At 48.3% G+C, this 124,180-nt stretch overlaps 5 protein-coding genes and 1 long non-coding RNA gene across 45 annotated transcripts; 2 read left to right on the top strand and 4 right to left on the bottom strand.

The window, feature by feature from the left end:
- Window positions 1-23,364: 23,364 nt before the first annotated feature.
- ZBTB9 (zinc finger and BTB domain containing 9) lies at window positions 23,365-26,392 on the bottom strand. 2 transcript variants are annotated; one of them, XM_081519975.1, is made up of 2 exons: window positions 26,142-26,392; window positions 23,365-25,960 (listed from the first exon to the last, which is right to left on the bottom strand). In XM_081519975.1, the coding sequence occupies exon 2, from the start codon at window positions 25,877-25,879 to the stop codon at window positions 24,491-24,493; it is 1,389 nt and encodes a 462-aa protein (XP_081376101.1). In that variant the 5' UTR covers window positions 25,880-25,960; window positions 26,142-26,392; the 3' UTR covers window positions 23,365-24,490. The 2 variants fall into 2 exon arrangements, with proteins under 2 accessions (XP_081376101.1, XP_081376100.1); XM_081519974.1 differs by having other exon boundaries at window positions 23,365-25,885.
- Window positions 26,393-26,551: 159 nt separating this feature from the next.
- On the top strand, window positions 26,552-32,730 carry LOC145517478 (uncharacterized). The gene is made up of 2 exons (XR_014062058.1): window positions 26,552-26,881; window positions 29,264-32,730. It is a non-coding gene; the product is annotated as an uncharacterized LOC145517478 (long non-coding RNA).
- Window positions 27,179-60,244, bottom strand: SYNGAP1 (synaptic Ras GTPase activating protein 1). Of its 10 annotated transcripts, none has more exons than XR_014062050.1 (21): window positions 59,191-60,244; window positions 54,763-55,100; window positions 54,083-54,204; window positions 51,921-52,026; window positions 45,663-45,754; window positions 45,147-45,268; window positions 43,239-43,392; window positions 42,918-43,016; window positions 40,952-41,578; window positions 40,691-40,835; window positions 40,326-40,470; window positions 38,582-38,818; window positions 38,257-38,458; window positions 37,861-38,039; window positions 37,189-37,230; window positions 35,803-36,877; window positions 35,285-35,458; window positions 33,938-34,149; window positions 32,732-32,822; window positions 31,785-31,864; window positions 27,179-29,085 (listed from the first exon to the last, which is right to left on the bottom strand). XR_014062050.1 is itself a non-coding variant. In XM_081519915.1 (19 exons), the coding sequence occupies exons 3-19, from the start codon at window positions 54,185-54,187 to the stop codon at window positions 28,939-28,941; spliced, it is 3,912 nt and encodes a 1,303-aa protein (XP_081376041.1). In that variant the 5' UTR covers window positions 54,188-54,204; window positions 54,763-55,100; window positions 59,191-60,244; the 3' UTR covers window positions 27,179-28,938. The 10 variants fall into 10 exon arrangements, 6 of the variants coding, with proteins under 6 accessions (XP_081376041.1, XP_081376042.1, XP_081376040.1 ...); XR_014062052.1 differs by having other exon boundaries at window positions 32,732-32,835; window positions 54,763-54,921; window positions 59,227-59,411; XR_014062051.1 differs by having other exon boundaries at window positions 33,938-34,143; window positions 54,763-54,921; window positions 59,227-59,411.
- On the bottom strand, window positions 58,864-66,995 carry PHF1 (PHD finger protein 1). Of its 14 annotated transcripts, none has more exons than XR_014062055.1 (15): window positions 66,487-66,995; window positions 65,565-65,739; window positions 65,399-65,480; window positions 65,198-65,293; window positions 64,317-64,417; window positions 64,076-64,224; window positions 63,840-63,935; window positions 63,609-63,677; window positions 63,330-63,453; window positions 63,156-63,223; window positions 62,888-62,992; window positions 62,590-62,768; window positions 62,412-62,506; window positions 62,057-62,137; window positions 58,864-60,244 (listed from the first exon to the last, which is right to left on the bottom strand). XR_014062055.1 is itself a non-coding variant. In XM_081519967.1 (15 exons), the coding sequence occupies exons 2-15, from the start codon at window positions 65,721-65,723 to the stop codon at window positions 60,241-60,243; spliced, it is 1,419 nt and encodes a 472-aa protein (XP_081376093.1). In that variant the 5' UTR covers window positions 65,724-65,739; window positions 66,487-66,995; the 3' UTR covers window positions 58,864-60,240. The 14 variants fall into 14 exon arrangements, 10 of the variants coding, with proteins under 10 accessions (XP_081376093.1, XP_081376094.1, XP_081376099.1 ...); XM_081519967.1 differs by having other exon boundaries at window positions 62,590-62,779; XM_081519968.1 differs by having other exon boundaries at window positions 62,057-62,134; window positions 62,590-62,779.
- Window positions 59,506-61,110, top strand: CUTA (cutA divalent cation tolerance homolog). 7 transcript variants are annotated; one of them, XM_081519989.1, is made up of 7 exons: window positions 59,550-59,631; window positions 59,720-59,766; window positions 60,024-60,232; window positions 60,376-60,435; window positions 60,546-60,591; window positions 60,719-60,768; window positions 60,885-61,110. In XM_081519989.1, the coding sequence occupies exons 2-7, from the start codon at window positions 59,725-59,727 to the stop codon at window positions 61,009-61,011; spliced, it is 534 nt and encodes a 177-aa protein (XP_081376115.1). In that variant the 5' UTR covers window positions 59,550-59,631; window positions 59,720-59,724; the 3' UTR covers window positions 61,012-61,110. The 7 variants fall into 7 exon arrangements, with proteins under 7 accessions (XP_081376119.1, XP_081376115.1, XP_081376120.1 ...); XM_081519994.1 differs by having other exon boundaries at window positions 59,720-59,835; XM_081519988.1 differs by having other exon boundaries at window positions 59,715-59,766.
- A 758-nt stretch (window positions 66,996-67,753) lies between the features above and the next one.
- On the bottom strand, window positions 67,754-82,962 carry KIFC1 (kinesin family member C1). Of its 11 annotated transcripts, none has more exons than XM_081519956.1 (11): window positions 82,306-82,962; window positions 75,766-75,906; window positions 75,582-75,675; window positions 75,006-75,050; window positions 74,840-74,890; window positions 74,242-74,639; window positions 72,683-73,462; window positions 71,347-71,637; window positions 71,172-71,245; window positions 70,982-71,057; window positions 67,754-67,951 (listed from the first exon to the last, which is right to left on the bottom strand). In XM_081519956.1, the coding sequence occupies exons 2-11, from the start codon at window positions 75,790-75,792 to the stop codon at window positions 67,907-67,909; spliced, it is 1,881 nt and encodes a 626-aa protein (XP_081376082.1). In that variant the 5' UTR covers window positions 75,793-75,906; window positions 82,306-82,962; the 3' UTR covers window positions 67,754-67,906. The 11 variants fall into 11 exon arrangements, with proteins under 11 accessions (XP_081376082.1, XP_081376081.1, XP_081376083.1 ...); XM_081519955.1 differs by having other exon boundaries at window positions 75,766-75,903; XM_081519957.1 differs by having other exon boundaries at window positions 82,479-82,962.
- Window positions 82,963-124,180: the final 41,218 nt, after the last annotated feature.

Below are 124,180 nucleotides of genomic sequence, written 5' to 3'. Positions count from 1 at the left end.
AATCCTCACCCAGATACATCAGAAAGAAACTAAAGAACTCAAAGATGGGGCGATGGGGGGATATTTTAAAAGAAACAAGAAAGAAAATGTGTGTTCCACAAGCAATGAATCCAGGACAAATAGCACATTTCTCAACAGCAACTATACAAACAAGAAGACAGGGCACTACTGTCTTCCTAGGTCTTGGAGGAAATACCTGGCAACTTACACCATTACCGCCAGGTAAACTGTCATCTGAGAATAAAGGTGACGTGAACAAACCCCCAGTATACAGTCGACTCCTGTTCAGGTTTACATAAATCCTTACTGATCTTTTTAGACAGCTGGAGAAATATGAATATAGATTTAGTATTAGATGGTATAAAGAATTATTATTAGTGATAAAAGGAAGTTGTGGTTAAGTAGGAAATGTCTATTTTTATAAGATAAATACTCAAGAATTTAGGGCCAAAATGTCATGATATGTACAACTTTAAAAAAAAATCACAATGAAATTTTATTTTACATAATGATATTGGAAAAAGTAAAAAAAAAATCTGCAAATATCGAGCACTGAGGAAAACAAATGTCTAGATGATGGTGGTAGAGGAGTAAATGGGCTAGCTGGAGAGTAACTTGGTATCAAAGTAATTTGCTAAAGCTGAAGATGCAGTTTCCTCCTACCTAGTTAGATTTGTACCATAGAAAAATTCTCCTACCTGTGCAGAAGCCTATTCCAAGTGGCCCCAACTCACGCTAGTTAGAAGTTAAATGTGTATGTCCACCTTCTTTAGCACACATTTTTCCAACCCTCTTCCCAGTCTCTTGTTTATTGTATCCTGACCGGAATCTATTACACAGAAGATCTGTCTAGAAAAAGCCTAAAACAAATTATTAACAAAGAACACAATCTCAGCATACAACTATGTACAAGAATACTTATCTAACAGATGGATAAGTAAGATATTATTGTCTTCTGATAGGAATATTGCATCACCTGTGATGTGATCTAGTCAATTAAGTTTGATTTAAATCTAAATGAGCCTTTGGATCTAACTTGCAGTTTAAAGGAAATTTAGAGGAGAGAGAAACATGCTAAATATCACTTTATGGGAGCAATCAGACCCAGAAAGTGGGCTATTCCATAGGACAACCAGACTTATCAATTCAGTTAATCAGTGTCATGAAAAAAGGGACAGTTTAAAATTAAAAGGGGCTTAAGGGATACAATTAAGAAACTAACGCAGTATGTGATTCTGGATTGGATTGGATTGGAAACCAGATATTATTGGGATAATTGAGAAAATCAGAATATGAAATGGATATTAGATGATACTAAGAAATCATTGTTTATTTTGTTAGATATGTTAAGATTAATTTGGCTATGTAAGCAAAAGTTGTTTTAAAAATGTAGATGCGGCCCCCAACTAAAATAAATAAATTTATAAAAAAATAAAAAAATAAAAAAAAAAAAAATAAAAATGTAGATGCAAACATTTTAGAATATCAAGACATCTAAATTACAGATTTTTAAAATATAAAGTTAATTTTTTATTGAAGTATAGTTGATTTACAATATTTCAGGTGAATAGCAAAGTGATTCAGTTATACATATATATATTTTAATATTTTTCTCCATTATAGCTTATTACAAGATTGAATATAGTTCCCTGTGCTATACAGTAGGACCTTGTTGTTTATTTTATATATAATTGTGTGTATCTGTTAATCCCAAATTCCTCATTTATCCCTCCCCTTGCCTTTTGCCTTTCGTAATCATAAGTTTGTTTTCTATATTGGTGATTCTGTTTTGTAAATAAGTTCATTTGTATCATAGATTTCAAGGTAAATTAATTTTTTAAGTGAGAGTGAAATAAAGTCACTCTGAGAAAAACTCAGTGTTTATCACTTACACAGTCTCAATGCAAGAGTCCTAAGGGATATATTTCAGGATGAAGAATACAGAACAGTGACATGCAAGAGAGAAGAGCTTACAAATAAGGACTTTACATTTAAACAGGTATTGACTGCATAAAGTAACAATAATAACGTCAATATGGAGGATCTAAAAATAAGCCATATCTGAATGCTGGACATATTAATGTACCATATGGAAGGGAGAGGGTCAGTGTAGTAGCAATCAGAGGCCCCTTTATTGTTATGGAAAAAGGTACATAAATTAACCTCCTTTAGACTGTCAAATATGCGCGTTAAAATAAAAAAGAACTTACTAAAAGAATAGAAGAAATAGGAAGTATAACTTCCAAACCATTAGAAAAGTAATAAAGGAAAAATAGAAAATACAATCATTTCAAATGCAAGCAGGAAAGCAGAAAGTAGCAATTTAGGAAAACCACAATATGAAATATTCATTATAAGATAGCAAATCCAGATACATAACTAATTACAATAAATATAATTTTCCATTTTCCAAGGATTATCGTATTTAATGATTTTTAAATATAGAGCTATAAGCTATATACTAAAGATATCCTTTTCATCATAGGGGACTGGAATGCAAAAGTAGGAAGTCAAGAGATACACGGAATAACAGGCAAGTTTGGCCTTGGAGTACCAAATGAAGCAGGGCAAAGGCTAACAGGGTTTTGTTCTTTTTAAATTTATTTATCTGGCTGCACTAGATCTTAGCTGCTGCATGTGGGATCTAGTTTCCTGACCAAGGATTAAACCCAGGCCCCTGAATTGGGAACCTGGGAATCTTAGCCACTGGACCACCAGGGAAGTCCCACCAGCAGGGTTTTGTCAAGAGAACACACTAGTCATAGCAAATACCTTTCCAATCACCCAAGAGATGACTCTACACATGGACATCATCGGGTCAATACTGGAATCAGGTTGATTATGATCTTTGCAGCCAAAGATGGAGAAGCTCTATACAGTCAGCAAAAACAAGACTGGGAGCAGACTGTGGCTCAGATCATGAGCTCCTTATTGCAAAATTCAGGCTTAAATTGAAGAAAGTAGGGAAAACCATTAGGCCATTCAGATATGACCTCAAATACCTTATGATTATACAGTGGAGGTGACGAATAGATCCAAGAGATTAGATCTGGTAGACAGAGGGCCTGAAGAACTATGGAGAGAGGTTCATAAGACTGTACAGGAGGCAGTGACCTAAACCATCTCAAATAAAAAGAAATGTAAGAAGGCAAAGTGGTTGTCTGAGGAGGCTTTACAAATAGATAAGAATGAAGAGAAACAAAAGGGAAAGGAGAAATGGAAAGATAAACCCAACTGAAGGCAGAGTTCCAGAGAATAGCAAAGAGATAAGAAGGCCTTCCTAAAGGAACAATGCAAAGAAACAAAAATAATAGAATGGGAAAAACTAGAGATCTCTTCAAGAAAATTAGAGATACAAAGGGAATATTTTATGCAAGGGTGGGCACAATAAAGGACAGAAATGGTAAGGACCTAAGAGAAGCAGAAGATACTGAGAAGAGGTGGCAAGAATACACGGAAGAACTGTACAAAAAAGGTCTTAATGACTGGGATAACCATGATGAAGTGGTCACTCAAATAGAGCTGGACATCCTAGAGTGTGAAGTCAAGTGGGCCTTAGGAAGTATGACTATGAACAAAGCTAGCAGAGGTGATGAAATTCCATCTGAGCTATTTAAAATCCTAATGTTGTTCAAGTGCTGCACTCTAATGTCAGCAAATTTGGAAAAGTCAGCAGTGGCCACAGGACTAGAAAACATCAGTCTTCATTCCAATCCCAAAGAAGGACAATGCCAAAGAATGTTCAGACTACTGTAGACTTGCACTCATTTCACACGCTAGCAAGGTTATACTCAAAATCCTTCAAGCTAAGCTTCAGAGGTACATGAACTGAGAACTTCCAGGTGTGCAAGCTGAGTTTCAAAGAGGCAGAGAAACCAGAGATCAGATTGCCAACATTCACTGGATCAAGGAGAAAGAAAGGGAGTTCCAGAAAAACATGTATTTCCCCTTCACTGACTATGCTAAAGCCTTTGACTATGTGTATCTAAAACTCTTAAAGAGATGGGAATACCAGACCACCTTACTTGTCTTCTGAGAAACTTGTATGTGGGTAAGAAGCAACAATTAGAACCAGACATGGAACATCTGACTGGTTCCAAATTGGGAAAGGAGTATGACAAGGCTGTATATTATCACCCTGCTTATTTAACTTATATGTAGAGTATATCACGTGAAATGCCAGGCTGGACGAATCACAGCTGGAATCAACATTGCAGAGAGAAATATCAACAACCACAGATATGCAGATGATACCACTCTAATGGCAGAAAGGGAAGAGGAACTTAAGAGTCTCTTGATGAGTGTGAAAGAGGAGAGTGAAAAAGGTGGCTTGAAATTCAACATTCAAAAAACTAAGATCATGGCATCTGGTCGGCCTCATCATGTCATTGCAAATAGAAGGGGAAAAAGTGGAAGCAGCAACAGATTTTATTTTCTTGGGCTCCAAAATCACTGCGGTGACTGCAGCCATGAAATTGAAAGACGCTTGCTCCTTGGAAGGAAAGTTATGACAAACCTCAGTTCAGTTCAGTTCAGTTGCTCAGTCATGTCCGACTCTTTGCGACCCCATGGACTACAGCATGCCAGGCTTCCCTGTCCATCACCAACTCCCAGAGCTTGCTCAAATTCATGTCTATCGAGTTAGTGATGCCATCCACCCATCTCATCCTCTGTCGTCCCCTTCTTCTCCTGCCTTCAGTCTTTCCCAGCATCAGGGTCTTTTCTAATGAGTCATTTCTTTGCATCAGGTGGCCAAAGTATTGGAGTTTCAGCTTCAGCATCAGTCCTTCCAATGAATAGGAACCATAGCAGTGAAAAAAATAAAAGGAAATATAACCATATAACCACCACATGGTTTAAGTATTTGAGGATGATATTAATCTCTGCCATTACATGTAGGATGCAGAACTCCTTCTAATTGATCTTGGCTTGGTAGGGGTAGATACTGTTTTGGGAGCTTTTACTTGTCTTTTCCTATCATTATGGCTCTTACTCCATAGATCAAGGAACGCCTAGGAGGGTTCTACCAGAGTCTAAATAGATCCTTTCTAACTATGCTTTTGGGAATTATTGATATCATCAGAGGATTTTTCCACAGACCCATGAGACCTACTGTGAGAAATACTTAGGCCAGGATTCCATTTATTACTCAGCTTCCCTATAGTACTTACTAGGGGGGTCATGACGTTGCTTTGGTATCCTAACCACTGTCAGTTCAGATTCTAAAACCCGTATCTCTTACAAGATCTTGTTGTTCCTCCTTTTTCCTATGTACAGTTCCTTTAATAAATTACAACAGGTCCCATTAGGATTAGTTCAGTTCAGTCGCTCAGTCATGTCTGACTCTTTGCGACTGCATGAACCACAGCACGCCAGGCCTCCCTGTCCATCACCAACTCCCAGAGTCCATCCAAACCCATGTCCATTGAGTCGGTGATGCCATCCAGCCATCTCATCCTCTGTCGTCCCCTTCTCCTCCTGCCCTCAATCTTTCCCAGCATCAGGGTCTTTTCAAATGAGTCAGCTCTTCACATCAAGTGGCCAAAGTATTGGAGTTTCAGCTTCAACATCAGTCCTACCAATGAAGAGGAACTTCTAGTATGTTGTCATAGAGTTCTTCCCCAAGATAATTCAGTCTTCTCTGGGTCTGAGAACTGGCTCTGATCTGTTGGTTGAGTGAGGGATCATGATTCTTCTCTTCAGTAGCAAACATCAGCCTTTGGCTCATTCATGCTTAATCTTTTTGTTTGGCTATGTAGGTTGCGTACAAAGCTAGTGGAGGTGATGGAATTCCAGTTGAGCTATTTCAAATCCTCAAAGATGATGCTGTGAAAGTGCTGCACTCAACATGCCAGCAAATTTGGAAAACTCAGCAGTGGCCACAGGACTGGAAAAGGTCAGTTTTTGTTCCAATCCCAAAGAAAGGCAATGCCAAAGAATGCTCAAACTACCGCACAACTGCACTCATCTCACATGCTAGTAAAGTAATGCTCAAAATTCTCCAAGCCAGGCTTCAGCAATACATGAACCGTGAACTTCCAGATGTTCAAGCTGGTTTTAGGAAAGGCAGAGGAACCAGAGATCAAATTGCCAGTATCCGCTGGATCATCGAAAAAGCAAGCGAGTTCCAGAAAAACATCTATTTCTGCTTTATTGACTAGGCCAAAGCCTTTGACTATGTGGATCACAATAAACTGTGGAAAATTCTGAAAGAGATGGGAATACCAGACCATCTGACCTGTCTCTTGAGAAACCTGAATGCAAGTCAGGAAACAATAGTTATAACTGGACATGGAACAACAGACTGGTTCCAAATAGGAAAAGGAGTACGTCAAGGCTGTATATTGTCACCCTGCTTATTTAACTTATATGCAGAGCACATCATGAGAAACGCTGGGCTGGAAGAAACACAAGCTGGAATCAAGATTGCCAGGAGAAATATCAATAACCTCAGATATGTGGATGACACCACCCTTATGGCAGAAAGCGAAGAAGAACTAAAGAGCCTCTTGATGAAAGTGAAAGAGAGGAGTGAAAAAGTTGGCTTAAAGCTCAACGTTCAGAAAACTAAGATCATGGCATCTGGTCCCATTACTTCATGGGAAATAGATGAGGAAACAGTGGAAACAGTGTCAGACTTTATTTTTTTGGGCTCCAAAATCACTGCTGATGGTGACTGCAGCCATGAAATAAAAAGACGCTTACTCCTTGGAAGGAAGGTTATGGCCAACCTAGATAGCATATTTAAAAGCAGAGACATTACTTTGCCAACAAAAGTCCGTCAAGGCTATGGTTTTTTCCAGTGGTCATGTATGGATGTGAGAGTTGGACGGTGAAGAAAGCTGAGCGCCGAAGAATTGATGCTTTTGAACTGTGGTGTTGGAGAAGACTCTTAAGAGTCCCTTGGACTGCAAGGAGATCCAATCAATCCATCCTAAAAGAGATCAATCCTGTGTGTTCATTGGAAGGTCTGATGTTGAAGCTGAAACTCCAATACTTTGGCCACCTCATGCGAAGGGTTGACTCATTGGAAAAGACCCTAATGCTGGGTAGGATTGGGGGCGGGAGGAGAAGGGGACGACAGAGGATGAGATGGTTGGATGGCATCACCGACTCGATGGACATGGGTTTGGGTAGACTCCGGGAGTTGGTGATGGACGGAGAGGCCTGGCGTGCTGCAGTTCATGGGGTCGCAAAGAGTCGGACATGACTGAGCGACTGAACTGAATGTAGGTTGCGTAATGTCTTACCTGGCTATCTACCTTGCAGCGGGAATACCCTCACCTATTAGCTGTTGACACAGACCTCTGTCTCTTCCCTTTAGTTTCCATTCATGCTTTGCTGCCTATTATGGTAATTACGTCTCCCTTGCCCGTGACAATTAAGTCAGGGCCTCTACTCTTTCAAAATTGCATCTCTCTATTGACACTGGGGACTCCAGTTCCACATCAGTCTCCTCTGTGATGAATCCTAGCTTTCAAAGAACAGCTACTACTGATAATCTCAACATCAGTGCTCATCGCTAGCAGATTTCTTATTGCTTTATTGAGGGGAGTGGCCTCTGGCTTCCCAGGGAACACAGTCAACTGAGGAGTTCTTTTTTAAAATTTCCATTTCTGATTGCTGATAAAGCAGCACTTTTTTGTTTTAGTTATTTTTGACCATGATCCATGGCATGCAGGATCAAAGTTCCCTGACCAGGGATCAAACCCTCCCCCTGCATTGGAAGCCCGAAATCTTAACCACTGGACTGCCAGGGAAGTCCTATGTTCTTTGATATTAAAGCAAATTTATTCTAGCATGTCTACATTTTAACTTTTCCAAGTAAGTTCTAGCATCTCCTCCTCTCTCACTATGGGGTGTTGCCTTCCCGAGCTTCAAGGAGCTTTCTCAGTGATGTACTAGGATCGGTTCCAGGTGTCTTTGCCAGGATATTAAATCCTAAGTCACAAGAGAGTGTCTTTTTATTAACATATGCTTCCTTACCCAGTCTTATATTCCAGTCTTCTTGTTTCAGCACCCTCAAGATCCCCTTCCCTTGGTACATTCTCCCAATTCCTACTGGTACATATTAGCCAGATTCTGCAACTCTTCTGGTGAATAATTTCTTTTCTTCCAAACTAGAGTCAGTGTTTCCCCAGCTGGGCCATAATAAAAGATCCAAATTTTTAGCCTAGAAGTCATGTAGGAAGTTGCAGGCAAATCTTAGAGAGGGCAGGTGTCACTTACAAGGCGTCTGCCTCAGATGCTGAAAGTGAAGGCTAAGAAAGAGTTGTAAATGGCCTGGTTAAGCACTCAAGTTTTCTTAACCCAGAGCCAACCTAAAAAGACCTAGAGAGTAATTTTCATTTTCTGTTTTTTTTTGTTGTTGTTGTTACCCGTAAGTATCAAGGTATCCAGTTTTCAGAACTTCCCTGGAATTCCAGTGGTTAAGACTCTACACTTCCAAGGCAGGGTGCATGGATTCGATCCCTGGCTAGGGAACTAATATCTCACCTGCTTTGCAGTATGGTCAAAAAATTTAAAGAAACAAAAATAAGATATTTAGTTTTCAACAAAAGTTATGAAGCATGCAAAGAAATAAGAAAGTAGGCTCATTCATGGGAGTAAAAAGGAAAATATCAATAAAGATATGTAAATGATAAAAGCAGTAACACAGAAATTCTGGAATTGAAAAGTACAATACTGAAATGAAAAATTCACTAGAGGGTTTCAATAGCTGATTTGAGCAGACAGAGGAAAGATCAGTGAACTTAAAAATAGGTCAACTGAAAGCATTAAGTCTGAAGAGCAGTAAGGAAAAAAATGTACGAAGAAAAATGAACAGAGCCTAAGAGATCTGTGAGATACCACCAGACATACCAATATACATACAATATGAATTCCAAGAAGGAGAGGAGAGAGAAAAAGGGGCAAAAAAACATTTGAAGAATTAACGGCTGACCCCACCCCCATCAAACCAATTTGATAAAAGACATGAATCTACACATCCAGGAAGCTCAATGAACTTCTAGTAGGATAAACTCAGAGATCCACATTGAGATATATAATCGGAGGGGATACATGTATATTGATGGCTGATTCATGGTGATATTTGGCAGAAAACAACAGAATTCTGTAAAGCAATTATCCTTCAATTTAAAAAATATCAGTAAAATCAGATTAAAAAATATATATAATGGAACTGTCAAATGCTAAAAAAAAAAAAAGAGTCTTGAAAGCAGCAAGAGAGAAGTGAATCATAATGTGTAAGAGATAATCAATAGGTATTAACAACCAACTTTTAACTAACTTTTAATCCGAAACTATGGAGGCCAAAAGGCAGTGGGATGAAGGGGGAGGGGGGGTTCCTGGCAGTCCTGTGGTTAGGACTTGGCACTTTCACTTCTGTTGTAGCCACGCGTTTTGGGAAACAAACTCACTCAGAAGGACAATGCAGGTAGTGGAGTGCAGTTTACTACACCGGCGGGCCCAAGGCAGAGTCTTCTCTTAGCCAAGGACCCTGACCAGTATTTATACCCCATGTGTACATGTCCGAACTCACCACCCCAAATTCCTTGAGACTTACATAAACAAAGGAAGGGTAAATAAAATCACAATAATCTCATCATTTATGTGTTATGTGTTCAAACATTTAAACAATTGGCCAATAATCAATAAGCCCGAGGTTACACTCCCATAGGTACAGAAAAATTTACGGCCTGTCCAGAGACAGGGGTGATTAGTGTATGTTTTCTCTTAGGCAATGAGTAACCTGGATACGATCTTCAAGGTTCCCCTGTCTGGCGGGGGTCTTATCCTTTTATTGTCATTTCCATAGGCACTAAGCACAGAGTTTAGAGTCCATGAGAGAGGTGGCCAAGCATGATCAGCATAAACAGGCCTAAGATGGAGTCCAGGTCCTATGAAATCCCTCTTCACTGTGGGCCTGGGTTCAATCCCTGGTCAGGGAGCAGGGCAGCCAAATAAAGTGCTGGGGTGGGGATGGGGGGAAACTTGTCAACTAAGAATTCTACATCCAACAAAACTATCCTTCAAGAATATAGAAGAAATTAAGACATTCCCAGATAAACAAAAGCTGGCAGAGTTGATTGCTAGGAGGCTTGCTCTGCAAGAAATGCTAAGGGAGCCCTTCAGGCTGAAATGAAAGGACATTAGACAATCTATATGCAAAACAATGACTGTGGAGCCTTAGCCAACAGAATACACAAAAATTAACTAAAAATGTATCAAAGACCTAAAAGTGAAATCTAAAACTATAAAACCCTCAGAAGTACATATGTAGGAAGCAATAAGTATATTAAGAGGTGAAAACATATACAGATATGTGAATGGCCATACATCTATCCATTTACTATGAATATCTTATTCTTGTGTGTGAGAAAATAAAGACAAATTATTAGAAACACATTCAACTGGAAGGAATAATGCTGGAAGTAATTAAGTTGGAGATCAGTCCAACTGATGTTGGACTGATGTAAGAAGGTGTTATGGACTGAATAACACTCCACTCCCATTCATATGTTGAAACTCCAATACTCAATGTGACTGTATTTGGAGATGAAGCCTTTAAAGAGTTAACTGAGGTTAGAGGTCATAAGGGTGGAGCCCCAATTCAGTATGAGGGATGTCTCTGCAAGAACAGACACCAGGAGTGCATGTGCACAGAGAAAAGCCACAGGAGCACTCAGTGAGAAGGCAGCAGTCTGCAAGCCAAGGAGAGAGGCCTCAGAAGAAACCAAACCTGCAGGCATTTTAATCTTGAACTTAGTCTCCAGAACTGTGAGAAACTAAATATCTCGTTTGTCGGGACCAGCCCAACAATGAACCAACCTGAGGGAGTGGTGCCGCAAAAGAATAAAGAAAAAGAAGACTCAGAAATAAAGTGGGGGTCAGGGGGCTGATTCCATTGGAAGGCAAAAGCCCAGATGCTAATCCTTGCACGCCTTTTATTGTTAACTTCTACTTCCTTATTTGTGCTCTAGAGATATCTGTTCTTTACAATCTCAGATCAGGGATAAAGATATACAATGCACAGTCCTCAATGTCAAATCTTCAGGTCTTTTATGACTTTGTTTAGCCCTTCAGCTATTGACGCCCTTTCTCAGCAACTCCCTCAAGGCTCTGGTTATGAGAACAGTCACTAATGGTTTTCCATCAGTCACAATTCAGTTCAGTTCAGTCTCTCGGTCGTGTCCGATTCTTTGAGACCCCATGAATTGCAGCATGCCAGGCCTCCCTGTCCATCTCCAACTCCCGGAGTCCACCCAAACCCATGTCCATTGAGTCGGTGACGCCATCCAGCCATCTCATCTTCTGTCGTCCCCTTCTCCTCTGCCCCCAATCCTTCCCAGCATCAAGGTCTTTTCCAATGAGTCAACTCTTCGCGTGAGGTGGCCAAAGTATTGGAGTTTCAGCTTCAACATCAGTCCTTCCAATGAACACCCAGGACTGATCTCCTTTAGGATGGACTGGTTGGATCTCCTTGCAGTCCAAGGGACTCTCGAGAGTCTTCTCCAACACCACAGTTCAAAAGCATCAATTCTTCGGCGCTCAGCTTTCTTCACCGTCCAACTCTCACATCCATACATGACCACTGGAAAAACCATAGCCTTGACTAGACGGACCTTTGTTGGCAAAGTTATGTCTCTGCTTTTAAATATTCTGTCTAGGTTGGTCATAACTTTCCTTCCAAGGAGTAAGCATCTTTTAATTTCATGGCTGCAATCACCATCTGCAGTGATTTTGGAGCCCAGAAAAATAAAGTCTGACATTGTTTCCACTGTTTCCCCATCTATTTCCCATGAAGTGATGGGACCAGATGCCATGACCTTAGTTTTCTGAAGGTTGAGCTTTAAGCCAACTTTTTCACTCTCCTCTTTCACTTTCATCAAGAGGCTCTTTAGTTCTTCTTCCCTTTCTGCCATAAGGGTGGTGTCATCTCCATATCTGAGGTTATTGATATTTCTCCTGGCATTCTTGATTCCAGCTTGTGTTTCTTCCAGCCCAGCATTTCTCATGATGTACTCTGCATATAAGTTAAATAAGCAGGGTGACAATATACAGCCTTGACGTACTCCTTTTCCTATTTGGAACCAGTCTGTTGTTCCATGTCCAGTTCTAACTGTTGCTTCCTCACTTGCATTCAGGTTTCTCAAGAGACAGGTCAGATGGTCTGGTATTCCCATCTCTTCCAGAATTTTCCACAGTTTATTGTGATCCACACAGTCAAAGGCTTTGGCATAGTCAATAAAGCAGAAATAGATGTTTTTCTGGAACTCTCTTGCTTTTTCAATGATCCAGCAGATGTTGGCAATGTGATCTCTGGTTCCTCTGCCTTTCCTAAAACCAGCTTGAACATCTGGAAGTTCACGGTTCATGTATCGCTGAAGCCTGGCTTGGAGAATTTTGAGCATTATTTTACTAGCATGTGAGATGAGTGCAATTGTGTGGTAGTTGGAGCATTCTTTGGCATTGCCTTTCTTTGGGATTGGAATGAAAACTGACCTTTTCCAGTCCTGTGGCCACTGCTGAGTTTTCCAAATTTGCTGGCATATTGAGTGCAGCACTTTCACAGCATCATCTTTGAGGATATGAAATAGCTCAACTGGAATTCCATCACCTCCACTAGCTTTGTTCATAGTGATGCTTTCTAAGGCCCACTTGACTTCACATTCCAGGATGTCTGGCTCTAGGCTCCATCAGTCACATCAGTACCTCAACATCTTGTTTTCAAGCTGTCTTTGCACTGTGTACTTTTTTACTGCTCCCAGCCCTTCGCCTGGGGGTGATGAGAACGTCATTCTTATTTTTCAAGGAAGCCCTGTTAATTATAGTACAGGCCTGTGCTATATCATCACATATTCCCCATACTGTTTAAGCTAACAGCCTGTGATATTTATTTATAAAAGGAATGTAACACCTGCCCATTTTGAGTTTCTGGTCATGCTTTGTCAATACTTTCAGAAGCTGATTCACAACCATCCACTTCTGAAGATTCCATTGTCAAGGAAAGCAGACTATCCACCAGCTTTTTCGAACCAGACATGGATAAACCTCAGGCCTTTACTGTTTCACTCATTCCTTCTGAAGCTTGTTCTTGGTCCTCTTCATCTACCCTTAGATAGCAACAGTGACTACAGCCTCCATATCTCCCTTCTCATCTCCTAACCTCACTCAGGAAGCACTGCAATCTTCAGTAACCATGTTTTAAAATTTGCCATGTTTATTGTATTATTGCTAAGTATTATTTGCCTTCTATATTGCCTTGTCATGTGTCTTTAACGTATTATTTCACTGTTCATTTACATCACTGTACACATTTGTTACAGTTAAAAGGAAAACATGATTTGTGATTTGTACCCTAAAGGTTACTGCACAAAGTCATTAATGAGTTAATTAAGTGTCGAACAATTAGAGAGCTGGTGTTTTAAAGGCTTTATCTTAAGCAGAAAACTTAGTTGACTGTTACTGAAAGAATTTGGTCGGGGCTTCTAGATGTGCTGGGAATATATATATTTTTCTATTTAAAACAATGATGTACAGACTACCCCTGTGTAAAAATTCACTATCTAACATGTCTTTAGGAATGGATTAAATCCTCTGAGGGATGTCTGAACTAGAATGCTGCTGCTGCTGCTAAGTCGCTTCAGTCGTGTCCGACTCTGTGCGACCCCACAGACGGCAGCCCACCAGGCTCCGCCATCCCTAGGATTCTCCAGGCAAGAATACTGGAGTGGGTTGCCATTTCCTTCTCCAGTGCATGAAAGGGAAAAGTGAAAGTGAAGTCGCTCAGTCGTGTCCGACTCTTAGCGACCCCATGGACTGTAGCCTACCAGGCTCCTCCGTCCATGGGATTTTCCAAGCAAGAGTACTGGAGTGGGGTGCCATTGCCTTCTCCACTAGTGATACTAAGATTGATCATTTGATATACAGGTAATGCTTTCCCTCTTGAGATTGGAAAGTTATCTCTGTGGTGTTACCTTGGCTCTATATGAATGTTTACAACAATCAATCATCTAGTTTTAATACCAGTTGATAATCCTTGCCTGAATCAACAATTTCATTGGAGTTTTGTTAAATTATGTTTTTCTAATTATTTCTTTCACACTGTTTACAAGAATTCTGTGAAGGTTTTCTTCATTAACTCAAACTATGTGGTTTTCCTAAAATAAACTTTTACTGGAAGAGCAAAATAATGCTTAATAGTCTCCCTTTGGACTTCCCACGTGTCTCAGAGGTAAAGAATCCACCTGCCAATCAAAAGATATAGGTTTGATCCCTGGGTTGGGAAGATCCCCAGAGAAGGAAATGGCAACCCACTCCAATATTCCTGCCTGGGAAATCCCATGGACAGAGGAGCCTGGCAGGCTACAGTCAATGGGGTTGCAAACAGTCAGACATGACTTAGCGACTAAACAATAACAACAGTTTTCCCTTTAATTACCAATTTTCAAAGCAAATGTTTTAAAAGTTACCCCAAATGGCAATGAGAGAGTGTTCCTGATTTACTCTCATTTTGAGTATCATGATAAAATAATGAATTTCATTCAACCAATGTGCTCAATTTGATCATTATTCTTTTAGTTACTGAGATTGTGATAACTTTGTTCAGTGGGGAATTTTCATGTAGGCTCTTGGGTTCTTTTAACATGACAAACTTTTATCTTCTAAAGTTTTCTTGCTTCCTAACACAAAAAGGTGTCTCAGGTGCGCTTTGAAAAATGCCTACTTTTAGATGTGGAATCAGCAATTTCTTCAAGAAGCCATGCTTTATTTTAGTAGGTACTAGGGTTGCTCATTGTTGCTAGTCCATTTCAATGGACAAGACCAGAAAATATATACTTGAAAACTCACAAGTTCACCCTGATTTTTCATTTTAAACATTATTATGTTTTTGGTGGGTTTCCTTGGTTATATAATTGTATATCTTTTCTCTTATACTAAAAGCATTGATTCCTCAGGGGCTTTCCTGGTGGTCCAGTAATTAAGAATGCACCTGCCAATGCAGGGGACAGGGGTTCAATCCCTGAAGATTTCACATGCTGCAGGGCAACAAAGCCCAATTTCCACAACTACTGTGTGCCTAGAGCCTGTGCTCTGCAATAAGAAGCTGCAGCAATTAGGAATCCTGGACACTGCAAGGAAGAATAGCCCCTGCTTGAAGCAACTAGAGAAAACCCTCGCACAGCAATGAAGACCCATCATAGACAAAAATAAACAAATAAAAACCCTGATTGCTCCCACTTTTAATATAACCATGTCTTTTGACCTATTTATTAGAAAATAATTTTTAAAATTCCTGTATTGATAATACTTCACACAACATAATTTCAGAGACAAGTTTAAAGCTTAAGAGAATTTCACATTTAAGGGCTTAAAAGTTTAAACTTTTAGTTAGGGATTTTTTTGTCCTTAAGAGTACATCCCATTAAGGATGGAAAGTCTTCAGAACTAACTCTCTTTGTGATTATATTGCCAAGTTGATATGATTCGGTTCATTTGTTCTCAAACTGAAAGAATTTTAAAATTTTTATTTTTTGATTAGGTAATGAAATTACATAATTCAAAAACACACAGGTACTTCCCTGGTGGTCCAGTGGTTAAGACTGTGGTCCAGTGGTTAAGACTCCATGTTCCCAAAGCAAGGGGCCCAGGTTTGCTCCCTAGTCAGGGAACTAGATACTGCATGCCAAAACTGAAAAAACAAAAGAAAGATCCTGAATGCCACAACTAAAACCCCATACAGCAAAACAAAAGCAAAAAAACCCCAAGGTACACCTACAGGAGTCTTAAAGCACATATGGTCATTTCTGTCCTTACCTGAACTTCTTTTCCCATTTTTATTGGTTTCTTGTTTATCCTAGGAGTGCTTATTTTTGCAAATATAAGCAAATATTATCTTTCTTATTTCCTCTCTACCTTTACTGTCTCTCATACAAAACACAGCATGTTATATATTAATATATTGTCCTGCACTTTGCTTTTTATACTCAGCAAGATATACTGGAGATCACTCTAAATCAACAAAGAGAGCAATGAATTAGTTTAAGAGTCAAGTGGAAAGTTTTATTAACTCTGACAGAACACCAACCAGAATGTGCTTATAAAACAAGATTCTTGCCTCAGTTCAGTTCAGTCCCTCAGTCATGTCCGACTCTTTGAGACCCCATGACTCGCAGCATGCCAGGCTTCCCTGCCCATCACCAACTCCCAGAACTTGTTCAAACTCAGGTCCATCAAGTCGGTGATTGATTAGATGCTCTTAATGTGCATTAACTATTTCCAAATTTATTTCTCAATCTTTTTAAAAAGTGACTATATATACAAAAATTATAATTAATATAATTCTCTAGAATGCATATGTGTATTTGGCATTTTTCTTCAGTCTACATCTATGGATACATGTATTTACCTGTAAATAACCAAAGAAAGGGCTCCCTCTTTTTTTAAACTTAACTCACAATACCATTATCACAACTAAATTTTTAACAATTCCTGATATCTTCAAATGTGTAGTGAGTTGTTGCATAAAGGTGATAATATATTTTAAAAAATATTAAAAATAAAAAACTATGATCCAAACAAGGCCCACACATTATGATTAGTTAGTCTTTTAAAATCTTTTAAACTGCAGGTTTCCTTCCATCCCTTTTTTCCCTTTGCAACTTTTAAAGAAAACTGGTTGCCTAATCCCCAGAGTTTCGTACAGTCTTAATTTTGCTGACTGCATCACTGTGGTATGGCTTAACATGTTTCCCTACCTTCTGCATCATCTGTGAATTGGTAGTTGTATCTTGAGGTTTGATCACATTCAGGTTCCATACTTTTGTTTAGACTAATAGGTGGTGGTGGTGTTTTCCAAAAGCAACATATTTTTATTGTCTGGTTGTTTCTTTTTTTATGGTATTAGCCACCACTGATGCTCAATGTCTAGATCCATTAGCTCACTAAGGGTTCATTTCCTTTTTATTGTGGCTAATATACCTAACAAAACTTACAATTAAAGCCATTTTTAAGTGTACAGTGGCATTAAATAATTCATGTTGTTGTGAAACCATCACCACTATCCATCTGCAGAACGTTTCTCATCAATCCAAACTGAAACTAGGTACCCATTTAACAATAACTCCCCTTTCCTGCTCTCCCCAGCGTCTAGCAACCACCATTATACTTTCTGTCTCTATGAACTTGACTGCTCTAAGTCTCTCATATAAGTGGAATCATAACAGTATTTTTCCTTTTGTTCCTGGTTTATTTCACTTAGCATAGTGTCTTCAAGGTTCACCTATCTTGGAGCATGTGTCAGAATTTCCTTCCTTTTTTAAGGTCGAATAACATTCCATTGTATAGAAATACCACTTTTTGTTCATCCATACATCAGTCAGTGGACAGGCTGTAGACATGGTACCATTTCTTACAAGGCAAAAAGAGCTTATATGGAAACATATCAATAAACCTCAGCAAAATCATTCAAGTTATCTGAATTGCAGGTAGAGTCAAGAACAAGAAGCAAGATCTCCATTCCCACACAAATTTGCAAGATATATATTCTGAGCTCAAACTATGGTTCTAGCAATGTTTTCAGGCCTCAGTGCAAGTACAAAGGAAATTCCTATATTTCATTTAACTGTGCAGTTGAAGAGCTTCCACCTACCCTTCAACTGGATGTGCTTAATTGACAATGTGGAAAACAGTGAAAAATTCTGAAAGAGATGGGAATACCAGACCACCTTACCTGCCTCCTGAGAAATCTGTATGCAGGTCAAAAAGCAACAGTTAGACCCAGACATGGAACAACAGACTGGTTCCGAATTGGGAAAGGAGTACGTCAAGGCTGTATATTGTCACCTTGCTTATTTAACTTACATGCAGAGTACATCATGCGAAATGCCAGACTGGATGAACCACAAGCTGGAATCAAGATTACAGGGAGAATTGTCAATACCTCAGATATGTAAATGATACCACCCTTATGGCAGAAAGCAAAGAGGAACTAAAGAGCCTCTTGATGAAAGTGAGAGGAGAGTGAAAAAGCTGGCTTAAAACTCAACATTCAAAAAACTAAGATCATGACATCCAGTCCCATCACTTCATGGCAAATAGACAGGGAAACAATGGAAACAGTGACAGACTTTATTTTCTTGAGCTCCAAAATCACTCCAGATGGAGTCACTCCAGCCATGAAATTAAAAGATACTTGCTCCTTGGAAGAAGAGCTATGACAAACCTAGAGAGCATATTAAAAACCAGACATTACTTTACCAACAAAAGTCCATATAGTCAAAGCAATGGTTTTTCCAGTAGTCACTATGGATGTGAGAGCTGGACCATGAGGAAGGCTGAGCGCCAAAGAATTGATGCTTTTGAACTGTGGTGTTGGAGAAGACTCTTGAGTCTGTTCGACTGCAAGGAGATCCAACCAGTCCATTCTGAAAGAAATCAGTCCTGAATATTCACTGGAAGGACTGATACTGAAACTCCAATACTTTGGCTACCTGTTGTGAAGAACTGACTTACTGGAAAAGACCCTGATGATGGGAAAGATTGAAGGCAGAAGAGACAACAGAGGAAGAGATGGTTGGATGGCATCACCGACTCGATGGACATGAGTTTGAGCAAGCTCCGGGAGTTAGTCATGGACAGTGAAGCCTGGCGTGCTGCAGTCCATGGGGTTGCAAACAGTTGGACACGACTGAGAGACTGAACTGAATTGACAATGTAATGACATGATAAAAGGCAAGTATCAAGAGAATATAAATGATAGAACTCTATAAATTCCTTTCAAGTGATGAATATGGTAATTAAAATCACATGCTCTTAGACTGATACCAGTTCTGGCAGTATTACCTGTGTGAAGACATTTTCAAAGATCAAATATAAAAAATCTCATTATAGATCAGCACAAACAGATGAACATTTGCAATTGATTATAATGATAGGAAACACTGCTTATAGGTTTTTTTTTAGCTGCACCATGCAGCACATGGGACCTTAGTTCCCCAACCAGGGGTTGAATCCATGCCCTCTGCACTGGAAGCACAGTCTTAACCACCAGATCACCCGGGGGAAGTTGTAGGAAACAGTAACTTTGATCCCCAGTTAAGCAGCTGACTTGTACAACAAAAATTTGTACTCAGTTATTATTTTGAATTTTGTTAATAAATACAAAGAAATTGTGGAAATTCGTTTTCCTTAATTTTTTATGTACCTATATATCCTTGATTTTGCTTCTTGGGATGCAAAGCCTAATATTTACTATGCAATCCCTTATAGAATAAGTTTGCCACCCCCTGGTCTAGAAGAACACTTGTCAATACATCCAGCTGCTTGTGATCACTCCCAAGTTCTATTCCTGTCTCTCCATAAATGGCGTCTAACTCAAGCCAAAACTCTAGAAATCATCCTTGGTATTTTACTTTCCCACAATCTCTATATTAAGCTGTTAAAATGTTGTGTGTCAGTCCTACCTCGAAAAATAATAACTTTAATCCAGCTCCTTCTCTCCATATCTGCTTCTACTCACTTGTCTGCACTAATGAAATAGTCTAATTGGTCTCCCTACTCCTGCTCTTGCCCTCTGTATAAAGTTTATTTTTGGCTGCATTGGGTCTACCTTGTTGCACTCCGGCTTTCTCTGAGGTGCACAGTCTTCTCATTGCCGTGGCTTCTCTTGCTGCCAAGCACAGGCTCTCAACTGCAGGCTCAGCAGTTGCAGCACACAGGCCTGTGGGATCTTCCCGGACCAGGGATGGAAGCCATGTCCACTGCATTGGTAGATGGGACTCTTTACCACTGGATCACCAAGGAAGTCCAGTGAAAGTGTTAAGTCACTCACTCATGTCCAACTCTTTGCAACCCCACGGACTGAAGCCCACAAGGCTTCTCTGTCCACGGAATTCTCCAGGCAAGAATACTGGAGTGGGTACTCATTCCCTTCTCCAGGGGATCTTCCTGACCCAGGGATCGAACCCAAGTCTCTTGCATTGCAGGAAAATTCTTTGCCATCTGAGCCACCAGGGAAGCCCAGGAATCTCTTTAAAATGTGAAAAGATCATTATTCCCCTAAATTCTTTATTGCCTTCTCAAAGCATTTAGGATCAAATCCAAATTCCTTATCACAACCAAGGCTCCATATAGTCCAGTCAACCTCTTCAATCACATCTGCAATGAACTGAATGTTTATGCCCCCAAAAATTCATGTTAAAATCCTAATCCCCAAAGTGGTGTTATTAGAAGGCTGAGCATTGGTGAGATTACGTCATGAAGGTGAAGACCTCATGAATGGGAATAGTGACCTTATAAAAGAGACTCCAGAGTGCTTGCTCCCTTTCTCTTTCCACTGTGTGAAGATACAGCAAGATATAGGACTATCAGTCAGGAAGCAGGTCCTCATGACACCGAGTCTTCTGGCACTTGATCTTAGACTCCAGCCTCCAGAAGTGTGAGAAATAATTCTTTTGTTTATAAGCCACCCCATCTGTGGTACTGTTATAGATGCCAGAATGGACTAAGACAACATCTCATTCCTCTCCAGATCCCCAATCTCATCAAATACACCTCCTATCTCTTCCTTGACCTTTACATTTGCTGAACACTCACCTGGAACCACTTAACCACTTTCCTTGCCCTGTTTTGCATGTCTGGTATAGTAGGAATTCCTAATAATGTACTTGCACAGCCTTGGGAAATTTCACAGAAATAGCACCTGGAAAAACAGCATATATTAAGAAACTATATTGATGATTATTTTTTATGTCTTTCCTTAGAATTATAGCCTTGTTACAAACCCCCAAGTAAGACCCAGAAGGATTATGATTGGGATCATAAAAGCATGGACCTTGGAACGCCTGGTTGACGTCAGGCATGAACGCTGCCTAGGCACTTGCTAATTGTTCCCAAGACCAGCCCAGAAGGGAATGGCCTGGGGTAAACACAAGGAGATCTGGACTATGTCAGTGTAGTCCATAATATTTAGGAGTATGTGATTGATATGACATGTGTCTTGAGAAAGATAAGATCTGAGAAAGATAAGATCTGAGAAAGTCTTGTAGTCTGCAGTTAGGAATAAAAGCTGGACTCAGAATGGACTCTGCACCTCAGTCCAATAGAGGATGCAGGTCCCCTGACCCCTTGCACCAGATTTCGTGTCCTGTCTTCCTTCTCGTCGCCCGCTCCTGGACCATCAGGGCAACAGTCTGAGTCTTTCTTTTCCTTTGGATACTAGATAAATATGTACAGTATGCCTTCCTTTCCTGTTACTCTCCATCTTACTGCCTGTTGTATTTCCTTTCCCTTTTATCTATGAAGTATGTGCACAATGGTTTAAACCTCTGTCTCTCAAAGCGAAAATCCAGGCCCAAGTCCTTGTGATACTTTCTGCTTTCTTCATCAGTGCCTGGTACACAGCAGACGCTTACTGTTGAAGGAAGGAAGGGAAGAGGGAAGAATCTAAGTGGTTTCGGGGTTAGGAAAACTGGATATATGAAACTAAGGGTCACCAGTATTTAACTCAGAAAAGTGGATAAAAATCACCCAGGGGTGTATCAAGTTAGAAGACAGGGGAAAAGAGCCCTGAAAAACTAGCATTTATGAGAAAGGCAGTGATTAAAATGATAACATCTAATCCTTAAGCATTTTACATGTATTAATTCTCACAATCCCATGAACGTATTAACTGTTAATGAGAAACGACAGAGACAGAAGAGTGAAGATATAGGATAGAGAGGATAATTAAAAGAGCAAAGGCTCTGGGAAGGGGCCTAGCCTTGGACAGCAGAAGGGACATTTCCTCCACTATAAAAAGGAGAGGACAGAGGCAGAGAGGTGCACGTTTAAGTTTGTTTGAACCAAAATCTTTCATCACGGAACTCGATTTCTCTATAATTCTAATAACTTGATAAAAAAAACCCAACAACTTCTAACATGGAGTTGTAATGGTATTCATAGGAAGTAATAAAGAGCTGTGGGGAATAAGGAGAGGGAGGAAGCAATTCTGCTGTATGTCTAGACATCTATTAAGTGCCAGGTATACCTGAGGCTTTACAGATCCAGAGATGGGCAACATGTGGAGACTGTATGGGTGGGCCTCTGTTCTTGGGCGGGTCCCCTTCCCCACTCTTCTGTCCCAGAACTTCAATTTACCCTTGAGGATTCCAGGATTTGTTGCCTCAGTGAAATATATGGTCAAGGTACTCTGGCCAGAGGATGGACCTGAGGCCCAGAGTTCACTCCTGGGAAATTTTATCTTAAGTTGAGTGACACAAGACATGAGACTCACTGGGTCTTCCCAAAACATACGACCTGAAGAAATCCCCAGTTGCTGCTCTCTGAATCCCTGGAGCTGACCCAGGTCTTATCCTTCCAAAGGCTGGTCTAAAAGACCAGCTAAGAGCCCTTCGTTCTGTTGAAGGAGCCACCCCACATCCTTCAGATTCCTGTTTTGATAAGGTTAGTCAGAGCCAGCTTCCATTACTTGCAACCCAAGGATCCTGGCCAATAGATACAATCACTTACAGAATGACAGGTGGGTGGGGTGGCAGTAGGTCCAAGGGTGGCAGCCTCCATCCCTGACCCTGTACCCAGTGTGGTCACAGTCCTTATAGTAGGGATGGTTCTTTAGAAAGACTGACAGATCCTAGCTAGAACTCACCTTCTCAGCCACAGTCATAGTTTTAGCCTCTTTAGGCTCCATATCCAATAACTTCTGAGGTACAAGCTTTGGCAAAGGCTGTCAGTCTTGGCTCTACAGTTCTCACGCTCACCATTTCCACATCAATTCAGCCACCTATCCCCACTTCCACACTCTAGCAATGGAGGAGGTCTTTGTGAAACCTCTGGTGACCTGTAATAGGTCTTTACTCAGCTTCCTTTGTGCCACTACAGTACCTTGTACTGTCCCCCATCATGGACTTATTATACCACACTGTCATTATGTCTAACTTTGGTAGTAGCAACAAACTCTTCAAGGGTAACAGTGTAAGTCAGGGTTGAGTACAATGCTTTGAAATAAATGTTGAACAAACCAAACAATACACATAATATATGAAGTCAGGAGGCAACATTATAAAATCATGTGAACCTCTAAAAAAAGAGAAAACAAAGAACCAGTTAGAAGATACATAACACCACCCCCCCAATTAAAACTCTGAAAAATAAGGTAACTTATCAGAAGTTATTCAGAGGCAGGTGAGGACTGAGAATCTGGTCCACCAATGTCCAGGACTGTGTTCTCTGCATCAGCGTGAAACTATCTGATTCTTCCCCCACTGACATAACCCAGCTGCATAAGAAATACATCCAAGTCTTTGCAACTCTTTTCACATGGTCTCTCCCATATAAATGACTCAATTCAGTTCAGTTAGCTTAGATTTCATGGTAAACTTTATTTGAAGAAATAAAGAAAACTACAACAATCTCCCCATTCCAACATCTACCCTTCTATGTGTGAACCAAGGGGCTGTGATGTGGGTGAGGATGGAAAGGGAGGAGGTATGGTCCCACTGTGCACTTATTTCTCTAGGTTTCAGCATGTGCCATCTCAGCCCTGAGTCCCTGTAACCTCGGCCACTCGTTCAGAGCAGTGGCACTACCCTGAGAATATTTTAGGTCAGTGGCCATCTCCTGAGTTCACTGATCACATTTCAGTCCCTGTGATCAACATGAATGATCGGTGATGGTCAAAGGTAGACAAGAGGTACAGACTGTGAAAGGAATACCTCTGCTAAAGAGGGTTCTAAGTGACTCATGGAATCCTCAGTTTGTTAAAGTGCTCAACTACAACATACAAAATAAAGGTGTTGAAAAAGTACCTACTGTTGAGAAAGTAATTTATAGTCTGAACGGTTTCCAGAAAATTGTAACAAAAGAAAAGTATGTAAGAAGACCTTTACTTACAAAATTTCAGCAATGATGAGGGAGAGTAAAGCTTAGAGCTTAGTCTCTGGATTACTAGAACTCTGAATCAAACACATCTCTAGATGGAGACCAGCTCCCTTAACTTCTCATAGAGACTGAATTAAACATTTATCATAGTTTTTCTTGCTCTAACTCCTCTCTCATCAAATAAAACTTCTAATCTGAAATTTAATCCAGTTTCCTGTATGAAAAGATCTATTACAGGAAACTGATCCATATATCTATGGACTGTAAACCAGTTTCCTGTAGGATAGTTAGCAAAAACCTGGAGATGAGAAATCAAGTTTTCAAATCTGTCAGGTTGAGGCCCACACCCAAGAAGAGGTCCGTAACATATCTATCCTCCTGGAATAATTAACGATACAGGGACGTTGCTGCTGGTCCAATGGTTAGGACTCTGCACTGTTCACTGCAGGGGTGCAGGTTCAATCCCTGGTGGCGTGATACGAGGTATGGCCAAAAAAACCACCACCAACAAGATACAGGATTAGGGTACTGTGGTAGTGAAGGGTAATAAGTATCCATCAGCAGCAGCGGCTCCCTTGTCCTGCAAGTTAGCATATGGCCTCAGCAATCACTTGTAAATCCAGTGAGCAGTGGCCCAGCCCTGACCCTTGCAGAGGTCCTGATGGCGAAGGAAACAGGCATGGACTCTGAACCGGCGACCACAGTGAGGACAGGCATGTAGGGCTCCAGCATGCGTCTTCATATGCTCTGTCAGATGGTGCTTCAGTTTGAAACGCTTGTTGCAGATGCCACAGCCAAAGGGTCGAAGGCTGAAGGTCAGCATGATGTGCCGGTCACGCTTTGGCTTCACTGCAAAGCGCTTCCCACACAAACAACCAAAGCGTTTTCCATCTGCAGGGGGTGCGCCACCTAGCTTCACAGGCCCATGCACAGCCTGCCCTGCTCCCCCAGGTCCCCCACCCCCTGACAGGATTTCATTCCCATGAAGATCCACTGGTTTCCAGGATGGACCACCTCCTCCAGATGTTGTCCCTGCTCCTGAGGGCAGTAGGAACCCTAGTTCTCCATTCTCTTCAGTGTTCCCTCCTGGAAACACTTTGGTCTCCTCCTTTGCTCCTCCATACTGACTTCCGCCTCCTGCTGTCTCCTCCTTGGGCTCAAAGGGTTCCTGCTTGACGTAGAAGATTTTAAGGGGCAATACAGTATGAGGGGCAGGAGGCTCAGGTGGGGCACTTTCACCCTCTGGAAGCCTGCAAGGAGTAGTGGATGTGGGCAGGGGATGGGATGCAGGCGGGTGAGGAAAACTTCCTGATCCTCTCTGAGGCTGAGGAGTCTGAGAAGGTGCTGCTGATCCTTGGTCCTCCTCATCTTCTTCCTCCTCTTCCTCTTCAACCTGAAGCTGTAACATATCTCCCAGTTCACTCCCCTCTCCTCCAACGGAGCTCTGGGTAGAACCAGAAGACTGTGCCAGGGTCTGGAAAGGGGAAGAGCGGATGCACCAGCCTCCTGTGGTGGAAAGAAGTGTGTGGAAAGGGGTAGCTCCTCGGGATGAAATCCCACCACCTAGGTTTTCCAGTTCTCTAAGGATCTCTGAGCACTGATCTACCACTTGCCACATCTGCAGGCCACTGGCCACAAGGAGGTGCGCAGGGAGAGCATCCAGGGGCAGACGGAGGTGCCCCGAATAAATGAGCTGGAGCAGCCCCTCGAAGGCATCGGCTTCGATAACGCTGGGCAGGGTGAGACGCGGTGCATCCCCCAAAAGTAGTTTGTCGTGGAAGTAAGGAGAAGCGGCGGCCAACACTGCTTTGTGGGCCCTCAGTTCGCGGCCCTGCACCAGAAGAGAGACGTCACAGAACTTTCCCTCCAGCCTGTGGCGGTTCAGGGCCTCCAGCAGCAACGAGCTGTGCTGAGGGAACTCGATCTGGATCATCCGTGGGGCTGTGTTGCAGGCCGGGGAGGGAGCTACGGGAGGCAAAGGCGTCGAGGTATCCATGGCCTCCTGGGGAAGAAAGAGATCCCAGAGGGTCGGGTACAAGAGGTGAGGGGGCGGAGGGGAGCCCCTGCGCGACGAGGGCTGTGGAGGAAAGAAGGGGTCACAGAAGCTCTGGGTAAGGACAATCGTATCTACCCAAGCAACGTCCGCCTCCGCTGCACCCCAACGTGTGGGAACTCTTCGGTTGCCGGTAGTTGGGGCAGAACAGTCCCACACACTCCCCCGCAGAGAAAACGAAAACAAACCACAACAAAACACCAACCGGGGCTTGAACTTCCAGGGCCTGCGGCGAAGAGGAGGTCCTTCAGCCGAGAGCCGGACTCCGCCGGCTCGGTCGGCTTCTTCCCGCCGTTCAGCTCCCCAACTCACGTGCCCGCAGAGTCCAACTCCCTGGCAGGCACGGCCACACGGGGACCGCGAGCGCCAGGCGCTTGGCCCTTCCTGCCGCCACGCCCCCACGGGTACACACGCGGCCCGGCGTCCACAGCTGCTCTGCAGCAACCGCACCGCCTCGGCCGGAAGCCGCCTCCTCCCCGCCGGAAGCGGAGCCCGGAGAGTTGGGCGGGGCCAGGGAGGCAGCCAATCGGAGGGCGCCGGCTTACAATCCTCACGTCGATTGGTCGCGCTGGCGAGAAGGCGGTGCTGGCGGGAGGCAGTAGACCCGGCCGGGCCGCGGAAGGAATGAGAAGGCGCAACCGGTACCGAAGGCGCGACTAGTAAGCCATGCCAGTGATTAAAGGTAACGCCTGCCCCCGATAGGTGCTGAGATTAAGAGGGCACCTAGCCTATGGGCTAGGTATTGTTCGCATCACCTTCTATCCCACGCCCCCTCCCCCGACCTGCCACCAGCGAGGAAGCAGTTTCAATCCGGTCTCCTCAGGGGAAGCCGAGGCTGGCGAGTGCTGGCCCGGGGGCCGACTCCACAAGGCTGAGGCACCAACTTCTTTCCTCCGTTCCGCACGGGAGCATTTTAACCAGCAATGAAATAATCTTCATTTCTAGGTAATTAAGGGACGTATAGACATACACTTGTAATTTTTTATCAGATAATGCTGCTGTTCCTTAATCTCTTTACTCCTCGCGTTAAGTGGCGCGACACATGGGGGAAACCTGGCCCGTCCAAAACCCCTACTCTAAAATAGTCTCACTGGTTGGGAGAGCGGTATTCTAGGGCCAAGACTATGGCATCACACAAGGATACAGAATTTCTCCCAAGCTGTCATCTTCCTCTCAAAAAGCAGTTCCTGTCACCATGCTGATCCTCGTGGAGGTCCCAGACTAGGAAAGCCAGCACCGCGATAAAAGAACAATCTCCGTTTATTAAACATGATTTTTCTGTTTCACCACACACTCCAGAAAAAAAGGAAATGGGGCTGGGAGTGGAAGAAAAGGGGCAGTGGTGAGGGAGAGAGGAGGCTGGGGGTGGGGTGGGGTGGGGTGGGAGGGAAACCGAGAAAACAAAATAAAACGGGTAGGAAGAACATCTCCCTACCTTTATGGGGGGGAGGGAACCGTGGGGGGGAGGGGGCCAGGAAGCGCTGTACAGAGGGGTTGCCCCCAGCCCACACACACACACCCCGGATATGTACAGTACAAATCCCAGATAATTACAACAGCCAAAGAAGAGAAGAGGAAAGGGGGTCCAGGGGTAGGGTCTGAGGTTGGGAAAGCAAGGAAGGGCACAGGGATAAAATTTCACATATTTACAACTTTTATATAAGTATAAATTTGGCCCCGGCTGGGTGTCTGTGTGTAGGGGGATGGGACTGAAGGGGAACTGTCCATACAAAAGAAAGAAGGGTGGAGTCCGAGAAGTCTCAATACCAAACGCAAGAAGGGATGAGGGGGCAAGGCTGGGTAGAGGACAGCAGTCAGGGAAGAGGGGGGTGCCAAGGAGGGCCTTCTCTCCTCCTATGACCGACCCACCCCAAACCCCATCCATCCTACCTCCCCTATCCCGCCAGAGAGCTATGTACAGAGAAACACCGAAAAATTGTGGAGCTGGCGGGAGGGAGAGACGTGGAGGGAGATTGGGGGTGGGGGGGAGGATGAGAGGGAAGCCCAGCCCTGTCCTACCTCCCCCAGGGGACAGAGTCATGGAAGGGGGCCCCCAACACCCCTCCTCCAACACAGGTCCCCCTGCCCTGGGGGAGAGAGACATGGCTTTTCCTAGAGTAAGTTCCCCCCTCCCCCTGGGAGTAGAGACCAAGAGAGGGGGGAGGGGCAGGGGGACTGTGTGTGTCAGGGTAGGACAGATCAGCTAGTCTGTCCTCCCCAACATACACCCCCCTCCTAAACCCTAACCCCTCCCCTGAACCTCAGTTCCGCCCCACCCAACACACTGGGGGAGGGGGGGGCCTGAGCCCCCTCACCCCGCTCTGGGACCAGCCAAGAGCAGATCAGGTATGGGAAGAAAGGGAGACAACTCCCATTCCCCCTTTGCCGCCCCCTCCCTGCCCCGGTGGCCCCTCCACCCCATCTGGGTTCTGGGTGGGGAGGGAGAGTATTTAAAGAGTGGTAGGAGAAGGAGTTTGTGCGTGCTGAGCCCCCCCAGACGCTCCTGAGAAATCAAGGGGTAATAGGACCCCCTCACCCGGGGTCCCCTCCCCATAACAAGGGGGACAGGGGAGGCCAAAATGGGGCGGTGGAGGGGAGTTAGATTGTCAGCTCTGGTTACTGCTAAAAAATCACCCTGAAGTTGAAAGTTTGGAGGTGCCGCACCCCCAGGGTGGGGGTGAGGGTCTGTCCCCCAGTGCTCAGGGGAACGATGAGGCAGAGGATGGGGATAGCACCCCGGAGTGAAGGGGTCTGTGTCCTGGGGCAAGGGTTCCTGGGGGTGACAGGGGACAGCACCCCAGCAGGAAGGAAAAGGGGGCAGCTGAGGGTCCCCGCTCTCCCTCCCAGAAATGGTGCAGTGGGGGTGGGGGACTGGTGCCCCGCAAGGAGGCATTCAGGGAGGCGATCCCGCTGTCCCTCGGCGACGTCCAGTCCTGGTGGTCGGTGCCGTTCCAGGGTGGGGTGCACAGGGAGGGAGGAGGAGGTCTGAGATGCTGGGTGGGCTAGTGGTCTGCGGTGTTTCGGAACTCGCCGTTCTCAGTGATCTGCAGCCGGGGTGGGGGAGGTGGGGCTGGGGGGGCCAGGCCGTTCCAAGGTGGGGCCAGCGTCACACGCGGGTTTGTTGGACCCAAGGGGGGAAGCTGCCTCTCCTGCAAGATACCAAAGAGGAGAGCGCGGACTTATTGAGACGCTTCGCGGGGGCCTGGCTGCCAGCCCCCAAGCAGTGGCCTCCCCCAGAGCCAGCCCACTCCACCAACTGGGTCCCACCCCTTCCCCCAGGACACCCCCACCCCACCCACATCCTCCTCCTTTGTTTCTCACCTGCAGGAGAAGGTACATCTTCTGGAATCAGGGAGAAGAGACTCTCACCCCTGACTCCTAACTGGGGCCTTCAACCCCAGGAGTCACACCAGGAACCCATTTCAGAAGAGGTCAGTTTCCTATCTCATCCCCAAGCTAACCCTGGCACCTTCCGCTGCCCAGGGCCCCCCTACCAGGCCACCGCCAACCTGAGGTAGGAACTTGGTGCAGAGGGAACAAGGAGAGGCAGTACAGCAAAACCTCATTAATCCAAACCCCCATGGATTGGAATTTTTTCATAATTTGAACAAAAACTGGGCTTGAGTTTTCCTTTATCTGTGAAGAAAGAGTGTGCTAAGCAAATTAATAGTAGAAACATGTCTGTGGGAGGGAATATTTAACCTATACCAGAAAACAGGCTTTTCAATCCTAGCCACTCATTAACACATGCGCCCTGAGGGCCTCGAGTGGAAAAGCCTCTTTCCTGGAGTTCTACTTACTGTATATATTCTGAAGACATGCATTTCATTAAACAGATACTGTCATTCAGTTTTGTCACTTATTCAGAGTGGCCATCCCCTCAAATACAACATTCTAAATTAGAGAGGTTTAACTGTACTGGGGAGAAAGGAACGGGATTCAGGGAAGTGATGTGGGAAGGAAAAAAAAATACTGTGGGAGGGCTGCCTCTCTCTCATGCTGATGTTAGAAGGAAGGACCAGGAGCTTCTGCAGAGATGCAGCATGCCCCAAGCTCTGCATCCCCAGGAAGTAGAAGGACTTCATTCCTCTCCACCCCCACGTTCCTTTCATTCCCTCGCCCTGGGCTCCCAGTTAGAGGGTAAGGGGGACTCCCACCCCTGGTCCTATTCTACCCCTTCCTACCCCTCCTGGACCAACTCCTGTCTCCTCCCCTCAGCTCTGGCTTCTGTTCCTCTGCTGGGAGCGGAGAACACCACGTATTCTATGCTTCAGGTCGCTCATTTGGCTTTTAAAAATACAGACATAAAATTAATTTTTACGTTAATGGTTGAGTTGCAGAGGGACCAATACCTGAAGGGGGTTTAGAGAAAGTGTCCAAATTATTTCCTGAGATATAGGGCATTGAAGCGTAGCAACCGAGCTGTGTCTGACCGAATTGCTAAAGACCTAACAACATTCCAGGCAGAGGCTCCCGGATCAGTTCTCCTCACCTCTCAGAAGGTCACCCAAACCCAAGATTTAAGCAAAGCTGCCCTCTTAGCTACTGAGTATCTCCCACACTTTCCAGGAGTCAGTGAGAGAGGAAGTCACGTGCGGTAGGGCATCCCGAGCGTGGCGGGCGAGCAGGGGACGGAAACCTCAGACTCCCTTCCCTCTGCTTGTCTGCTGGCAGCGGCACACAGGCATGCCCCCTACACCCCCAGGGACCCAAATTTAGAAAGGAGATAAATTAGGGTGCCATTATTCATTTTACAAAAGAATTCACCACAGGAGTCCTTTAAATGGTGAGGTCCCCTGGTGCCTGGCAGTATCTGTTTTCAGCTCACTAACTACTTTGACAGAGAGGCTGGGCAGGCAGAGAGTTAAAATTACAGTGTGAGGAACCACTGCCCACTGCAGATCCATCCTGCAGAAAATAAAGCCTCTCAGAAGTGATGTCACTGGTTGACAGGTTCCCATTTACTGGCTTTTCAGGTAGGATTCTGTGTCTGGCAAGGCCACTGGGTAGCAGGAGAGGGGGAGTGAATGGCATTAGCAGCCCCCAACCTAGCATCTCTGCCTGAAATCAACACAGCTACCAGCCCATGATCTTATCTAGGAAGACATCTCCTGCCACTGCTAACTCCCACACCACATGGGCCGGTCCACGTCCTAACATCCATCAGGGTCTCCTTTCTCGATCCTCCTCCTTGCTCCACTCACCCTTACTGTCTTGACATCCGAATGGCATCCTTTTCAAGCCCCCCAAAATCTCCCTGAATTAACTACGCACTCTTAACTCCCACCCAGCAGGGCTGAATAGGAGCCCCAGATGCCATCTACCTCACAGGTGTAGGGAAGGAGGAAGAGACAGAAACAGGTGAGGGGTGGAAGGAAGGAGGGCTCTCCACAGAACCAGGGGGCGGAAGAAGGAAGAGGAAACCCCAGCCTACCTGCTGCAGCCAGCACAGCCCCTTTAGCCAGCAGCCCCCAACCCAGCGTCATCACCCCTCCGTAACCCGACCAACGTCCCAACCCCCAAGGACGCTTTGGTGAAATGGGGGGTGACAGACAAACACTGGAGAGGTTAGAGGAGGAGACGGGTGGGGAGGTGCGGGGAGGTTGTGTGGGGAGGGCGCTGTGGTCTAGGGATGTGCAGGCGTCTAGGGTAAAGCGCTTGGTAGGGGGCAGGTGTCCCTGAACGGTTCTGGGAGACGGCAGGGAAGTGCTCTGGGGCAGTGCCTGGGGAGATAGGTCTGTGCAGGTGTCCGGAGGGTCACATCTGGGGAGGTCCTCAGGTGTGGGGGGCAGCCGTGAACCAGGGAGGGGCTCTGGAGAGTCAGAAGGGAGTGGGCTTCACGACCAACCTGCAGTGGTCCGGAGTCACCTCCCCCTGTGTCCTCCGCCCGTGGTCAAAGCGGAACCAGGAGAATTACCTGATGAGGAGCTGCAGGGGGAGAGAGTGGGGTCATGGGGTCAGGAGCCTTGGTGGTTCTGTGGGGGAAGCCTGGAGGTCAGAGCAGAGGAGAGAGAAGCATGGGTGGGCAAGTGAGCAGAACTGGGGGGAGGGGAACAAGGGGTTAGGGGGCGGGAGGGAAGTCCTAAAAGCTGGCTGGGGGGAGAGAGGGCGGACGGCTGGGAGCTGGGGTGGTCGGGCAGGTGTTGAGGACCAGAGGGAGAGCAGGGCCGAAGAAGGCAGGCTGGGCTTTAAACACAGGCAGGAGGGGAGGGCTCCGAGTGCGGGGCCAGGGGTGGGCTTCAGGATCCCAGGAGCTGGGAAGAGGCCTAGCGAACTGTCACAAACAAGAAGTGAGGGGCCCAGAAAACAGCGGTGATGAGCACCTCCACGGCCCCAGGGCACCAGCTGGAGCCCGGGACACGAGCACCCCTACTGCAGGGGCTCTGCGCTCATGAAGCAGAGCCTCCAGCCCCCTGGCCTGAGAGGCGCTCGGGGGAGACGGCGCCCCCTGACTCAGCGGGAGCCAGCCCAGAAGGGTCCGGAGCCAGGACTCTGGTCTGGGGGCAGAGAGGCTGAGGTTCTGGTTGGAGGTCCTGAAATACAGCCGAGCAGGGGAGGCAGGGTGGGGAGGCACGGGGGGGTGGGGGTTGACACTGCCAGGAGTGACGAAGGCACAGACGACGGGATGAAGATGGGGTCGCAGGGGGACGGCCGGGAGCAGCCGCCGGACGAATGGAGGACGACAGGAGAGACAATGGCAATGGGGCTGGGGTGGCTGGTGCAGTGAGCGCACAAAGGACAGTGGGATGGATGGGGATGGGACACGGAGAAGATAAATGACATTGTAATTTCCACCTGAGCGTCGAGCAGCCTCTTCTTGGGTTCTGGCAGTGGCTCAGCCATGGTGGGGTGGTCCCGGCGCAGCTCCTCCTCCACCAGCATCAGCCTGAAGGGCCGGGCTTCAGTGGGGTTAGTGGCGGGCACGGGCAGGCCTGGGAGACCCCGACCCTAGGAACTCCGCCACCCTCTCGAGAAGCTTTGGCACTTTTCTCCCTTGCACTCAGAATCCCTCCATTGCTTCGACTCCCAAAGACTCCCCTCCCAAAGACTCCCCGTCATTCACCTGCTTTCAGGAATACTTGTATCTCCCTGCTAAGGATGGGTCTCTGTGCCTCAGGAGCCCCACCCACCAGGCACACAGCACTCAGCACTCTATGCATGACCAGGCCCTCCCGCAAACACTGCCGCTGAAGATCTGGCTTCTCCACCCTGTATGCCACCTCACGGAACTGAGACTGTCTCCAGGGCAGCCCCCTGGACACCCCTGGCCCAAGAGGGGTCTCTACAATCATCGTTCCCAGCTTCTCCCTGCCTTCAAAGAGGTTCTCAAGGTGATTTCTCATGAAGGGTATCAGAGCAGTGGTTTTCAAAAAAGTTTCAAGTCAAGCTCTTCTAATTAATCTTACTCAAAAATACACTGAGAATGGATGGAAATAGAGCTGGCCCTGGTTGGAGTGGGGTGTGGGGTCCTACTCAGTTCTCAAGCTAACTGACCCCCTTGTTGAGACTTCCTTTGGAGCTCAGGGCTTGGCAGAGCACAAGGTAGAACAAGCATCATTCACTTCCTGATGGAACACCTTTCCACAGCTGCAGAGGGGGACCCAGGATGGGAAGATCAGGGGCTACTGTGGCTAAGGGACCCCTGCTTAGGTTTGGGGTGAGCATCATAGGCTGGCTTGAGAATAACCAGTGGGGAGTCCCAGCCTAGGCCAGTCCAGACACACAGAGATGGCTGGATAGTAAGAGGTACATTTCTAAAGGCTTCAGACATTACTCTATGAGGAGAGAGATCAAGGTTCAGTCAAGGGACATTTCATGCACTAAGCGTGAGGTTTTTCTCCATCTGGTGATGGTGGAGGAGGTGGCATTCCTAGGAGGAGGGCTGTGGGCTTTCCTCCGGGTGTCCTGAGCTGGGAGAGTGGGTGGGACTGGAGGGGGAGCTGGCTGACCCTCTTCAGTCTCAGGCTCTTCCTCACCAGCCCTCCCCGGGCCGCTCCTCACCTGCCGATAATACTCTTGATCTGGGAGTCCTTCTCCACCTGCTGCTGCCGTAGCCTCTTCTCGCTCTGCTCCAGCCGGGCCTGATACTGCATCAGGATCTTGCTGGTCTGCTCCTCCTGGGACAGCAGCCTCCGCTCATACTCCTCCAGCTTCCGATTGGACATGTGCAGCCGCTCCTTCAGCGAGTGGATCTCCTCCTCATACTCCTTCACCTGCCCGCCGGGCACACGACCCCGCACTGTGAGGGGGGCGGGCCTGACCGCACACTGGGCCTCTACCCTGCCTGCTGAGCACAGCACCGTGTGCGGAAAGACCCTCACCAGTCTCCTCCGGCCCTTCCCTGGCCTCCTGATCTCCCCTCCGCCTCGCTCGCTCTCTCTCACACACACACACAAACTTTTAAGAAAGCCTTCTATGGGGTTGAGGCTCCCTCAAGACGTAACAAGACCGTAGACTACCCCACCCTAGAGGTATACACATGCCCTCACGTGTGCACCTGGATACGGGAAAACCCACAGGAGCCTAGACAGACTCACGGACACAGGTGGAAGGCATTTTGTCCTTGGCTTGTTAAATGGTGCTGCAAATAATTTATAATAAGGCCTAAAAATATTCCCTTAGCTCAAGTCTATCTACATCAATTCCAACATTTTTCTTTGCTCAGAGACTACTTCTCCCCAAAAACCTCTCTGCTCCCCCAGTTGGAATCATGTATCCTGTATGTATAATCTAACCCTGCAGTCACCCTCTTCAGGGTCCTTGTATCTAGGGCTCCCAAGCAGCTTTCTGCTAAGTGAGTAAGGGCCAGAGCTTCAGCTGACTTTTGCTTGGGGCCACCAGCAGCTGAGTCTGGACAGTCTTCCCCCCACGTGCACTGATACACACCACTTTCCCGCACGAGACCTCTGACTGCTACCCCTCTGTGGTCACCGGTGCCTGTGGGACAGTGAGTGGGGAAGCCGTGTGTGGCTCATGGTATAACTGCCCTGCCCTTGCCCAATGGATCAGCTCCCACTGCTGGTTCAATAACTTCCCTCCTGAGAAGTCACAGGAGCCAGGGCTTATGTTCTCCCTGGGAAGGAATACGGAGGCGGTCTAATACAGACCATGCTTCCCCCCGACAATCTACAATGTGTGGAACCCACAAAACAGAGCTGAAATGGGCTTTTCAATGGACTGATTGTATCTGGCCTCCCCTGAGAGACTGAGAGCTTCTCAGAAGGATCGGGTCTTTGTCCTTTCTTCTCATAACTACTTGACCCCAGGTGTTGCCCTTGGAAGGGACTAGAAGCCTGCCCTGTGGATAAAGGTAATGACAGGGCTGGAGGCGGGGAGGGCCCCTCGTACCCTGTCCAGCCGGCTCTCGTCCATAGACTTGGAGTACTCCTTGAGTTTGTACTCTTCCCGCTCGATGTGGGCGCTCTCGATGTCAGCCGACAGGTGAGGCATGTTGGAGACCCAGGCCACCGTCCGCTCGGAGGCCGGCATTGTGGGGTTCAGCGTGGATGGCGTCTGGGAATGCTGGGGCAGGAGGAGAGAGGGAGGGCAGGAGGAGGTGGCTGCTTTCAGAGGCAGGGGGCACGGCCCAAGGAGATGGGAGGCCCCACGCCCATCCCCTCATGAATGCTGCTCTCATCACATCTCCCCTGGGAGCCCCAAGAGGGCAGGGAGGCCTGTCAGTCAACTGACAAGCACACAGTGCCCGGAACAGCACGTGGAGCAAAGCAGGCCCTCCGTGCACTTTGTTTAATGAACGCAAGGAGGTGAGAAAACCATGACTTCAGACCACAGACTGTTCTACTCCCCTCAGCCCGTCTCCTTCTCCCCGCCCCTCCCCGCCCCTCTGGCCCTCCCACCCTTCCTACCTGCTTGGTGATGGAGGGCTTGAGCCCCCCGCCCCCGCCGCCGCCGCTGCCCCCGCTGCCCCCAATGCTGCCCTCCTTGCTGAGGCTCTGCTGGCGTGGGCGGGCAGGGCCGTAACTCGGCTCAGGCGACTGCAGCAGGTTCCCACTGGACGGCCGAGGTTTCTGGGCAGCGCTGACTGTCAACTGCTGAGACTTGCCCCTCTGCAACGGGGGCGGCTGACCCCCGCCGCCCCCGCCACTGCCCCCACCGCCACTCCCGCCTGCAGGCCCTGAGGGGACAGGCCTCTGGGGACCGATGGTGATCTGGGGAGGGGACAGCATGTGCTGCAGATTGTCCTGGAGTGAGAGCTGCCGGCGGGTGAAGTCAGTGCCAGAGGGTCCAAACTCATCACTGTAGCTGTGGCTGTGAAGGATGGAAGCGGCGGGGGGCTTAGGGACCCCTGAGGAGAGGTCCTCGCTCTTGCTGTAGCCGTGGAACGGGGCAAAGGTGTCCCCTGGGGGCTCTCCGCCTCGGTGGTGGTGGTGGTGGTGGTGGTGGTGATGGGAAGAGGGTGGGCCGTGGCCGCCGGCCCCTGCGTGGCCCCCTGGGGGCCCCGGCCCATCAGCGGCCATGTGGAACAGAGGATTCTGGAAGGAGAGGGGGATGCGCAGTTGCTGGGCAGGGACACCGTCTGTGGTGACGCCCATCTGGCTGAGGCGCATGCCGGCCGCCGTGATGGATGAGCCGCTCCCCTGGGAGAGGCGGCCAGCCGGCGCAGGCCGCAGCCCCAAGGCCGCAGTCAGGGAGGCCTGGCTCGAATGCAGCAGGTCCCCGACAGCCGCCAGGTTGGACACGCTGCTGCTGTTGAGGCGGCCGCCGGGCCCGTCACCCTGCAGGTCCAGCATGGAGACGCTCTTGTTGACGCTCAGCATCTTCTGCTCTGGCTCTGTGATGTCCGAGCTGCTCGTGCAGTAGGCAGGAGAGGACCGGGCCAGGGGTGGGCGGCTGACATAGAACAGGTCTTTCCCTCCACCAGGCGGTGGTGGCGGGGGCTTCTCCTTGGTTGGGGAGGGGAGGCGAGCCATGTCCATAGAGCTGCAGGAAGGGAAGGGGGCACACGAGTGGGAGGTAAGAGCGGGCCGGTGGCAGGTGAGTCTCTGTGGTCAGTGAAGGCCTGGGGTGAAGAGAGGGCCACAGGGCAGGGAGAGAGGGCGGTGGGGGGATGGGAGGGGTACGAGAGAAACAGGGTGGGACAGGGCCTCTGGGAAGCGGGGGGCACATGGGGCAGTAGGAGGAGGGGTGAGGGCAGGTCTGGGCAAACGTGGGAGAGATGAAAGTGCATGGAGAAGGCTGGGAGCGGGCAGCAGACGGCAGAGAAGAGGGCAGGGGAGCGCAGAGCCCCTCACCTGTTGAGGCCTCGAGCCATGAAGGACTGAAGGTCGATGGAGCTGGAGAGAGATGCAAGAGGGGCGAGCACAGACAGAGAAGGAGAGAGGGGGCAGAGGTCGGGACGTGTGGAAGCGAGCGGGGTGGGGTGGCGGATGGGAATGGCGTCATGGAGGGAGCGACGCGGGCAGAGGAGGGGCAGGGCGGGCAGCAGGCGGCGAGCAGCAGCTGCACCCCCAGCCCAGCGGCTGCAGGGGAGGTCCTACGAGGGGGTGCCGGGGTTCCTGCTCCAGGCAGGGTCTGCGGGGTCCCGGCAAGGGCCGGCGGGCTCTGCCGCTCTACCGACTAGGACAGAGCCATCTGAACGTCCTGACACCAGGTGGCTGGTCCCAGTGTACTGGCTGAGCCCCCACCCACGGCAGGCCTGGGCAGGTCGAGGGATCCCCAGGCTCACAGCACGTGGAGCTGAAGGGACGTTTTCGGCAGGGGGGTGCTCTGCGTGGCTTGCTTCCTCTGACTTTAAAAGGCTCTCAGCCTAACTACTGACTGGACCTGTCTCCTCACGGTTTTCTCTAAGAAAACGCTTCTTTCCTTTCTTTCAAGTCCTCGAGAGAGGCACAGAGAACCCAGCAGGGTATGTGGGACAGGCGTGCGGGGCTCCCAGGGCACAGCCAGGGGCTCCCGGGGCTCACCTGTTGAGGTCCCGCATCATGTAGCCCTGCATCTCGGCCGAAGGGCCCCGCAGCACCACGGGCTGAGGCCGGGGCCGCTCGCTCTGACGGCTCGGCTGCCTTTGGATGTTGGGGTTCCTCAGAGCCGTGCTGATATCATTGAGGAGCCGAGGCAGCGGGCCCAGCTTCAGAAGGGCTTCCTGGAAGGGGAAGGCTGTTACCTGGGAGCTAAGAGCCCAGCTTTACCTGGGGGCTGTTACCCGGGGGCCTCAGAGTCCAGAGGGGGAAAGTGTCTGAGCCCGGGAAGTGGCAGTGACATGTCCGGGATCAGAAGGGGGCAAAACCTGCTCAGGGGATAGTCTCTGGGCCATAGGAGCCTCTGGAGACCTAAGGACCGGCCCAGGGGTCTGTGCTGACCTTGCTGAGCTGGGGCAGCACCTCCCACAGCAGGGCGTGTAGCGTGGAGAGCTCTCGGCCCAGATCGATGTAACCCTCAAAGCTACTGCTGTTAGTTAGCGTGTCCAGGTTGGAGATCTCGTACAGGAACTGCTGCATGGAACCCCACTCCAGCTCCAGAAACTCGTTCATGAAGCCCAGAAAGTCCTCCTTTGAGGTAAACCTGGCCAAAGCATCCAGAAGGTACAGGTCACACCCAGAAGGCCCCAACCCACGCCTGACTCTAGGGACTCAGGAGACCTCTCCTGCCATCCCCACCCAACCCCCGGCCTGAGGCTTCCCTCACTTGGAAAAGTTGGCCAGGTTCTGGATGACCTTGGCGATGAGCGTGAGGGTTCTCGAGGTTTGCTCATCTGGGTACTCCTGCATGAGCCCGAAGAGGCTGGGCGACATGATGGCCGGGCAGAGGAAGCGCAGGAAGAGCGAGGCGCTGATCAGCCGGTCCGCGATGTCCTCCCGGCCCCGCTCTGCACAGCGCAGTCGCCAGGATGCAAACACCTCCTTCAGCTCCCTCGGGAACACGCTGGTGGGGAGGGGCGGGGAGACAGAGAGAAAGAGAGAGAGAGAGAGAGACCGGAACTGAGCCCCAGAGACCCTCAGCTTCCAGGGAACATGCTGAGGGGGGTGGTAGGAGGTGAGGGTGTAGACAGAGGTGAGAGTGACAAGGCGTGAGGGAGGGAGCGCAGGAGGACAGGGGCTGCTGGAGGAAGAGGGCTGCAGCAGGGGACAGCCGGGCGGAGAGAGGAACGGAGGGAGAGGAGGTGAGGGGACAGGAACACACGGAAGAGAGAGACAGCGCGTGTGCCAGAGAGACGAGGAGAGGAGGAGAAGAGAGACAGACACCGGGAGAGACAGAGGTGGGAGAGAGATGGAGGGTCACTTGAGGCACAGGGAGCTCGGACCCCCCAACTCTTCTGGATTCCAGGGAAATGGGGATGGAGGCTCCCCAAGCATGGTCCCAGTCCCTGGAACAGCTCCGAGTTTACTCCCCCCACCTCCCAGGTCCTCCTCTGAAATGTCCCACTGACACCTTAAACTGAACTGTGGAAAGTAGAGCTGAGCGTGGCCCCCACACCTCCAACTTCCGCTAAATCCCCCTCTTGAGTCCCTGGTTCTGTCAGTGAGGCCACTGGTCGCCCAGCCACCAGCCTCATGGCCTCAGGACCCCCACAGACATGGCCCTTCCTTTCCAATTAGCTGAGGACGCCCGCTGTTCCTCTCCGCAGAGGGTCCTTAGAGCAGCCCCTTTCTACTTTTCCTGCCAGGTCCTGACTCAGGATCTGACTTCCATGCCTAACACGTTAACAACAGCCCCCAACTAGCCTGGACTTCATCTCCCTATGCAGCCGCCTCTGCACCCACCTCTACTGAAGGACTAACCTACACAGTCACGATACTGCACAGCGCCCAGTGTCACAGGGGTTCCCCTGACCTACCGAAGAACTCAGGCTCCTTTACTGGGCAGCGAGGCTTCCACACGCTAACTCTCCGCAGCCTGCCCGGCCACGCTGCCCTCCGTTCTCCACTGATGTGAGCCACATACTTCACTAAACCACTTCTGCCTGCTGTCCCAGGACCTCTTGCCCTCACGCATGGGTCTGCTCCACAGCCTTCTCCCGAGGCAGCTTCTCAACCCACCATATTCTATAGATCAGAACCTGGCCCAATCTTCTAACCCCAGCCCAGGAGCACCTCTTCCATGAAGCCTTCTCTGCTCATCTCCAAGCTCTGCCTTCTCTGACCTTATGTGTGGAGGCGGGATGGAGGGTCCCTTCCTTGGAACTGAACACATACTACACCGTTCCTTGGTTTTCTGCGTATCTAATATCCCGACCCCTCTGGTGCAGGTCCTCTGAGGGCAGAGGCCAAATCTCACAGCTGTCTGTTCTATAGCACTGACCACAACACTTTGCCCACAACTGGTTCTCGGGTCTCTCTGAACACAACTGATTCTCATATCTCTTTGAAGATGGACAGATGGATGAACAGATGAACACACGACTCCCCCAACCCAGCGTTCCCAGTCTCACCAATGGGAGTTGACCACCTTGCACAGGGCCAACTCACAGCACATCCGCAGGTTGGCCTGGTGCTCAGCCAAACTGGATGCCGTGCACTTGATGGGGTCTACCTCACAGTTCTCCTCAGATTCATACAGAGCACGGATGAATTCCCCTGCGGGGTTGGAGGCACAGTGGGGGTCAGCCACACTTTCAACGGGCAGGGACAACCAGGGTTTGAGGAATCTCAGAATCAGGCTGGAGGCTGGAGGCTGGGGACTCTGAGTCTGGAAGCATCGAGCTGAGGCGGGTGGACTTGGGGTCTGGAGGAGCTGTGTTTAGGGCTGGGTGGGGTGTCTGTAGGTTTGGGAAGAAGACCTGCAGGGGGGCCGTACCGATGGCATCCTTGAGGTATTTCTGACCAATCAGTCTCATGTACTCTTCTATGGCTTTAGTGGCGAGCGTGTTCTCGCGGAATATGAGGTGTTCTCGTTCCATGAAGCGGTCCACCTCGGACATGGCCATGTCTGAAAGGAAGTCCTGGAGCCCAGGAAGAGCCAGGGGTCAGCCTCTGTTCAACCCATGCCCTCTCCTTACTGCCCCCACAAGTGAGTGCCCATGCCCAGGTGGCCTTGTCCTGAGGGCCCAGCACTCACCTTGGCCTTGCCCGTACTCTGCAGGATGTGAACCAGGGCACTGGCGACCTCCTCCTTGCCCTTGACGTTCAGGGCGGGCTCCAACACCGCACAAAGCATCCGATAATGGTTGGTGACGTACTCGGCGAACTCCTTATACAGCTCCATGGGCAGGATGCTCATCGTTTGGTAACGTGCTTTCAGCCGCACCGCTGGGCAACCTCCTTTGCCCTTGCCCCCTGAGCCACCCCCAGAGCCCCCTCCCCCACCCGAGCCCCCCATACCCCCAGAGCCCCCGCTGCCCGTCGGCAGGGTCACAGGGTACCACTGCTCTGTGAAGTGGCGCCCGGCGAGGGTGGCCACAGGCACAGTCACCAGGCCAACATAGCCTGCCTTGTCCTTCTTGCGCTTTTTGTCTGAGTCACGGTATAGGTGCAGCCGCAGAGCCCGGACGGCCGGCAGGTTGTTGAACTCGAAGTGCTCACCCCAGAAAACGGTGTCCCCCGAGGCCGAGCGGGGTTTAGAGGTGGTGCGTGCATACAGCATGTCATCCAGGCAGAGCTCACAGTAGTACCGCTTCTTGGGGGGCAGCTCCCGGGCCTCTATGATCCACAGCTTCAATACATTGTCTACCCGGCGGCTGTTGTCCTGGCAGGGTAGGGCGGGTGAAAGGGAAGGGCCAGAAAGCCAGAGACAGCAAAAGAGGAGAGACAGTCAAAAAACCAGTCTCTGAGACCAGCAATCACAGGATTGAGAAGGTGTGTGTGGAAGTGAACCTTGTCCCCCTCAAATTCAGGTCTACTCGGAACCTGGGAATGTGACCTTTTTTGGAAATATGGTCCTTGCAGGTCCATTTAGGTGGACCCTAAATTCCACGACTGGGGTCTATGTGGAGAGGGAAATTTTGAGACCAGACACACAAAAAGGAGATGACCCCGTGAAGATGGAAGTAAAAATTTTGCAGATGGAGCTATACGTTAAGGGATGCCGGAGATTGCTGGCAACCCCCAGACAATATGAAGGGGAAGGGGAGGATTCTTCCTAAAGCTTCCAGAGGAGCAAAGCCCTGCCGACACCTTGATTTTTGACTTCCAGTCTCCTGACTACCAGAGAATAAGTTTATGTTATTTTAAGTAGCCTAGTTAGTGGTAGTTTGTTACAACAGCCAGAGGAAATTGATATAGACTGAGCTCATACATCAGTTGATAGAAATTATATTGGGAAAAGATTTTAAAAGTTATAATAATAAACCCAAAATATTAAGGTAGAATTTGAACAGGAGAACTGAGGAGTCTTTCAAAGACAATCAGAAGTTAATTGGGGAAAAAAAAAAAGGCATAAATGCAGAAGGTGAGAGTCTACAGTTAATGCAAAAAGGGCCTGGAGGCTGACAATGACCAGTGAGGTTTCAGTGTGAAAAGAGCCTGGTATATGGACTCTGCAGGGGGGAAGATTGCATGCAGCATCTTGGGTCTAGTTTTTAAGAGGGACATTGACAAACAAGGGTCTCCACAGAGGAGCTCACTGGAAGCTGGGACACAGAGAACAGCAGACAGAACTGGGAGCATTTCTCCTGGGAAGAACACAGACTCACAGAATTTTTGAGCCAGAGGGACCTTAGAGACATTCTACTGCAACCCCATTCCTACCAGTTGTACAGAGAAGAAACCACGGTCTCAAGATTCAGCTACGTGACCCATCTATGTGTCCTACAGAAACACTGCAAGCAGGGGCTGGGTGCCCGCCTGTCAGGGTATGAGGGGGACATCCCTGCTTGCAGGGAAGATGCACTGGAGGAAATTCCAGAGCCCTGTCGCTCTAAGTCTATGATTTCTATGGAAAGGAAACATCATAAGTCATAAAGAAAACGAACAGGGGGTCTCCTCCTACTCCTCTGGGCCTGCCCCCCGCCCCGTTTCGCCCAGGCCCCCGGCCCCCTGGCCATCTGTCTCTCCCATGCCGTCTGGAGCCCCTAGACGCCCAGTACCTTGTTGGGTTTCACTGCCCGCTGTAGATTCTCGATCCATTTGTCCCTTTCGGCCGCAGAACGACAAGCAAAACATTTTGTTCCTGATGATGTTGTTACCTGAAGAGGGGTGCGGAGGGTCAGATGGGGCTCTAGAAGGGAGAGGACTCCCTAGGGCTGGGATCACCCCACCATCTCTTCCTCCCTGCCCATTCCTCCTTCCTCCCAGCCCGAGGCTTCTGTTTCCCTGACATCCCCACCTCTGCCACCTTCTCCAGGCCTCTCTGCCTCCCTAACTGGACCCCTACCCTTGGGCCCTCCCCAGCCCCACACACCCAGTACCTCAAAACAGAACTCCTGGCCCAAGATGGAGCTGTGCACTGGCTTGATAATGGAATCTTCATCCAAGTTGAGCTCCAAGGCTTCAGCTGCACTACTAGGACTCAGCAGGGACTCGTGAGAGTGCGACTCCTTAAAGCTCTGCATCAGCCGGGCCCTGGCAGGGTGGGGGTCCAGGAGGGAGGATCAGGGCCCAGCCCGCTGACAAACCCAGAGGGCTGCATCGCCAACCGGGCTCTAGGATGGACAGAGACCCAGGGAAAGGGCTCCTACACCCACTTCCCACACAGACAGACAGAAGCCCAGCCTGTACCAGGGAAGGATATAAGGGTGTGAGAGAAAGCCCCTCCCCTCAGCCCACCACCTAAGGGGTTTTGAATACTGGGGACACCTAGAAATATCTCAACCCAGAAATGACCCGTGGCAGGGAAAAAGGAAACAGGTGGGCTTTGGACAGTTCTAGATGGGACTTCTAGGTGATCACCCCCCAAAAACACTCCAAAGCTTTGCTATAAGGAGAAAAGTGGGAGTCAAGAATTAGAAGTACAAAGATGTTGGTCTGGGCCTGCCACATAGGTCCTACCTAAAAAAGCACTTAATAAATCCAAGAATGAATGAGGTAAGAGAACACATTTTAGCGAAATTGAGGGAACGAGTGAGGGAAAATAGTAAGAAATACGAGAAGGCTGTGGGCAGAGAACTGAGAACAGGAGCATGGGTCTGGAAATGAGAACTAGGGAGGAAGAGACAAGGAGAGGAGAAGAGTAGGAAGGAAAGGCATGAGCAGAGACACAGGATGGCAGAGGTGAGGAGGGGCCCCTGGAACACTGGCTGAGGGCACAGAGGGTGGGGACGCAGGGGTGAACTTGGGAACACCCCTCAGGAGAGCAGAGGGCGACGGGCTGAGGGGAGTGGAGGCCAGAGCCACAGGACAGCAAGCTCCGGGAGCCAGTGAGGGGATGAGGAGTAGAGAGCAGTGGGGAAGGGAGGGGGAGCTCGGGTGTGGGAGCCTCCGTGGAGCTATTTATAGCAGCCCCGTCATCTTGGGCTCCATTGCCGTCAGCGCGACGCTCCCCCGGCCCCCCCGCCCCCGCGGCCAGGAATACCAGGCCCTCACCCCCTGCCGGCCCCAAATCCAGCTCCAGGGACACGGAGGGGGAGGGGAAGGTGTGACTCACCTAGCCCAACCTCCCTACCTGCTCTGCCCCAGGGGCGGGGGCGGCCAGACAGGGGGAAAGGAAGGACAGGCTTCTCCCCTGGGAGGAATCGGGCAAGGGGGGAACCCAAAGAGGTACCCCAAGAAGCAGACCCCAGGAGCAAATGAGGTTTCCTTCCAGCCCCGCCTTGGAGATGGTGCCCTCTGCCCTCTGCGGCCTTCCTCCTCAGGCTCAGTCCCTGCTTAGCCCTCCAGCCTCCCCTCCCCGGGCTGCGGACCTGCACACCTGTGCTGCCTGCCCTCCTCCACACGCTCCACACGCGCCTCTCCGCCACGCCATGAGCACCTGCCACCCCGCCCCAACCTGCCATCCTTCCCTCGGACCCTCCACCTGGATCCCACAGGTCCCTCCCAGCCCACGGCCCCTTCCCCATCTTCTCCTGGGCTGTCACTCCATCTCTGTCCTTCTGTGCAGCTCGTTCCACGCCAGCCTGGAGCCCATCCTTCCCAGAAGAGTCCCTCCTTGGCTTCACCTTCATCCCCTTTCCTGCCCCACTTCTCGTCCTCCCCCCACACTCCCCACCTCCTGCTCCTCCTCCATTCTGGCCCCTGCCCCATAACACCTCTCAGTCAATCTGAAGCCATCAAGCTCTGCACTCTGATAACCCCCACAGAATGGGCAGTGGGCACTCCAGAGCCCCCTACTCTGCATCCAAATCATCCCACCCTGGTCCAGCCCACTTCAGACCCCGTACCGGTCATGGTCAGCACTTCGGAAGCGAGGCAGGATCTGGCGGAAGCTGCTGGTCCGGTCAAGTTTGGGTTGTGACTTCGTGCGTTTGATGGAGCTTTTTAGCCTCCGGCTCAGGAAGCCTTGCTGGGTAGGGGGAAATGGGGATAGGGGTGGGTTGGGGTAGGGTCAGTTCCACCTGCTCACTGCTCAGCTGGTAAAGAGCCCCTGGATGAAGGCAGGATGGGGGGAAAGGGAAGTCTCCAGGGTGAGAAAAAGGGGACGGGAGCCGTGCTACCAGTGTGTCTTCCTTTGCTCCCACGGTGTGAGCGCACACACAAACACACACACACCAGCCTTGAGAAGGTGGGAGGGCTGGTCTGAGGAGCAGGGGGGCAGAGCCAGAAAGGGGGAAACCAAAGAGGTGGGGAGACACGCGCACAGACTCTCTCCTGCCCCCTTTCTCACAATCCAGGGGCTCCAGCTGGGACTGGCGGGGAGGGGACCCAGCTGAGCCACATCTGGCAGGGCCTTCACTCACCGAGGGCCGGAAGGGTGCGGCGGGGGCGGCCTCCATGCTGTACTGCTTCCCCCCTGGGACACTCTTCCTCCTCGAGCGACCCAAGTGGTATTCTGGAGGGGAGGAGAGGGCCGGCAGGGATGGTGGGAGGGGGTCACCATAGCCCCGGGTCCACCCTGGCCCCAGCATATCCTCCCCCTCCCTCTGGCCCTCAGCTCCAGCCTCACCTACCCCCCGGAAAGCAGCAGGAAGAGCAGCGGCGGCTGAGAGGCTGGCGGCGGGAAGGAGGGGGCAAGGAACCTGAGCCGGAGCCCCCAGAGGGGGACGGGGTGGGGGGCCTCAGGCCCATGACTGGGGTTGGGGCTGGCAGTCAGCAAAGGGGCATGGCTGAGAGCGTCAGTAAAACTCCAGGAATAAAGGACACCAAAGAGCCACGGAACCTAGGTTCTTGGTGCCCACAACCCCAGGAAGGGGTCAGCTGGGGGGGAAGTCGGGTTAAAGGTCATGGGCCGGAGGCAGGCTTTCCTCCTCTTTCAGCTGGGCACATCTTCCACCCGACCCCACTCCTGGAAGCCCTGTCTGTCTGTCTGGAGAGCCAGGACTGCCTCCCATGACCCCCTCCCTGGCCTGGAGGGGGAGGTCCTGGAAGGGACCTGTGCGGAGTGGAAGAGGAAGAAGCCTGGGGACAGCAAAGGGCAGGGGGGAGGGGAGAAGGGGCCGGCTCCACGTGCACTGCAGAGGCAGGGAGTCAGAAGGGAAGGGGGAAGGGGAAAGGGGAAAAACGCAGGGGGGTGGGGGGAATGGGGAGAATGGGCAGTGGGCACTCGGGGGACTCCCAAGTGAGGGCAGGGCGAGGAGGAGGAGGGGAGGTGAACGCAGAGGAAGCTCGGACGGCTCCGAGTCTGGAGGGGTGGCAGCTCGGAGGAGGGAAGCTGAGGCTCTGCTGCCAGGGAATTGAGAGGGGCTGAGGAGCTAGAGGAGAATGAAAGTGGGGGGATGCCAAGCTCGGGCTCCAGCTCCAGAATGGCTGCCCAGGCCTGGGCTCCCCCCTCAGCCCCACAGTCACCACTGCAGCCAATGGGGGGGCAGGTGCTGCATCAGGGGCGGGGCTACCATCTCCACAGCAACAAGAAGCTACAGGCTGGTGGGGGGGACCGGAAGAGCCGCCTGTTAACCCTCTAGCGTCCAGAACAGGGAGGGCCACAGCTACAGCTTCACTGTGCGCTTCCTGAACTGCAAACCACCTGCAAATTGCCCAGCTTCCCTATGCTGCTAAAACCCGGGTGTTAGGAGATCTACACACAAAAACGTGGATCCTCTGACATGGAAACTCTTGTCAGGCCCTCAGCAACACATGTGTAGAGCACAGAAACATACACTGAGCTGTGTGGGGAGGGGGACATATACACATGATAACCACAATACGAAAAATAAAGAGGAATCTAGGTGCTTATGAGACATGCAGAGAATGGTGAGTTGGGGGTGCCACAGGTCCACGTCCTGAGGCCCTGGGGCCCACATACCCCACAGGATACGTGCTTAGACATATGTGAGCACTGCAACAGGGGAGCGCATACTTGACCCTAACACCCATGAGAGCTGCTGGTGTGGACGTGGGGCCCAAGTCCATTGGGCAGTCATGTGGGCAGCACGTTACAGAAAAGGACATTTAACCCAGAGACACACACAGGGCCCCCACACAGGGGAAGCCACTTTAACCTCTAAGACACATGCTTGAGTAAACCATGATTCTGACCGCATCAAGGTACCCCCATACCCCCAAAGCACAAGCATCCTTCATTCACAGGAAAAGTACAACCATAACCACTCTGTCTCAGGACAACCCCTTCTTCCCCAGCCCTTTCCTGACTCCAACACAGGAGTCCCTGGTTGCCACCAGAATAAAGGAACAAATGCATTAACTACCCTTCTGTTACACACTCAACGGTGCATCTAAGGGCTCAGGATATTTCCTTCCTAAGTCTGCTTTTCTCAGGTCTGCTTGCCTCATTCTCATGTCAAAGAATGCAGTTCAGCCATTATGTTCATATAAAAGATCCTGTAATAAAGGCAGAAAGTCTAACTTCAAATCTACTAAAATTCTGCTTTAGAACTAAACAATTAACAGAAGAATGGATTTGCGAATTGGTTTGCTTGATTCTTGGAAGTAATATAACCTTACACATATAACCAAGTACTAAAAGGCACAAACTCAAACTTAAATCAGAGGTACACAGAGACCACATACACATATGCTTACAAAGACCCTCACTGCCACAGTGAAAAAAAGGAGCAGAAACACAGAGGAAAGAGGGCAGAGTGACAGAAACACAGGATATCCTGTTATTAGTGCTGCATGCAGTGACATGTACAGAACACATGCCACAGGCCCAGGTCCACACAGAGAGCAAACCTGATAAGCACACACCGAGATCCTGGGCCTCCATGTCCCGTCCCTGCACGATGTATACATGCATGCACATGCATAACAGCCACCTACACAGACCCGTAACACAAGCATTGTGCACACACCCACACATGTACACACCCTGTACACTCACAATTGCACTCACTCACACACACAGCAGGGGCTTGCACTCCCACCTCTCCAACCTCTCTAATCTTCCCATTACCCACAGAATCTCCCCCTGGCCTCCAAGCCCCCAAACCGCTAACCTTCCCCTCGGCCTTTCTTCCCTGTCACACCCCGCTGGCAGCTCTCAAGGGGAGCCCCGGAGGAAGGCTGCCAAAGCAGGTGGAAGAACAGAGCTGGAGAGAGAGCAGAGAAATGGGGCGGAGGGCAAAACTCTGGGCTGGGAACGGGCACCTCTACCAGCAGGTCCTGCTGTGCCAGGCCTCACTGGGAGCCGGCCTCTAGGATGGCCTCTCCTGAGCCAGCCAAGCCCGATCCTACATGGCCTACACAAGCCCCAAGCCTGGCCACCGCTCTCCTCTCAGCGATCACTTCACAGAAGGCCTGACTCTCTCTTGCCCCCACGCGGCCTCCCCACTTCCAGGCCCCTTCTCCACCAGCTCCAGCCAGTTCCCCACCTCCTCTCTCCCCTCTTCTCAACCTGACTCCACTAAGTCCCACCTGCCCAACCCCTCTTCAGCCATTCCCTCTCCCTGGCTCTCTCCTCACCAAGCCTCTCTTAGTCCTCCTCTCCCCCAACTCTCCGCTTTTCCTCTTTACCCCACTCTTTCCCTTTTCAGCTTTCCTGTCCCCACTCCCTAACAGAGCAGGGGCTCACACCTGCTAGCCCAAAGGTGTCTCATACATGGTAAGATTCCAAAGCACACACTCACACACACTTACTCTCTCCCCCTACTTGCATACCACCCACATCCAGACACGCCCTGGACACCCATGCTGGGACTGACACAGATACCCAGGCCAATGATGGAACGCACATGCAAAGACACACACCTGCCACCAGGGACACAGAAATCCTTCTCATGCAGCCACACATCCCCACACACAGGAGACTGACAGAAGGTGAGCCCCAGCCAGGGACGCGCATTCTCAGGGTCAGAGGTGACAGGGCTGCCCCCCAAGCCGCGGCCAGCCCAGCAGAGCCCTAGGGTAGGCAGCAAGCAAAGGCAGGCGAGGGCAGGACAGGCTTGCAAAAGGCTGGCTGCACATGTGTACGCGAGGAACGGGGCCCCGTGTGCACATGGCACTAACACACAGGGCATACGAGCCTGGACACCGACACACACGCGGACAGTAGGGCTGCCGCCTCCACCGAGGGGCTCCAAGCCCACCCTACACCAGCCGCCCCCGCGCATTCCAGACACTGGCCCCAAGAAGCCAGTCTCCGACCCCCCACCTCCGCTGCCCCCCGCCAGTTACCATAACTCCCCCCACTCGGAAGATGCAGCGAGAACATGCGGAGGGAGCAGCTGCCGCCGCCGCCGCCGCCGCGGCCTCCCCACCCCCTCCCCGCGCCCACGCACACGCGCGCCCCCACGAGCGCGGCGCCCCCACGAGCGCGGCGCCCCCCCACGCGCTCCTCTTCCGCCCGGCCCCGCCCTTACCTCGCACCGCCCCCCCGGGGGGGTCGGGGGTGTCCCCAGCGGGGGAGGGGCGGGTGCGGCGGGAGAGGAGGCGGCGCGGCCCGGCTCGCGCCGCCCGGCGCGGTGGCGGGGCCCGGGACGGCCGGGACGGCCGCGCGGTGACGGCCGCGGGGACGGCTCCCTCCGCCGCCGCTCCCGCCGCTGCCGCCGTTGCCCGGGCCCCGCCGCCGTTGCTAGGCGACCGCTGCTGCCGTGGCCGCCTCTGTCACGAGCCCCGTCGCCCGGAGACAGCGCGAGAGAGATGCGGGAGGGGGGCGAAGGGACCCCCCAAACCAACCGGGCCTCCCACCATCCCCTCCTGAGCTGGACCCCCCATCGAAACCACGGAGGATATATGAGGGGCGGCGGCTCCACCCATGAGAGGAGGAGCCCTGAATGCCGATGCCCCTTGAAGGTCCGGCGACCTCTCCTGGGCTCGAGTCCACAGCCTCTACACAGACCTTCTCAGACCCAGGCCCCCAGGGTCCCAAAACTTCTAGGTTCCTTGCACGTTCTTCATTCCCTTTACACATTCCACGTCCCCCTGAGAACCCCAAACGTTCACCAGCCATCAACTCTTTCACTAAACACTACCCCCCAAATATATATACCCCTGGACCCCCTCCCAGCCCCTACTGAACTTCCAACACAAACACCTCCACACACCATCCCCAATTCCAAACATACATGAGTGCCCTTCTCCCTAACACACAGGAGACCCACACCAGAGACCCCAGACCCTGAGGAGCGACAGTAAGAAGATAGAAGGGGAGTATGTGGGCAGAGACGCCCACCACCAGATATATAATAAACATGCTCCATCAGCGTGTGACCATTCTGGCCTGGACACACAGGTATGCACACATGGACACAAACCTTTCCCAGGCATGGACATGACTGACTCTCTCTCTCTCTCTCTCTCTCTCTCTCTCACACACACACACACACACACAGATGTGACAGACATCACACACATTCTCTATACACATTCCACCACCACCAGCAGCACCACCTGGCTTTGCCTCAGAGAAATGTGCTACCCACACGCCCCCATGGTCAGAAGTTTCCATGACAATGACACACACCCCTGGCCGGCGATCCACCCAGGGTCCCGGAGTTGGCCCCCAAGAGCAGTAAGGCCTGAGCCTATCAGAGAGGGCTGAAGGGAGCCAAGGGATGGAGACAGGACACTGGTTCTAAGGAAGAGAAACTGGAAGCCTGGCTCCCTGAGGGGAGGGGGGGTGTTGGTAGAATAAAGGGGTCACCAGGGGTTGAGGGGATGAAGGACCTGGCCCCTTGGTCCTGGAAGGGGGACACAGTGGTAGGGGGCAGTGACAAGGGGGTTTCTGGGGGCTGAGGGCGTCTCTCTGCACCTTGGCTGCAGATCTCTGTTCTCTGCCTTCATCTCCCCTCACTGTTCCCATGGAAACCTTTTAAGCGAACTTCTCAGGAAGACAAAAATCTTTTTTTAAATGACTAAAGAGGGGGGTGGAGGGGGGGGCAGAAAGAGGGAGGGAGGGGAAGAGACAGATGGAGAGAGGGAGAGTTGGAGAGACAGACTGAGCACATAGCTCCACAGACAGACAGAAGATGAGATGGGGGTCTGACGGAGTTCCACCGAGAGCAGAGGGGAGAGGCAGACGAATCAAGAGCGACAGAGAAAATAAGAGAAATCGGGGAGGAAAGAGGAACAGGGTGACAGAATTGCAGAAAATAAAAACAGTTGATGAGAAAAGGAAAAGGGGGCAAGAGGGAGGGTCCACAGGCCAGAAGGTCTGGGAGAAAAATCAGGAGCTTGGGGGGTGGGGCAGAGGTCTGGGGGCAGGGCAGGAACTAGGTCGTTCTCTCCAAGATCCCAGACCCAGGCCGGGGAGGGGCAGTGGCAGCCACACTCGGACAGGAAGCGAAAGATCTAAGGAGACTATTTTTACAAGCACCGGGGAAACAGTCAAACTTCGCTGCTGGAGAGGAAAAAGAGAGCGAAACAGTGAGGACCGCTGAGGCCTCTCATCCACAGCCTGCGTCCCGCTCAGACCCCAGACGAGGGTACCGGCTCAGCCGGGGCTCCCTCTCGGGGTGCGAGACTTCGTCTCCGCCCCCTCCAGGCCCTGGACGGTTCCCTTGCCCCGGACTCCCCCTCCCCTGCAACCAGGTCCCCCGCAGCCCCCCTCCTCGCGCCTGTCGGGGCACGAGAGCCTGCTCGAGCCTGCTCGGCCGCCGTACCATGCTCGCCGTGGGGCCGCCCCTCCACCGGCACGGAGACTGTGCGTCTCAGCAGTTTGTTGCGACTGGACTCGCTCCTCCGGTCCCGGATCAGAAGGGGGTGTATCTAGGGGATGCGGTGGAGGGGGGGCGTCAGACCTCACGGGCCCAGGCCGTCCCTCTTCTTTCTCTTCCCCACCAGCCTGACCACCTGCCCCCGACCCTCCGTACTCTTTTTAAGTGTCTCAGGGTGAGTGGATTTCTCATTGCCTTTTCTCTCCGAGTCTGCTCCCTCATCCCCTCCCATCCCACCCTCCTCTTTTCTTCCACTATTTCTTTTGAAACACCCTCCAGGGAATCCCCATAACCACTCTGGTCTTTGCTGCTCCCCACTTTCCCCTTGACCTTCAGTTCCTCCATTCTCCCTGTTTTCCTCCCAACCTCCCACCACCCTCACCCCCTTCCCTCCCCCCGTGGCTGTCACGGGGGTAGCAGAAGCTGCATTTATAATCAGGATCCACAGCTTGTCTCCCTCCCACGGCCAGGCTTGCGGCCAGAATGGGACCCAACCTCCCCACCCCCTAGAGGGCCTGGTCACCTCCCCCCTACCTTTCATCTCCTTCCATGGCCCCCTACTTCAGCCTAGCTCACCTCCCTTTAGCCATTATCTCTCCCTAAGCCTCATTCCCAGTTCTCCCTCGCCACCTCCTTCCTAACCTTCCACTCTCCACCCCGTCCAATCTCCACCCCTTCACGAACCACCCACCCCACTAGTCCCAGCCTGGGCTCCATAACCCAGCCAATTCTAGTTCCCTGTGGCCCTGCACACTGCCATTCCAGGACCCCCTCAACACCCTTCCTCCTTCAGTTTCTAGCCACCGGTCCTGGACCTGTCTGTCCCCATCTCTTTCATTCCTTCCTTCTCCCACTGTCCAACCTCTTCATTCTCACACAGTCTCCAGTATCCCCCATTCATCCTACAGCTCCCAAACGCTTGGCCACGAAGAGTGACCATTCAAATTGGCCCCCAGTGCCTAAAACTTGGACTCCCCAAACCACCTTTCCCTTAGTCAGCATGGCCTCCCTGGATGAAGCTTCAACTTGACTCTGTGCCTGGGAAGCTCTCTACCCAGGCATCTCTCCACACTCACTTGCCCCCCAGATTCCTTGAAACTCTGGTTAACCTCAACTCCAGTTCTAACCCTGCCTCACTACACCCTTCCCGACAGCTTTTGGGACATATCTCTCACCACCTCTCTGGTCTCTAAAGCTTACCTAAATCACCCCCCACCACCTGAATCACACCTCTGGGGATCCATTCTTCATAGTCACATCTTCTGTTTCCCCCAATGGATGCTCTACTGCTGACCTGGCTCCAAAATCAGAACCCACACTCCTCTGGGTCTCTAATCACACTGCCTGGCTGCCACCTCCCACAAGGATGCTCTGTTCATTTCACATCTTCCACTTTGGCTGGTCCTTGCCTCTATCCCACTCTGACTCCTTTAGACAACTTCCCATATTCCCAGTTCCTCTCACCCCCCTAGGTGTCTTTTCCCTCATATTCCTTCCCTGTGTCCCTGGCAAAAGCCCTCTCAGCATCTCTCTAAACCCTGATCTCAGGCTTCCCTGTCTTCACCACCATCCAGGCCCAGACCTACTGCTCCCTGTCATCTCTCCTCGTACCCTGCAGCTCCTTCCCAGTTCCCTCAGAGACCCCACTCTGAGTCCATGCACTCTGCCTCATGCCAGGGAAAGGATGGGGAGTGGTCAGTGATGAGGCTTGCTCAGTATGGGGAGAGGAGAGGGAGATGTTCCCTCCAAAGTGATCCCCGTGTCTTCACCCTCCTCCAAGCCCTTTTGTTTCCCTTTCCTAGCCTAACCTATTCCACAATAGGAGCAGGGTGAAAACAGAAGGCTCCCCCAAATCTTTAGAACCACTGCTCCTCCCCATCACTGCACATGGCCCTCAAAGACCCCCCCGGCCAAGGGGAGAGAACCCCTGCCCCTCTGACATCTCAATCCAAGTCTCAAGGCCACCCTCCTCCCATCACTTGCCAGTGTCTTTCCCTTTGCCACCTCTGTGTCTCGTGTCCCTTTGCAAATGAGGATTCTCCCATCCTTCTCTGCACATTTTCCCATGCTACCCAGAGGTCTCTTTCCAGCCTCCCCACCCCGCTCACCTCATCCTCATCCAGCATGAGAAGCTGGTTCCCCGAGATGATGCAGAACCGAGGGTTCCAACCAGGACGGTCATACGGGGAGTGAACATATTGGGTTCGGTGCATAGGGGGTCCCCGTACATCTAGGGGGCAGAGATACACAGAAGCTGTAAGGGAAGCTCTATGCATTCAGGGGATAGAAAAAGAGTCCATAAAGGGGAACAAGGCCCCCCCCCCGCCTTGAGGAGATCATAGATGGGGGTGAGGCCCCTGGAAACTTTAGAGGAACAGAAGATAAGCTTCTCTGTCTGGGGCGGTGGGAGGTGAGGGGCTCAGTAGACTTGGCAGAAGAAATACAGAGGAGTGGTTCAGAGGGAAATGATATCCTGACAGAGAGAGTACAAGTTTGGAGGCAGAGAAAGGGGAAGGAGCTCTCCAGCCACTTCTGAAAAATCAAAAGGCTGAGGGTCCAGCAAAACTGGCAGAAGAAAAATACAGGGATGTTGGTGGCAAGTGTCTGGGAAGAGGGAGGGCAACCAGATAGCTGCAGAAGACAAGGATTTGGAAGGTGGCCCCACCCATCTGCAAGAGAGAAAGAGGAAGCCTACAGAGCTGTGCGAAGAAGGATGGGGATGTAGGAACATTTGGGTCATGAGACCAAGAGCTAAATGTCTAGAAAAGAGAGGGAGTGAGGCACTTACTTGTTGCCAGGGTCAGAATCCCGAGAGGGCCTCCTCTCCTGCCTCTCCTCTTTCCTTCACTCCCTCCTCAGCCTAACCCTGCTTATCCTTCGGGGAAAGAGCTGGTTCTGCTGATGGTAGAGGAAGGATGGGTCTTGTTGGTATCTGGCTGTGGAGGGGCTGGGGATTGAGGAAGCAGGAAATATGCCCTTGTTTGCATGAATACTGAGTTGATCTCTTCCTCCAGGCCCAGAGGTCCAAGATTCGATACTGTCCCCTTACCCCACCTCCCTAGTCTGCATGGATATGATGGAAGCCAACTCCTCAAGTAGGCACCTCCCCAAGGCACCGTGAGAAGCCTGAGGAAGGAAGAGGGGAGGGAAGAGTGAAAGATCCAGGCCTGTGACATAGAGGCTGGGGATGGGGACAAAACTTCCAAAAGAGAACAGCAGACTAAGGGTCGCCTCTCCCCTGACTTTGCTGTTCTTCACTCCCCTGTGCGTGCAAAGTGCCTCCTTTAAACCCCAGTGCTACACGCCATCACAGGGACATAGTAGGCAGGCCCTACAGAAGTCAGAGAGAAATCAAATTGATTACATCAACGTGATAGAAAATAAGCTTAAGGAATGAGGCTGACAGTTCAGACGAAAAAAGATCAAATCCCGTTATCTTTCCAGGATAATTAATTATGGGAATATTGCAGGAAAAGAACTGGCCAGTGAACTTCATTCCAACTAAAAGCTATGAGTAGCAAAGTGTTGAAAAATCTAGCCCCTTTCTGTCTGTAAACTTGGTTCAAATTGACCCAATCTGCAGGTCAGAGTCAGAGGTGAACTCCCTGAACACAGGTATCTAAAAACCCCAATACTCTTGAAACTGTGTCAGTGCCACCTCAGAGACATACCCTTTAGATAAAGAGATCACCAACACCTAGGCTCTGCGACTGCAGATACTGCAGGAAACATGCCCACCGCAGTCAGACCCTGAGGACTCCCAGAGGGGACATCTGTTGATTCACATCATCATTATAGGAGGGACCGGGTCAGGCAGCAGCCACAGGGAAGACGGTTAGACTTCAGGGGACACCCTCCTCCTGGGAGTGGGGAAGGACACGGGGAACTTCACTCTGGAAATACACACATACACAAACATTGCCTGGACTTCGGATGATTCTGGGAGGCGGATGCAAGAGACAAAGGGACACAGTTAAGAAAGGGGAAAGATTTACTAGGATGAACAATTCCATGGGGCTCAGATGGGGATCTCTTGTAGGTCCTGTTCCAACTGTCAAAACTAGTGTCTTTGCTCCCCAAATCTCCAACGGCCCAGGAAGGAGAGGAGACGAGAAGAGGAATGGGTGTAAGAGATGGGGTCTTAGGGGAAAGTAAGTAGGCACAGACTTGTGGTGATAAGATAGGGAATGGGGTGGGGAAGAAGGGATGGGGTGGAGAAGAAACAACAGGAATGGATCTAAGTGAGTAAGAGTCAGAGATGATGGTAAATCTTTAGGGACAAGGGAATACACCAGAAGGGCCCAAAGGAAATGAGGGGGACATAATAGGGACACTAGGACAAGGGGGTCAAGGAGGGGGTGAAGAGGTGGTAGAGATATAAAGGACTACCAGGCAGAAGAGAGGGAGAGAGAGAAGGGACACCAGAGAAGGGACTGATACAGGGGAAGGACAAAAGGGGGACTCATATAAGGAACGGACACCATATGTGGGGAAAGATATAGGTGATGGACACCGGAGGAGGGAGGGGGAATGGAAATAAGGACTGGAGGTGGGGGAGGGGTGAAAGTGGTGAAGTGAAGGAAGTGGGTAAGACCCCAGGGATTACATTTCAATGCTCAAGGGCCTTAATGAGGGCCTGAGTCTGGGGCAGGGTCTTAATCTGCCCCCTACTCCCAGCACTCAGTTTTACTTGTATTGCCCCCCTCCCCCCAATAAACACATACCTAATTTGGCCCTCCCCCTGCCCTGGTCTCTCCTCCCCCAAACCCATTCCCCATTCTCTCTCCTCTCTTCCCTCCATCTGGACCCTCCATTCCTCCCTCGCCCCCCCCCACTGCCTCCCTCTCTCTCCATCTGGCCCCTTCTCCTCTCCCTCCATCTCCTGTCTTTTTCTACCCCCTACCATACTCTGAGACCCCACCATAGCCTACCCCTCATCTTCTTGGCTGCTTTTCTCACCCCTATGTTTTAGCCCCTCTCCTAAGACTCTGTCCTTCTATTTCCTTGATATTTTCCTCATCTCTCAGCTCCCACCTCCAAATTATTTCTGCAGCTTTTTCTCCAACCCTACCCTTCTATCTTCCCACCTTCCCTGGCGATCTCTTTCCCCTTCATCGTTTTCCCCTCAGCCCCCTTCAAGGCCTGTTTCTTGGCCCCTCCGGTCCCTATTTACCCCTATCCTCCAATCCCTCCTTCCCCATTGCTCCCATCCCTGCCTTCCGAGTCCTCCTCTCTGCTTCCATTTCAGCTGCTCCCCTCCCTGGCCCCAGCTCTGCCCAGCCCCCCCATCCCGCCCCTCCCCCCTTCTCCCCCCGAACTGGTCCTCCCCCTCCCCTCACCACCGTACCTCTGAAGGGGGCATAGGACATCGCGGGGATGCTCCCCCGATGGATGGAGGCGCGAGACCTGCTCATCAGGCCTGGGGGGGAGGGGGCGGGGGGGCCGGGGGAGAAAGAGAAGAGAGAAAGAGGGGGAGAGAGAGGGGGAGAAGGAGGAGGAGGTGGAGGAGGAGGAGGAGAGAGGAGGAGAGAGGAGCGGAGAGAGGCAGAGAGGAGGAGAGAGAGGAGGAGGAGGAGAAGAGGAGCCAACGGCAGCAGCGGCAGCCGGGAGGGGGAGAGAGAGAGAGAGAGAGAGAGAGAGAGAGAGAGGGGGGCGGGGGAGCGAGCGAGAAGAGAGCAGGAGGAGGAGGAGAGAGAGTCCCTGCAGCCCCCACCCCTACTGAGAACGAGGGAGGGAGAGACCCCGACTCAAAAACTCTCCCCAGAGAAAGAGAGCAGTGCTAAAGATGCAGACCCCAGACCCTGATATCGGGAGGCTCCAGACCCACAAAGATACCTTGCCACCCAGGGGTGGGGGGTGGGGGTGGCGCAGGGGATAATCTGAGGCACAAACCCTAAGTCTAGAGGAAAAGAGGCCCTAATCTCAGAAAACAGACCCCAGACCACCCGACCAAGAATGGCCAAAGGTCAAAATCTGAGCATTCAGTCTCAAAAAGGTTCTTCATAGCCACAGAAATCTTAAGACACCAGACTTAAACAGTGATTTCAGGAACTGAGATCTAAGACCTAGACTCAAAGGAGAAGATGAGACCAGGTTCAGAAAGAATCCAGACCTGAAATTAGGTCTTTGAGAACTCAGACCCACTGAGAGATATCAGAGACCCCAGACTTAGATCTCAGAGAAAAGAAACTGCAGACTCAGAGGCTGATAACTCAAAGACACAGAAACTCCAGACCTTGGTTGGGGGAGTGGGGGGCAGAAGAGACACTCTGCTAGCCCAGAGATGAACTCAGAGACCCCAAACACATAAAAAAGAATTTTTAATACCTCAGAGAGAGGGTGATTGCAGACCCAGAAACCTCACCCCGCAGAGAAAAAACAAGGACACTCAGTCCTAAAAAAGATACTAATACCAAAAGACCCCAGAGAGATCCCTCAGAGACAAACTCCAAAGACAGAGATCTCAGGGAGACCTCCAACCCCAGAGTGGTAGGTATGAGAGAACTCAGCCTGGGAAATGCCCAGTTATACCCACCCAGCAGACCAGAGACCCCAGACCCAGGAAGGAGGGGGAATACTGGGTAGGAAAAGTGGCAAGAGTCTTTTTCTCCCTGCCTCCTCCCACCTATTTCTCCTCTCATTGGCCCCTCCATTTTTGGGTCACAGGATGTGCTTGGGCCCCAGGGAGGTTATGTAGGGCAGGTCCTGGCTCCTAGGGGGATGGGTTAAGGGAAGGAGACCCAAGGCTGAGAGGTAGACCAGACCCAGAGAGTGAAATAGGAAGGGGGTAAGGGACAAAAAGACCATCACTACTTCCTGGTGTCTTCTTCATACCCCCAACCTGCAACCCTCCTCTCCCCCACCACCTCCATCGATTCACAAGTCTGTCTGCAGTTTTGGGGCTTCAGTTAAGAAGGCTGAGGCGCCCCATTTTAATCACTGTCTATCCCACTTACAGGGTCTTACTCCGTTCTTTTAAAATGCATCTTTCCACCTAGCCGTGGTCTTGCCATGTCCTGCCTGCCTAATCACTTCCCCCTATAACCAGAGACAGTTGGTTTCTCAGACTATACTTGTGCATTCCCCAACTCAAGAATCTGTCAGTCCTAACCAAAATGGAAGGGAGCGCTCTGTTCACCCACTCTGAGGTTCAATCTCCTAAGACCCTGTCACTCCTTGAGGCCTTAGGAAGAGTATAAGGGTTGTTACTAGGCACATTCCGGGGTTTAAGGATGAATCCCCACTCCACAACCTGACGCATCGACTCTGCGGGGTCTCCAGCCCCCCTTTCCCAGCGCCAGGGCTCTCATCATGTGGCCTGCGGGGCTGGCCCGCAATTGGTCTCTTCGCGTAGTTCATTGAGGTACCGCTGCCGGAGGAGACCCGCCCCCTCACGTGACAGAGGAATGCCGCTGCGGCTCTCCTCAGCCTGCAATTGGACGTTTCCGGTTTACACGGAAACGGGCGCTCCATTTCCGTGCACGTCTGCAGATCCGGGTGTTGATTGGTTGGATCCTTCTTCGCCGCTCCCGGCCCCGGAGGCGGGACAAACCGGGCCACGTGGGGGTAAGGATTGGCTGGCTCTGGAGGTTAGGGTAGCCAGGCTTCTACTGTCACGTGGTCTGCGCTGTTTTCTTATCACGTGGCTGCTGCCCAGGTAAGAAGAGGCCGCTCTTCCTGGCTTTGGGGTTCTTTCTCCGCGTAACGTGTGGTCTCTGATATTCAACCCTCCTCTACCAGCATAGGCTGCATGAGGCGGGGGCGGGCTCCGACATTCCTGCTCGGCGGAGGGGTGAGTGACCGGCCCCGCCCCTTCCGGTCCTCGAAGCTTCGACCATGACTCGTACCCCAAAACCCAGAGGTTGGCCTCCGAGGAGAGAGTGAAAACCGAGTCTTTGCCTTAAATTTTCCAAGCTTCTCTTGGTTTCAGGAATGTTTTCCTTCGGGATGCAGAAGAGGGAGAGCCTGTGTGTTTATCCAAGCGAAGGGTTCCCGGGGTGTAATTTCTTGGGGTATTTATGAGACACCGAATTCACCCCCTACTCTCAGGCCGCTCTGCTCCTGTCGCTTTTTTGGATGCCGACACTGCTGCCTGTAGCCTCCCGCCTTCTGTTGCTACCCCGAGCCCTGCTGTCCATGGCTTCAGGAAGTCCCCCGGCCCAGCCCTCGTCGGCCTCGGGCTCCGCCTATGTCCCCGGCTCGGTCTCTGCGGCCTTTGTCACCTGCCCCAACGAGAAGGTCGCCAAGGAGATCGCCAGGTGGGGACTTAACTGTGAAGCAAGGAAAGGTGCTTATGAAGGGAGAGTTGGGGGAGCGCTTCCCGCTGCTTCCTGTCCCTGGGCTGCCAGTGCAAAAATCCGGGTCATGGGACCTTTAAACGGGGCTCTCTTTTCACCTTCAGGGCTGTGGTGGTGAAGCGCCTAGCAGCCTGCGTCAACCTCGTCCCTCAGATTACATCCATGTGAGTCAATTAGGGGTTGGGGGGTTACCCTAACTCAAAGGGCTGACTGGCAGTCTTTTACCTTGAGGGAAATCTTTGCTCCCACAACGCTCTCTCCCTGACCTTTTCAGCTATGAGTGGAAAGGAAAGATTGAGGAGGACAGTGAAGTGCTGATGGTGAGAAATGTTTCCTACCCAACAGAAACTTAATTCCCTGACCATTTACTTTGACTACTATCCCTCATCCGAGATCCTGAAATCAACTTCACCCCTTGATTCAGCCATGTTTGTTTTCACCCCTCAGATGATCAAAACCCAAAGTTCCTTGGTTCCAGCACTGACGGATTTTGTTCGGTGAGAATTTTGACATGGGTAGAGGTGAGGGTGTATCCTGTGGGGTGAGCCTTCCTGGGCAGTCTGAGGGGATGGACTCCTTTCGGTAAGTCTTTGATCCCCCATCGTTTCCACAGGTCTGTGCACCCTTATGAAGTGGCTGAGGTGATTGCACTGCCTGTGGAGCAGGGGAACTCTCCGTACCTGCAGTGGGTGCGCCAGGTTACAGAGTCGGTTCCTGACTCCAGCGCAGCCCCACTGTGATGAACCTTTGTTCTTGGCAGGGTTCCCCTCATAAATTTCAATGTTCCTACCTTGTGATGACTGGACTCTTAATAAATCCCATTTTTAGTTCTTTCTCCATTTTTCTTTCTCCTTGTCAAAAAGTGAATTTGGTTGGGAAGACCAGAAGTGCTTCTAGTCCCTTTCTTCTCATTTTTTGGAATGACTCAGGGCTGATAAGTTTGTTTATTTATCTTTATTTCAATGATACACAGCCCAGGATCTGTTCTCCTCCCCTCCTCAGTTTCCTTCCCCAGGGGTTAAATAATTTTAAAAAATATTTAAAAAGCTGTAACAAAATGACATCAAAGGAAACGAGGGAATGGTTGGGGGGAAGGGTCAGGAACCGTGAAGGGAGTAGAGGAGAGCAAGCCTCTTCCCCAACCCCCAACCTGGATTTTGTGAAGGGAGTACAGGAGAGCAAGCCTCTTCCCCAACCCCCAACCTGGATTCCAGCCTGGACAGGAGGAGGAAGTACCCCCCTAGTGCCCCAGGTACATCCCAGCTGTAGGTGAGGTCAGAGGTCAGGGTATGAAAGTGCCGGTGTGTGTCAATGGGCAGTTGGGCAGAGGCAGGCTGTTCAGAAGATGCCCCCACCTCCCCACTCAACCAGGTACTGCACAGAGCCATCGGGCCGCACTCTCCGAGCAAGGACCCGGACGGGATCCCCACGGGACAGGTAGCCGACACCACCTCGGACTCCACCCCCAGCCCCAGGAGACAAACTACGGCACAGGGGAGAAGGGGGTGCTGAGCGTCTGGGAACACCTGGGGAGGGGGCTGGGACTGAGGAAGATGAGGCAGTCATTGAGTGGGGGGCACTTTTAGGGAGGTCTGTGGGGAAACCAATGTGAAGTTCCAGGGGTGACCTAGGGAGAGAAAGCAACTGTCAATCCAGATGGAGATAAAGACTGACCAGAAATGGAAGCCGTGTGGGGATCAGAGGAACAATAACAAAAAAAATGTTTTAAGAGACCAAGGAAGTTAAGACTATAGAAGTATCACAGGTAAAGGAGTAGAATCTCACCTGTCTGGGGGTTCACCATCCCCAGAGGTCCCTGCGGTGCTGGCAGAGGGGTGGAAGGAAGCGAACATCCGGATGGGACTGCTGGGGTTGGGAAGGAAGAACGTCAGGACCCAAAGCAGGGGAACAGGACCTTCGCCCCCGCTGGGAAGGGCAGAGTGCAAACACTATCCTCAAGGAACCCGTCCCTAGAATACTGGGAGCAGACAATGGTTCTCAAAGCCTCTAGGTAAAGAAGTGGGCAGCCAAAGGGGAGAGGGAAAAGAATTTTGGGTGAGGAAATCCAGAAGATTGTAGGCAATTGGAAGAGAGGATCCAAGGGAGTATATATCTGGTTGGAGGAAGGAGGCGCACTGACCTGGGCAGGCAGCGGGCATCTGTGGGCCGGAAGTTGTAGCCGCTGCTGCCCTGGTAACTCTGGTTAGGGCTGGAGGGTGGTGGAGACGCTGAGGCCTAGAAGGAGCAAAGGACTGAGAGATCATCCTTGTTTCCTTCCCACACCACCATTTGCCCACGGGGTGCCCCTGCCCCTGTACCTGCAGTGCCCTTTGCAGACGAGCCCGCTCCCTCTGCTCCTGGGGCTCGGGCTGGTTGCGCACTGCTGAGGGTGGCCCCAGCTCCTCCATTTTCCCCTTCTGCCTCCTCCTCAGGGGCTCTGGCTCCGGCCTCCGGCGCTTCCCCAGGGGACGTGAGACCCCTCCCCCAGGGCCCTGCCCTGAAGGGAAGCTGTAAGAGGCCTCCTTATCCCCCCAGCCCCCTCCCGGACACCCCAAAGACCTCCCTGTTTCCAAACATACACCCTGAGAACTTCCCCATCCCCCCTGGACCAGTGACCTGGTGGGGGCTCCGTCTCCAGGAGGGGGCTCCACAGGGGGAGGGATCCGAGCATGGAGACCAAACAAGCATTTCCTCTTCTTAATCTCCCTCCCTGAAATGAAACTGGGATGAGGAGAGAAATGATACAGGGTCAGTGCTGGAGAAAAGGGACCCTCCTATGCTGTTAGTCCTTTTCAGGGGGGATCTTCCAGGTGGGCTGCAGCCCCTCCCCTCTCAGGGTGCATATCCATGTCTCCATCTCCTTCTGAGCCTCCCTCAGACTCACCGGTCCTTGTGGCTGTTGAGAGCAGAGAGGAGCTTGGAAGAACGTTCTCCCTTGGGGGTTTCCGAGAGCTGGGGGAGGGGATAGGAAATGGAGTCAGGAGAGCAGTGATTCCCTCCCCCATTTTTCCACATCTCCCTGGTCCACCCTGACCCCTAGAGGTTCACTACTCCTTACCTCTCCAAGGAGCAAACTGTCCCAATTCTCAGAGGTGAAGGGGAGGATCTCACGGTCAAAATCAAAGTATTTTTTCTTACAGCAAACACTGAGGTGGTAGAGGACAAGATGTGCCACATCCACCCTGGAGAAACACTGACTTGTCAGGGTGGTGGAAACATTACAAGAGCCGAGGGGCAGGAAGGGGTGTCCCCCAGGTAAAGTGAAAAACTGTAAAGTGAAAAACTGGGGGTGTGGAGAGAGGACTGATGCTGAGGTTGTGCCCCATATCCAGCTCACCAGCGAAGCTGTAGCCTCCGGACCTTCTCAGGGCCCCCCCGACACACACAGCACTCAAACTCATAGAACCTGGACGTACGCAAGAGAAAGAGAATACACCTTTTACAGGAAACTACACCTGCACGTGGGGGCGGGGGGGTGGGGTGGTGTTCCGAGCAAGGCTTCAGAGGTCAGGAAGACACCTGGTCTGGGATGAGAGGCAGAGCTCCTGGAGGGTCTGCCCAGGCTCACCTGTCCCCGTAAAGGAGGGGCTTGCTCAGACACTGGGTGCAGGCTTCGTGGAACCACTGCAGGCAGCTCCGGCACTGCAGCATCTTCAAGTTCCACCTGAAGGGAAACGCCCTCCTGAACTGCCCCAAACCCTGCTCACCACTCTCCTGCCCCCTTCAGCACTCCCGCCACCCTGCCATTCTCCTTTGTTCCCACCCCCACCACTTGTTCCCTAACCCCCGCCCCTCACTACTCACTCCCCAGGGCCACCACAGTAACAGTAGCTCTGCTGCCGGTTGCTCAGATGCCCAGCGTCCCAGTCCAACCCCTTCAGTCCATATGGCAGGGAGAGCTTCATGCCCAGCATGGCCCGGGCGTAGGGGCCCTTCTTCAGCGCACCCCCCCTCTGCAGGTGGAACAGACAGGTGGTCTCAGGGCTGGGGGAAGGAAGGGCTCCGGAGAGGCTGGGGGTGGGAGGTCACGGGGAGGGGCCCTTACCTTGGTGGCGATGGCAAAGACGCACTGTCGGCAGACCCAGGATGCGCCCTCTCCCTCTCCAGGGGCTGGGGCTCTTGGAACGTGACAGTCCTGGTGATAAGCTGAATAATGAGAATATTGACAGTAGACCACTTACTGCATTGCATACCTGTGTGCGCTAGGTATTGGGACAAGAGTCTTACCCCCATCTCATTTTGTTCTTGACCATGGTCCTGCTGGGGGTGGGCGTATTACCTTTATTTTAAAAGCAGGTGAGGCAGCTGTGGTCCTTATAAGTTTAGGGACTTGCCCAAGGTCAAATGGTTAGAAAAGGCCATACTGGGAACTACCCTCTGCCCGCATTCGGGGCTTCCCTGATAGCTCAGTTAGTAAAGAACACCTGCAATGCAGGAGACCCCTGCATTCGATTCCTAGATCAGGAAGATCCCCTGAAGAAGGGATAGGCTATGCACTCCAGTATTCTTGGGCTTCCCTTGTGGCTCAGCTGGTAAAGATTCTGCCTGCAATGCGGGAAACCTGGGTTTGATCCCTGGGTGGGGAAGATCCCCTGGAAAAGGGAAAGGCTATCCATTCCAGTATTCTGGCCTGGAGAATTCCATGGACTGTATGGTTCATGGAGTCGCAAAGAGTCAGACACAACTGAGGGGCTTTCACTCACTCACACCCTCTGCCCGCAGAACTCATCCATCCCGTCCCAAGGCCGCCTCTCCCTGTGCTGGAAGGCAGTGAGGTTACAGAGTTGTGGAGACTGGCCAGAGCAGTGGCTTGGGGACTCAGACCAGGACAGGCAGTATGAAGACCAGGGCTGGAGGGAAGGGTCAGAGGCACCTGGCAGACCCAGGGCAAGCCGGACCATTCAGGTGTCCTGCCCTCTCACCCACCATGGCGACACTTCTCACAGCTGACCAGCCGGTTCCCAGGGACCACAGTCTCAGAGCGACATACACAGCACAGGAGTTCCTCTCCAGGGAGGGCCGCTGTGAGAGAACAGTGTGTCAGAGGGCCTGTCCTCAAGCCTCTTTTCTGTCCCCTGTGTCAGAAACCCTTGTTTTTCATGGGATCCATACTCTCAGGCTTCTCACCAGGGCTAATGTCTTTCCATAGAACCAGAAACTGGGAATCATCCTCAAACTGAACCAGACACACCTCCCGAGCACTGTCCACCTGGAATGGGTGAGCACAGAAGATGGAACAGGAATCAGGACTAGATAAGGGGAGTGAGAAAAGGTAACAGGTCAGAGGTCTTACCTTTTTGATGGTCCCCAAATATAGCAGCCCATCTGTCCATCTGGCCAGCACATCTTGACCCTCCCAAAGTCGAGGCCGGGGGCCTGAGGTGGGAGCAGGGGAAGCTGGGTCCCAAAGTGGGGGGGCACCAGAGCGGCTCAGCCGGGGGGGCTGTGCCATTGCATCCTGGGGGGGCCTAGTTACAAGTGAGAAGGTAGGAGAAAGTTACGAATATTGAGGAACTAGCCCCCATTTTCTTTGCCTGTTTTTTTGTCAAAGACTTGAGCAGGTGTGCCCAGCCTCCATTTCCCTGAGACACCTGGGTAGGAAACCACTGGGCACCCCTTCCGGCCTTCTTGACTCCAGCTCTCCCAAAAGAGTCACCGGGGGCTCTTTTCTCCCTACCGGCCCCCGACCCCACACCAACCTAGTTCTCTAGTTTCCCAGGTTCCAGAGCTCCCCTGGGATGTTGTATCCCGGGCTTGAGATTTTAGCAGAAACGATGGTTGCAGAGGCAAAGGTTAGCACTCAGTTTCTACTGTCACCTTCTGCCGCTGTTTATAGAGGTATTATAATTGGGGTGCTGTTTCCAGAGGTGTGTTTCGGGAGCTTTTTCTGGAAATGTTTTCTAGAGTGGGAAAGGTTGCCTCCTGGGCCCCCGTGTCTCATTCAGAACAATCATCTTGGTGCTAGGTTATGTCAGGTCACCCTCAAATTCGGGGCTCCCTGCCCCCGGGTTAGATAACTTCCCTGAGTGCCCCGGGAGGGGGGCGTGTCCCAGTCCGGGTCTCCTCTCCCCATAACGGCGAGTCCGAGAGGGGACTTGAGTCGGCCCAGCCCGACCCGCCGCCCGGGCGGCGCGGTTCTCCCGCCCGCGCCCTGCGCGCCGACCCCCGGCTCCCTGCCCGCCCCCCCCCACGGGCGCCTCCCGCCGCCTCCTTACCAGTGACAGCTGGGGCCGCCAGGAGCCGGGTAGAGGCAGACGTGGGAGACTGAGGTGAAACCCCCGCGCGGGGAGGGCACGGCTGGGCGTCGGGGGGGCGTGCAGGCAGAGACCGGGGGTCCCCAGGCCCAGCCCCTCCGTCCCGGCGGCTCTGGGGCGTATGACGCAGCAGCCAAAGCAGCGGCAGCAGCAGGAGGAGGCGGCGGGGGGAAGGAGGGGAGGGGAGGGGAGGGACAAACCGGCTTGGGGGGAGGGTGGAGGGAGGGGAGGGCCGGGGGGAAGGAGGAGCCGGGGGGGCGGGCACCTCCTCACCCCACCTCCCTCACCTCCAGCGGGCCTGGAGGGCGTGGAGCGAGCGGGAGCGTCTCCGCGGATGGGGCGGGCGGGCTCTCGGACCCGGCGGGAGAGGGAATCCCCGCAGCCCCTTCCTCCGGAGGGAGGCCTACCCTCGGGGCAGGAGGGAATCCCCCGCTAGGCCGCCGGCCGGGCCCCCGCCCCGCGCCACATCCGTTAACTCCCCCCCGTCCCGCAGGGTCACTCCGGGCCCCGCCCCGCGCTCTAGTTCACGACCCCGCCTTCCATTCACCCGTCCCATGGCCCCCGCCTCGCCCCCGCCCCCGCCCCGCGGGCTCCGCCCCCGCCCGCCTTTGCCCCGGCCCCGCCCTCCCCGAAGCTAGTTGCCCCCAGCCCCGCCCACTGTTGCCGCGCCTCTGCGCACGCGCGACCCCTCCCGCGCGCGCGGCACCTGGGAAGACCCAGCCTTCCTCTGACGGGGCGGCGGCCCTCGGCGGTTGGAGCGAGGGAGTTAGCCCGTGCGCCCCGCCCGCGCGCCCAAGGCGGGTGCACCGACTAGGAGAGCTCGTACCGAGGCGGTGACGCCGCCGAGAGCCAGCCAATGGCGGCAGGCGGAGCTAGCCCCGGCGGTTCGAAAGAGAAGGCAGAGAAAGAGCGGGAGGAGAGAGGCCGCAGCTTGTGGGCGGGCGCGCCAGCCCCGCCCCGAACTGGGGCTCCGACCTTCCCGCACTCACCGAGTTCCTGCCCTGGGCGAGGGTGGCCTGTGGCGGAGGAGGCGGAACTAGTGACTGGACACCTGGTGTGCACACCCCCCGGACGTGGACTGGGACAGGAGCGGGGCGGGGGGCTACCCTGACTCTGGGGTGACCCGTTAGAAAAGCCGAAGCCCTGTTGTCCCCGCTAAACACAGACATCTGACAGAATGGAAGAGCCACAGCTCCCATCTTCATGGATATGACAAATATCCCCCTTATTGGGCAACCGCTAATAAAACCTTTATTTGAAAACAACAAAAAATTCTCTTATTTGATAGACCCAGGTATTAGCGCCCCCTCCCAATAAGCCCCCCCCCCCCACCGTGTGTCTCACACACACACACACACACACACAAAATCTAGATCCATCTTCATTTCTTGTTGGCCTGGGCAGTGCCAATAACACACTGGTTCACCTGCGGGCAGGGGATTTAGACAAACAGGATAAAGTTTTCAGAGCAACCAAAAGAACAGTTTTCCCCAAAGCACCTCTGAACCCCCAGTATTAGGGCTGCCCTCAGAATCCTGAAATAAGGGCTCTGAAAGCAGGTTCAGGCTGGTCTCAGTTCTCCCACGCCCACTGGGCACACTAGATCTGGAAGAGGAAAGGCCAGAGAAGGGACAGAACCCCGTCAGAGCAGAGAGAGGCACTTCTCTTTCTAGACACCCCCAAAGCCCTCCCATGACCAACGCTCAATAAGCTAGATAACAGGGCAACATAAACGTGGGAACCAAAGCTCCTTTGAAAATTAATGATCCTCAGTCTAGGGCAGGAAATGTACAAGATGAATCTGGAGAAAGGACTACTGGGAACTTGTCTAAAGGGCACAGGAGCCAAGTTGGAGCTTCCACTGGCCGAAGGCGGGCAATTTGAGCATCAGAAAGAATAATGACTTCAAAGGATATATACCAAAAGTACAAGTGTTACCTCCTGGATAAAAACACTGGTCACCTTTGGAAGTTGCCAGGATACCAACTTATAATAGTGAAAATTGGTGAAGAATCGAGCATTTATCCCATTTTACCTATATGGACTGCATTTCAGAATAACCAAATAGATGATAAGGGAGAGTTCTCAAGAATCGTGATTAATAAATGTAGAACAGCTGAGAAAATTAGAAAATCATCATTTTAAAACTCCCTAATAATAGATCCAGTAGTCATGTATGGATGTGAGAGTTGGCCAGTGAAGAAAGCTGAGCGCCGAAGAATTGATGCTTTTGAACTATGGTGTTGGAGAAGACTCTTGAGAGTCCCTTGGACTGCAAGGAGATCCAACCAGTCCATCCTAAAGGAGATCAGTCCTGGGTGTTCATTGGAAGGACTGATGTTGAAGCTGAAACTTCAATACTTTGGCCACCTCATGTGAAGAGTTGACTCACTGGAAAAGACCCTGATGCTGGAAAGGATTGGGGGCAGGAGGAGAAGGGGACGACAGAGGATGAGATGGTTGGATGGCATCACCGACTCGATGGACATGGGTTTGGGTAAACTCTGGGAGTTGGTGATGGACAGGGAGGCCTGGCGTGCTGCGATTCATGGGGTCGCAAAGAGTCAGACACGACTGAGCGACTGAACTGAACTAAACTGAATAATAGATCTGGGGCTTCCATGGTGGCTCAGTGGCAAAGAACTGCCTGCCAATGCAGGAGAGGTGGGTTCGATCACTGAATCGGGACGATCCCCTGGAGAAGGACATGGCAACCCACTTCAATATTCTTGTCTGGAAAATCCCATGGACAGAGGAACCGGGTGGACTACAGAGTTGGACATGACTTAGTGACTAAACAACAACAAACAATAGATCTAGATAGCATCGCTGATAAAATCACTAGTGGAGAAGTTGAAGGGAGTTTTTAAATGGATAGATCGGGCTGACAATATCCAAATCCAGTCATCAATTTTTATATCATTAAAGGTGAAACAACTAGGGGGAGGGGGAAAAAATGGAACAACTCGATACTAGGTGCCTCCTGATATGATGCAATAAAATGTATCACATCATTTAAATTTTCTTGCCAAGAAATTTGAATCTGATTCAAATCAAGCCTCCAAACCTAATTACAAGGAAAAAAAAAAATGTGGAGGAAAGAGGAAGCAACCAGCCAAAATCTAGAACATGGTATGTTCTATAGAACAAATCACCCCACTTCTTCAACAAATAAATATGGGGGTGAGGTTATTACAGATTAAAAGAAGCTCAAAAGACCATTTCAATTAAATTAAAAGGGTGGTCCTTGCTTTGATCCTGAATGGAACAAACACTAATGTATAAAAGGCATCTGAGACAATCAGGGGAAATTTAACATAAACTGGGTATTAGAGGATATCAAAGAGTTCATGTTGTTGGGTATTAATGATGTTGGTAGAACTTTAATTGAACTTGTAAAGTAGCAAGGGAAATCCTGATTAAAGCAGAAGACCATGGCAGGGCGCTAAGGTGGCTGATCACTTCCACAGCAGCAAGAGTGCAGAAGAACACCTGCAATCCGAGACCCTGAATAAAGCCAGAAAGCATCTCAAGGCTATATCCTCAGGAAAATGAGTTATCAGAGGACTAATTACCCTCCAAGGCAGTCTGTAAAGAAACTTCCTGACTTAACTCTTGTAGAGGGAGCTTAAGTTTCTTAGAGAATTCATAGCATAAACACTGCTGATGCTTGTGGGGACTGGAGCCTGAATTCACACTGTCTATTTGGAATAGCTTGAAAACCTGTATGTCTTTGATCCAGGAATCCCATTTCAAAGAATCTCTCTCTGGATAGTTAGATGTAACCAAGCAAATATAAAATGATATGTACAAGGTTAGTCAACATAGTCTTGTTTGTAATAGTAAAAGGGTGGAAAGAAGCCAAGTGTCCAGTAGAGGGAACTGGTGGATAAACTTTGGTGCATCCATACAGTGGAGTCCTAGGCAAATGTAAAAATAATGGGATGATCTCCGCTGCTGGGGAATCATCCTAGGGCTGTGTGATTTTTTTCTTTTTCCCCTTCTCTCCTTGGCCACAGCCCTGTCCTTAAGGCTGTGTTGTTAATCAAAAAAAAAAAAAAAAGGGCAGGACAACATATAATACATGAGAGAGAGGGGAAGAGATGTCTTATGTAAGAAAGAGGGAAATCCCATACATATTGCTTGTATTTGCAAAAAGAAACACTGAGAGGAGAAGTAAAAGGATAAAAGATGAGAATGACTACTAGGACCAGCTGGAGAATGCGGTGGGCGGGGCGGAGGTTAAATCTCACTTGTATACAGCTTTCTACATAGTTTTGACCTTTCAACTACCTAGTTTTAAAAACTTAATTCAAACCCCCCTGAAGTCAATAGTTAAATGCCTGGCAAATGTACATCCTTTCGGGATGCACGTGCCACTGGCCTGAAGGACCAGGGTGGAGAAGCCTACAGTCAGCAGGGACCCTGACAGGGACCGGGCTGGTAGTGACCGCACCTTGGAGGCGAAGCGTAGGGAGTTGAGGGACTCGGAGACGTTCTCTTCCAGGGGAGAGATGTTCACAAACATGAGCCTGTGGACAGAGGAGAGGGGGGCAAACCACAGAATCAGTGACCAGGTCTCCACTACGTCACTGCCTCCACCCTGACCCTGACATGGTGCCTCCCAGCCCACCCCTTCCGCTCACATCTTGGCACTGCCGCCCAGAGAGTTCTGCAGCAGGTAGGTGAGCTTACTGTTCCGGTAAGGCACGTGGGACTCCTACAGGGTGGAGAGGGACAGGCGATTAGGAGAGGGCTGGGCTGGGGACAGCCAGCACCAGCCTCTTCCCAGGGTCCACCTGTCCCCACCCCCATTCCTACCTTGTTGCTCAAAGCCATGATGACCAGCCCCAGCGTGGACAGGCTGCTGTTAATGGCCTGCGTTTCCCGAAGGCGTTCCCGCTCCCCAGGGCCAAGGGCTAAGCCAGGATCTAGCCGCTCACTCCCAGCCAAATCCACAAGGCTGAGGGGGGCCGCACACTGCAGGCCTCGGCCAGCATGCTCCCCAGAGATCTGCAGCTGGAACACGCTGTGACTACGCGACGAGCGCTCATTCTGGGCTGTGCGGGCGACAGCCCGGTTCTGGCCGGCTAGATGGAGCAGGGCCTCCACCTGGGGATGGGGCACAGCAAGAGGTGAAGACAGGCAGCGGTCAGCACGTAGCCAGGTCAGGTGTGCATGCATGCCTGTGTGCTCAGTCATTTCAGTCAAGTCCGACTCTTTGCAACCCTGTGGACTATAGCCTGCCGGGCTCCTGTCTATGGGGTTCTCCAGGCAAGAACACTGGAATGGGTTGCCATGCCCTCCTCCAGGGGATCTTCCCAACCCAAGGATCAAACCCACGTCTCCTATGTCTTCTGCACTGCGGGCAGATTCTTTACCCACTGAGCCACCTGGGAACCCACAGGTCAGATATGGCAATAAGCAAGACCCAGCACCTGCCTTCTTGGTGCTTTTTTCTAGCTAGCGAAAGACTAAATAATTAAAATACAGTGTGTCTGAGAGTATCAAGGAATAAAAAGAGCAAAGCAGTGTGTGATGGTGAGGGTTGCAATTTTAGAAAGGACAACCAGCAGTAATTTCCTGACAGTCCAGTGGTTAGGACTTGGCGCTTTCACTGCTAGGACACAGGTTCAATCCCTGGTTGGGGAACTAAGATCCCATAAGTCATGCAGTGTAGCCAAAAGTTAAAAAAAAAAAAAATATGGTCAGGGATGGCCTCAACACCTTAAAATCTTTAAGGTGGTGAGGGAGCAATCCAACCCTACTGGGAAAGGAACGTAAGACCATGTCAGGCAATGGAGAGAGGAGGTGCAAAAGCCCTGATTCAAGGGTGTGATGAGCAGGCTGAGGAAAAGCCCGGAGGCTGCCAGGGATGTCGTGAACCGAACAAGCAGAGTGGGCGGAGATGAGACCAAGGACGCCATGTGGGGCCCAGGGGCACCCACCTCAGGAGACGCGTCACTTCTCTCCACACCTTGGTTCCGTGAAGGTGGATGCACCTCACAGCCCACCAGCCAAAGCCAAGCGTCCAATCTACCGTCACCACTCGCCCTTCCTCATCCTGGCCCGCTCCGCCCACCTCCATCCGGCGTCACTCTGCCTGTGCCACAGCCCTCCGACCCCGTGTCCAGGCCTGGTGGCCCTGAGCGCTCACCTCCCTCTCACAGGAGACAGGAACGTAGCGTGCGTTGGTGACGGTGAGCTCCTCGCTGCCTGGCCCTGCCCGGCGAATCTCACACTCACCCCCCTGGCCCTTCCGGGTCCCAGTGGCCAGCAGGTCTCGGACAGTCTCATTATAGATCTCTACGTAACTTGCCACAAAGCTGTAGGTCCAGCCCTGGCCACTTAGCTCCTGGGCCACAGAAAAGAGGTGCCGCAGGGCCCGAGGGATCAGCCCCTCCATCTGGGGGTCTCCCGCAGGCCCACCCTCCATGGTGAAGGTCTTGCCACTGCCTGTCTGGCCATAAGCAAAGATGCACACTGGATAGCCATCCAGGGCTGACTGGACAAGCATGGAAATCTCCTCAAACACTTCATCCTGTCCACTCCCTGGTGGGAACACCCGGTCAAAGGAGAAGTCATGCCGGGTAGGGGCAGCTGGCGCCCCACTCAGGGTCCCACGCCGCTCGTCAGACCGGAGGAGGCTGAGGCGGGTTGGAGGGTCTGAGGGTCCACAGGGGCCAGAGGGAAACTGGAGGAAGCCAGGGGATGGGGTGGACTCCCCTGGAAGGACGGGGCGGACCCGGCAGAACACACGGATGTTGCCTTTGAGTTCCTGCAGTTGGTTGTGTAACCGGCGGCGCTCCATCTCGAGCCCATGGAGACGCTCTTCCCGCTCAGCCAGTATGGCCTCCCGGGCTGCAGCCTCCTGGCGCAGAGATGCCACCTCTGCCTGGCTATCCAACAGAGAAGCTTCTGAGGTCTGCAGCCTCCTCTGTCCAGAACAGAACAGACACAGACGGTGAGACGCAACCAAGACTAAGAAGTTTCACGATGGGACTGGGGGTGGGAGGTGGGCTGGCCCCTGACCCCAAGGACTTCACAGTCTGGTAAAGAAGAGATAAGTGTATTGTAAAGTAATTAGCCCCCAACTAAAATAAATAAATTTATTTTAAAAAAATAAAATAAAAATAAAATAAAATGATATGTGAATAAGTTAAAAAAAAAAAAAAAAGAAGAGATAAGTGAATGTTAATCATAGTATTAGAATAAAGAGTACATGGGAGCACCAGAAAGGGCATGAGGAAGAGGATATCTAGGCTGACACCCGAAAGCGTGGGAGTGAACCAAGGATGGGGTGCAGATGGAATATCCCACAAAGAGGGATGTGCATATGCCAAACGCCCTGAATTGAGAATCGAGTCATTTGAGAGACTACAAGTAACTCATTCTAGCTGGTGCTCACCAAAGAGCCAAATGGATGACATGCGGGAGAGAGAACGCATGGGAACCTTTATCAGTGAAGATGGACAGAAAGAAAGGAGGTGGAGAAGTAGAGGAGACGCAGATGGGAGAGGGGCGGGTTATGGAAACAGTCAGAATGGGGTGAAGTGGGGCAGGAAGCAAGACAGGTAGAAGTGGGCAGAGAGGGGCGAGCAGGGAGCAGGGTGGGGGCGGTACTGCCACACAGAGGCGCTCAGGGCTTCAGAGCCCAAAGCGACTTCTGGGCCACCTAGAGAGAAGGGTGGCATTAGACAAGAAAGCAGCCCTCACCTCCTGCTCTCCCAGCCGGGCAGCCAGTCCCCTGCGCTCCTCCTGCAATCTCAGCTGTTCTTTCTGGAGCTCTTGCACCAAGCCTTCCTGTGTGCCCAGCCGCTCTTCCAGCTCCAGGACGCGGGCACTCAGGTTCCCCAGCTCCCGCTGGCCCTGCTCGGCCTGGGCCCGCACCCTGGTCAACTCTTCTTCCAGGGTCCTGCGCTCTGCCCTCAGGGCCGAGGCCTGTTGCTGGGCCTCCCTGAGCTGGTCCCGCAGCTGTTGGTTCTCCTGGTCCAGCACTTGCTTCCTCTCACGGTAGCATTTCAGCTCTACGTTGAGGTCACATAACTGCCCCTTTAAGTCCCAGCCCGGACGTTTGGGTTTCTTCCCTCCCACCATGGGAGCCACAGCTATCGCTAAGATGGGCACAGACAAGACAGAGGTCAGGGGAGCCCTAGCTCTGTCTCCCTCCTCCCTCCTAGCCTTAGGGCCTCCACACCTGAGGCTCCATCTCCTTCTCCTTCAGGCAGGGAAAGGACCAAAAGGATTTTTCTGGGTACTTACCACCTCCTCTCCCCATCCCAGCCTCTCACCCAAGATCTTATTTGTCACCTACTTCCAGGCTTCTGGGCGGGAACAACAGGACCTGGCTTCTGAGTCTTCAGCACTAGAGAACCAGGAAGGTGGCATCAGGGGCGATAATACCAGGGTCCCTCCACCTCTACCCGCCTCCCTTCACCCCCAATCCCTTCTCAGCCCTGGCTCTCAGACACTATTATTACCTGGGGCAAGAGCCGTGGAACATCGGGGTCCTGGCTTCCTGGGAGCTTTGGGCACAGGTGGGAGACAGGGGAGAGGAAAGCAGAGTCATGACTCCCAGGGTAGCACGCACTTGGGCTGGGAGTGCATCCAAAGACAGAGGAGTTGCTTTTTCAGAAGATTAGAAATAAGATAACCTTCCTCCTCCTCTAAATCTGACCAACTCCTAAAGATATCCTTCCTATGACAACATGCCAAGAAACAAGTTGGACCAAGACAAGCGAAAAGTGCAGGGGGGCGAACGCTGCGTGAAGTATGCTGCCGTGTGTGTAAATGCACTAGGTGGCACGCCCATACCTGCTCGTGAACCCACAGAACATCCCCGCAAGGACCACGCTGCCCCGAGGGAGGGGGCTGGGCGACTGGGGAACAGAAGCAGGAGGGAGACCTCTCACTGCATAAGAACTTCTGTGCCTCCGGAATTGTGAAACCAGTGAAACGAGTTACCTATTCAAAATCAGCTACGATTGAAAGAAAAGACAAAGACAGAAATGAGCTGAAGAGACTGTGGACTGGGTTTCTCCAGCCCCAGCACCCACCTGCGGCCTGGCCTTGTGTCTGTGGCACGGAGCTGAGGGCTGCTGCTCTGGGGCGGGTCGTGGTCACTCTGGTGCCCAGGCCTCGTGTTCTTTTCTGGGGAAAGACAAGGGTGGGGTGGGGTCCACAGCTCCCTCCCTGATGGTTTCACACACATTCGTCCATGGATCTCCAAACCCAGTTCACCTTCTCCGGCTCCAAGGCCTCCTCCATCTGGTCGGGTCCCCTCTTCAGCCTGCGTCCCGAGAGAGGCAGCCGGGAAGCGGCCTTGGCCAGGGGTCTCTTCAGCTCTACGTTTCCCTTTACTTCCAACAATGGGGACCTCTGCTGGGAAGAAAGAGGCCCTTCAGACCACACCCTGAGGCCCCAATGTCCCAGGAGCTCCCCTTTATGGCCCCCCGAGCCTGATAACATCATCGCCAACAAGCACTAACTCAGTACCCCTGAGGCCACACCTTGGGGCTCTCTGATGAGGTGCCAGCCAAAAACCATGGAGGGACGTGGGACTCGACACAGTCCCTAAGGGACTGGACAGATAGACACACGCTGGACTTCAGGTAACGTTAAGGGGAGTACCTAAACAAGCAGCGAAGAAAGCCTCCTTTTGGAAGGCAAAAACTCGAGCCTGCACATGGCATGGCTGAGAAACCCATAAACTCTTTTAGTGAGAGCTGAGAATCATAAAGGAGGGAGTGACTTAGAAAAGAGACCAGGCTGAAGGTTGGGTGGGAGGAGCAGGTAACATTTATTAGGAACAGTTTCAAACGTTTTATCTGTATCAACTGACTTAAACCTCACAGCAGCCCAGGGAGGAGGTGCTATAATTAGCCTCACCTTGCCGATGAGGGAAGGAAGGCGCTGGGAAGCAAAAGAGCTGGTCTAAGGTCATTGATGAATAAAAGGCAGAGCTGGGGTTAGAAGCCCAGACAGTCTGGTTCTGGAGGCTGAGTTTTTAACCACTGGACCACACTGTCCTGTAGGGCACTGATGCCACGCTAAGGAGTTTAGGTTTGGGCCCTGCATGCATGGAGAGCCAGATACAGTTTCTGATCAGGCATGTGAAAGAATATATGAAAGAGGCTATTATCAACAGTAATAATGAGGTGGAAGTAGATTGACTGGCAAGCGGAAGATAAGAAAGTAGCAGCATGAGCAGTTTGGAGAGCACCAAGGACAGGTGTGCAGTGGGGGTATGGGAAGGGAAGAGCCTCCCCTCTGAGCAGCCCAGCTGGGTCCAGGGATCACGCCCACCCTCTGCTTACTCCTGCCTCGGGTGACCAACCATTCTGGTTTGCCAAGGACCGAGGGGTTTCTTGGGACACAGGACTCTCAATGGTAAAACCAGGTCACTTCTCTGCAAACCAGGACACGTGGTCACCCTTCTCCTATCCCCGCAGGAAAGCACCACATATAGATCAATTTCTGAATTTCACTATGGATAACTATTAATTCCTAGGCCCGTTTCTTGCTGCCCTTCAGTTTACTTCATTCATTCTTTACAAAATGCCTATTACATGCCAAGAAATGATGTGGATTCTGGAGTAACAGTCGTGGTCCCTGTCCTCAGGATGGCCACAGAACGGTAGGCAAGTAAAACATAAAGAGATGATTAAATCTTACTGAGTGCTATCAGGAAAGGATCCCAAAGGATGGAGTGGGCATCCAGTTTCGATGCGGAGAGTGTTAGACACAATCCTACAAAGTATTTTTAGGCTGAGCCTTGAGGACGAGAAAGAGTTGGCTTGATGGGCTTGAGCCAAGGAGCAGCATTCCAGGCAGAAAGCAAGGAGAGGGATGTGCAAGGAATGATGGATTATTCTTTCCAGCTGAACACAGGGATGTGCAGAGAGAGTGGGGAGAGGAGGGTAGAGGCAGGAAGGAAAGACTGGGGCAGCTGGGATGCCAGCATGGAGTCTGGGGTCTACTGAAAGCAAGAGGACTCTGACGTTTTTCAGTAAGAAGAACAGTATGACTCAATTTGTACTGAAAAAGTGAACTGTGGACTTCCCTGGTGGTCCGGTGGTTAAGACTCCATGCTTCTACTGCAGGGGACTCAGGTTCGATCCCTGGTCAGGGAACTATGACGCTGCATACCGCACAGTGCAGCCAAAGAATAAAAAAAATTAAGAAGGTTTAGGGGCTTCCCTGGTGGCTCAGTGGTAAAGAGCCCACCTGCCAGCGTGGGGGACACAGGTTCCATCCCTGGTCTGGCAGGTTCTCACATGCTGCGGAGCAACGGAGCCTCTGAGCCACAACTATTGAGCCTGCGCTGTAGAGCCCGAGCTCCACAACAAGAGAAGCCACCACAATGAGAGCCCACTCGGCAACTAGAGAGTAGCCCCCACACACCTCTAGAGAAAAACAAAGACCCAGCACAGCCAAAAAGAAATAAACAAAATTATACAACAAAAAGATAGACTAAGGCATAGTTTTGAAGTTTTCTTTTTCTTTTAAGTGAACTGTGTCCAGTGCAAAGAATGAATGGAAATAGAAAGTGAGGGTTATCACAGCAGAGGGATGGCATCATTCTCTCCGCCATCCATTCATCATGGGTCTGTCCCATTAGGTTTGTTGAATGATGCTCTGGACCAGATACTGTTCTAGGCCCTGGGGCAAGAGTAACGAATGTAAAGTTCCTGCCTGCCCAGAGCTTACTTTCCAGGGCAGCCTTTCCAAAATGGGGTACAAGAGAAAGCTCTACAGAAAATGAACTGTCTTCTCAATTCTCCCAAGAATGTAAACAGCCATTCTAACCATTCTAACTGCTCAAGAGAGAAGTTATTCATTAGATACAAAGGATGCCTTAGGGCATTAGAGCTTAATTCCCCAGGAACTCAGTTGAGAGGGGATATTCTAAGAGTCTGAGGGCTAAGCAGAGGTAGCATGGGGGGGAGGGGGTGGAAAAGAGGGCAGGCAACGAAGGAGACGAGTCCGGCTGACTCCAAGAAGCCTGCCCTGCATCCCAAGATAACAGGAGGAAAAGCTGTGTTTGTTTTTCAGTTAAACTTCTCGTTTTTAAATATTGTTGATTCACATGCAGTTGTGAGAAGTAACGTGGAGAGATCTGAGAGTACCTGAAGGCTAATTTTTAAGAGATGCTAAGTTTAACTTCAGCAAAGTGAGGTTGAACTACTTGTGATACAAAAAGATTCAGGGATGCTCACAGAGAAAACTTTGAACCAATCTGATATCCTGTTTTGTTTTGTTTTTTTAATTCTTAGTTCATTGGTTTATTATCTTTCCTTAGACTGTGAGCATCACAATATGCCTGTTCTATTTACAGCTACAGAACCAGAGTGCCTAGCACAATGTCTGCTATACAGTAGGACTCAATACAGTTTTAAAGGAATGAAATTAGATGGCCACCAGCAGTGAAAGTGAAAGTGGCTCAGTTGTGTCCGACTCTTTGTGACCCCATGGACTATACCGTCCATGGAATTCTCCAGGCCAGAATACTGGAGTGGGTAACCTGTCCCTTCTCCAGGGGATCCTCTCAATCCAGGGATGGAACCCAGGTCTCCCGAATTGCAGGCGGATTCTTTACCAGTTGAGCCACAACGGAAGCCCAAGAATACTGGAGTGGGTAGCCTATTCCTTCTCCAGCGGATCTTCCTGACCCAGGAATTGAACCAGGGTCTCCTGCAATGCAGGTGGATTCTTACCAACTGAGCTGAGGGAAGCCTGTCCACCAGCAGGGATATACTTAAATAAATAAACTGTGATACGTTCAAACTACTGGCTCATATACAAATAAAAAGGAAAAAAAAAAGAAGTTGCATTCTCTTTTCCCTGCCACTTGCAGAATTTTGCACAAAGAATACTGATTTTAATTTTTAATTAAATGTAGTATGAAAAGTAAATTTTTCTTTTCAGTATTTCAAGGTCAAACACTGAATTTCTTAATCAGCCATGCCCATTGTTCTCCCTTCGCTAATATAGTGGATCACCTAAAGACTTACCTCCTTGGAATTTGTGTGGGTTCAGAAAATGTGTTCAAAGGTTTGTTTACTCAGGACAACTCCAAAGAGCACAGTATTTAATTTTCTCCCATCTATAAAGCTGGACAGAACAACTCCCAACTTTCCACAATAAGCTCCTTCTATATCACCTTCCATAATATAAAAGCAGATTTTCACTGAACCCCTTCTATACCACTTCCCAGGTTCAGAGATGGACGCCCTGCTGCTAAGTCATCCATGTGCACGTCTGCTCCCACCCCTTACCCACTCAAGAACAGCATCCAGGCAATCCTTCCTTCTCTGTACCTTTCCCTTTCTCCTGGATCCTTCCAGTTAGTATACAACACATGCTGTTATTGCTTCCAACCCAAAAGTCTTTCTCTCCTAAACCCAATCAGGCTTTCATTCCCACCATTCCACCAAAACTGCTCTCAAGGCCGTAAGTCACCCTGTGTTGATCACTCCCTCTTCCTAAACACACTCTTTTCACTTAAGCTCCCGGGAGATCATCCTCTCCTGGTTTTCCTACCTCTCTGGTAGATCCTCTTCATCTCCCCAAATTTTAACAGTGGTCTTTCTAATCTCTATGTTCTAGGCCACTCCTATGGCTTTGCACACCACTCATATGCTGCCAACTCCCAAGCTTACGTCTCCAGCCCAGACTTTGACTCTGAAGTCACGGAACTGCCTCCTCAATGTCACCACTTGGAATCCTAGTAAACATGCCAAACTCTGACCGCCTGCCCTCTAATCCTTTCAACCTTACAAGCTTCCTCCATCTCAGTTTATATAACTCCCTCTTTCAGCTGCTCAAACAAATACATCTATAGTCCTCTCATTCTCTTATATACCACAAAGTCTGATGTCAGCAAATGTGGCCAACTCTGTCTTCCAAATAGATCCAGAATCGGACCACTTGTTACCACTTCCCCTGCTGCTCCCATGACTCAAATCGCCATCATCTCTCACCTGGATTATCACACTCCACTGGTTCTCAGCTAGGGATGACTTTATCCCCAGGAGATGTGTGACAATGTCAGGAGACACTTTGACTGGCATGGTTAGGTGGGGGTTGCTACTGTCATCTAATGGGTAGAAGCCAGGAATGCTGCTAAACATCAGTCAATGTATAGGACAGCCCTCCACCACCAATAAAATGTCAATAATGTTGAAAGTTGAGAAAACCCGCTCATTCCTAACAGCTCTCCTTGTTTCTATCCTTGCTCCTTTACAGGCTAATCTCAATGCAGCTGCTAGAATGGTCCTCTTCAAATATAAGACAGATCTTGTCTCTCTGCTTAAAACCATCCAGTGATTCCCCATCTCACTCAGAGAAAAAAACCTAAGTCTTCACAGTGGCCTGTGCAAGAAGTCTGTTATCCGACTTCCCTTACCACAATATTCCCTCTTGCTCATTCCAATCCGGCTTTGCTATACAACTCTAGGAACTTTGCTCTAGGGGATTCCCTCTGCTTGGAATGATCTTAATAACCCCTTGCCTGTTTCCCTCACTTCCTTTAGGTCTTTATTCGTCTTTCACCTTCTGCACTGGGAGCTTACTAAGACCACCCAATTTAATTGTCTATCTTGCCAACTGGCCTCCCCTCTTCTCCTCTTAATCTGCTCTAACTATTCCTTTTCTAGATAGCCCTTAAAACCTTAACAGCATTAGACAATTTACTTATCACATATTGTCTGTCTCCCCAAAGAATGGCAGCTCCATGAGGACAGGGATCTCTGCTGTATCCCAAGCACATCGTAGGTGCCTGGTAAATATGTGATGAATAAATATGAGAAGGCTTCTATTCTTTTTCATTGTCACAATACACCGCTCCACTCTCTGGCTGACACGATACAAAAAACTATCTCTTTGTAGCAACTTGACTTTGGGTAAATCTGAATGCCAGACACTAGTAAACAGAGGATTCTGGCAGGAGCCCTTTTCCGGCACCAGAAGTCAACCCACTCTCACTGTCACAAACACACTTCTCTCCGCTGGATGGAGGGGGCTGCAGGAGGGCGTGGGGTGCCGCAGGGCACTGATGAGAGAAGACAGTAAGTTAACCAGTCCCACTGAGAAAGATCTCGGCAAAACCTGGGGAAGAAGTGATAATGCAAAGTCCTTCAGTTCAGAGTACTCCACCCCTCTTCCATTCCGAGGCCCCCAAGTGGCTGCAAAGAGGAGAGGACACGAAAAGGCATTATTAGCAGGGATTCGGCTTCAGTCACCGTTTCCCCAAGGGCTAGAGGCCATCTCGGAACTCACACTGAATGGACGGGAGGGAACGAGTTCAGACAAGCCTGAAGATCCTGGACACATGAAAGTGAGGAAGGGTGCGGGGGCTCCCTGAAGCTGCGAGAAGGCAGGCCGACGTGACCCCGCTCTACGGGGCCTCTCCCTGCCTTCTCCGCCCTCCACTCCGCATCCCTCCCACGGAGCGGGGCACGCGGATCTGGGCCCTGGCGGCCGGACCGAGGCCTCCGGCCGGTCAGCGCTGAGGGGTGCGGCAGCCGGCTGTCGTCCCCGCGCCGCCCGCCACTCACCTGCGGCTCCATGTCCGGCTCGGGGCCACTCACGCCGGGCAGGCGCAGTGAAGAGGACACCGAGCCGGGGCTCCCGGGGCCCGCGTTCTCTCGCGCGCCCGCGACACAGGGTACGCGCGCTCCGGGCCCCTGCGCTGCGCCGCCAGCCCCTGCGCTGCGCCGCCAGCCCCTGCGCTGCCACACCCGCCACTTTTGAATTTCAACGGCCGCCACCAGGGCTCACCTCGCTCCGCCCGCAGGGGCCAATCGTCGCCGTCGCCTCAACGAGGGCCAATCGCAGCGCCCGCCGCCGCCCGAGGCCACACCCCGCCCGGCCGCCACCGCCTCCTTCCTGCTCCCCCCTCCCGCCGCGGCTGGCGACTGAGCCCCTTCCGGCACCACTGCTTCTTTCCTCACCCCACCCCCGCTCCAGCGGGGGGCGCGCGGCGCTTCCGCTCGGCTCCCGGCCGCCGCTGGCAGCGTCAGAAATGGCCGGGAGCGCGCCGCCCGAGCGTAACTCGTGTGGGGGCGGGGACGCCGGCGCAGAGGAGGCGCGCCTGCGCAGAAGGACCTGTGCGGGCCGCGGAGCCGGACGAGCGCCTCCTAGCCGCGGCGGCAGTAGGCAACGCGTTCGCAAGCCCCAAACTGGACCGGTGGGGCTGCCGCTGGTGCGCGACGTCTCCGCGCCGCTGAGGACTGATCCCCGAAGCTGGATCCCGCTTGCTGTTGTCAGAGTGAATGATTCTGCTCATTCCCCCGGTCTCTTTGGCGTTTCTCACCACATTTAAGGACCTTGAGTACAGCTGGCCGCTCCATGGAAGCCCGACGGTGGGGATTCGAGGTACAGAGGAGGAGGATTTTTCTCTGCGGTCACCCTCCTCGCCTTACCTCCTGGGTGTGTACCTGGGCGCTGTTACTGGTGCTGGAGAACTGACTTGAGTGTTTCCGCGGCTAGAACCCACGGAGGATTTACTGCTTCCGTTTATGGAATATTTTTAATGCTCTTCAGATAAATCGCTCCATTTACTGGGCTTTTAATATGTGTCAAGTGCTTTCCATTTCTTATCTGCAAGCCATAAAAAGGAGACAGGTTCGGAAAGGTTAAGTTAACAAGTGCACAAGTAACGAACCACACTGCTGATCGGAAGTGTGATTGGATCTAGATTCCACTAGCTTCAAAATGCAAGGTATATCGGTTATCGCACAATACTTCTAATATTCTTAGTAACAGCAACAACCCCTGACCTGTGAATAATTTGCAGTGTTTCTACTACCCACTAGTTACCAACCAACCCTGGGGGTAGGCAGGGCAGGGATTTTATTTATGAGACTGAAAGAGGACTCCTAAGGGATTTGTCTTGGTGCATAGTTGGAGACACAGTTCAGTTGCCCAGTTGTGTCTGACTATTTGCCACCCCATGGAGTGCAGTACGCCAGGCCTGCCTGTCCATCACCGACTCCCGGAGTTTACTCAACTCATGTCCATCGAGTGGGTGATGCCATCCAACCATCTCATCCTCTGTCGTCCCTTTCCTCCTGCCCTCAGTCTTTCCCAACATCAAGGTCTTTTCCAGGAGTCAGTTCTTCTCATCAGGCGGACAAAGTATTGGAGTTTCAGCTTCAGCATCAGCCCTTCCAATGAATACTCAGGACTGATTTCCTTTAGGATTGACTGGTTGGGTCTCCTTGCTGTCCAAGGGACTCTCCTCAAGAGTCTTCTCCAACACCACAGTTCAAAAGCATCAATTCTTCAGCGCTCAGCTTTCTTTACAGTCCAACTCTCACATCCATACATGACTACTGGAAAAACCATAGCTTTGACTAGGCAGACCTTTGTTGGCAAAGTAATGTGTCTGCTTTTTAATACACTGTCTAGGCTGGTCATAGCTTTTCTTCCAAGGAGCAAGCGTGTTTTAATTTCATGGCTGCAGTCACCATCTGCAGTGATTTTGGAGCCCCAAAATACAAAGTCTGTCACTGTTTCCATTGTTTCCCCATCTGTTTGCCATGAAGTGATGGGACCGGATGCCATGACCTTAGTTTTCTGAATGTTGAGTTTTAAGCCAGCTTTTTCACTCTCCTCTTTCACTTTCATCAAGAGGCTCTTTAGTTCTTCTTCGCTTTCTGCCATAAGGGTGGTGTCATCTGCATATCTGAGGTTATTGATATTTCTCCTGGCAGTCTTGATTCCAGCTTGTGCTTCCTCCAGTCCAGCATTTCACATGTTGTACTCCGCATATAAGTTAAATAATCAAGGTGACAATGTACAGCCTTGACGTACTCTTTTTCCAATTTGGAACCAGTCCGTTGTTCCATGTCCAGTTCTAACTGTTCTTGCCTTGAGAACCCCATGAACAGTATGAAAAGGCAATTGGAGACACACCAAACTGGAATTCAAGCCTCCTATCTTCTAATTCAGTGCTTTGACTTGAATTCAAACTTGTGCTTGTGGAGGGGAGCAGACTGCGGGGAAACACAGTGTCTAAAAACCCTGTCATCATCCCCCAACATTTGAAATCCTAGGAAACCTACAAGGAGAAGGAGCTTGAAGAGTGAGCCGTGATGAAGGAAACCAGAGAAGACCAACACTTACTGGATGGGTAAAGAGGTCTGAGAAGGGAAAGCTGAGAAGATATGTATATCAAAAGATATTTATCAAAGTGAAAAAAATGTTAGAGTGGGAGAAATATGGACATTAAAGAGGAAAAAGTTTACTTATCTTAATTGATGCAGAAAGACTGCTTAAAATATTCAACATCCGTTGATATTGAAGAAAAAACCATAACCTGATAAAGGACATCTTCAAAAACCCAACAGCACACATCATGATGATAATAAAGTGTTGAGAGCCTTCCTTTTAAGATGAGAAAAAAGGCAAAGAAACCTGCTCTCAATAATACTAGTCAATACAATAATGAAAGTTTTAGCTAGTCCATTAAACAGTGACAGCAAATATATGGGGATTGGAAGAAAACAAGAACGTCAGTATTTGCAGACGAAATTTTGTGTGTGCAACAATCCCAAAAGAAAATTCATGTAGAATTGGCAAGTGAGTTTATCAAGATTGCTAGTTCAAAATAAATACAGAAAAAACAATATATAAAATTTTTGCATTTCTCATCAGCAACCATCAGTTAGGAAGTGTAACTTTTAAAATATACTGTTTGGTTACATGACAATATGGTTACTACATATACTGTTTGGTTATAAACCTATATAAAAGTCAAGCTCTGCACTTGACTTTGCACTTTATGTTATACTGCAATAAAAATTTTAATTAAAAATAGACCATTTGCAATAGTAACAAAAATACAGAGTACTTAAGAATAAATTTAACAATAGGAATGCAAATCCTTTGTGGAGAAAATGATAAAACCTATTGGAAGATGTTCTAAATTAATGAAAAGATACATGATGTGCTTACAAAGACTTGATACTATAAAGATGTCAATTCTCTCCAAGGCCTTGATGTTGGGCTAAGGGGGATGATAAAGCCTGTGATGCCTGGTCCTGCTACAGTGTCTCCCATCTGAGTTCCGCAGGAGCAGGCTGAGTGGGACAGCCCTTGGAGGTCTTTTCCCCTCCTCAGAGATCCTTCCTGCAAGCTGGGGAGGATTTCTTGTTTTGGAAATCACATTCCTCAACTCCACATCCCCTCCTCCCCCCTGCTTCTTATCCTTGCTTCTCAGGGGGATTTCTTTCCACCTGCCCAACCCTTTTCAGACCTCTTACCAGATGGCAAGGTGTGCAGTGAAATTACCTTATGGTTACCAAAGGTGAAAGGTGGGGGGAATAAGTTAGGAATTTGGGAGGAACATAGCCACTCTGCTATAGATAAAGTAGATAAGCAACAAGGTCCTACTGTATAGGGAACCATATTCAATAGCCTATGATAAACCATAATGGAAAATAATATACAAAAAAAAAAGACTATATATGTAATAACTGAATCACTTTGCTCTACAAGAGTAACAAAACATTTAAATCAACTATACTTAAATTTAAAAAAAGAAAAGAAAATTTAGAGGAAAACAAATCATTCTTCGAGCCATGGAAGCTGCTGTTCATATTAGTGTATGGCCTTGTAGCCTTTTTTCCGTATGTGTGGTTGCCTAGTTGAAATCCCAAAGATAAGAACAAAACAAAGAAGCAAACAAACGAAAAAAGGCCAAAGACTCTTTAGATAAAATGTAGTATATCATCGAAAAAGCAAGAGAGTTCCAGAAAAACATCTATTTCTGCTTTATTGACTATGCCAAAGCCTTTGACTGTGTGGATCACAATAAACCGTGGAAAATTCTGAAAGAGATGGGAATACCAGACCATCTGACCTGTCTCTTGAGAAACCTGTATGCAGGTCAGGAAGCAACAGTTAGAACTGGACATGGAACAACAGACTGGTTCCAAATAGGAAAAGGAGTCCGTCAAGGCTGTATATTGTCACCCTGTTTATTTAACTTATATGCAGAGTACATGATGAGAAACGCTGGGCTGGAAGAAACACAAGCTGGAGTCAAGATTGCTGGGAGAAATATCAATAACCTCAGATATGCGGATGACACCACCCTTATGGCAGAGAGTGAAGAAGAACTGAAGAGCCTCTTGATGAAGGTGAAGGAGGAGAGTGAAAAAGTTGGCTTAAAGCTCAACCTTCAGAAAACTAAGATCATGGCATCTGGTCCCATCACTTCATGGGAAATAGATGGGGAAACAGTGGAAACAGTGTCAGACTTTACTTTTTTGGGCTCCAGAATCACTGCTGATGGTGACTGCAGCCATGAAATTAAAAGACGCTTACTCCTTGGAAGGAAGGTTATGGCCAACCTAGATAGCATATTTAAAAGCAGAGACATTACTTTGCCAACAAAGGTCCATCTAGTCAAGGCTATGGTTTTTCCAGTGGTCATGTATGAATGTGAGAGTTGGACGGTGAAGAAAGCTGAGCGCTGCAGAATTGATGCTTTTGAACTATGGTGTTGGAGAAGACTCTTGAGAGTCCCTTGGACTGCAAGGAGATCCAATCAATCCATCCTAAAAGAGATCAATCCTGGGTGTTCATTGGAAGGTCTGATGTTGAAGCTGAAACTCCAATACTTTGGCCACCTCATGCGAAGGGTTGACTCATTGGAAAAGACCATGATGCTGGGTAGGATTGGGGGCGGGAGGAGAAGGGGACGACAGAGGATGAGATGGTTGGATGGCATTACCGACTCGATGAACATGGGTTTGGATGGACTCCGGGAGTTGGTGATGGACAGGGAGGCCTGGTGTGCTGCAGTTCATGGGGTCGCAGAGAGTCGGACACGACTGAGCAACTGAACTGAACTGAGTATATCTATAAAATGGGCTTCCCTGGTGGCTCAGAGGTTAAAGCGTCTGCCTGCAATGTGGGAGACCTGGGTTCGATCCCTGGGTTGGGAAGATCCCCTGGAGAAGGAAATGGCAACCCACTCCAGTATTCTTGCCTGGAGGATCCCATGGACCAAGGAGCCTGGTGGGCTACAGTCCACCGGGGTCGCAAAGAGTTGGACCCGACTGAGCAGCTTCACTTTCACTTTTCTTTCATATCTATAAAATGGACTATTCTTCAGCCATAAAAAGAAATAAAGTACTCATACATGCTACAACATGGATGAACTGTGAAAACACGCTGAATGAAAGGAGCAGACGCAAAAGGCCGCATATTGAATGATTCCATTTATATGACATGTCCAGAAGAGGAAAATTCATAGAGACAGAAAGTAGATTAGTGGTTCCAGGGACCAAGGGAGGGAGGAACGGTGATTGGCTAATGGGTTTCTTTTTGTGATGAAGAACACTATTCCAAAATTATATAATGGTGATGGTTGACCAACTCTGTGAATACATTAATACTAAAAACCAATTGATTATACGTTTTAAAAGGAGAAATTTTATTTCTCAAAATTGTTATAAAAAGGTCACTCAGTTTTAAAGTACAGTTCGTCATTTCTTTTTTTAATATTTATTTCTATTTATTTATATGCTTATTTGGCTGCACTAGGATCTTCGTTGCAGCACTTGGAATCTTCAGTCTTTGCTGCGACATGGGCTTCCCTTGTGGCTCAGCTGGTTAAGAAACCACCTGCAATGTGGGAGACCTGGGTTTGATCCCTGGGTTGGGAAGATCCCCTGGAGAAGAGAATGGCTCCCCACTCCAGTATTCTGGCCTGGAGAATTCCATGGACTGTATAGCCTATGGGGTCGCACAGAGTTGGACACAACTGTGTCACTTTCACTGGTCACTGGTGGGATCTTTAGTTGCAGCTTGTGGTACCCAGTTTCCCGAGAAGGGATGAAACCCTGGTCCCTTGCATCGGGAGCACAGAATCTCGGGCACTGGGCCCCCAGTAAGTCCCCAGTCCATTATTTCTTAAGTGCTCACCCTGTCATGCGTTGTGCTAGGCTCTTGGGCGACACTGATGAAGGAAATAAACATTATTTCTTTCCTCCCAGAGCTTCCAGTTTGGGAGTGAAGGAGACAGACAATAAAATGTTACCTACCATATGGTAGAAGAAAGACAGGTGCTGGAATCAGATCACCTTGCTCAGAAGTGAGGAGGTGACGAAAGATTTGCAGGGAAGTCCTCATCTCAGGTGGGAGCAGCCAGATAAGTAAAAGTAAAGGGAAAAGCAGCTTCCATTTTGCAGGCGTGGAGGTGTAGGTACAGACCAGGGGCTGAGTCCCCAAGGTGGATCTAACTCTATGAGTCCGAGAGGAAGCTCTTTGGGTCTGAAAGGACTCAGCCAGAGCTGGTTGATCCTGCTTCCCCCCGCCCCCAGATGTTTCTTTCTGTATCCCAGATAACACAACCAAGGCATAGGTACATACTAGTCCTATGACGGGGAAGCCGTCTCCCGCCTCAGACAATTATGGAGAGCAGTGGGCCTTGTGATATATTCTGGAGAGGAAGACCACCGCCTCCGGTCTGCAGACCCAGTTGCCAAGGAGGCCTCATTCACCACCACCACACCCTCCATCTGTGTGGACAGGCCTCCCAGAACACTCCCAAAAGCAGTGTTGAAAGTCTAGGGAAGACATGCCCTTTAAAGTATGTGTAGGGAGCCATCTTCCTTTGTTGGGTCTAATGCTCCTAGAAAAACTGAGTTATAATACAAAAGAAAAATCAGTTAACATCTTGCTTCATTTTTTTTGCAAGATGCAGATTCAGTGTAAAAAAAGCTTCTCGTGGCCAGTTGTAGCATGGAGCCCGGGGCTCCTCCAGCATGCCACACTGTGCTGGGTGCTGGGAATACAGCAGTGAACAGGACAGACAAGGACCCTGCCTTTTCTGAAGTTCTTTCCCAGTGAGGAGCACAGTAAGTCCCCTACATACAAACGAGCTCTGTTCCAAGGGCACGTTGATAAGTCCAATTTGTAAGTCCAACAAAGTTAGCCTAGGTACCCAACAAAGACAGTTAGCTATGTAGTACTCTGCTGTAATAGGTTTATGATACTTTCCACACAAATAATACATAAAAACAAATAAGCATCAAAAATAAAACATTTTTAGTCTTACAGTACAGTACCTTAAAAAGCAGGGGTACTACAGTACAACAGCTGGCATACAGGGACACGTTGGTATCTTTGAAAGCTCACAATTTGAAGGTTCGTATGTCAGGGACTTACTGTACAGACAGATGAGCAGAGAGGCAATGACAAAACTAAAAGATCATGACTGTGACCTCCTTAGCACAGCATGTACAACAGGATGAGTTACTGCATCACTCCAGGCAGGGAAGGCCACAGCCAGGCACTTCAAGTGCCTGGGACTGAAAAGGGCTGGAGCAGAGAACAATCTGGGGAGATGGGGCTGGAAAGGGTGGCAGGTGGCCTTCACCCTGCATGTCCCTGGCTGCTGGCACTGCTCCACGGGCCCTATTGGCACCCAGGAAATTCACCCACCTGCCCACAGTCTGCACTTCATGCCAGGTTGTCCCCTGGGGGTAGCTCTGCCTACATCCTCCTCCAACTTTCAAGACCTCAGCTCTGCAAGCCAGCTGGCCCTTCTCGTCAGCTGATGTGGCCACCTCCCAGGTTAGTCTCTCGTCACACAAACAGCTCAGAGGAGGGACTTGCGCTTTGTCGCTCAGTCGTGTCTGACTCTTTGCGAGTGCATGGATTGTAGCCCACCAGGCTCCTCTGTTCATGGGTTCCCCAGGCTAGAATACTGGAGTGGGTTGCCATTCCCTTCTACAGAGGATCTTCCCAACCCAGGGATCGAACCCACGTCTCATGCAATGCAAGCAGATTCTTTATCGTATAAGCTACAGGGAAGCTCCTCAAAGGATGGACAGACCTCGTATTCTCGCTGCTTCCTGCTGGTGGCTGTGTGTAAAAGGCAGGGGTGCCATATCCTTGGGGGAAAAAAAAATCACATTCCAAGAAGGCAGCGATTATGTCCTAGACAGCCCAAGAGAATATATGGCTGAAACATGGGTTGATGTATGTGTAAATGATCAAATTTCAAATGATCGACGTAACATGGCCATGTTAAAACAGAAGACCCTTGACTTTTCCTGTGTATTCTGAGTAAGGCTTCATTTGCGGTTGTCATCGTGAAGCTCTGTAGTCACTCTTAGGAGAGTCATCAGAAGCCAGTATTCAAACATGACAAGCATCTTGGGTAACAATGTACCAGCATTAAGTATGGGGGATCTGAAAGAAAAGAGATCTATATTGTTCCAAATCAAACACATTCCAAAGAGCCATGACAGTGTATTTCCTTGCAGTGGTGGGAAGTATAAAATTATCCAGGAGCCTGAGTTTCCCTAGTGATCCAGTGGTTAAGACTCAGCGCTTCCAAGGCAGGGATGCAGGGGGTTTTGATCCTTGGTTGGAGAACTAAGATCCCACATCCTGCATAGGGTGGTCAAAAACAGCACACTGGACAGTACAGACCAAGAAACAATGATTCCTGGACAGAATGGGAAGAGGTGATACCTGGAAATCACAAAAAGAAATCTATCTTCACATGTACAGGTTGGATGGTTTAAAAAAAATACACAAATACATTTTTTCCCCGTTAATATAAATGTGCATCAGTATGTCACTATACTTCACTTGGGCTCAGGTACTTTGTGGGTGTATGCCCAGTCTCTCGGTCACGTTGACTCTTTGTGACCCTGTGGACTGTAGCCCGCCAGGCTCCTCTGTGCAGGGGATTTCCCAGGCAAGAATACCGGAGTGGGTGGCCATTTCCTCCTCCAGGGGATTTTCCCCACCCAGGGATCGAACTTGAGTCTCTTGCATCTCCTGCATTTGCAGGGGGGGTGGGGGGGGATTGTTTACCACTGAGCCACCTGGGAAGCCATGTATTTTGTAGCAATTTTAGAAGTCAGTTTGTTTATAGATTTTGCCAGCATGCCTTAGGCATGACCCTGCCTTGACATGTCCAACCGCAGCTTGACCTTTTCCCCAGCACCTGCTACTCATGTTGCACCTGTTTCCCACTTTCATCAGCCCCGCCAGAAACCTAACACTCTCCCTCCAACCACCCTCTCCCCACCACCACTGCCTGCCTCCCGTCTCTTCCACCTCCCTGTCCTGCAGATTCTACCTGCTGCTCATCCTTCTTCACCTTCAACCTTTCACCTCTCACCTGGACTACTACAACTGCATCCAGCTGCCTCTCCCATCCTCTCCTATTTCCCGCTGACTCTCCATTTGGCAGCCAGTGTGATCTTTCAAAAGTGCAAATACCAGGACTTCCCTGGTGACCCAGTGATTAAGACTCCAAACTCCCAAAGCCAGGGGCAAGGGTTCCATCCCTGATCAGGGAACTAAGATCCCATATGCTGCCCAGTATGGCAGAACAAAACCAAAACAACAATAAAAATTAATTTAAAAATAAAATGAAGTGCAAACTCCTCAATAATGACATGAAAAAGTCAGGACTCCTCTGGCGGTCCAGTGGTTAGGAATCTGCCTGCCAGTGCAGGGGACATGGGTTCTAGTCCTGGTTGGGGAAGATTCCACATGCTGGGAAGCAACTAAGTCCTTGCTCTGCAGCCAGAGAAGCCACCCAATGAGAAGCCTGCCTGCCACAACTAGAGAAAGCCCGGACGCCGCAATGAACACCCAGCACAGCCAAAAATAAATAAATAAAAATTTTTGAAAAAGAAAGTCAAAGCAACAGCATTGTTCTGTGTTTGAGTATGGGGAGGGAACTTTAAGAACCCACTTGATTTAACATAATGTTATGGGATAAGTCTTTTAACACCATAATCACATATTGGTATTTTTATTGTTGAATAAACTGTCCCTTTGGGAAAAGCTTCATGAGCTCACAGATGCCCTATTTATTTCAACAGATAACGAATTTTGAACCATCATTAAATTTCACAGTGATAATTGTAATTTATCCAAACAATGTGTTGTAAGAATTTGGAACAATTAATCACACAATAAAAGGTCTTCACAAATTTATTGGCCCTAAGAGAATTCCTATTTTCTTCCCTTTGGATGCCAGAATCTTGAGAGCAGTTTACAGCAAAGTCAAGATGCATTCACTTTGAGAACTGTACTTAGCTTTCCAAAGTTTTCCAAATCTAGTTAGTGAACCCTTTACTGGTTAAAAATGACTTCCATTCTTCAAAGAAAAATTCATATATTTGATCTTACATTTTCTTTAAAAAGACCCTGCATATTTTTTGCTTTCAACATGGCTGAACTGGTCCAGTGTACCAGCTCATCATGCCCACCTGGGCAGACTTCTCCAGAGCAAATCCACCCTCACAGTAGAATCCCACTACATAGTTGTTTTGGCCACTCCAGCCATGCGGGATCTTAGTTCCCCAGCCATGGATTAAACCTGGGCCCTTTGCAATCGAAGCACTGAGTCCTACCCACTGGACCACCCGGAATTCCCAGAAGCTTTTTTTAATTCCTGACTCAAACGTCACATTCTCTCTCACATCTCGGTCTTCATATTTAAAGCTTCCAACAGTGTTCTCCCTTCTCTTTCCTTTTTTTCAAAATGATGAAATAAGTATAAAACAGCAGAGCATAATGATGAACCTCACAGAATTACCACCACCTTCTCCAACACTATTAATTTGCTCTATTTTTTAATGAGTAAAACATTAAAAACCTCAGTGGAATCCCCTGCATATGCCTTCCTGATCCCCTTCCTCCTCCCGCAGAGGGAACCTCTAGCTTGAATGCAATGATTATCATGCCCATGAATGTTTTCGTACTATTTCTACATACCTGTGAAAACATTGACATTTTTAATCGGTTCAAACTGGACTTATTAGACAACGTATTGCAGTTTAGTTTCAAGTTCACACCATGTTTGTCTGTTGCCCCTTTCCTTTATAAGTTATCTCAGAACTTTTTGCTCATCCTTAAAGGCTTTCTCTTTTTCTGCCATGCTACACAGCTTACAGGAGCTCAGTTCCCTCAAAAGACTTTCATTCCCACATGAAACAAATCAGAGAAGTGAGCCAGATCTTGCTGTAGAAGTTTTGGTACAAACAGTCAAATTTGGCATTCTGCGGAAACTGTAAAATACCACAGAGAGGAAACACAAGGTTACTTTTTTTAAAAGATAATCTGGTAAGGAGGTTTCAATAAATAACCAAGAAGTATGATTTTGCAAAGTCCAAACAAACTTTACCTGCATTGGGCCTTTTACTTGAATTGATTGAGGGCAGGAGAATTAACTTTCTGGTATTTGAACTGATGACACAATAGCCTGTTTCAAAACTGAAAAGATGCAAAGAGGCATCTGTGAAGTCTTTCAGCAACTTCATCCCTCACCACACGCTTCCTGTCTCTAAAGCGAGGGCAACCAATTTCTTCCAAACCATTTAAATGGGACGATACTCTAGGTGTCCTTCGGCAACTTGCTTGGTTTCTCCAGTCAAACTTACATTTTTGAGACTTCTGTATTTTGAAACACTTTGAAAATGAGATAGCTCCTTTTATCTGCTCTACAGCAGTGCCGTCCAATAGAACTTTCTGCAGTTATGGAAGTGTTCTCTGTCTGCACTGCCCAATACTATAATACCCAACAGCCACACGTGGCTACTGAACATTTGAAATCTGGCTAAATTTGATAGAGGAACTTAATTTAAAATTTTAAATTTAAAACATAGAATTAATTAATTTTGGGGGGCAGGAGGCAGCACCTTGCCGCATGTGGGATCTTAGTTCCCTGACTGGGAACTAACCTATGTCCCCTGCAGTGGAAGCATGGGGTTCTAACCACTGGATCCCTAAGGGAATTCCCCTAAAATTAATTTTATTTATTTTAAAATTTTTCCTCTGGAATTAATTTTTCCCCTAGAATTAATTTTAATAAACCTAAATTTAAATAGGCACATTTGGGGCTTCCCTGGTGGTCCAGCGGTTGAATCTACCCTGCAACGTGGGGCTCATGGGTTCGATCCCTGGTCTGGGAAGATCCCACATGCAGTGGAGCAACGAAGGCCCTCACCACAGCTACTGAGCCCATGCTCTCAGCCTGAGAGCTCAAACTACTAAGCCCATGCGCTGTAACTACTGAAGCACAAGCGCCCCAGAGCCTGTGCTCTGCAACAAGAGAAGTCACTGAAATGAGAAAGCCGTGCGCTGAAACCAAGAGTAGCCCCTGCTCACGGCAACTAGAGAAAGCTCCCACACAGCAGCGAAGACCCAGCACAGCCCAAAAGGACTGAATAAATGAAAATTATATTAAAAAAGACACATGTGGCTAGTGGTCACCGTATTGGACAGCACAGTTTTATAACCTGCAATTACATAAATAGACCATGAATCATTTTTCCCTTCTTTCATTTATGGATATTATTTCCAACTTCTTTTTTTTTTTGAAAAATTTACACTGAGATATCTGACCAGTTATTTTGGGGCAATTATGTCCTAGTCCGTGCTCGGGTTGGAAAGAATTTCCAGACATGAGACAGAATGAGAGGGAAATAAAGTTTATTAGAGTTGGAGATGCGGTTAGAAGAGGAGGCTGGCTTGAGGGAGAGCTGACCCAAACTTGTTTCTACATAAGAAAATGCTGCAATGAACATACTTTTCTATGCCTTCTTATGCAAATATGGGAGAATTTGGATATAAGTTTATAAGTGGAATTATACTGTCAACTCTACTAGATATTGCCAAATGATTTCCACAGTGGTTTTTCCAGGTTACACTCTCATACAGTGTAAGAGGGTCCTTATTGCCCCATAAACTCAGAAAGACTTGATATTATCAGACTTATCTTTGCCAATATGATGCATGGGAAATGTTAACCTCACTGTTGTTCTTGTTGTTTTTGCGAGGATGTGAGGGGGAGTATATTTTGCCCATGCTATGTGACTTATGGGATCTTATTTCCCAGACCAGGAATCAAACCCATGCTCCCTGCAGTGAGGCTGTGGAGTCTAATCACTGGACTGTCAGGGAATTCTTTCCTGTTATTTTATTTTTCAATAGTTTATTTATTATATTTCTAGGTTAGACATATAGACATATAACACAAACAAAATGTTAAAACTCTATTTCTTCAAAGCGCACTTGGGGGAAAAAGGTAGTGGGGAGATGAACACTGTCTTTGAATAGTAAATCTTTGCTTTGGTAGAGAGAGCAGCTGCTCTGGAGGCAATGAAGTTGGTTCATCTTAAAGTCCAAGGTTTTGCTCTTGAAGGGCTTTTTCTTGCTGAAGTTATCATTGACTTTTTTCACAGGGAGACACCACTGTGGTTCAAATGAATCTTTCAGTTACACTTGATAGCTGAATTATTAATATCTCTCTGAAAGTTAGTAATGCAGCTTCCATTTATTTTGCATTTTCACTGAACCCACCTTTAGTCTGCTGCAGTCGCCTCAGCTCCCCCTTAGAGAAGCCAGTGGGCCCTTTGTCATGGGCCTCGGCTTACCAGCACAGCTAGAACATCCAAACCTCAGAGCCCCAGCTGCCAAGAGGACTACCCATGTACATTTGGGTTCTTCCCCTCACTGTTACTTTAAATTCCATTTTCTCTTTCTTCTTTGAGAAATTGTCTTTCATCTTGTCTTCATTTTTCTCTTTGGTTGACTGTCTTTTTCATACTGATTTGTTGAAGTTCTTCATAAATTCTAGATCATAATTCTTTCTTGGTTATATGATGTCTATTATAATATGCTTTTGATTATTCATTTAATTTTTGGAATAGTAATATATTCACAAGTATTCCAAAAGGTACAAAAAGATAAGCAGGTAGACTACCATGAGGGTGTGGTCACTCACCTAAGCCAGACATCCTGGAGTGTGAAGTCAAGTGGGCCTTAGGAAGCATTACTATGAACAAAGCTAGTGGAGGTGATGGAATTCCAGTTGAGCTATTTCAAATCCTAAAAGATAATGCTGCTAAAGCACTGAACTCAATATGCCAGCAAATTTGGAAAACTCAGCAGTGGCCACAGGACTGCAAAATGTCAGTTTTCATTCCAATCCCAAAGAAGGGCAATGCCAAAGAGTGTTCAAACTATCGCACAATTGCGCTCATTTCACATGCTATCAGGGTAATGCTCAAAATCCTTCAAGCTAGACTTCAACAGTATGTGAACTGAGAACTTCCAGATGTTCAAGCTGGATTTAGAAAAGGCAGAGGAACCAGAGATCAAATTGCCAACATCCACTGGATCATAGAAAAAGCAAGAGAGTTCCAGAAAAACATCTACTTTTGCTTTATTGACTACGCCAATGCCTTTGACTGTGTGGATCACAATAAACTGTGAAAAGTTCTTCAAGAGATGGGAATACTAGACCACCTTATCTACCTCCTGAGAAACCTGTATGCAGGTCAAAAAGCAACACTTAGAACCAGACATGAAACAGTGGACTTGTTCAAAATTGGGAAAGGAGTAAGACAAGGTTGTATATTGTCACCCTGCTTATTTAACTTTTGTGCAGAGTACATCATGTGAAATGCTAGGCTGGATGAAGCACAAGCTGGTATCAAAATTGCCAGGAGAAATATCAATAACCCCAGATATGCAGATGACATCACCCTAATGGCAGAAAGTGAAGAGGAACTAAAGAGCCTCTTGATGAAAATGAAAGAGGAAAATGAAAAAGCTGGCTTAATACTCAACATTTAAAAAACTAAGATCATCACATCCAGTCCCATCACTTCATGGCAAATAGATGGAAAAAATGGAAACAGTGACAGACTTTATTTTCTTGGGCTCCAAAATCACTGTGGACAATGACTGCAGCCTTGAAATTAAAAGATGCTTGCTCCTTGGATGGAAAGCTATGACAAACCTGGATAGCATATTAAAAAGCAGAGACATCATTTTACCAACAAAGATCTGTCTAGTCAAAGTTATGGTTTTTCTAGTAGTAATGTACAGATGTGAGAGTTGGACCATGAAGGCTGAGCGCCAAAGAACTGGTGCTTTTGAACTGTGGTGTTGAAGAAGACTCTTGAGAGTCCCTTGGACTACAAGGAGATCAATCAGTCAATCCTAAAATCAACCCTGAATATTCATTGGAAGGACTGATGCTAAAACTGAAGCTCCAATATTTTGGCTATCTGATGTGAAGAACCGACTCATTAGAAAAGACTCTGATGATGGGAAAGATTGAGGGCAAGAGGAGAAGGGAGCAGCAGAAGATGACAGGGTTGGATGGCGTCACCGACTCAATGGACATGAGTTTGAGCAAACTCCAGGAGATAGTGAAGGACACGGAAGCCTGGTGTGCTGCAGTCCGTGTGATGGCATAGAGTTCGATACGACTTAGCAACTGAACAGCAACTCTTGTGGCTGGGTCTGATCTTACTCATACTCCCTGGCTATTGCAACCTCCCTGTGGCTCTGGAGAGCCCAGTGGCCTCCATGAATATCTACTATGTCCCCCACCTAGTCCCTGACCCAAGCTGTCTGAACATTACACCTCTGTCACCCATTCACCATCTTGCCTGCACAGCACGCCCATGGCAGGCCCATGGCTCTCAACTCAATACCCATCTAGGAAAGAACTAAAAGTGCAAACTAGACTCTCTCTCCCTACCGGTTCACCTTGATTTGCCCATGTATCTGCGCTGGACACCAGTTTGTACCCACTTCAATGATTTCTTCTATTTTCTGGCTGTTTTGAAGCCATCTCCCCACTCCCAAGGCAAGCCTCTCTGATGTCTATCCCACTGTTGTCTCCTGGCTTTCTTCTTCAATCCGCAAGACTAGAAGGGGTGGCTTCTCTTGCGTTCCTTTCATGTCATGCCCTTGATTTCCCGGCTCTCGTTGTCACTTCAGAAGACAGGAGCCCCCTTTGGAAGCCATCCTTTGAGGTAGATGTTATGACTGTCATCATGAACAGGTGAGGAAATCAGAAATGAGAGATTAAATTACCTCTCCCTTTTGTAGAAACTAGAGCTTGATCTTGATGATGTTAAATAGGAGTTAAATGAACCCAGAAAATGATTTCTCTGTGAGTGCAGTTTCAAGTCTATTGTCTTGCTGAAAAATCCTATTCTGAATTTCAACACATTAGCTCTTTTCTTCTCTTTCTGTTCCTTCGAAAACAATCTTAATCTTCTCACAAGCAGGATAATGCCACAACCAAAGAAGGAGGTGGTCACTCAGTTGCTGAGGGCAAAGGGAAAAGCACATGAATAGTTTCTTCAGACCGTCCTCATCCCAGCTCTCCGTTTCCACCTGACTTCCCATCTGCAGGGACTAGTGAATTTTTATATAATCCTTTGATTTTCTGCATGCACATGTGTGTCAATATGTGTATATGTATGTGAGTGTGTATGTGTGTGAGTGTGTGTGTGTGTGTATGTGTGTGAGTGTGTATGTGTGTGGGACAACACTGAGAAAAATGAACTCTCTAATTATTCTTCTAAAACTTTTTTTTTGAGACTTTGGCTTTTAAACCCCAAAGTCAAAAACTGAATAAATGATAATCTGCATCCTACTCTATTTCCTTTCCTGAGATACTAAAGCCAGGACCTTGTTTTTGTGATGGGAGTAGGGACACACATCACAGAAAATATGACAATAGGTTCATATATTTAAAAGCTTCCGTCTCCGGGATTCAAGTCAATAAATAGCAAGAGGGTTGGAAGAGAGAACAGTGGTGGTGACCCAACTCAACTCCCATGAGCTGTCCAGCCTGCTGTTTTCTCCTTCAGCTTCTTTGAGCCATCACCTGGACTTCAATGACCTCTGAACGCAGCAAAATGCAGCCAAGATATTTTTGAGTCTCAGCCATATGCCTGGCAATGTTTTATGTACTTTCATAAACATTACCTCATTTTTTCCTCAAATCGATCCTTCAAGGTACTGTTACCAAACCAAATTTAGGTCCATTTGCCCAAAGCCCAGCAAAGCCAATCTACTGACGCTGGGTTGTGATAAAGGAAAGGACAGCATTTGTTGCAAGACTCCAAGCAAGGAGTATGGACAGCTCATGCTCCAAAAACCAGCCTCCCCCATGGCTTTCAGGGAAGGGTTTTTAAAGGCAAGAGGAGGAAGAGGGTTGTGGGGTGCATGATCAGCTTGTGTACATTCCTCTGATTGGCAGTGGTGAGGTAACAGGGTGAACTTTCAAGAATCTCAAACATCAACCTTCTGGTTCCAACTGTTCTGGGATCTATGTGCTGGTGGTCAGCTAACAGTTAACTTCTTCTACCTGGTGGGGCTTTAGTAGCTGCAAAACAACTCAAGGATATGGCTCAGGATAGGATTTATAGGCCCTGAAGAGGAACTAAATGTCCTTGCTTTTGCGTTAAGGATCAAGTTTCTATTACGTTGTCTCGCTCAGCTGCTCTCTTTGTTTCTGCTTTTTATTTTATTTTTTTTAATTTCTCTGATGAAATTTGCTGTTTGAGATTTGGGGAAGGTCTAGGAAGTTAAGGATTTTTTTTTTTTTCCAAACAAGAGGCAGGGGACACAGCAAGAGGTAAGGGGTGGTCCATCCCCAGGAAGACCCTCCAGGGTCCTGCTTGGCTTCAGTAGGTATTACTAGTCTTACTTTTTAATGATGAGGGAGCCTGTGCTCAGCCTGAAAGATGTCAAATAACTTCTCCAGAGCCTCACAGCTTTGAGGTGGGGAAGGAGGTGGGATTCAAACCCCATCCTCTGTGACGACAGACCTCACCATTCTTTCCCTGCATTAAGATGCCTCTTCAGATAATGCACTGACACCACCTGGGGATAAATCCATAAAGGTGAGTAATTTCTTCCTTGTAGAACTTCTTGAACATTTTACTCTTATTTATTTGTTTATGGCTGTGCTGGGTCCTCGCTGCTGCACATGGGCTCCTCTCTTGTGGGGCTCGGGCCTCTTGTTGCGATGGCTTCCCGCTGCAGAGCATGAGCTCCAGGGGGCACAGGTTTCAGGAGTTGAGGCACGTGGGCTCTAGAGCTCGGGCTCGGTAGTTTTGACCCACGGGCTTAGTTGCCTTGTGGCATGTGGAATCCTGGACCAGGGATGGAACCTGTGTCCCCTGCATTGGCAGGCACATTCTCAACCACTGGACCACCGGAGAAGTCCAAAAATTTATTTTTAAAACAAGCATAAAAGTGAGTTAATTTTATCTGGTTGTAAACTAAAGGGATCAGATTTCAGCCACTGGGAAAAAAATTGAGGCCCCTGCTCCCTTGCCGTTTGTTAGAAGGAGCTCATACTAGCATGGGTCCAAAAGTTACCCAGCCTGGAGGTACTTTGGGGAGCATTTCCTATTCTTCTCTTCAAACTTAGGTTTTCGAAGCATATGAGTAAAGAAAACAATCCTTATTACAGATTTTAAAAAATTCTAATATGTATGTTTTCTTCCAGACCAGCATATGATTTTAACTGCCTTGTAGGTTTCAGTTCAGTTCAGTTCAGTCACTCAGTCGTGTCTGACTCTTTGTGACCCCATGAATTGCAGCACACCAGGCCTCCCTGTCCATCACCAACTCCCAGAGTCCACCCAAACCCATGTCCTTCGAGTTGGTGATGCCATCCAGCCATCTCATCCTCTGTCGTCCCCTTCTCCTCCTGCCCCCAATCCTTCCCAGCATCAGGGTCTTTTCCAGTGAGTCAACTCTTCACATGAGGTGGCCAAAGTATTGTAGTTTCAGCTTCACCATCAGTCCTTCCAATGAACACCCAGGGCTGATCTCCTTTAGGATGGACTGGTTAGATCTCCTTGCAGTCCAAGGGACTCTCAAGAGTCTTCTCCAACACCACAGTTCAAAAGCATCAATTCTTCAGCGCTCAGCTTTCTTCACCGTTCAACTCTCACATCCATACATGACTACTGGAAAAACCATAGCCTTGACTAGATGGACCTTTGTTGGCAAAGTAATGTCTCTGCTTTTAAATATGCTATCTAGGTTGGTCATAACCTTCCTTCCAAGGAGTAAGTGTCTCTTAATTTCATGGCTGCAATCACCATCTGCAGTGATTTTGGAGCCCCCCAAAAATAAAGTCTGACATTGTTTCCACTGTTCCCCATCTATTTCCCGTGAAGTGATGGGACCAGATGCCATGATCTTAGTTTTCTGAAGGTTGAGCTTTAAGCCAACTTTTTCACTCTCCTCTTTCACTTTCATCAAGAGGCTCTTTAGTTCTTCTTCGCTTTCTGCCATAAGGGTGGTGTCACCTACATATCTGAGGTTATTGATATTTCTCCTGGCAATCTTGATTCCAGCTTGTGTTTCTTCCAGCCCAGTGTTTCTCATTATATACTCTGCATGTAAGTTAAATAAGCAGGGTGATAATATACAGCCTTGGCATACTCCTTTTCCTATTTGGAACCAGTCTGTTGTTCCATGCCCAGTTCTAACTGTTGCTTCCTGACCTGCATACAGGTTTCTCAAGAGACAGGTCAGATGGTCAGAAGCAGAAGATATTAAGAAGAGGTGGCAAGAATACACAGAAGAACTGTACAAAAAAGATCTTCATGACCCGGATAATCACGATGGTGTGATCCCTCACCTAGAGCCAGACATCCTGGAATGTGAAGTCAAGTGGGCCTTAGAAAGCATCACTACGAACAAAGCTAGTGCAGGTGATGGAATTCCAGTTGAGCTATTTCAAATCCTGAAAGATGATGCTGTGAAAGTGCTGCACTCAATATGCCAGCAAATTTGGAAAACTCAGCAGTGGCCACAGGACTGGAAAAGGTCAGTTTTTGTTCCAATCCCAAAGAAAGGCAATGCCAAAGAATGCTCAAACTACCACACAATTGCACTCATCTCACATGCTGGTAAAGTAATGCTCAAAATTCTCCAAGCCAGGCTTCAGCGATACATGAACCGTGAACTTCCAGATGTTCAAGCTGGTTTTAGGAAAGGCAGAGGAACCAGAGATCAAATTGCCAACATCCACTGGATCATCGAAAAAGCAAGAGAGTTCCAGAAAAACATGTATTTCTGCTTTATTGACTATGCCAAAGCCTTGTAGGTTTAGCTGTTTCAAGTGCAGTATAAATGCTGTCAGACCTTGTTGGTCTGTACAGGAAGTCTCTCAAACATCAAGAACTCAAAGTTCTTCTTCTGGTTCAGTCTTGGTTTTCTGTTGATATATAACAAACTGTCCCAAAACATGATGTCTTAAAACAGTGACCATTTGATTGTTTCTCACAATTCAGTGGGTCAGGAGTTCTGGCAGGTCACAGGTCCCCTGCCATCCCTGTGGTGTCCCCAGGGGCTGGAAGGTCCCTCAGGGCATCTTCCTCCTGAGCTCAGAGTCTCAGCTCGAGGGCTTCAGGGGCCAGGGATGACTGGAACCGCCCGCCTGTGGTCACACCTCTGAGGCCTCAGTTCTCAGTGCTTTGTTGTGACCTCTTTGTACAGTCACTCCAACAGGGTAGACAGGCTTTTTATCTGGAGACCCAAATTCCCAGAACAAGGACTTCCCTTGATGGTTCAATGGCTAAGACTCCGTGCTCCCAATGCAGGGGGCCCAGGTTTGAACCCTGCTCAGGAAACTAGATCCCATGTGCTGCAACTGACACCCAACACAGCCAAATAAATAAACACCAATGTTCCCAGAAGAGGAAAAACAGAAATGACTGTGTTTCTTAAGGCTTAGGCTCAGAACTGGCACACAGTCAAGTCCACTGTGCTCTATTAAATCAGGTGACAGGGCCAGCGTAGGCCAGCACTGTGCTCTATGAAATCAAGGAGGGGGACCTATGTGAGGTCGTGCATCCTGGGAGCATCACTGATGTCACAGGTCTCCACCTGCATCAGCCAGTCCTGCAGACCAGTCTTCTCCTGATGTCTCTGGATGAGCCCCCAAGAGGCCTCATATGTGTCCATAAACATCAGCTGTGGACACCATGACGTACCTATCGCGTTTTTCCTCTTCTATTCTGCTTCTCTGCCCACAGTTCTCAAAGCCACTCATGGAAGTTTTGCTTTCTGATCCTCATATCATACTAACATCCATTCCCATTGGAAGTAAATTCTCTACTATAATTGATTTATGCAATGCATTCTTTAGAATTCTGGTTGATGAACTAGCCAATGCCTTTCTGCCTTCACTTGGGAAGAAAAATAATTCACTTGAACAGTATTGCCTTGGGGTTTTCCTGAGAGCCCTATTTGTCATAAAACTTGAAGGCTGATCTGGGTAACATAAATTCCCTAAAGGTTCTACTTTGTTGCATACATGGATGATTTGTTTCATTGCTCTCTTTCTCAAGGCTCCTCACAGGAAGACAGAATCCAGTTTGATAAAGCACTCAGCCCTAAAAGAATATAAAGTTTGCCCAAATCTGGATTCAACATCTGGGCATCTGCTCTTAGAACAAGGACTACACCTGGATCCAAATAGACTTCATGGTCTCCTAAGTTTCCCCAATCCCAAAAGTAAGTGCCAACTGTTTTTCTCTGGATACCTGGTTATTGTCAAAATTGGATTTCAATTTCTCTTATGGCCAAACCTCTATATGTTTTACTCAACAATAATGACCCCAATCCAACTCTATGGAAACAACTGGAAGACATAGATTTAAGACTTTAAAAGAGAGTCTGATGAAACCACAAGCCATTAGGCATCCCAGTTATCAGATTCCCTTTCTCCTTTTTGTATATGAAAACTAAGGAATGCCCTTGGAGTATTCACCCCCAAACAGGGGGACCACCGTTAACCCATAGGGTATTACAGCCAGCAACTGCCCACCTTGCCCTAGAGCCATTATGGTCAATGCCCTTTTGGTTGTAGCCACTGAGAAAATGATTATGAATCTCCTTTAACCATTTGTACCTCATGCAGTAGAAACCCTGCTGAATTCTCATTACACTGAACATTTCTCGGCCAGACACCTCACCTCCTGTGAAGTCCTTCTGCTCCCTGACCTCACGTAACCCGTTTATGTTATAGTCATCTTCACCCCATCACCGACAGAATCCCTCATGACTGCTCGATGCTGATGGACCACCTCCTGGTTCCTCTTGGTGATCTTGAAATTCCTCTGGGTAACGCTGATTTCTTATTGTTTACTGATGGTTTTTATTCAAAAGGTGACAACCATAAATATTATGCTGGGCCTGCTATTACCTTTCCTTTTGATGTTGAGGCAGCATGTCTACCTATGGCCAACAGGCTGAATTATATAGTTTTACATGGGCTTGTACTTCAGACAAGGACAATATTTATATGGATAGTAGATATGTTTTCAGAGTAGTTCATGATTTTAGAATGCTGTGGAGGCAATGTGGCTTCCTTACTTCAGAGGAAATAAATTTTTAAATGGCTTCTGTGTTCAGAAATTATTAGATACAGTACTTTTACCTGTTGCTTTAGCTATTGGTAAGCTTCTAGGGTATTCAGAACTTGACTCTTTGGAAGTTAAGGGAAATCACCTTGCTGATATTTCCACACGAAATGCTGCCCTTAAAGGGACTACCAGCAACTAAATTTCTGTCATGGTCCAAAGGAATATTTCTCCCAAATGATAACTTAGAAACACTGGCTGGAGAAGTCCAACCAATTGGCCTCAGAAAAGGAAAAGATTTGGAATTCAAAAACTGTTGATCTGATTCTGAAATTCCCACTCCTCACTACTATACGTGGATTAACCCATTGATTTACTGACAAAATGATAGCATTCATTGCTGATGAAGCATTAACAACACCACAAAAAGTGCCCACCTCACTTATGCCGTTTGTCAGAAGTATAACCCAGAGAAATCTATCCAACTATTCCTCCATTTGAACTGCCTAATGGACCATTCAAGTTCTGGCAAATGGATTTCATACAACTTCCTCCATCTTATGGATATATATTTTAGTCATGGTCTATATGTTTTCATGCTACCAAAGCCTTCCCTTGCAATGGGCTACTGCCTCTTTTGTGGCTGAAGTCTTTTTGGAAAAGATTATCCCTACTTGGGACCTCCTCTCAAACTTCATTAGTGATCAAGGAACCCACTTTATTGGCCAGATACTCCAACAACTCGCCTGCACTTTGGCCAGTTTTACAACAATTTCGCTGTGCTTACCACCCTCAATTCTCTGGTTTAGTCAGATGCACTAATGGCATCATTAAGATTCAACTGGCAAAATTTGTAGAGTCCCTCCAAACACCTTGGAAAGACCCTCTGAAGCATCGTCATTGGTCCTTCCAGGTCTCAGATCCACCGCTTTCGGAACTCATAAGTGCTCAGTCTTTGAGACAGTTTCAGGATGCCCAATGCACTTGGCTTCTGCTTCTTTTGACTCACAACTGATAAAAGGAGAGGCATTCCAATACTGCAAAGACCTAACTGCTTCTATTAAAATAATTGTGCTTTGGAAGAGCAATCTTTCCACAGTATGTTTTCAGAAGAGGAAGACCCTAAGCATCACACTTTGCAATCTGGAGATTTTATCTCTTGAAAAAGACACCTTCAGAGGAAGGCTCTTCAACATTGCTGGAAAGGCTTTTATCAGGTATTTGTAACCAACCTTTGTCCTGCAAAAATTTGAGGAATAGACCTTCGGAACCCTGACTGGAGCTGTACGTCATTTGGCGACCTGAAAGTAAAGGTTCCCAGAACTGACGCAGATGACATCCAGTGAGATTGAATTCATCCAATGAATTTGGGAAATTTGGTTTTCCCAAAATGTCTGGACAAGGCCTGTTGAAAACTTTTCACCAAACCTTTTAGATGACATAATACCTCAGAAGATCTCCACTGTCTATGATCTTGATAACATATGGACTTTAGATAAAAGGTACATGAGAGTTCTCTCTCCTGACCCTCCGTATTGCTTGAATGTGACCTTGATAGGTTTTCAATCTGTGCATTTTCCCTCTCATATAAGACACTACACCCAGGAAAGATCCTTTCTGATATTGAGGGACAAAAAGCTGTTGAAGTTAGAAAATCTGTTTCTTGATCAGCAGTGCTTTCAAAGGAAGATCTTGATCAAAAGGGAGAAATGGTAAAAAAAAAAATTAATAAATGGAAAGTGAAAGTGAAGTCGCTCAGTCACGTGCCACTCTTTGCGACCCCATGGACTGTAGGCTAACAGGCTCCTCCATCCATGGGATTTTCCAGGCAAGAGTACTGGAGTGGAAATCTCAATTAAATAGTCAGGAGACCAGCAGGGGAAGCTCTCACTCCCTGCAACAACAGCAGAGTCTAATAGGAAGAAGAAAGGCTCCTCTTCCTTCCTGGCAAGGACTCCGTCAATGACGAGTCATAGATTCTCTGTTTTTTATAGCTGTCCCAACTTCCTTTTCTGCTCTATAGAAGAGTTCTGAGATGTGCGTTTTACATCATTTTCCCAAAGGTTTTCCATAGCATTAAGCCTCAGTTACAGTTAGCTTTACAGCTGTTTTCTCTTTCCTGTCTCACTTTCCTCCTCCTCGACGCTTCCATTGAGTGCTTCCTCTTGAATACTTGGTTTTAGGCTCTCTTTGGGGAGAACTGAAACCACGACATTCATGTTAAATTTGAAAAGCCCCATGCAAAGAGAAGAGATCGTCTAATCAGCTTTTTAGTGCCCCATTCTTAAATATAGGCAGATAGCCAAGGATCATCAGATGTTTAAGAAAAACCTCTAACTTGAAGTACAGAGATCAACCCAAACAAGAACGAGCGACTACCTCAGAGGCGTGCGGCCGTGCTCGGTTGCTCAGGCACGTCCGACTCTTTGTGGCCCCGTGGACTGTAGATCCTCAGGCTCCTCCATCCACGGGATTTTCCAGGAAAGAATTCTGGAGTGGGTTGCCATTTCCTCCTCCAGGGGATCTTCCTGACCCAAGGATGCAACCATGTCTCCTGTGTCTGCTGCATTGGCAGGCAGATTCTTTACCACTGAGCCCGCTGGGAAGCCCCTACCTCAGAGGAAACAGAGACGAAAAAGGGGGATGAAAATGTGCCAAATATCTATTATTAATATCTTCAAGAAAGTTAAGAAATTACGTTTATGAAACAATCACAGAATACTATAAAAAATAATATTCAGAGAACAAAGCAGAGCTCTTGAAAATGAAAATAAAATATATGATAGTAGAAATGAAAAACATAGAGACTTGAAAAATAAAGTTGGTGAAGTCTCTCAGAAAGTAGAGAAAAGAAAAACAATATGAAAAATGGAGGAGTGGGTGGGAGAAAGGATTTAAAATATTTAGGAAATCAGTCCAAGAAGTCCAGTATCTGATTCTGGGAGTTATATAAAGAGAAAATAAAGAAAACAGTTGTGGCTTCCCAGGTGATCCAGTGGTTGAGAATCTGCCTGCCAATGGAGGGGACATGCATTTGGTCCCTGGTCCAGGAAGATCTCACATGTCACCAGGTAACAAGGCCCATGTGCCCGCAACTACTGAAAGTCGCATGCTCCAGGGCCTGAGCTCCTCAACAAGAGGTGCCACCACAGTGAGAAGCCTGCACGTCTTGGCTAGAGAGCAGCCCCCGCTCATCACAACAAAAGAAAGCTCTCGTGCAGCAATGAAGACCTTCAGTCCAGTTCAGTCGCTCAGTCGTGTCCGACTCTTTGCGACCCCATGGACTGCAGCCCTCCAGGCTTCCCTGTCCATCACCAGCTCCTGGAGTTTGCTCAAACTCATGTCCATCGAGTCGGTGATGCCATCCAACCATCTCATCCTCTGTCGTCCCCTTCTCCTCCTGCCTTCAATCTTTCCCAGCATCAGGGTCTTTTCCAGTGAGTCAGTTCTAGAGCAGATAAACATAAATAATTTTTTAAAAAGAAAAGAAAACAGTTGGAAGGATATAACCAAAGAAATAATTTAAGAAACTTTCCAGAACTGGTGGATGAGTTTCTAGAGAGATGAGGCCCAGCACATTAAACAAAATTAGTTCTAGAGCTATATTGGGCTTCCTAGGTGGTGCTAGTGGTGAAGTACCTGCCTGCCAATGCAGAAGACATAAGAAAAGTGAGTTCGATCTCTGGGTTGGGAAGATCCCTTGATGGAGGGGATAGCAACCCACTCCAGTATTCTTGCCTGGAGAATCCCAGGGACAGGGGAGCCCTGGCAGGCTACACTCCATGGGGTTGCAAAGAGCTGGACATGACTGAAGCTACTTAGCATACCTGCAGAGCTATATCATTTTGAATTCGCCACTGTGAAAAAAGAGATCTTAACAACTTCTAGAGAGGCTATAACAGGTTTTTTTTGTTTTTTTTGACTGCACCACTCGGCATGTGGGGTTCTAGTGTCCCTACCAGGGATCAAACATGCATCTGCAGTGGAAGCATGAAGTCTCAACCACTGGACCGCCAGGAAGGTTCCCTAAAACAGGTTTTACACAAAGTATCAAGAGCAAGAATGCCATCCATTGAAAACAAAAAACACAGTGGAACAATGTCTCCAAATTTCTTAGGAAATTTTTTTCCAATCTAACATTCAATACCAAACCAAACTATTAATTAGTTCATGAGGAGGATAAGTACACATCCAGATGTACAAAGTCTCAAAGCATTTGCTTCTCACACACCTTTGCTCTCAAAACTCACAGAATGTGCTCCATCACAACTAGGAGATAAACAAAAAAGAAGACTTCTTGATATGCGTGAAACAGGAGATCGAACACAAGAGAAGAGGAAGAGAATTCCCGGAAAGACAATGATGCTAAGTCACCTCAGTCGTGTCTGACTCTGTGCGACCCCATAGATGGCAGCCCTCCAGGCTCCCGTGTCCCTGAGATTCTTCAGGCAAGAACACTGGAGTGGGTTGACATTTGCTTCTCCAATGCATGAAAGTGAAAAGTGAAAGCGAAGTCACTCAGTCGTGTCCGACTCTTAGCGACCCCATGGACTGCAGCCTACCAGGCTCCTCCATCCATGGGATTTTCCAGGCAAGAGTACTGGAGTGGGGTGCCGTTGCTTTCTCCGAAAGACAGTGAAAGGAGACTCCAAAGACCACCGCTCTTCAGCAGGCCTGGAGGGCAGCCAGTTCCCATAGGAGCTGGTCAGAGGCTTCGAGAGGAAATTTCATTCAGAAAATGTGATAGATTACTCGATGTGTTTGAACAAATCGAGGAGAAATACATACTAGGAGATATCTGGAGGTTGAATTAATGGTAAGAATATAGAAACAATACACACAAAGGCAATTATTAGGTATAGGGGAATGAGAGTTTATTTAGTAACGTTTGTGCAGTCATAATATGTTAATGATGAATATCCATTTAAGTAAAATGAGCTATATAGTACTAACTCTGTGTGATGACAGACGGTAACTAGGCTTATCATGGTAATCGTTTCGTAATGTATAAAAATATTGAATCACTATGTTCTATGCCTGAAACCAATCTAATATATTGTATGTCAATTATAATTCAATAAAAAGTTTTTTAAAATGAGCTATGTTGTAGTAGAGAAGTGGATAGATGGGTGGGAGGAGGAATGTTGTTTCCTAACCATTTGAATCTTTAGACTAAGTACACGAATAATTGATTCAAAATGATAATGTTGATTAAAAATATAAAAGTATGAAATTAATACCAAAATAAACAGCTAAGTGAAATAAGACTGGGACTTCTAAACTGAAAATGAGGTACCAGTAGGGATCAGCAGTCTACTGATTTTTGTAAAAAGTCTCATAAAATTATATGACTTTTTGTTTTTCAGTTTCTTCACTAAAAATTTTTTTAATTATTCATTTTTGGCTGTGCCACCGGCATGTGGGACCCTGGTTCCCTGACCAGGGATTGAACCTGCACCTTTCACAGTGGAAGCCTGGAGTCTTAACCCCCGCACCACCAGGGAGGCCCCTGGAATTTTTTGTTGAAGTATAACATGTCTACCCAAAGTGTACATGTCACAAATATACAATTTGATTTTGATTTTTACACCTATTTGTATATCGGTCTATTGTTGTCAAGATGTATTGTGAATATTTTCTGTTACTTTATGAGTTACTTAATCTACTTTTAACTATGTTACACAAATAAAAACAAGACCAAAATTATATGTTTTGTACAAGAAACACATCAAGTACAAAGCTATATTTAGGTTAAGGATGCAAAAAGATATACTATGAAACTCTGATCAAAAGAAAGCAGAGGGGTTGTATTAATATGTGACAAATAGACTTCACAGTAAGGAATGTTACCTGGGATAAAGAGGAATCAACTCACGAAGAACATAACAGTCCTAAATATTCATGTATTGAACACAGCTCCAAAACATGAATAGTAAAACTTAGAGAACTGAAAATCAAAATAGACAAACCCACGATTATACCTGGAGGCTTCAACACTCCTGTCTCAGTAATCAATGAAACAAGTAGACAGAAAATCAGCAAAGATAAAAAGACCTGAGCACGCTCAACAAACTTGACCTAATTGACATTTATAGAACATTCCACTAAACAACAGAAAAACAACATTCTTTCCAAGAGCACATGGAGGGTTCAGCAAGATCAATCCTAGTCTGGGCCATAAAACAGCCTCAACAAATTTTAAATAGCTGAAATCATAAAAAGTATGTTCTCTGACCACAAGCGAATTAAATTAAAACAATATCTGGAAAATCTTTCAAATATTTGCAAGTTAAACAACACACTTCTAAATATTAACCATGCGTCAAAGAGGAAGTCACAAGGGAAACTAGAAAACATTTTGAATTGAATAAAAATAGAAACACAATATATCAAAATTTGTGGGGTATAGCCAAAGTGGTGCCTGAATGGAAACTTAAATATTAAACTAGAAAATAAGAAAAGTTTCAAATTATTCATCTATGTCCCTTCTTAAGAGACCAGAAAAAAAAAAGAGCAAATTAAGTTCAAAGTGAGCTGAACAAGTAAGAAATAAGGAAGATTAGAGCCGAAATCAGTGAAATTGAGAACAGAAATACAAATGAGAAAAATCAGTGATACCAAAAGCAATTTATTTGAAAAGATCATTAAAATCATATAAACCTATAGATAGACACATCAAGAAAAACTATTTTTTAAAATCTGTAGGAGAAGAAATCCGATCAGTGCTGGCCACTGGCTTCATGTTAGGGGAGGGGACTGGCTACAAAGGAGCAGGAGGAAATTTTGAGGAGTCTGGAAATGTTCTATATGTTGATTGTGGTGGTATCTGCGATTGTACACATTTATCAAAAGACAAGGAACTGTACATATAACAAGGGTGATTTTACTGTATGTAAATTATATCTCAATGAACCTGAAGTAAAAGAAAATACAAGAGTGCATTTTAATATTTTATGTAGAAGGAGAATTTCATGAAATTTTTGTTTTGGATGCATGTGTGTTCCAGACTGCAGTAAGAACATGCTTTTTATCCCATAAATTGGAGTTAAAAAAGAAAAAGCAAGTCATTGTCTGCAAACATGCCAAGGTCCTCCCTGTCTTGGGACTTGACATGAGTCAGTCCCTCTGCCTGAAGCACTGAGATAGTTCGTTCTCCAACTTCAAGTCACGTCAGGGAGCCTTTTCCAGGCCACTCTATCATGAAACCCAATGCCTCGCCGCTCTCCAAAGCAATAATTCTCTCTCATGCTGTTTATTTCCTTTATATCACTTACTACAATCTACACTTATTATTTCTATAGCAGTACAGTGAGTCTGTGGGCTTAGAGGTTGTAATCAGATAATAGCTTTATCCTTTGCCACCACTGTTCCTAAGAACCTGCCCTGTGCAGCTACTTCTTTCTCTGCCTCTGAAGAACTTAGGAAGGCCACGGAACATATCTACTCACTATCTCTATAAAAAGCTCTTCACATTTCATTTTGAATTATATTTCATCTCTAGGCCAGCTATCTCTGGCTTTGAGATAGGTAATACGTGGATCCCTGGGCTGGACAGCTGGTGTTTGTCAAGTGGAGTAAAATTCAAGCTTTGTTCTCACCCAGACACTCCAAGGACAAAGCTAGTGGCAGAAGCTGAGCTCTGCTGAAGTAAAGAGATAAGGTGCCCACCCCTGAGGTCAAGGAAAACTTCCCTGTCTGCACATGCGCAGGACGGCTTCTTGTGAATCAAAAAGGGGGGGCCCACTCCCTAATAGGTGTGGACATGCACCCACATGCCTCTGTGGTAGAATCCATCTTAGCAGAAAGTTGCACGCTCATCTTGTGGAAGGTCCAAGGACCAGTCAGTTGTGAAAAAAGAAACAAATTAATTGGCCACATGTAAGTAAAGACCTCCCAGGTGGTTCAGTGGTAAAGAATATGCCTGCCAATGCAGGAGACGAAGGAGACCGGCGATCAGTCCTTGGGTCGGGAAGATCCCCTGGAGGACGGCATGGCACCCCCTCTCCAGTACTCTTGCCTGGAAAAGGCCATGGACAGAGGAGCCTGGTGGGCTACAGTCTATAGGGTCGCCAAGAGTCGGACACGACTGAACAGCTGTGGAATGCACTCTCGCAAACAAAGACCTGGAAGGACTGCTCTACATAAGAGATTTAAGTGACCTCTTTCCTGTGCTCCTCATTCAGGACACCTCCACCCCTCTCTGGGGGTGTATTTCTGCCTTGCTTCTGTCTTAAATAAACAAACTGTTTCTCTGTGCGCTCCCACAAGTTATTACACTGTCTCTCTAATCATAAACTTAGTCTCTAATAATAAACTTTGTACCTGTTTTCACAGTTTTTGCCTCCTTGAAACATTCTTACTTTCAAAAGGAGGCAGGGGTGGGGTTGGGGGTGGGGGGTCTAAGGAGAAAGCCAGGGTGACTTTGCTCCTATCCTTGAGCCCCTCGTGGTCCAGTGGCTAGGATTCCTGGTTTTCATCCAGGCTCCCCAGGTTTAAGAGGCTTCTCAGCTGGCTCAGAGGTAAAGAATTCACCTGCCAATGCAGGAGACACAAGAGACACCAGTTTGATCCCTGGGTCAGGAAGATCCTCCGGAGGAGGAAATGGCAACCCACTGAACAACTGATGCTTTTGAACTGTGGTGTTGGAGAAGACTCTTGAGAGTCCCTTGGACTGTAAGGAGAGCCAACCAGTCCATCCTAAAGGAAATCAACACTGAACATTCATTGGAAGGACTGATGCTGAAGCTGAAGCTCCAGTACTTTGGCCACCTGCTGTGAAGAGCTGTCTCATTCACCTTGATCCTGGGAAAGATTGAAGGCAAAAGGAGAAGGGGCGACAGAGGATGAGATGGTTGGATAGCATCACCGACTCAATGGACAGGAATTTGAGCAAACTCCGGGAGGTAGTGGAAGACAGAGGAGCCTAGTTTGCTGTAGTCCATGAGGTTGCAAAGAGTCAGACATGACTTAGCGACTGAACAACAGCAAGAACCACCCAATTCCTGGGCAGGGAACTGAGATCTCTCTTCAGAACTGCTCACTGCTCTCTCTCCCAGATAAGCTTGACTTGGAAAATTGTGCTGAGGAACAAAGACAGTGCAGCTGGCTTCTTTGTGTGTTTCTTTCTAGCCTCACTCAGCATCCCACCGTACCCATCAAAGCCAGAGGCAGGGAGGCAAGGGGAGGAAATGCTTTACTTAATAACCAGCACAGATCAGCAGTGGTTCTGGTTTCCTCTAGCTGTGGCAGATGTTCAGATTGACTTTCGCTCTGTGGGATGTTTGTGGGTTTGTATAGCCTCGTGATTGCTAGCTACCTCTTACCTACACTCTGTATCCCAAGCTTTGAATTTACATAGGTGTTGAATTGGCTGCAATTCTCCACACTTCCTATTTTCTGGGCCCTTTGCAACATGCTCTTTGCAGCTACTCCATCAAAAGGTGGAGCTTTTTTGCCACACTCCTGGAATCTGGATCGGCCTTATAACTGGCTTTAGTCAATAAAACCAGGTGGAAACAACCTTGTGCCAGCTCTGAGCTGAGGCCTCAGAAAGCTCTGTACACTTCTGCTCTCAATCCCAAAACACACTCAGGCTAGTCTTCTGTATCACAGGACCTGTGGCCCAGGCACCTCTTATCACTGCAGCCACGCCCAGGCAACCTTCGGAAGCAGAGCTGTCCAGCTGCTGATCACAAACATAGGAGTGACCTTTGCTGCGATTACAAGAATTTCATACAGGAGCCCAGCTCATACTGCTGACTCACAGAAGGGTGACCTAACTATATGGTTGTTTTAAGACACTAAATTTTGGGGTAGTTAGATACACAGTGTTCAAAAAAAACAAAGTGGACAGAGAAAATTTGAAGATCTAATTGGCATTATTCAGTGATTCATGAAACGGGCAGCACTCTATCTAACAAAGAGGAGTGTGCTCAGGGAACTCCCTGGTGGTCCAGGGGTTAAGGGGGCTTCTCTGGTAGTGCTAGTGGTAAAGAATCTGCCTGCCAATGCAGGAAACACAAGAGATGCGAGTTTGATCCCTGGATCAGGAAGATTCCCTGGAGTAAGACCCTGCACTTTCACTGCCATGGGCTTGGGTTTGACTGCTGGTCGGGGAACTAAGATCCCACAAGACCCACAGTGTGCCCACCCTCAAAAAACAAACAAACAAAGCAAAGAGAAGTGTGCTCTGAGGAGATGTACAAGATGGAAAGATTCTACAGGCAGAAGGAGAGTGAGCCAAGGAAGTTAAAAGTGAATTTTCCAGGGAAGATCCCCTTGCTTTATGGGAAGGCAGGGGGTCTTATCAAGCTGATTGCTTCACAAGGGTTGCTCAGGTAATTTCAGAGTAATTGGTTTAAAATTCCACTCCTGGGAGAAGCTGAAACTATTAAGTTCCATAACATCTCACGGAAAAACCTGAATGAAGTTTTTGGCCATCCCAATACTAAGTCTTGGTGGGACTTAGCATGCACTGTGCCGTGCTTATTCACTCAGTCGTGTCCGACCGTTTGCGACCCATGGACTGCAGCCTGCCAGACTCCTCTGTCCATGGAGATTCTCCAGGCAGGAATACTGGAGTGGGTCACCATGCCCTACTACATGGGATCTTCCCAACCCAGGGATCGAACCCAGGTCTCCCGCATTGCAGCGGATTCTTTACTGTCTGAGCCATCAGGGAAGCCTATGAATACTGGAGTAGGTAGCCTATCCTTTCTCCAGGGGATCTTCCCGACCCAGGAATCGAACCAGGGTCTCCTGCATTGCAGGCGGATTCTTTACCAGCTGAGCTACTAGGGAGGTCCAGGACTTAGCATAAGTGACTCCATTTGGGGCCTGGGATTTCTTTTTAAAAACAGCAGTTAGCTAACTGATACAGTCTGTTAAGAAGTTATCTGTACCCCAACTAAAATAAATTTATTTTAAAAAATTAAAAAATAATAATAATAAATTGCTAATGCTTCCAAAAAATAAATAAATAAATAAAAGTGCTTAAAACTAGGAAAAAAAAAAAAAGAAGTTATCTGTGCCAGGTGGATTCTGGTTAAAAATTTGCATGGCATACTCTCATCCCTTTGCTTTAATTTTTGTGTGTGTGTCCTTATGAGTCTTCCTTTTAAAATTTTATTTACTTATGGCTGTGCTGAGTCTTCGTCACTGCACTTGGGCTTTCTCTAATTGTGACAAGTAGGGGCTGCTCTTTAGTTGCAGAGCATGGGCAATGCACTGCAATGGCCTCCCTTGTTGGGGAGCACGGGCTCCATTAGTCGTGACCTGTGGGCTCAGCAGTTACGTCAGGCAGGCTCCAGAGGGTGGGCTCAGTACTCGTGGCACATCGGGCTCAGTTCCTCCACAGCATGTGGAATCTTCCAGGACCAGGGGTCAAACCAGTGTCCCCTGCATTGCAAGGCAGATTCTTAACCACTGGACTGCTAGGAAATCTCCTTATGATTCTTTTCTTAAAAAAATCCAAATAACAGCACCAGAATTATTGTTTATTTTGGTTTTCCAAGCCAACTTTTCTTGGCATAGGCTCTTTGACTCCAACCTTGTGAAGTGGAGATTATTATCTACTTTATGAATAGTTAATTGAGGCTGTGAAACTTAAAAGATGTATCCAAAGTTACTTGGCAAGATGTAGAGCTAGAATATGAACCTAGGCAGTCTGGCTCCAGAGCTGATGCTGTTAAACATCATCTACTCTGTTCCCTGTCACACTGAGAAGTATTTCCTTGTATGTGTGTAAACCAGTTTGAGAAGCATGGGCTTAAAATAATCTTTATCGGTACACTGTTACCTCTAGCCTTTACTTTCCCAAAGTTATTTCTAAATACCTGGCAGCACTCCCCCAAACATAAACATCTCTTTCAAATCAATAAGAAAAATATTGACAACCAATAGAAAAATGGGCAGAAGATATAATTATTTATGGGAAAGGAAATTCAAAGGGTTTTTCAACCATTTGATTGAAATGGAAATAGTTAATTTATCCTAACTTTAAAAAAAAATCATTTATCTATTTAATTTATTTTGGCTACACCAAGTCTTGTTGCTGCACCCAGGCTTTCTCTAGCTGCAGCCAGCAGGGCTACTCTTTGCTGTGGTATGCAGGCTTCCCATCGCAGTGCCTTCTCTTGTTGCAGGCTGTGGGTTCTATGTGGGCACAAGCTTTAGCAGTTGTGGCACACAAGCTTAGTTGCCCCGAGGCACATGGGATCCTCCCGGACTAGGGATAGAACCCACACCCCCTGCACTGGCAGGTGGATTCTTTACCACCCTCGTAGGGAACACAAGGGAAGTCTCTACTCCTAACTTTTAAAATGTAAATTAACATAACAATGACACACTTTTTTGCCCATCAGATAGACACAGATAAAGAAGCTTGATAACAAGCTCAGTTGGCAGGAGCCAGGGAAGGAAATTAGTGCTGTTCATACTGTCCACACATTGTTTTCTTTCTTTTCTTGTCCACTCCACCCGGCAATGAAAGCAAAGAAGTCCTAGCTACTGGACCGCCAGGGAATTTCCTGTCCACACATTGTTGATGGAAGGGTGCACTGATGTAGCCTCTACAGATGGCAATTTTGAAATATCTACTGAAATTAAATATCTACATATTCTTTGACCAAGCAATTCTACTTCAAAGAACATACATCTACACTGGACTTTTTGAGACTCAAAGGGAGCGCTATTACAAGAAAGAACTACCCCAGATATCTGCAGGTACAGTCATCCTGACCATGAATTCCACACAAGGATCTTCATTGCAGTACCAACTGTGTTGGTAAAATATTAGAAATAACTCAATTATGTCTCAATAGATGAATTGTTAAATAAAAGGGCCATTATCCCTACGATAGAATGTAACACAATGCTTAAAAATGAGACAACGCTGTAAATACTGATTTTAAGATATGACGTGTAAAAACACTGAGCATGATACACTAGTATTTATGTATTTATACAGAATATATGTAAACCTACACTTGTATAAGAAGGCATTGTCTCTGGAAGCTAACAGACCCAGGTTTGGGGGCTCTGAAATTGCACAATTCTGGAGGCCCTTTCTAAGAAAAGACTGCCAAAAGTACAAATACAAAATTAGGTACAATCCCTGGGAAGGGCCCAAGCAAGCAAGAGACCCTGATGTGTTAGTCATTCAGTTGTGCGCAACTCTCAGCCCCATGGACTGCAGCCCGCCAGGCTCCTCTGTCCTTGCAATTCTCCAGGCAAGAATACTGGAGTGGGTTGCCATTACCTTCTCTAGGGGATCTTCCCAACACAGGTATCGAACCCGGGTCTCCTGCATTGCAGGTGGGTTCTTTACCACTGAACCACCAGGGAAGCCTAGGAAGGCACTCTGATGCAGAAGCGTAATTAGCTTCATAGTCAGTTCAGTTCAGTTGCTCAGTCGTGTTTCCAACTCTTTGCAGCCCCACGGACTGTAGCACACAGGGCTTCCCTGTTGGTGATGCCATCCAACCATCTCATCCTCTGTGGTCCTCTTCTCCTCCTGCCCTCAATCTTTCCCAGCATCAAGGTCTTTTCAAATGAGTCAGCTCTTCTCATCAGGTGGCCAAAGTATTGGAGTCTCAGCTTCGGCATCAGTCCTTCCAATGAACACCCAGGACTGATATCCTTTAGGATGGACTGGTTGGGTCTCCTTGCAGTCCAAGGGACTCTCAAGACTCTTCTCCAACACCACAGTTCAAAAGCATCAATTCTTCGGTGTTCAGCTTTCTTCACCGTCCAACTCTCACATCCATACATGACCACTGGAAAAACCATAGCCTCGACTAGATGGACCTTTGTTGACAAAGGAATGTCTCTGCTTTTTAATATGCTATCTAGGTTGATCACAAGTTTACTTCCCAGGAGTAAGTGTCTTTTAATTTCATGGCTGCAATCACCATCTGCAGTGATTTTGGAGCCCAGAAAAATAAAGGCTCTCACTGTTTCCACTGTTTCCCCATCTATTTGCCATGAGTGATGGGACCGGATGCCATGATCTTAGTTTTCTGAATGTTGAGCTTTAAGCCAACTTTTTCACTCTCCTCTTTCACTTTCATCAAGAGGCTCTTTAGTTCTTCGTCACTTTCTGCCATAAGGGTGGCGTCATCTGCACATCTGAGGTTATTGATATTTCTCCCGGCAATCTTGATTCCAGCTTGTATTTCTTCCAGCCCAGAGTTTCTCATGATGTACTCTGCATATAAGTTAAACAAGCAGGGGGATAATATACAGCCTTGACGTACTCCTTTTCCTATTTGGAACCAGTGTGTTGTTCCATGTCCAGTTCTAACTGTTGCTTCCTGACCTGCATACAGGTTTCTCAAGAGGAAGGTAAGGTGGTCTGGTATTCCCATCTCTTTCAGAATTTTCCACAGTTTATTGTGATCCACACAGTCAAAGACTTTGGCATCGTCAATAAAGCAGAAACAGATGTTTTTCTGGAACTCTCTTGCTTTTTCAATGATCCAGCGGATGTTGGCAATTTGATTTCTGGTTCCTCTGCCTTTTCTAAAACCAACTTGAACATCTGGAAGTTCACGGTTCATGTATTCCTGAAGCCTGGCTTGGAGAATTTTGAGTATTACTTTACTAGCGTGTGAGATGAGTGCAATTGTGTGGTAGTTTGAGCATTCTTTGGCATTGCCTTTCTTTGGGATTGGAATGAAAACTGACCTTTTCCAGTCCTGTGGCCACTGCTGAGTTTTCCAAATTTGCTGACATATTGAGTGCAGCACTTTCACAGCACCATCTTTCAGGATTTGAAATAGCTCAACTGGAATTCCATCACCTTCACTAGTTTTGTATCATAGTGATGCTTCCTAAGGCCCACTTGACTTCACATTCCAGGATGTCTGGCTCTAGGTGAGTGTGAGTGATCACACCATCATGATTATCTGGGTCATGAAGATCTTTTTTGTACAGTTCTTCTGTGTATTCTTGTCACCTCTTCTTAATATCTTCTGCTTCTGTAGGTGCACCATTTCTGTCCTTTATTGAGCCCATCTTTGCATGAAATGTTCCCTTGGTATCTCTAATTTTCTTGAAAAGATCTCTAGTCTTTCCCATTCTATTGTTTTCCTCTATTTCTTTGCATTGATCGCTGAGGAAGGCTTTCTTATCTCTCCTTGCTCTTCTTTGGAACTCTGCATTCAAATGGGAATATCTTTCCTTTTCTCCTTTGCTTTTTGCTTCCCTTCTTTTCACAGCTATTTGTAAGACCTCCTCAGACAGCCATTTTGCTTTTTTTTTTGCATTTCTTTTCCATGGGGATGGTCTTGATCCCTGTCTCCTGTACAATGTCACGAACCTCTGTCCATAGTTCATCAGGCACTTTGTCTATCAGATCTAGTCCCTTAAATCTATTTCTCACTTCTACTGTATAACCATAAGGGATTTGATTTAGGTCATACTTGAATGGTCTAGTGGTTTTCCCTACTTTCTTCCATTTAAGTCTGAATTTGGCAATAAGGAGTTCATGATCTGAGCCACAGTCAGCTCCCGGTCTTATTTTTGCTGACTATATAGAGCTTCTCCATCTTTGGCTGCAAAGAATATAATCAATCTGATTTCGGTGTTGACCATCTGGTGATGTCCACGTGTGTAGACTCTTCTCTTGTGTTGTTGGAAGAGGGTGTTTGCTATGACCAGTGCATTCTCTTAGCAAAACTCTATTAGCCTTTGCCCTGCTTCATTCTGTACGCCAAGGCCAAATTTGCCTGTTACACCAGGTGTTTCTTGACTTCCTCCTTTTGCATTCCAGTCCCCTATAATGAAAAGGACAGCTTTTTGGGGTGTTAGTTCTAGAAGGTCTTGTAGGTCTTCATAGAACCTTTCAACTTCAGCTTCTTCAGCGTTACTGGTCAGGGCATAGACTTGGATTACTGTAATATTGAATGGTTTGCCTTGGAAACGAACAGAGATCATTCTGTCGTTTTTGAGATTGCATCGAAGTACTGCATTTCGGACTCTTTGGTGACTATGATGGCTACTCCATTTCTTCTAAGGGATTCCTGTCCACCATAGTAGATATAATGATCATCTGAGTTAAATTCACCCATTCCAGTCCATCTTAGTTCACTGATTCCTAGAATGTCGATGTTCACTCTTGCCATCTCCTGTTTGACCACTTCCAATTTGCCTTGATTCATGGACCTAACATTCCAGGTTCCTATGCAATATTGCTCTTTATAGAATTGGACCTTGTTTCTACCAGTCCCATCCACAGCTGGGTATTGTTTTTGCTTTGGCTCCACCCCTTCATTCTTTCTGGAGTTATTTCTCCACTGATCTCCAGTAGCATATTGGGCACCTACTGACCTGAGGAGTTCATCTTTCAGTGTCTTATTTTTTTCCCTTTTCATACTGTTCATGGGGTTCTCAAGGCAAGAATACTGCAGTGGTTTGTCATTCCCTTTTCCAGTGGACCACATTCTGTCATATTGATAATTAAGTATAAATGGATTAAATGCACCAACCAAAAGATGTAGACTGGCTGGGTGGATACAAAAACAAGTCCCATATATATGTTGTCTACAAGAGATCCACCTCAGACACTTACAGACTGAAAGTAAGGGGATGGGGGATGGTATTTCACACAAATGGAAATCATAAGAAAGCTGGAGTAGCAATACTCATATCAGAAAAATAGACTTTAAAACAAAGACTGCTATAAGAGACAAAGAAGTAGACTATATAATGATCAAGTGTTCAATCCAAGAAGAAGTTATAACAATTATAACATATATGCATCCAACATAGGAGCACCTATGTAAGGCAAATATTAAGAAACATAAAGGGAAAAACTGACAGTAACACAATAATACTGGGGACTTTAACACTCCATACTCATCAATGGAGAGATCATCCAGACAGAAAATCAACAAGAAAACACAGGCCTTAAGTGACACTTTGGACAAGTTGGATTTAATTGATATTTATAGAGCATTCCATCCAAAAGCAGCAGAGTACATCTTTTTCTCAAGTGCACATAGAACATTCTCCAGGATTGACCACATGCTTGGCCACAAGGTGAGTCTTGGTAAATTTAAGAAAACTGAAATCATACCAAGCATCTTTTCTGATCACACCACTATGAGAAGAAACTCTAAGAAACACAAACACATGATGGCTAAACAATATGCTACTAAACAACCACTGGATCACTGAAGAAATCAAAGAAGAAATTAAAAAATTCCTAGAGGTACACAAAAATGAAAGCATAACAATCCAAAACTTAGGCAAGCAGCAGAAACTGTTCTAAGAGAGAAGTTTATAGCAGTATAATCCTACCTCAAGAAACTGGAAAAGTTTCAAATAAACAACCTAACCTTATACCTAAAACAACTAGAAAGAGAAGAACAAGCCCCACCTAACGTTAGTATGAGGAAGAAAATCATAAAGATCAGAGCAGGAATAAATGAAGTAGAGACAAAGAAAACAATCATAAAGATCAATGAAACTAAAAGCTGGTTCTTTGAGATGATAAGCAAAATTGATAAACCTTTAGCCAGACTCATCAACAAAAAAAGAGAGAGGACTCAAATCAGTAAAATTAGAAATGAAAAAGGAGAAGCTACAACTGACTCCAAAGAACTACCAAGGATCATAAGAGACTACTGTGAACAGCTGTATGCCAATAAAATGGACTACCTAGAAGAAATGGACAAATTCTTCGAAAGGTACAGTCTCCCTAGACTGAACCAAGAAGAAATGGCAAATATGAACAGACCAATCACAAGCACTGAAATTGACACTGATTAAAAACCTCCTAACAAACAAAAGTCCAGGACCTGATGGCTTCACAGCTGAATTTTGTCAAATATTTAGAAAAGAGTTAACACCTATCCTTCTGAAACTATTCCAAAAAGTCACAGAGGAAGGAAAACTTCCCAACTCATTTTACAAGGCTACCATCACCCTGATACCAAAACCAGACAAAGATACCACAAAAAAAAAAACTTATAGGCCAATATCACTGATGAACATAGATACAAAAATCCTCAACAAAACACTAGCAATCCATATCCAGTAATACATTAAAAAGACCATACACCATGATCAAGTGGGATTCATCCCAGGAATGCAAGGATTTTTTAACATCTGCAAATCAATCAATGTGAAACACCATATCAACAAATTGAAGAATAAAAACCATATGATCATCTCAACAGATGCAGAAAATCTTTTGACAAAATTCATCACCCATTTATGATAAAAACTCTCCAGAAAGTGAGCATAAAGGGTACATACCTCAACATACTAAAGTCCATATATGACAAACCTACAGCTAGCATCACACTCAATGGTGAAAAGCTGAAAGAATTCTGGGAACCCTAACATCAGGAACAAGACAAGGATGTCCACTCTCACCACTTTTAGTCAACATAGTTTTGGAAGTCCTATATGCAGCAATTAGAGAAGAGAAAGAAGTAAAGGGAGTCCAAATTGGAAAGGAAGTTAAACTGTCACTGTTTGTAGATGACATGATACTGTACATAAAATATCCTAAAAATGCTACCAGAAAACTACTAGAACTTATCAATGAATTTGGTAAGGTTGCAGGTTACAAAATTAATACACAGAAGTCTGTTTCATTTCTATACACTAACAATGAAAGATCAAAAAAGAGAAATTCAAGAAGCAATTCTATTTACTACTGCATCTAAAGAATAAAATACCTAGGTGTAAACCTACCTAAGGAGAAAAAAGACCTGTACTACAAAAACCATAAGATGGCTGATGAAAGAAATCCAAGAAGACATAAACAGATGGAAAAATATACTATGTTCACGGAGTGGAAGAATCAATTTTGTCAAAATGACTATACTACCCAAGGCAACCTACAGATTCAATACAATCCCTATCAAATTACCAACGGCATTTTTCACAGAACTAGAACAAAAAAATCTCAAAAATTTTATAGAGACACAAAAGACCCTGAATAGCAAAGCAATCTTGAAAAAGAAAAACGGAGCTGGAGCAATCAGGCACCCTGATTTCAGACTTTACTACAAAGCTAAAGTCATCAAAACAGTATGGTATTGGCACAAAAATAGAAATATAGATCAATGGAACAGGATAGAAAACCCAGAAATAAGCCCATGCCCTTATAGTCAATTAATCTATGACAAAGAAGGCAAGACAACACAATGTTGGAAAGACAGTCTCTTCAACAAATGGTGCTGGGAAAACTGGACAACCACATGTGAAGAAATGAAATACGGACTTCCTGGTGGTCCAGTGGCTAAGACTCCTCACTCCCACTGCAGGGGGCCTGGGTTCAATCCCTGGTCAGGGAACTAGGTCCAGCATATCCCAACTAAGAATTTGTATGCTGGTACTAAAATCTGGTGCATCCAAATAAATAAATAAATTTTAAAAAATGAAATTAGATCATCCCTTAACTCAATACGCAAAAGTAAGCTCAAGATGGATTAAAGGCCTAAATGTGA

The sequence above is a fragment of the Giraffa tippelskirchi genome, chromosome 8 (assembly GCF_054371585.1).
Source record: "Giraffa tippelskirchi isolate mGirTip1 chromosome 8, T2T-mGirTip1v1.2.pri, whole genome shotgun sequence".
Taxonomy (NCBI): Eukaryota; Metazoa; Chordata; class Mammalia; order Artiodactyla; family Giraffidae; genus Giraffa; species Giraffa tippelskirchi.
The sequence above is the reverse complement of the archived record's forward strand: the minus strand, read 5'-3'. Positions and strand labels throughout refer to the sequence as shown.

Coding starts and splice junctions, on each gene's coding strand:
- ZBTB9 (XM_081519975.1), bottom strand. CDS start 25,879: ATGGATACCTCGACGCCTTTGCCTCCCGTAGCTCCCTCCCCGGCCTGC.
- SYNGAP1 (XM_081519914.1), bottom strand. CDS start 57,388: ATGAGCAGGTCTCGCGCCTCCATCCATCGGGGGAGCATCCCCGCGATG. Junction 38,819..40,325: donor AAGGTGGTCAACTCCCATTG/GTGAGACTGGGA, acceptor CCTCCCCACCAG/CGTGTTCCCGAGGGAGCTGA. Junction 38,459..38,581: donor AACCTGGCCAACTTTTCCAA/GTGAGGGAAGCC, acceptor TGCTTTGGCCAG/GTTTACCTCAAAGGAGGACT.
- CUTA (XM_081519989.1), top strand. CDS start 59,725: ATGAGGCGGGGGCGGGCTCCGACATTCCTGCTCGGCGGAGGG. Junction 60,233..60,375: donor GTCGCCAAGGAGATCGCCAG/GTGGGGACTTAA, acceptor TTTCACCTTCAG/GGCTGTGGTGGTGAAGCGCC. Junction 60,592..60,718: donor AGGACAGTGAAGTGCTGATG/GTGAGAAATGTT, acceptor TTCACCCCTCAG/ATGATCAAAACCCAAAGTTC.
- PHF1 (XM_081519962.1), bottom strand. CDS start 65,723: ATGGCACAGCCCCCCCGGCTGAGCCGCTCTGGTGCCCCCCCACTTTGG. Junction 64,225..64,316: donor TCTTTGCCATCGCCACCAAG/GTAAGGGCCCCT, acceptor TTCCACCTGCAG/AGGGGGGGTGCGCTGAAGAA. Junction 63,454..63,608: donor CGGAGGCTACAGCTTCGCTG/GTGAGCTGGATA, acceptor GTGTTTCTCCAG/GGTGGATGTGGCACATCTTG.
- KIFC1 (XM_081519946.1), bottom strand. CDS start 81,858: ATGTGTCCAGGATCTTCAGGCTTGTCTGAACTCGTTCCCTCCCGTCCA. Junction 73,463..74,241: donor CCCGGCTGGGAGAGCAGGAG/GTGAGGGCTGCT, acceptor TGTTCTGGACAG/AGGAGGCTGCAGACCTCAGA. Junction 71,638..72,682: donor CTGTCTCCTGTGAGAGGGAG/GTGAGCGCTCAG, acceptor CCCCATCCCCAG/GTGGAGGCCCTGCTCCATCT.